This window comes from Coptis chinensis, chromosome 7, assembly GCF_015680905.1.
Source record: "Coptis chinensis isolate HL-2020 chromosome 7, ASM1568090v1, whole genome shotgun sequence".
Classification (NCBI taxonomy): Eukaryota; Viridiplantae; Streptophyta; class Magnoliopsida; order Ranunculales; family Ranunculaceae; genus Coptis; species Coptis chinensis.
Genome location: NC_141462.1, coordinates 8,721,430 through 8,864,599, shown reverse-complemented (window position 1 = coordinate 8,864,599; position 143,170 = coordinate 8,721,430). Strand labels below are relative to the sequence as shown.

The 143,170-nt window shown below is 38.7% G+C and overlaps 14 protein-coding genes, 1 long non-coding RNA gene and 3 pseudogenes across 23 annotated transcripts in view; 11 read left to right on the top strand and 7 right to left on the bottom strand.

Moving 5' to 3' along the window:
* The first annotated feature begins 4,536 nt into the window (after positions 1-4,536).
* On the top strand, positions 4,537-7,932 carry LOC147485817 (uncharacterized). Its single transcript, XM_086571228.1, is given in 3 exon segments — positions 4,537-5,837; positions 5,840-5,984; positions 7,519-7,932. Coding segments are annotated over 3 exon segments (1,305 nt in total). The 5' UTR covers positions 4,537-4,792; the 3' UTR covers positions 7,634-7,932.
* A 274-nt stretch (positions 7,933-8,206) lies between these two features.
* Positions 8,207-9,988, top strand: LOC147485816 (uncharacterized). The gene has a single exon (XM_086571229.1). It carries the CDS (start codon positions 8,590-8,592, stop codon positions 9,775-9,777), a length of 1,188 nt encoding a protein of 395 aa, XP_086427355.1. The 5' UTR covers positions 8,207-8,589; the 3' UTR covers positions 9,778-9,988.
* A 17,208-nt stretch (positions 9,989-27,196) lies between these two features.
* On the top strand, positions 27,197-29,502 carry LOC147485815 (uncharacterized). Its single transcript, XR_015202392.1, has 2 exons — positions 27,197-28,997; positions 29,279-29,502. It is a non-coding gene; the product is annotated as an uncharacterized LOC147485815 (long non-coding RNA).
* Positions 29,503-33,833: 4,331 nt separating this feature from the next.
* LOC147485814 (uncharacterized) lies at positions 33,834-34,879 on the bottom strand (the record flags this gene model as incomplete). Its single annotated transcript, XM_086573588.1, has 1 exon — positions 33,834-34,879. A coding segment is annotated over one exon (813 nt), but the record flags the coding sequence as incomplete, so codon positions are not given.
* On the bottom strand, positions 33,975-36,659 carry LOC147485813 (protein FAR1-RELATED SEQUENCE 5-like; the record flags this gene model as incomplete). The annotated part of the gene is made up of 2 exons (XM_086573587.1): positions 33,975-35,173; positions 35,520-36,659. Coding segments are annotated over 2 exons (1,419 nt in total), but the record flags the coding sequence as incomplete, so codon positions are not given.
* Positions 36,660-36,682: 23 nt separating this feature from the next.
* Positions 36,683-40,609, top strand: LOC147485812 (uncharacterized). 2 transcript variants are annotated; one of them, XM_086572773.1, is made up of 7 exons: positions 36,683-37,405; positions 37,554-37,779; positions 37,870-37,907; positions 39,198-39,271; positions 39,467-39,547; positions 39,667-39,767; positions 39,864-40,609. In XM_086572773.1, exons 1-4 carry the CDS (start codon positions 37,388-37,390, stop codon positions 39,258-39,260), a joined length of 345 nt encoding a protein of 114 aa, XP_086428899.1. In that variant the 5' UTR covers positions 36,683-37,387; the 3' UTR covers positions 39,261-39,271; positions 39,467-39,547; positions 39,667-39,767; positions 39,864-40,609. The 2 variants fall into 2 exon arrangements, with proteins under 2 accessions (XP_086428899.1, XP_086428898.1); XM_086572772.1 differs by having other exon boundaries at positions 37,048-37,405; positions 39,667-39,753.
* Positions 40,610-41,722: 1,113 nt separating this feature from the next.
* Positions 41,723-43,777, bottom strand: LOC147485811 (putative splicing factor 3A subunit 1 pseudogene; annotated as a pseudogene).
* Positions 43,778-44,525: 748 nt separating this feature from the next.
* On the top strand, positions 44,526-46,980 carry LOC147485810 (uncharacterized). Of its 2 annotated transcripts, none has more exons than XM_086574947.1 (6): positions 44,526-44,690; positions 44,840-45,065; positions 45,160-45,203; positions 45,857-45,934; positions 46,076-46,159; positions 46,260-46,980. In XM_086574947.1, exons 1-6 carry the CDS (start codon positions 44,616-44,618, stop codon positions 46,758-46,760), a joined length of 1,008 nt encoding a protein of 335 aa, XP_086431073.1. In that variant the 5' UTR covers positions 44,526-44,615; the 3' UTR covers positions 46,761-46,980. The 2 variants fall into 2 exon arrangements, with proteins under 2 accessions (XP_086431073.1, XP_086431072.1); XM_086574946.1 differs by having other exon boundaries at positions 44,528-44,690; positions 46,076-46,162.
* A 605-nt stretch (positions 46,981-47,585) lies between these two features.
* LOC147485809 (uncharacterized) lies at positions 47,586-50,415 on the top strand. The gene is made up of 8 exons (XM_086573586.1): positions 47,586-47,744; positions 48,082-48,307; positions 48,403-48,452; positions 49,417-49,494; positions 49,601-49,687; positions 49,790-49,997; positions 50,108-50,169; positions 50,263-50,415. Exons 1-8 carry the CDS (start codon positions 47,667-47,669, stop codon positions 50,413-50,415), a joined length of 942 nt encoding a protein of 313 aa, XP_086429712.1. The 5' UTR covers positions 47,586-47,666.
* Positions 50,416-50,597: 182 nt separating this feature from the next.
* On the top strand, positions 50,598-54,042 carry LOC147485808 (uncharacterized). 2 transcript variants are annotated; one of them, XM_086572888.1, is made up of 6 exons: positions 50,598-50,906; positions 51,126-51,351; positions 51,455-51,513; positions 52,996-53,070; positions 53,165-53,248; positions 53,379-54,042. In XM_086572888.1, exons 1-6 carry the CDS (start codon positions 50,841-50,843, stop codon positions 53,895-53,897), a joined length of 1,029 nt encoding a protein of 342 aa, XP_086429014.1. In that variant the 5' UTR covers positions 50,598-50,840; the 3' UTR covers positions 53,898-54,042. The 2 variants fall into 2 exon arrangements, with proteins under 2 accessions (XP_086429014.1, XP_086429015.1); XM_086572889.1 differs by having other exon boundaries at positions 50,749-50,906; positions 51,458-51,513.
* Positions 54,043-54,299: 257 nt separating this feature from the next.
* LOC147485807 (uncharacterized) lies at positions 54,300-55,806 on the top strand. 2 transcript variants are annotated; one of them, XM_086572891.1, is made up of 4 exons: positions 54,300-54,454; positions 54,692-54,917; positions 54,996-55,051; positions 55,481-55,806. In XM_086572891.1, exons 1-4 carry the CDS (start codon positions 54,395-54,397, stop codon positions 55,649-55,651), a joined length of 513 nt encoding a protein of 170 aa, XP_086429017.1. In that variant the 5' UTR covers positions 54,300-54,394; the 3' UTR covers positions 55,652-55,806. The 2 variants fall into 2 exon arrangements, with proteins under 2 accessions (XP_086429017.1, XP_086429016.1); XM_086572890.1 differs by having other exon boundaries at positions 55,478-55,806.
* A 6,130-nt stretch (positions 55,807-61,936) lies between these two features.
* LOC147485806 (uncharacterized) lies at positions 61,937-64,078 on the bottom strand. 2 transcript variants are annotated; one of them, XM_086573425.1, is made up of 2 exons: positions 63,942-64,078; positions 61,937-63,036 (listed from the first exon to the last, which is right to left on the bottom strand). In XM_086573425.1, exon 2 carries the CDS (start codon positions 62,973-62,975, stop codon positions 62,115-62,117), a length of 861 nt encoding a protein of 286 aa, XP_086429551.1. In that variant the 5' UTR covers positions 62,976-63,036; positions 63,942-64,078; the 3' UTR covers positions 61,937-62,114. The 2 variants fall into 2 exon arrangements, with proteins under 2 accessions (XP_086429551.1, XP_086429552.1); XM_086573426.1 differs by having other exon boundaries at positions 61,937-63,040; positions 63,942-64,068.
* A 432-nt stretch (positions 64,079-64,510) lies between these two features.
* LOC147485805 (acidic endochitinase-like) lies at positions 64,511-65,628 on the top strand. Its single transcript, XM_086572910.1, has one exon. It carries the CDS (start codon positions 64,572-64,574, stop codon positions 65,469-65,471), a length of 900 nt encoding a protein of 299 aa, XP_086429036.1. The 5' UTR covers positions 64,511-64,571; the 3' UTR covers positions 65,472-65,628.
* Positions 65,629-81,114: 15,486 nt separating this feature from the next.
* LOC147485804 (cationic amino acid transporter 2, vacuolar-like) lies at positions 81,115-88,451 on the bottom strand (annotated as a pseudogene). Its single transcript, XR_015201083.1, has 14 exons — positions 88,054-88,451; positions 87,522-87,723; positions 87,286-87,370; positions 86,261-86,401; positions 86,056-86,174; positions 85,871-85,967; positions 85,018-85,190; positions 84,851-84,917; positions 83,921-84,079; positions 83,190-83,459; positions 82,604-82,712; positions 81,882-81,994; positions 81,678-81,753; positions 81,115-81,497 (listed from the first exon to the last, which is right to left on the bottom strand). The product of XR_015201083.1 is annotated as a cationic amino acid transporter 2, vacuolar-like (transcript).
* A 2,518-nt stretch (positions 88,452-90,969) lies between these two features.
* On the bottom strand, positions 90,970-95,852 carry LOC147485803 (BTB/POZ and MATH domain-containing protein 4-like). 2 transcript variants are annotated; one of them, XM_086570472.1, is made up of 5 exons: positions 95,146-95,852; positions 94,168-94,513; positions 93,750-94,029; positions 91,923-91,970; positions 90,970-91,843 (listed from the first exon to the last, which is right to left on the bottom strand). In XM_086570472.1, exons 1-4 carry the CDS (start codon positions 95,538-95,540, stop codon positions 91,924-91,926), a joined length of 1,068 nt encoding a protein of 355 aa, XP_086426598.1. In that variant the 5' UTR covers positions 95,541-95,852; the 3' UTR covers positions 90,970-91,843; position 91,923. The 2 variants fall into 2 exon arrangements, with proteins under 2 accessions (XP_086426598.1, XP_086426597.1); XM_086570471.1 differs by lacking the exon at positions 91,923-91,970 and having other exon boundaries at positions 95,146-95,757.
* A 2,758-nt stretch (positions 95,853-98,610) lies between these two features.
* LOC147485802 (uncharacterized) lies at positions 98,611-99,252 on the top strand. Its single transcript, XM_086573585.1, has one exon. The coding sequence runs from the start codon at positions 98,611-98,613 to the stop codon at positions 99,250-99,252; it is 642 nt and encodes a 213-aa protein (XP_086429711.1).
* A 21,000-nt stretch (positions 99,253-120,252) lies between these two features.
* Positions 120,253-128,207, top strand: LOC147485801 (uncharacterized; annotated as a pseudogene).
* A 10,729-nt stretch (positions 128,208-138,936) lies between these two features.
* Positions 138,937-143,170, bottom strand: part of LOC147485800 (uncharacterized) — a 5,406-nt gene continuing 1,172 nt past the window's right edge. The window contains exons 4-9 of one of the 2 annotated variants that reach the window (XM_086574875.1): positions 142,644-142,706; positions 142,461-142,553; positions 141,425-141,586; positions 140,391-140,485; positions 139,824-139,984; positions 138,937-139,486 (exon numbers count right to left, since the gene is read on the bottom strand). In XM_086574875.1, the coding sequence (XP_086431001.1) occupies positions 139,455-139,486; positions 139,824-139,984; positions 140,391-140,485; positions 141,425-141,586; positions 142,461-142,553; positions 142,644-142,706 (606 nt within the window). In that variant the 3' untranslated portion in view covers positions 138,937-139,454. Of the gene's footprint in view, positions 139,487-139,666; positions 139,985-140,390; positions 140,486-141,424; positions 141,587-142,460; positions 142,554-142,643; positions 142,707-143,170 lie in introns of those variants that run through there. The other variant, XM_086574874.1, reaches the window with a different exon arrangement.

The window sequence follows — 143,170 nt, the reverse complement described above, 5'->3', positions numbered from 1 at the left end:
GGAATCCTAGAGCGAATTGCCGTCTCCGGAATTGCGACAACAGTTCCTTCTTTATAGGAATTCACAATTCCTTTTCTAAATCCCCTCGTGATAAGCATAGTAATATCTATATATATACTTGTATTACTGATTTTTTTTAAATACTCTAGTTACATATTTAGTTTTTCTTTTAAAACTGTTGATTCTGTAGGTGTGAGTTCCTGGATTTCCCACTATCGAGTAAAAACAACCTATGACTCTCAAACGGGCCAGTCATAGTAAATAACAACCGATGATTCCCAAACGGCGAATCATCGTAAATAACACAACCATCAGGGAACAATCCGAACCTCCCACCTAGTTTAAAACCGGGTAATCCTCACCCGCATACAAAATCCATCTCTCTGTCTCCTTACTGAGACAAGAGACGCGAACCCTTCCCAAAACCAGTTTTCTCTTTTAACAAAGAAAACAAATCTCCGCTACCCCGATTTTAAAAAAAAAAACCATTTCACACGAAAGCTATCTATATATACGGTTTATATCGAGGAAATACTGATTGCAAAACATGAATATCATATATACATGCATGGTTGATACTGTAACTATCTATTTCCTATTTAAACAATTCAAATCATGCATGAAAATAAGCGGACCATATATTGGTATGTAGGTTCCTACCTTAGCAAGCTCCTTCTCCTCAAGCCCACTTAACTAAATCGAGCCCGCTTAACCGAATCAACTCGAATTCACTCCTATAACAAAGATATACATATACGTCGGTTGTTAGAATTGATCGAACAACGAGGAATTCTTATCTAGTGCAAGCCGAGAAGAAATCTCGACGTTAAGAATTGGGTTTCGGATAAATTTTCATCTAACTACCGTTAACAGAGCTACAGGCCATTTTTTAATTAGTTATTCGGGACGGTCTCTCTATTGACTATTTCGGGCCATGGCAGGCCCTCATATCGACGCCAATCCTATCACATCCCCATTCCAAGTCCAAATTTCAACTACAACCAATCCCACGCCCTTCGATTCATATTAAATCTAACAATAATATCGGGGGTGTTCTTTATCCTTCACTCATTACTCATTCAAGTCTTAAGCAGGTTATAAATCGACATAAATCTCTCGAAATTCACATTAACAGATTATAAATCGACATGAATATCTCGAAATTGGAGTGAATAACTCAAAAATTCTTACCAAGTCGGCAAAAATCGTTCCTTGCTTTCTCCTCCACCAAAATCGCTCCACTCTATCTCCACCAACAGCTACTGTCGACATTACAAACACCCCTATTCAATTAATTCCATCCATACACCCCTATTAAATCTAAATCAAGTTTACACTATCGATTGGAGAGGAATTAACTCACCTGTCGCCGCGATTTTGCTTCGGTATGCTCGAATTTCAAGGAGATTTCGAATTCTCCCACTTCAGTTTAGTGTTTCTAGGTTGGAGTGTGAAGAATTGAGGGTTGAATCGATGGGAATTGAGAGAATTTAGGTTTCTCTCTCCTAGGGTTTTTAAAAGGGGTGCGAAAATTGGGGAAGAAGAAGAGAATTTGGTTTCGCGATTTTGGTTTGGCCGATTTCTTTTGTTTTTCCTGTTTCGCGATTTTCGTTATATTTGGGCCGATATATTTAGGCCCAAACCCAATATATTCCAATTTAAGTTTAAGGTCCTAATTAACTTCTAACCCCCACTAATTCGACTTAGCGTCTTGATTATTTTTCGGCCCATCCCGCTAAATTTAATCTTCTATATTCTATCTCATCGCAGGCTATAACAATAACCCACTCATGCGTGTAAAGTCGTTAACTTCGTGCGGCCAGACGCTAAAAACCGCTAACCGCCATTTTTGGTCAAATTTTTAGATAAGATTTGCTCATCTAGCGGGGCTTAGAGTCGGAGTTAAGTTTCCTTAAGTTACGTACGTTTGAAATATAAACCCGACGACCAATTTACATAAACGACCCTAGATTTAATATGAAATTTACAAAAATACCCTTAATAATAATTCAAGACTTTACAGTGTGTACTCTCTCTCTCTATTAGAGAAGTCATAACGTACTCAGTCTTTTCATTTTTTTTTTGCTAATTAAAGCCAATTAATCATATTTATTGTGCGTACAATTCAAAATAAGAGGCGTGGATTTGAAATTTTAATTAACGACCACATGAAAGGACCAATTACTCTTATTCAAAAGTGTTAAAAAATATTTCAATTTAAGGACAAAATGGGTACATTAAATTTGCAAAGGGCCAAAAAGACGAAACAACCCTTCTAAATATTATATGGGTGTTTTTTATTAAGTATTTATTCAGGGGTACTATGCGTAAGCAAAATACCCGGATGAATTTAAGATGCCACAATCATTATAGGTTATACTAATAGTAGAGATAAGTAATATAACTCATAGTTGCAATGCATTTTGTAGTCGGGACATCAACTACTTTCAAACTGGAACACTTTTAGACGATTTGAGGGATCAGCATAGAGTACTTACTTTGTTATCGACACAACACCATACTCGATTTGAGACAGCCTATTGTAATGATGATAGGGAGTCTAGCAGAACAATTGTTGATTATATATTTTTTGTAGGTGCACTTTGACTTGATGAGTTTATTATAATATTTTATGGCATATTATAAAATTATTGTTAAAAGTCATATATAGCGGTTTTGGTACAGGTTATGAAAAGAAATATTTCAAACTATTCTTTTTTAAGAGTCGTGATAAGGAGAGATCATTCTCTCTAAATTTTGGAGAGATCAAGGCAAATGGCCGTTGGATGGAGAAATTCCTTCTCAAGATCGAGATTGTTGCATGGCCCACAACTGACAAACCACACCAAACCGTATGATTATGTCATCCAACGGCCAATATAAAATGCGCACTAAATTTAGAGAGAATGATCTCTCCTTATTATTTTCCTTTTTTTAATGCTTGGTTGTCTTGGTGCCAGAGTCGTCTCTTGAGTTTTTGGAAGCCGAAAGGCAATCTCTTAAAATGTGGCCTATATGTATACTGGTAAAAAACAAACCATTTTTTTGGGTTTGTTTTTGACTTCATTAACCACCTTCAATTAACCCCATAAATCATCTTTTTAGATCAAAATCAAAACAATCTTATTGGGATGAGAATTGAACTGCCACAGTGTATGAAACATTTTAACCATAACTCAAACCGTCAAATCTGTGTCCAAATGCCAATTAAATCCTAAATGATTCATTATATCACAATCTATAAATTCTCGATCTAGATATCTAGATCTTATGCCAAATGTCGCAACCTAAAACTACTCAACAATATCCCACATCAACTCGCCATCGCGCTTTAATATCCCACACATAGTCCCGTCTCTTAACTCAATTTTTCTCATTTGTCCCATATTTAAATATCCAATCACCTAATTCTGCCTTAACTCACATAACAATACGTACTAGTTACAACACTCTTTCCAATTAATTTCCAACTAACAAAAACCGACCCCGACACAAAAGAATGTGTAATGTATAAACATCTTCGACCCTACTTGAAAGTTGAAACTATGGGACAATCGCAAAATTTTGTTGGTACAAAACATATGTCATTTGTCTACAAGAAATAGATAATCGCCATTTTGATACTTGGTTTGTGCCAAATATGATAACCATCGGCTACCAAGGAATACATGTCCCAAGTACAAACTCCCAATTACTGATTGGAATATTTTTATTTTTTTTAAATCGATAAGTTTATTCTACAACGTGAGTATAAGATCCCATATAGTCCCAATAACAGTTCAACACTTGGAACCAGAGCAACAACGTCTTGATATGATGCAACGATATATCTGGATAAGGTAAATTGTGTGTTAGGGCCATGTATCTATGGGCCTGGTATTAATTGTAAAGAGAAGTGAAACAAGTTTTCTGATAGTGAACACTCACTTGATACCCAGGTGAAAACAGTCCGGTTAGAGCATTCCTAATCGACTATTATTCACCTCTACGTAGGTAGTATTTCTCATCATTTCTACCGTTTTGGTGAAAAACAAGGTGAGGTTGTCCAATGCAAGGGTGAATATTAATCTCGGACGGGATGTTAGATTCCGTCTGGACGTAAAAATCGAAAAAACGCTCCGGACGAAATGAAACATCCCGTCTGAAATTAAAAAAAAAAAACTGAAAAATCACGCGAGACGGAATGAAACATTCCGTTCGAAAAAAAAACTCATTTAAAAAAAAAACTTACACACGAGACGGAATCCAACATCCCATCCGAAGTTCACAACTCAGCCACTATCTCGGTTGAAGGTTTCACTTTCGTTTTGACTTGGGAAAATAGTCACCACCATATTTACCTTTGCATTGCGCAAATATTTTGAACAAAAAAAAGGTGAATAAAGTCACAAACCCACCATATTCATCTGCATTGGGAATGCTCTTAATGTGAAAGCCCAAAGCCCAATTGACAAAACGCATCAAGTCAACAACCCTGAAATTGCCCGAGGGACCACCATAATAAGCCCAAGTCCCACACAATCAACACCCGTTTTTTAAAACCACTCAATCTCTTTCGTCAGAATTAGGAAATTTTCTCCACTTTCTAGGGTTAGGGTTTTTGTCAACACTCTTTTAATCCACTCTCTCACTTTTCGAATCCTCGTTTCAAACATAATCATACAATTCAATTCAAACCACAACAATCTATGGAACTGAAAAACAACACTATCTCCACATTCGGGTAAAATCTACGCTTTGTTTTGAGCTTTTTCAATTTGGGCATACGTTAGTTTCATTTATATCACCAAAAATGTCTGTTACAGCGGGTGTTAGTGATACTATATTATCAATTAGGGATAAACTTAGAGGTAGAATTCAACAAACTAAAGTTAAAAGATATTGGCCTGGTAAAGCCCCTGATTGGGCAGACGATGTCGAAGAAGAAGGGGAGTTAAGGACTAGTAATAGGGTTGCGGTAGAGAGAGTGTTTCCGAGAAATGAAGACGGTGGGGATGGGGATAGACGAGATGACCCTAGGTTGCGTCGGTTGAGGGAGAGTAGAGTGGATAATAAGGATGAGGTTAGGGCTGATCATAGGAGGATTCGACAGGCGGAGATTGTTTCGACTATTGAGGAAGAGAATGAGAGGCAGGAGAGGTTGGATTTGGAGGATGAGGATGAGGAAGCGTTGGAGGAGAAGAGACGGAGGATTAAGGAGAAGTTGCTTCAGAGGGAGCAGGAAGAAGCGGCGCTTCTTCCGGTGGAAGACGAGGACGAGGAGGATGAAGTTGACGAGGAGGAATCTGAGTATGAGACTGATTCGGAGGAGGAGTCAACGAGTATTGCAATGGTGAAACCTGTTTTTGTTCCAAAGTCTGAGAGGGATACAATTGCTGAACGTGAAAGGATTGAGAAGGAGGAACTTGCTCTTGAGGAGATGGCTAAGAGGAGGTTGGAAGAGAGGAAGATTGAAACTAGGCAGATTGTTGTTGCTGAGATTAGAAAGGATGAACAGATTCAGAAGAATTTGGAATTGGATGCTAATAATGTTGTTGATGTCGAGACAGATGATGAGTTGAATGAGGCAGAGGAGTATGAAGCGTGGAAGGTTAGAGAGATTGCAAGGATTAAGAGGGATAGGGAAGACAGAGAGGCAATGATAAAGGAGAAGGAAGAGATTGACAAGGTGAGGAACATGACTGAGGAAGAAAGAAGGGAATGGGAGAGGAAGAATCCTAAGCCTCTTTCCCAACCCAAGCAGAAATGGAGGTTCATGCAGAAATATTTCCACAAGGGTGCTTTCTTTCAATCGGATGCAGATGATCGTGCTGCTACGGCTGGTGCCGACAATATTTATACCGGGATTACTCTGCCCCTACTGGAGAAGATAAGTTGAATAAGACCATATTGCCCAAGGTCATGCAGGTCAAACACTTTGGGCGTAGTGGAAGGACCAAGTGGTCACATCTTGTCAACGAAGATACCACTGATTGGAACACTCCGTAAGTTTTCTCTCCTCTTGAAGTTATTGACTCTTTACTTATTTTTGTTTCCCCGAATTTGCAATATGTACGCTTCCAAGTATGTAGTCCTGTTTTGCTATGTCAATTATTAAGCATCATATGCATACTCTGTATATTTTGCATGCATCTAAATTTGCAGTCTATACATTTTGCATGAAAGGCCTCAGATGAGCTCCTTTGTTAAGCTGATTGTGGATTTTAGTAAAGGAGCCATGTACTATGTGCATATAAGAAGATATGTGTGTTTGACAATGTCTACAAGTATGAAGTTTATAAATTGTCAAAGTCTCAGCTTTTTAGGTGGTCCTTATTCCTTAGCTTTGAGCAGGGATCTCTTTGTATTCTAATTTCTGTCCTACATGCAAAATTAGCATTCATCCTTGTAGAAGGAAGAAGGGTTGTAAGAAATGAATCAACAATAAGTAAAGAAGCTACATCACAGCTAAGTTGATGAGGTTGTTTAGGGGTTGAAGGTATGCAGTTAAAGGTGCTGGCACAGTGGGTAAGCGTAGGCGCCCTTAGTTGCGAGCCTAGTCCTTAGAGCCTATTGTCAGGCCTAGATGGGCATAGGTGCGTATTTGACTGCATAGGGTGAAGTCACAACTTGGAATTGTGTCCCTTCTTCACCACTGACATATAATCACTTCGCTGTTAAAAGAAAATTTTAGTGATGCTGGAAATCATGGGTTCTGTAATTATTCATCCTCCATCTATTTTTTTATTGGTAAATAGATATATTTTATATATATATGAAACAAAAATAATACATTTAGGTTAGGATGAGATATCAAAACCAATACAAGAAGTCTCCTATGAGAAACAACTGAAAAAGAAAGCTCTAAACGATTACAAAGATCCACTAAAAACATGAGAGACTCCCATCTACACATAAAATGCTCAGAAGGAGCCCAACATAGTCAGGCTAAAGCATGTGGTATACCCAAACTCTTGTTTATTGGTTCGAGTCAGTGACTTATCTAAACGCCTTACTTATATATATATTTAACAATGGGGATGGTTATATGAACTCCACCTTATAGTGACTCCAAAGTTACTCCACTCCTAATAGTGGACTTATAAGATGAATTGAGAGCTAATTTTTTGTGGAGATATACATCACATGATGGAGAACATCCGTACAAAAAATCAGCTAAATTGAATCTGTTTAACCTTGTCAAAAGTTGTACTGAAATTACACAAATATGGGCCGTAGGATAATTTCATAACATTCTAATTTATTTTTGACGAGGTTGTACATCTTCAAATGAATTGGTTTTTTGCGAGGATTATCTCCATTTTGTGGAGAACATCTCCACCAAAAATTAGCTTCTACTTCATTGTAATTAGTGGTGGAGTAACTTTGGAGTTGATAAGGTGAAGTTCATATAACCATTCCCTTTAACATATCAGACCTGGTTTATAAGTTTATTTGTAGGTTTCTGTTTTTTTTTGGTTGGAAATTATGTCTTCTGTTTAAAGTCCTGTTTTGAAGTTGGTTTGTATTGTAATGCAGATGGACATATAATGATCCTCTTCGAGCGAAGTACAATGCCAAGATGGCCGGTATGAATGCACCGATAGAGAAACCAAAGGGAAGTAAGAAGATGAAAGACTGGGAGTCCCGTTGATACTCAACTGGAGGTGTCAGCTGACTGATATATGACTTGCGGAAAATATGATGCCACTTGTGGTGTTGTACTGCACTATGCTTTGTTAGAACAATAAATTTTTGCACAGTCATAGCCTTCTCCAAGTCTGTGTTGGCATTCTTGATCGATTGTACTTTTTCATTTAACTATATTAGATACCGGTTACAAACACCTGTATTTTGTAGACTACCAGAATGTTCACTGCGTCGTTTGTTCATATTATCCACTGCTATATTGTTGATTTTTTTCAGAGATCAGCAGTAGATTTCTTGTTCAAATTTTGTAAATTATTTGCGTACAAATCTGTCAACAGTATCTGCCAAAATATCTAGGATCAAAATTTCATTGCATATGGTGTTGTATTATTTGTCAGTGAAAAGAAAATACATGATGAAAACATAAGCAGCAACAACAGTAGGAGAGGATAAAAGCACAACATTTTTCGTCCACACTAATGGATCTTCGAACTGCAAGTGAACAGGTAACTGGTAGCATTCTACATAGTACATATAATATCAGCAGTAACGGATGGTCGAACAATAAATTGGGTGAAGATTTCGAATTTGATTCAATTTTTATAGAGATGTTTGACATTGTTAATTAGGAGATGGTTACTCTTAAATTATGCGCCAAAAATACTGAGTTTGTTTATGGCGGTGCTCGTTTGATTTGTGCATATGATTTGGTGAACTCTTTGGTCAGACCACCGCCACAACTTCTTTACGTAATCCACATTCCATTCCAATCCTAATTGCATCCCAACTTTTTTAAATACTTATTCGGCACAAACTGATAGAATTGGAAACAAGCGAACGGTGCAAAGTTCTGAAAACCACTCTCTCCGGATCAAGAAAAATTCGGTAAAATTTAAGGGCTTTGTTATTTGGAATTTTAAGTTTGGGGGTTCTGAAGATTATACAGATCAATAAAAAAGAATGTCTGTTCCAGCGGGTGTTAGTGATACTGTTTTATCAATTAGGGATAAACTTAGAGGTAAAATTGGACGAACTAAGGTTCAGAGATATTGGCCTGGTAAAGCTCCAGCATGGGCAGACAGTGTCGAAGAAGAAGGGGAAGTAAGGACTAGTAATAGGGCAGTTGCATTAGAAGAAGTATTTCCTCGTAATGAAGATGGTGGGCAAGTTGATACGCGAGATGACCCTAGGTTGCGCCGGTTAAGGGAAAGTAGGGTAGATAGTAAGGATGAAATTAGGGATGACCATAGGCGTATTAGACAGGCGGAGATTGTTTCGACTACTGAGGAAGAGAATGAGAGGAAAGATGTAGAGGAAGACGATGAGGAGGCGTTGGAAGAGAGGAGACGGAGTATTAAAGAGAAATTGCTTCAGAGGGAGCATGAAGAAACGCAGCTTCTTCCCGTGGAAGATGATAATAAGGAGGAGGATGAAGAGGAGTCCTCGGAGTATGAGATGGATTTGGAAGAGGAGTTAACAGGTACTGCAAGGGAGAAGGCTGTTTTTGTTCCCAATTCTGAGAGGGATACAATTGCTGAACGTGCAAGGATTGAGAAGGAGGAACTTGCTCTTGAGGAGATGGCTAAGAGGAGGTTGGAAGAAAGGAAGATTGAAACTAAGCAGATTGTTGTCGCTGAGATTAGAAAGGACGAACAGATTCAGAAGAATTTGGAATTGGATGCTAATGCTGCTGATGTCGAAACAGATGATGAGTTGAATGAGGCAGAGGAGTATGAAGCGTGGAAGTTCAGAGAGAGAATTGTGAGGATTAAGAGAGATAGGGAAGACCGAGAAGCATTGATGAAGGAGAAAGAAGAGATTGACAAGGTGAGAAACATGACTGAGGAAGAAAGAAGGGAATGGGAGAGGAAGAATCCTAAGCCTCTTTCCCAACCCAAGCAGAAATGGAGGTTCAGGCAGAAATATTTCCACAAGGGTGCTTTCTTTCAATCGGATGCAGATGATCGTGCTGCTACAGCTGGTGCCGACAATATTTATACTCGGGATTACTCTGCCCCTACTGGAGAAGATAAGTTGAATAAAACCATATTGCTCAAGGTCATGCAGGTCAAACACTTTGGGCGTAGTGGAAGGACCAAGTGGTCACATCTTGTCAACGAAGATAGCACTGATTGGAACACTCCCTAAGTTTTCTCTCCTCTTGAAGTTGTTGATTCTTCTCATATTTTTGTTTCTCCGAACTTTAAATATATACTGTTGTCGTAGTTGGATGTTCAAAGAAGCTTATGAGCTCTAGTGCCCTGTCAACTATCAAGCGACCTAAGATAGTTGACACCAATCTAGTTTATACATGCAACTTTGCGTGCCGGTATATACATACTCTTGTGTTTTGTGCATGCGTCTAACTTTGCAGTCTATACAATTTGCATAAAGAATCTCAGTTAAGCTCTTAGGTTAGACTGTTTGTGTTTTGTATTAAGCTGAGTATGTATTTTATGCATATAAACATATTATGCGTACATGTATGACGTTAACCTATTTAGCTATTGCAGTAGTATATAAACTTGATCTCAGCTTGCTAGGTAGTCCTTAGCTTCCAACAGGGAGTTTTTTGTAGCTATTGCAGTAGTATATAAACTTGATCTCAGCTTGCTAGGTAGTCCTTAGCTTCCAACAGGGAGCTTTTTGTGACTATACCTGTTGTTTCCTGTCCCACTTGCAAAGTTAATCTTCATCCATGTAGAAGTAAGAAGGGTAGCATGACATGAATCAGCGATAAGTTAATAAGAAGGTACTTCACAGCTGATGTGATAATTTAAGTGGGTACGGTGGTTCGCAATCGGTTAGGTAACTTTTGATCACGTAGCTTTTCCGAACAATATAGTCAGGCTACAGGCCTATATGTGGCACAACAAAGCTCTTGTTTGGATAAAGTGATCTATTTGTGAGGGAGTAATATTCTCATTCAGGAATATTAAGAACGTGTTCATTCTTGCCCCCAAGATCGCTTCGTGTTGAGCTCGCTTCATGTAGGTGGTCCATCTCAGCTCGCTACAAGATATCACAGGTCGAACAGACGACTTCAAATAGAATGCTTCATCTGATGACACCATCCCTTATCCAGAAGCAATCATTACCAGAGCCATACATGTACTTTCAATCACCGTGATAAACGAACTACTACAACCACTCCCAATCATCACATAATTCCTACCAAAGCTAACCTAATACTCATTCTTAATCTCCACCCCACACTTGTGCATGGCAGTACACGTGTCTCGTGGATTTGTACCCTCAATATCTATAAATACCACCTACATGAACTACGTCAGACCTGATTCTTCTCTCCCCCCAGAATCAAGAGAAGATACGTAGGCAGTTCGCTTAGCAACAAACTTGGTCTTTACCTTATTCAATCCCCATCTCCCACTTACCTTGTATGTAAAGGTGAACTAAAACGCTCCTTTATATTGGCACTGTCTGTGGTCTCAACTTCTTGAGAAACCACTTCCCAAACCTTAAAACCAAAAAGAAAAATTCTCAAGCCCACAAAGCATGGCAAACCTCGAAGCTCAGATCCAGAGTCTAGCAGGTCAGTTAGGAACGATGGACGAGCAAATCACCCTACTCAGGCAGGAGAATGTTATATTACGTGCACAAGTAGACACGCAAAATCCACCAGGTGCCTTAGCAGAGGATGGCATCAGCGAGGTTAATCAACAGATTAACGAACTGTCACAACGGATCGACCAAAGTGCAGTTAAGAAAGACACCACCCAAATCGTTCAAAAAATGATGAAGACATACCGAGCGTCCCCGTTCACTGCTGAGGTACTTAGTAGAGCTTCTCCCCTAGATTTCGTCCAACCACGGTTTTCGATGTATGATGGCAGCACGTGTCCTGGTCAGCACGTAGCTCGTTATATTCAAAGCCTTGCACTCTATAGTGCACCGGAGTTTGATCATCGTCATTGTCGTTTGTTTCCTGCCAGTTTCGAAGATGGCGCATTCGATTGGCTCTTTTCACTCGAGCCAGACTCGATAAAGACCTTCGAGCAACTCACCGATCTGTTTGCTAGTCAGTACATCCACAATAGACGTAAGAAGGCTGATCTCGATTCACTCTTCTAGCTATCATTTGGTGAAGATGAAACCATTTGCCAATTCCTAGGTTGGTTCAAAGCTGAACTGTTATGCATGGAGAGTGGTCTTAAAGAATCCTTTGCCACACTGACATTCTCCAACGCTTGTCGAGTGCGCAACACAGACCTCTCCAGGTCGCTGATGAAAGAGCGTTTAGAAACGTTGTCCGAGCTATACGCTCGAGTAGACAAGTACATTAAGTTACAAGAAGGCCTGAAACGTCACAGCCTAACAAAAGTACAGGAAGTAGCAGCGATCTCCGACGACGCCCCACCTACCAAAAAGCAGTCCAGACCGCAGGAACAGAAGTCGGGGAACAGAACAAACAACAATCGAGAGTTCGCTGTCCTCACACGATCTCCCAGTTACATACTGGACAAGATCAAGCGAGCTGCATACTACCGACCTGATGTACGGCAACCAGCAGATCGACCTGACAAGCCTTACTGTGCTTTCCACCGAGCAAAATGTCACGAGACTGATGCGTGCTGGGGGCTAAAGCATTACCTTCACGACCTCATTGAAGCAAGACATATCAATAACTACACCAACATCGCCGATGGTGATCTTCGCCATAAACTTATGGCTTGTAGGGTGCGTAGTAGAACTCCACCCCGCCATGATCGCCACAATGTTCAAGCTCGCTCCTGCAGCAGAGGACGTCCCAGAGACCGTTCCCGCCATGAGTGACATCAGCACTTGTCAGATCGTGACAATGACAGAACCATTCATATGATAACGTTTCCAGATGATTCAGTAACATCGTCCAGAGAGAAAATAAGGTGCGTTGGCGCCCTTCAAGAAGTTTACCATTTCTCTTCCCGGGCGGGCCGCTCCATGCGCAGTTGCCGCGCGCATTTCGTGACATCACTTTTACAGAGGCCGACCTCCACAAGGTTTGCCTCCCGCACAATGACGCACTAGTAGTCCATGTCAAAATCAGTGACTGGATAGTCAAGCATGTTCTGATTGACCTTGGTAGTTCGTGCGACATTTTGTTCTACCATACCATCTAGGAGATGAACATGCCCAAGTCAGTCTTTATAGACCCAATTGCTCCTCTGTACGGGTTCAACGGCTCAAGAGCCGACCCAATGGGTGATATCATTAATAGGGTTATGTGATAAGCACCCAAAAGTGTATTATGAAACCCCGTTGAGACATATAAATTTGGTTAACTATGTGTTTAATAATCATGAAATAAATATGTTTTTATACTTTTGCAGGTATTCACAATAAACATGGAAATATGGTTTAAACCTGCGATAAAGCACGAGGAACGACATATATATGAATTCTTCCAAATCCGCACAGAAGCATCAAACTTCAGAAGCTCCTACCTCTTGAACCAGGGATTCGAATCGACAAGTGAGAGCTTTCGGACAATCGAGGGTGATGAACTCTACGAAGGCGGGAAGTTGTAAAATTGCTCAAAAGACCGGAGGACCCATGGATTACACATAGGACCCACTATCGCGGGCCCACAAGATTGGATTAGTCATCAATCATAGAGCATGTCAAGACAAAATGACAAATTATTGGTGCAAAGTTGACACCTTGCATGTAATTAATTAGATTAGGTGTTAATAGTGAAAAAAAGGCAAAGTGTCACTTTGTTTTAATGTGGTGGATAAAAATGAAGTAAATGTGGTTTGATGTTTCACATGGGAGGAAATGAGATGTCTTTCATATGGAGAAGAAAACAAAACAAGGGGGACACTCCATTTACTCCCTTCACTTCTTTTCCTTACCTTGTATTATTTTAGTTCCTTAGCCATTTTTATTATTTAGTTTTAGTTTTTGTAAGAAAAGCTTGTAATAGTTTTAATGGAGGAAACTTTGGTTTTCTTCTAGTTGAAAATAAATCAAAAGCAAGTGAGTTAGATAATTAGTCTTCTTTTCCTTTTTCTCTCTCTCTCTCTCTTTTTATACTTTCTAACTTGTAATCCTTCATCCCAATGATCATGAGCTAACTTCCCCTTGGGGAGTTAATCAAACTCATATGAGAGAAAAATCTTTGTTGTTGGTTTGGTAGGTTGTTTAGGAAGAACAACTAGATCTACACCCTATCCCAAAATGATAGTTGGTGTAGTGTCTAGTTAGGGATCAAAGTGATGAGCTTAGAGATAAGTCATTGCTTTGATTCCACCTGCTAGCATGTATGAGCTTAGAGATGAGCCATACATGTTAGGGATCAAGTTTTCTTCTATTAGACTTGTCTATGAGTTCTAGGAAGAATAAAATAAACTTATTAAAATCAACAACAAAAGTTAACTTCACATGAGGAGGATTAACTCTCCATATTTTCTTTTAATAAATCGTATTGTGTTTAGTTGCATTCACTTAAAACTTAATTTTTTTATGTTTGTGTAGAAAAGAAACCTAGTATTAGTATTTAAACTTACTCACTAGTTCCCTAAGAGTAAAAACCAAGTTGTAGTTGTCCTAGACTTTAGGTTAGATTGAATCTTTACTCCAACTATATGAACACGAAATTTTGTGAGTAAGGAAACTTTGAAATTGCACTTTTGTCAAAATTAGAAGAGACAATTTCTAACATAGTAAAAGTGGATATCAAAATGGCGCCGCTGCCGGGGATTACATCTATCATAATTCTTACCGTTCCTTTCAGTGGCAAGCATTTCGCGACTCTTATGGTGATGGTCTTGAGATTAAAAGAGAAGGAAATGGCCATGTGCCATGGCGTGACATCACCATTCCATTAGCAAGCATGACCATGAACATGGGGACTGCGATGTTATTTGTTCTCCTGAATATTATGGGAGATTGGCATTTTTTTACTGCCAATGAGGGAATTTCTTACGTTGTCTTGATTACCGCTCGGCTCAAGGTCATACATTATTTAACATCTTAGGTTGTGTTATCTCCAACCCAAACGAGCTCGCGACTTTTCGGGATCAAGATATACTTTTACGGTCACCGCTTGCGAATCATGAAGACACACTTCCCACGGTTTGCGGCTACTTTTCATGATCGGGTCAAGGTAGATTCTATGTGCGACAAAACGTAATCATGGATTCATTGAGGTTTCGCAATGGAAGCCCCCATTCCGATACACGAGGCATGTTCGTTGTTTCGAAGGATGAAAATATGAAGAAACATTTGAGGAAATCTGGAGACGAAGAATGGGCAGAAATTTGGCAGACTATTATCTTTTGGCGCGATGCTAAGGAAATGCATTTCCTTAAAGAGGACGCTAGACCTTCAGGTAAATTTGAGTTTGCCATTGTACATATATCTAGCTAAACCTCATGTTTGGTGTGCTATTGTTTTTCATGTTTCGTATGCTATTGTTTTTCACTATTTCATGTGCTATGTTTAGTGTGCTATTGAACATTTTATTGTTCTTTCTGAATAATATATTATGTTCTCCAACCTTTTGTTCCAGCAATCTAGCCCTAATTTTACTCACGGTTCTCAAGTACTTTCTCTCTTTAATTATTGATACTTCGAGGACTAAGCATCATTCTGTTGGGGGTGCTTTAACCCTATAGCAAATATTAGGCAAATTGTAACCTGTATATAGTTTTTATTTTCATGTTAATAATTGTACTTAGTGACAAAGTCTTGTTTCCTTTTCAATGATGAAAATTGTCTAGAAATCTCACATTAGTATCCGAATTAGGATTTGTTTTTAAGAAACTTAAGATAATACATATGCAATAGTTTATACATCTTTTCATGAACATTCATGTACTGAGTATCATCGATTGTACATAGCAGTAAGTTTCTGGAACTAATGGTTAGTTACTTAAACTATAAATCCTGTGAGAATCTAACAAAAAACCTTGACATGAGTGATTTGTGTGTGATGACACAAAGGAGTAGTTTTTCCGATTAGAGAAAATCACGCATCTACTTACTTGATCACCACCCGAACCTTAGGTGAGAATTTAGGCCATCTTTGGATCGACATAACTAAAAATTCTTACCTGTTACAAATTTACCGCCAGTCACTCCACTGAACCTTTTATCAAACCTTTCACTTTCACCAAAAAAATTCCTTACCCGTCTATTAAACCAAATAAAAGAACCTACCTAAGTGATGAGTATGAGAAATAGGATGAAATGTGGAAAGAATAAAGAGAAAGACTTGTCCCAAATAAAAGTCAGTTACTTGCTTCAGGAAAGAAAAATAGTTTCATAAACTTAAGCCATCTAGAAAAAAAAAAAAAAAAAAATCCATTAGAGGCTTAAGAACAAGGTTGGAAAACTCAGTTAGAAGAAGGAAAGAAAACAAGGATTTCTCTAGTGTAAATATATGAAGACCCTATTCTCTCATACTCATAAATTTTGATTATCCATTTCCATTTTCTTGTACACTATCACCTAAGCCCCACAATACCTAATAAAGACCTCTAGCTCAATTAGGAGTAGGGTGGTGTGATAATAAGTAGTAGACGTGATTGATCGACATCGGCTCCTCTAACTGTCATTGAGATGTGAGGAAACGTGTGCCCACTACACACTGGAGTTAACAAAACCTAAGTGGAAATTTTTTAGTGAAATTGTGTTTTGACACATACCTGTGATAACCCATTTAGGTACACTCTTCAAAGGATTCAGAAACAACCCTGCTAGTACATTTCAATGAAAAGTTCACTGCATGCATGATCATATGTAGATGTTTTAATTATTGAATATATATTAACTTGAGTTTCAAAGAAATCAATCCTCGTTCCCTGCTAAGGAGATGTATGGATATCTGAGATTAATTTAGGAAACGAGTTTTTCATCATCGAAGTCGTTGTAGTATAAATGAAGTTTGTGAGTATCTTCTCTAGAAAAACTCACGAGGTTATAACTCGGCCCACTAGGGAATTCCTAGTGGTTTAAGGCCTTGTTGCGTATATGGTCAATGTAACCGCACTCTGCGAAAACGAGAATTAGTTAGGACTACACATTTTTGGCCACTTATCTGTTTTAATGTCTCTTCTTTGCTTGAGGACAAGCAAAGTCTTTGTTTGGGGTAGTGTGATAAGCACCCAAAATGTATTATGAAACCCCGTTGAGACATATAAATTTGGTTAACTATGTGTTTAATAATCATGAAATAAATATGTTTTCATACTTTTGCAGGTATTCGCAGTAAAATGAAAATATGGTTTAAACCTGCGATAAAGCACAAGGAACGATATATATATGAATTTTTCCAAATCCGCACAGAAGCATCAAACTTCCGAAGCTCCTACCTCTTGAACCAGGATTCGAATGTGACAAGTGATTTCTTTCGCACAATCGAGGCGATGAACTCTACGATAGGGGAAGTTGTAAAATTGCTCAAAGACCGGACCGCCACTGGACTACACATAGGACCCACTATGCAGGCCCACAAGATTGGATGAGTTATCAATCATGGAGCATGTCAAGACAAAAATGACAAATTATTGGTGCAAAGTTGACACCTTGCATGTAATTAATTAGATTAGGTGTTAATAGTGAAAAAAAGGCAAGGTGTCACTTTGTTTTAATGTGGTGGATAAAAATAAAGTAAATGTAGTTTGATGTTTCACATGGGAGGAAATGAGATGTCTTTCATATGGAGAAGGGGACACTCCATTTACTCCCTTGACTTCTTTTCCTTACCTTGTATTATTTTAGTTCCTTAGCCATTTTTATTATTTAGTTTTAGTTTTTGTAAGAAAAGCTTGTAATAGTTTTAATGGAGGAAACTTTGGTTTTCTTCTAGTTGAAAATAAATCAAAAGCAAGTGAGTTAGATAATTAGTCTTCTTTTTCCTTTTTCTCTCTCTCTTTTTATACTTTCTAACTTGTAATCCTTCATCCCAATGATCATGAGCTAACTTCCCCTTGTGATCAAACTCATGTGAGGGAAAAATCTTTGTTATTGGTTTGGTGGGTTGTTTAGGAAGAACAACTAGACCTACACCCTATCCCAAAATGATAGTTGGTATAGTGTCTAGTTAGGGATCAAAGTGATGAGCTTAGAGATAAGTCATTGCTTTGATTCCACTTGCTAGCATGTATGAGCTTAGAGATGAGCTATACATGTTAGGGATCAAGTTTTCTTCTATTAGACTTGTCTATGAGTTCTAGGAAGAATAAAATAAACTTATTAAAATTAACAACAAAAGTTAACTTCACATGAGGAGGTTTAACTCTCCATATTTTCTTTTAATAAATCGTATTGTGTTTAGTTGCATTCACTTAAAACTTAATTTTTTTATGTTTGTGTAGAAAAGAAACCTAGTATTAGTATTTAAACTTACTCACTAGTTCCCCTAAGAGTAAAACCAAGTTGTAGTTGTCCTAGACTTTAGGTTAGATTGAATCTTTACTCCAACTATATGAACACGAAATTTTGTGAGTAAGGAAACTTTGAAATTGCACTTTTGTCAGAATTAGAAGAGACAATCTCTAACATAGTAAAAGTGGATATCAAAATGGCGCCGCTGCCGGGGATTACATCTATCATAATTCTTACCGTTCCTTTCAGTGGCAAGCATTTCGCGACTCTTATGGTGATGGTCTAGAGATTAAAAAAGAAGGAAATGGCCATGTGCCATGGCGTGACATCACCATTCCATTAGCAAGCATGACCATGAACATGGGGACTGCGATGTTATTTGTTCTCCTGAACATTATGGGAGATTAGCATTTTTCTACTGCCAATGAGGTCGCGTCGTCTTCTCAAGAATCGCTGGCAAGGTCATACATTATTTAACATCTTAGGTTGTGTTATCTCCAACCTGAAACGAGCTTGCACTTTTCGGGATCGATATACTTTTATCGTCATCGCTGCGAATCATGAAGACACACTTCCCACAGTTTGCAGCTACTTTTCATGATTGGGTCAAGGTAGATTCTATGTGCCCGGCAAACAGAATCATTCGTTTTAAGTGAATGGATGCTTGTCATGAGGTTGTTTCTTTTTATACTGATTATATAAGAGAACAAACGCCTCTGTTATGATGGATGCTTGTCCTTTTAATCCGGATATAATAACGGGCACTTATGTGCATTGTATATTACTTTAAATCATCAATGAGTGAGATTCATTTGTGAATCAACAAACTCGATGAATTGGGTAATGACATTGTATGTAAGGTGTGCTGTTGATTATAGAAGGAATCTGTGGCCCGCAGGAAGTCGGGTTGATGATGTCCCCTTGAGGAGCTCAAAAAGATTGTCATGTAAACCCTGCAGGTGGATTTATTCCGACATGACAATGAGGTTGGATGGTACTACTCAAGGATATAAGAAGTTGATTAATGTAGTTGTCAGTAACTTGACTTAATCAACGGACATTCGATATCTTAAATACGGGGAGATCAATGAGCATATAATATGGAGCCCATAAACGCTGACACGTAATTTGGGATTAGGGCGGTAGTGCAACAATGTCCTTTAGTGGAATAAGCCATTTGTTATCGGACTTGGGTCGTGTGTTCTGGGCGAACATGGGAAGCCCAAGCCCGTCAGAAGGCCCAACCCTAATTTCTCCCCATGGTCCCTGTTGTAGCCTATAAATAGAATACTCTTTCTCTTGGCCGAATTTAACCTATTCACTATTCACTGTATTAGAAAAAGAGACAAGGAAAGATAGATCCAAAATTGGATCTAGCTTTGTGAGAAAGAAGGGGATTGGTAGATCGTTGTCCACACAACGTCCAATCTATTCTAAAGGAATACAACAGAAGATCAAGGGGTTGATTTCGGATTTCATAAAGCTTGGATTCTCAGAGATTACATCTAAATCGATTTTCAAAGGTATGTTTCCAATCACAAATCGTGGACACCCATTAATTCCGCTGCGCGTGGTGTTCGCGGTTTGTAGAAATAGTCATTCTGAAATAACGGTTTCTACAATCATACTCCCAGTTTCTGTGGGATCTTGAAAAGACAAAGTCAGCTTCAATATGCGTTTCAGCGTTCTAGACATCAAGTAGTCCTACAATGTCATCATAGGACGACATTGGATTCACCAAATGCAAGCCATACCATCCACTCTGCATCAAGTACTCTGATTTCCTTGCCCTAGGGGCATGATGGAGCTTCGAAGCAATCAGCTCGAGGCTTATCATTGTAACCAAATCCTCTCAGCAAATAAGACCGCCGACCCGCCTATCAGCACAAGGAACGAGCCCACCAGCTACACAATGCCCAAAGACTTGGTTGCTGAGGTCAGAGCCAAAGCACCAAAACAGAATGCTGGGGGCTCCAGCAAGAAGGTCTATTCGTCTGTTCAGACCCCAGAGGTCACTAAAGCCGTTGTTGCTCCACTAGTCAGGACCCAAAAGGTCGCTCCACCAGCCATGACCTTAGAGGTCGCTCCGTCATTTGTTTCTCCACTCGTCTGGATTCCAGAGGTTGCCCCATCATGTGTCATACAACCAACACAGATTCCAGAGATCACTCCAGCCCCTGTTGTCATGACCACAGAGGCCACATCAGCCCCTGTTGTAGTAACCACAGAGGTCGCTCAAACCCCTGCTGCCAGCTCCACTATCCCTCAGGTCGACAAAGCATCTCCAGAGATCAATCCACTTGAGGACGCATCATCGTCAAAAGCAGCACCCCCACCTGCAGAAAAAGAGCGAGTGAACTTAGGAATAAAAGATGACCCTAAATTCGTCTATGTAGGGGCTAACCTTGACCCTACACTCAAGGCCCAACTTATAAAATTTTTATCCATGAATAAAGATGTTTTCGCTTGGTCGTATGTCGATGTGCCCGGTATAGATCCTAATGTTGCATGTTACATATTAAATGTAAACCCTAATGCTAGCCCAGTTCATTAGCGACCTCGACGATTATCCTTAAGATTTCAAAAAGCCATCAATGATGAGGTCGACAAGCTCAAGCAAGTCGGTTTCATCAGAAAAGTCAATTATCCAGACTGGATTGCGAACATAGTAGCAGTTCTAAAGAAGAATGTCACAGTTCGCCTTTGTGTTGACTTCACCAATGTCAACCAAGAAACATTGAAAGACAGCTTCCCGTTACCTAGAATTGACCAACTTGTGGACCAGACCTGTGGCCACGAACTTTTGTCCTTCATGGATGCATATAATGGGTACAATCAAATTCCACTCGCTGAAGAAGACCAAGAGAAAACATCGTTCATCACAGAACAGGGAATTTACTGCTACAACATCCTCCCGTTCGGCCTCAAGAACGCTAGAGCGACTTATCAACGACTGGTCACTGACATGTTCCAGGACATGTTAGGGGATACCATGGAAGTCTATATCGACGACATGGTCGTCAAAAGCAAGAAAGCAGGTGACCACCTCACTCACCTGGAGCAAGTGTTCTCCAGGTTACGCCATACTCGAACGAAGCTGAATCCAGAAAAGTGCCTTTTTGGAACGTCCTCCGGGAAGTTTATGGGGTACCAAGTGTCATAACGCGGGATCGAAGCTAACCCAAACCAAATCCGAGCATTCTTGGATATGCCCGATCCACAGACAAAAAACCAGATACAGAAACTGTCATGAATGGTTGCAGCACTCAACCGATTCATATCAAAGGCGTCAGACAAGTGCCGACCATTCCTACAACTTCTTAAAAAAGGGGAGCAGTTCTCGTGGAACGACCAGTGCCACCAAGCGTTCTCCACCCTCAAAGAATACCTGACAACGCCTCCCGTCCTGGCAAAACCAACAGATGGGGAAACGCTGGGGCTTTATTTAGCAATATCAGACTTTGTTATCAGTTCGGTTCTCTTCAAGGAGGACAACTCAGAGAAACTGATCTAATTTACAAGTAAGACGCTAACGCCAGCTGAAAAGAACTACTCTTACATTGAAAGAGCAGTACTTGCATTGTTATATTCTGCAAGGAAGTTCAGGCCTTACTTTCAAGCGCATCCAATCAAAGTACTCACCGACCTCCCGTTGAAGAAAATCCTTCATAAGGAGAACAAGACAACTCGCATGGCAGTATGGGCTGAAGAACTCGGTGAACACCACATTGAGTTCGTCCCACGCACCTCTCAGAAAGGGTTGGTCGTTGTAGATTTCCTAGCCGATTTCCCTGTCGATGACCTAAATTGGGAACCAGAAACCGATATCCTACCCACCAATAAAAATGACAAGACCGTCTGGTCTCTCTTTGTGGATGGATCTAATAACCACGGAGGAAGTGGAATCGGAGTTGTCTTAATGTCCCAAGATGGAGCTATGGTGGAGAAATCAGTTCGTATTGACTTCGCGACCTCCAACAATGAGGCGGAGTACGAGACACTAATCATGGGGCTTCAAATGGCACTACAGCTCGGGGTACAGGAGCTTCAAGTCTTTAGTGACTCGCAACTGGTTGTTCGCCAAATTGCAAAAGAGTACACTACCCATGAAGGTAACCTTTCTAAATACCTTCAAGTTGTTTATCAGTTACTTCATTTTTTTAAGAAAGCTACCATACACCACTTTTTGCGTGATGAGAACCATCACGCAGACAGTTTAGCTTACCTGGCTACTCAAACACCGAACTGCGCCCCTAGGCAATTACTCATTGAAGTAGTTGACCGACCTGCTTACCAAGTGGAACACGTCCTAGATATCAGTGACCTGTGTCCACTCTCTGACAATCAGATGATTCAATCATGGATGCAGCCCATCATAGAGTACATCCAGCATGGTACACTTCCAGGAGAGCATGCCAAAGCAAGACAAATCCAGTATTAGGCTCGCCGTTACTGCTTGGTCAATAACAAGTTATTCCGAAAATCTACTGGCAGACCTCACTTGAGGTGCATAAGTTCAGAACAAGGTCAATTGATTTTTGCTGAAATTCATGAGGAAGAGTGCGGAAACCATGCGGGAGGTCGCTCTTTGGGCCACAAAGTGATCTCCCTAAGGATACTTTTGTCCTCGAATGCAGATCGATGCCAAAACATATGTCCTCAAGTGCATCAAATGCCAGACCTTTGGCCACAACATCATACAATCATCTCGCGAGTTGATCAACATTGCGAGCCCTTGGCCATTTCACATGTGGGGCATGGACATCATGGGACCGTTCATCCCACAGAAAAGTACCGGTTTCCGATTCGTCTTAGCTGCAATTGATTACTTCACTAAGTAGGTCGAAGCAATTCCTTTAGCACATGTCAAGGAATTACACGTCATAAACTTCATCTGGACTCACATCATCACTAGATTTGGCTTGCCACATACACTGGTGATGGACAATGGTTCCCAATTTAAGGGCAAAACAGTTAAAGAGTTTCTGGCCAAGTGGAAGATCGTTCATGCATTTTCTACTCCTCAGTACGCTTAAAGCAATGGCCAAGCAGAGGCTAGCAACAAAGCAATCTTAGAAAATTTGAAGAAAAAGATTGAAAAGAACAAGAGTCAATGGCCAAATTAGTTAGAAAACATTATGTGGGCTCACCGCACCACAGCTCGCTCCAGCACAGGCGAGTTACCATTCTCCTTATGCAATGGCACAGAAGCCGTGATTCTCACTGAGCTGATAGTCACTATGACTCGATCAGAGCTCATCGAGTCTAGACACAACGACTCCATCCTAGCTCGAGAGGTCGACTTGCTGGAAAAACGCCGCTAGCAGCCATCAGAGTGCCATCTTACCAGCAGACTCTGAAGAGGTCTTACAACAAGCGAGTACATCATCGATCTTTTCAACCTGGTGATCTAGTTATGAAAAAGACTCAAGATGACTCGAAGCTAGCACCAACATGGGAAAGACCGTACATAGTGGAACGAGTTGTAGGCAATTGAGCGTACTGGATCAAGACCCAAGAAGGGAAACTATTACCACATCCTTGGAACACTTATTTGTTAAAGAAGTTTTATCAATGAAAATACAGTATTGTACATTCTATGTTTTTTATTGTAAATTCAACTTTAGTTTACTTGTGATTGTATTACAACCTACTCCGTCCAATCTCATCAACAAAACACCAAACTTGCATTGAAAAGCACCACCAGTATATGCGTTTCAACACACTCTCGATTGAAGCGATGACGCCGAAGCTAACACGCCTCTCATGAAAGCAAAGACGCTTCTATCGAGCTAACAAGCTCCATAGCCTCTCTAATTCTCACTAGTTAAGGACCTATACTTCTAGGATCAACTCAGTGAGAACGCTCTCAGTGAGCAATACGCTTTTAGAAGCTAACAAGCTCTCCGCGAGCAGCACGCTCTCTTGAGCTAACAGGCTTCATAGCCTCTCCAATTCTCACTAGTTGAGGACCTATACTTCTAGGATCAACTCAGTGAGAACGCTCTCAGTAAGCAATACGCTTTCAGAATCTAACACGCTCTCCACGAGCAGCACGCTCTCCGCGAGCTAACATACTTCATAGCCTCTCAAATTCTCACTAGTTGAGGACCTATACTTCTAGGATCAACTCAGTGAGAACGCTCTCAGTGAGCAATACGCTTTTAGAAGCTAACACACTCTCCGCAAGCAGCACGCTCTATCGAGCTAACAGGCTCCATAACCTCTCCACTAGCTTCTTGCTAGTTGAGGACCTATACTTCTAGGATCAACTCAGTCAGAACGCTCTCAGTGAGCAGTACACTTTCATAAACTAATGCGCTCTTCGCGAGCAGAACACTCTCTCGAGCTCACATGCTTCATAGCCTCTCTAATTCTCATTAGTTGACTACCTCTAACTTTAGGATCAACTTAAAGAGAACGCTCTCAGCGATCCCTATGCCATATTAGGCTAGCACGCTCACCCGAGCTACCAAGCCCCACAACCTATATGGTTCTTACTGGTGGGCAACCCACACATGAGAACGTTATCTACGAGCAAAACACTTCCTTAAGCTAACTCTCAGGCTTCTTAGACATTATACGCCATAAACATTATAAACGGAACACTAGCTACAAGCAATCAAGCATAAGCAAAAACATACATTCCATACACATTCATTAATGGAGCTACCGATCTGCTGGGTCTACCCAGAAAATCCAGATCGGTATTTCTTACAACTTTTGCTAAATATCGAACTGCCACTTTCGTGGTAACCAGTTCGTCATATATCCATACCAAAAGGCGAACTGCTCAGACAAGCCTGAGAAACAAGCTCTACTGTTTAACCCTCTTACAGAGAGGAGAACTGACAAAACATCCAAATATTCTTCAACACTTACAAGAGAACAAGTCCAGCATCACAATCAAGCATCACCAACAACATGTTTATCAGTAGGAGCGGCACTGGTAGAAGGGACATTACTCGCATCTCATGGCACAACAAGTGCAGCAGTACCCTCGGCCTCACGGTCTTGCTTCTCTAGTAGTTCAACGTACATTTCCGCCAGCACAGCATGATCTTCACAAACTCGATCATATTCCCTCTGCGCTTTTCGTGCCACACCTTGACACTGCTTGGCGTACTCAGTCACGGAAGCCAGTTTTTCTCGCAGGTCCACCATCGAACTAACCAGCACCCTTTTCTCCTCCAGCGCGTTCTGACGTTTTCTCCTCAAGACCTTCATCTTCTTCTTGTCATCTTCCCAGGCAGCACGCATCCTCAGCAACTCGGCCGTATCACTACCAACATTGTCAGTACGCTTAACAGTTCGCTTCAACTTATCATAGCCAGCCAGGAACTACAAAGAAAAGGCCAATGTTAATACTCGTCATTCACATAACAAGGAATGAATACAAGTAAAAACTCACCAAACAACATGCCAAATCTGTGGTCTTCAGGGTCGTCTCCAGAGTGTCATCTTTCAGCTCAGCTTTGTCACCATCCAGAACCATTCCTTCCAAGAGGCAGGTCGCTATGGAAGTCTAATGGAAGTTGCAATCAGAACGCTTGATCATGCATTTCTTCCCCGTCTTCCCAATGTAGAAGAAGTCGCGCCCCACATCACCAGAACGCTGCGACGAATTGCCAGCCGCAGCATGGTGACCCTGACCCAGGTCGCCACCTACCTCCCAGTTCAGGTCATTATCCCCTCCACGACTGGGCGACCTGAACACGATTCCTCCAAGTCGCACGTGACCCTCCACCTTGGCACGCTTGCCATTTTTTGAACCAGAGGCAACCGCCTTTTGCTAGCCATGGTTCCCAAATGGATGGGGTGTAAATTCCATCTCCTCCATCACAAGGGGAGAGGTTTCCCTCACCCCCCATCACCACTAGCACCATCTTCACATTGAGTGGCCATACTAGAGTCTACAAATGACACCAAAGGTTGTTGAACTAACACACGAGCAAAGCTTTCTTATTCAACGGAGAACTAAGCAATGAAAAACACATACCTGAGTTGATCAGCAAAGAAAAGAGAACAAGAACTGTGGAGCAGAGCAGCGTGGAGATGAACGAGAATAAATACCTTGGAGCTTATAGTAACAGTTCTACTTAAGCTCAAGTAACGTCCCTTCCCAAGGCATGCCATAATTACATCGAGATGCCAAACGTCAGGCCACCTGGCAGCCATCATTTCATATCTTCGACTGCTCGTATTCCTACACGTGCCATGCACACACTGTAGTCTTCCCGATCTAAAACCTAGAATGCTTCAGGCATCCTAAGGATACTCACGACCTACAACGCTAAGGACGCATAAGGATTAGAACGCTCATCCAAGATCACACGTTACTTAGCTACCCCGCTCGTACCAGAAGTCATTCACACAAACATATCATTATAGCAATATCAAGAATCATACATTCACACAGACAAAAGGTGAACAGAGTGGAAAAGCAAGAAACCAGCATTTCATAAAAGCAAAAAGATGACTTGTGCCGAGCTGCTAAGTCTACTTAGGAAATCTAGCTTGGCTAATCACCATTCATCATACGACGAGCTCCCCATAACAATACGGGGAACTAGTTCGCTCAGTATCTTGACAACCATAACAAAAAGAAAGTTGAACTGTCCAGGTTATTCCAAAAAACCAGCTCTAATGTATCACAACTTACAAACATCATAATCAAGAAAATACCCTCACAACTCTCAAACTCCAGGAAGCACAACCAAATTGTCAACAACTAAAGGGTCTTCAACCTCTACATCACCTATAACACCCCGTGTTTTATCTTTTATTTTTCCTAATAATAATAATAATAATAATAATAATAAATAATAAATAAAACAAAAGATAGGATATATATTAGTAAGAATAGGAAACTCATTAGGGTAAATAGATAAACTTTCATTCCTTGTTTTTAGGAGAGTTTGAAAACAAAAAGGAGTTCACGCGAAGTTTTTAAAAACACAGAGAGTTTTTATCTAGAAAAGAAAAGAAAAGAAAAGAAAAAACGGAAAGGAGAGTAACATTAGTGACGAGTTGCTGTGTAAGAGTAAAAATAAAAGGTTTCGAATGAGGAAGACCGTCTTCTTCGCGCGACAACCGACTTCGGTCTTTTGGGGTTTTTCCGCTTTCGGAAATCTAGCTGTTCGGTTTACAAATAGTGAATAGTTATATTTTTTTTAAATCTATTTCACCGAAACTACAGGTACTGTCAGAGCTTTGTTTCCGTTCAATATATTTTTGCTATGCTTACTGTCGATACTTTTTCATCATGTCGAATTTGTTAAACGAGTTAGATGTCATTTATATTAATTTGCTTAATTAGTAAAAACTCTATAAGTTTATTTGTTGGAACTGTTCGACCTCGGGAGGTTGTTAATGGCGGCTAAAGCCCCAAATGAAAGAATCGTCCTGTAAATCATGTTTGAACTTGTATATATAGTATTGATTTGGTTGATTGTGGATTGTTGATGTTTGGTTGATGTCGGGGGTTGTTGGAGCTTTGGAAGGGCATTAATGGCGGCCAGAAAATCTCCCAGTAGCTTAGATTATTGGAACTGTGTTGTTGTGGTTTTGGTTGAGTATTGGAATGGATTGTTGGTGATGGGGGTAATGTAGTGTGTGTGTGAGGGCTGTTAATGGTGCTGTTAAAGCTTGAATGTCCATTAATGGCGTCAAAACGCGATTTTGGAGGAGTGATAGAATTTATATTGGATGGTATCGACATACTGGGTTTTTAGGGAGGAGTCAAACCGCTGGGATGAGGGGGCGGTATAGAGGAGTTGTTGGTGGCCGAAATTCGCGGAGGAGAGCTGCTGATGAGCGTGAGGAAGAAGAAGAGATCATGTTCCTCTTAGGTGGGCTTGGGCTATTTTGTTGGGGCCGGAATTAACTTAGAAGGTTTGAGTTGGGCCGGATATGTGTTGGGCATGGCTTGAGGTTATGTTTAAAGGTTTGGTACGGTCATAAGTGATGAGTCTAATCTAATTTCATTTGTTTGGGCCGGTCTTTTCCTTTTTATTTGAGCTGGTCTCTCATTTAAGTTGATTTGAGCCGATTTCTCATTTAAGTTAGGGGCTGGGTCATTACTGTTTTAAGTGGATCTGTTTCTTTTAGATATTTCTAGTTGGGTCCGACCCATGACCTTAACCATGCCATGAGCCTATGAACCATGCACTTTGACCTTAGCCATGAACTATGGCTATGACTATGAACCAATTGAACATGGAAATGACAGGTTGACTTTGACTGTTGACCAGGGTTGATTTTGATAAGTTGACCAAGTTTGACATTTGACTTGGCAAATGATTAGGTCTATTGGGATAGGTCTAGGGCTATAAGCGTGCTGGGCTTTAGGCTAAGACCTTTCTATATATACGTGTATGTGTATATTTACTATGTGATATTTCAGTCTTTTATGAGATACGATGTTATGACACTTAGACATCGATATATTAATAACGCGTAAACAATAATACAAGAAACAAGATACTCCTCGTTTCGATCTGAAATAATATATGCAATAAAGTTCAATAATGCATAAACAAATTTACCGCACCCTTTTAGATCTCTCCACTTATCAAGTTTTGGAAATGAGACTTATGACTGAAGATGTCATGTGATAGGTGGGCATTTATTGAATGTGCCATAAATGACCCGTTAGCGTTATAATTGGGTATTCATTGAATGTGCCATGAATAACTAGATTGTTTGGACTGCCCTAGAGAGGAACTAAGGTATTCGCCTTGCGGGTTAGTTATATTCCTTGAGTGTACAGGAATGTAGGGTTGGGTATTCCTTGAATGTGGCGGGAATGACCTAAGGTACATAGGTACTAAATGGTGGGTGTATAAGAAAAGTAATTGATTAACTAATAAGAGAAATTAATTTGATTGTGCGAGTGTGCTTGGGTTTACATTTGAATACCTATATGATATTTACATATGTTATATAAAATTTCTAACTTCCGTTTGCAGGAAGGTAGGACTTAATAATCTTTTGTGTAGGGACGTTGTCCTACTCTTATACAGAAATGGATATCGGTAAGATTTAATTCAATTACTTAGTTATTAAAATGAGTTATTATAATGAGTTAATAGAATGGAAGTCTTGCTTGGGAAGAAACTATGCCGGTTGAAATGACGGAACTACCTGTCTTCCAAGCTGAGAATGATTAAGTTATGGGAAAATATAAAGTGATTGTATGGATAATTAAAGTATGACAATGTTTTTATGTTGTTAGTCTACTCATACCAGCAAATTCCATTTTGCTGACCCATGTTTGCTTTGTTTTGGCAACGTGGGTGTGTTATTGGGAACATAGGTGGAAGGCAGTGGAACCACGACGTTTGATTTGGATTTGTTTCTTGGAGCAGTTCGTTAGTTCTTTTATTAGGTTTGATCTTTTTGGAAGTATGTAATAATGTAGTTTTGTATTCATATGACATGAAAATACGATGTTGAAGACCTGTTATTCTTAGAGTGGTTTGATGTTTTATTGGGACGGAAGATAGACTTTTTATAAAGTGAAATAGAGAATTTTGGAGATTATTGTTATTAAGTTGATTCTGTTATGATGTGGGTTTTCGGTTTTGGCATGAGTTGTATCCACCCCGTCATAGCCTGGGTTTTTAGACAATTGAGCATAAGGATGTTTGAGATATTTATATTTCAAATATTCACTTTGTAATTGTTTAGAAAATCGGGCTGTGACATCACCCCCTTCAACCACAATCGAAAGACCATCCGCACCTAAGTTCACAAACACATCTGGCGTAACACCTTCAGTTTGGGATTCAACGACCGGCCTCTTAAGCAGGTACTGCAGAAGTAGGAGCATCACATGCATTTCCCTGCACAGGTACCAATGAGGTACTGGGATCCCTGCGATCATACTCCTCTTTCAAGGCTTTATAATCTGCCTCCAGCTCAAGGTAATCAGCATCCAGATTGTCATACGCTTTAGTAGCATCTTGAGCAACTCTCTTGCAGTGCTGGGCATAGTCATTCAACCTACCAATTTCGCCAGTCGCAACTGCAACGTTCTCCTCAGTAGCATGTAATTTCAGCTTAAGGTCTTCCACCTCGCTATCATTCAGCAGCTTCGCCAACTTAAGCGCCTGGTGCTCTTTCTTTACCTCATCAAGCTCCTGGCGATCTATGCTACACGCGTCCTGAACATTCTTCATCTCGTCTTTCAGCTTCAGCACAGTCTCTCTATCTAATTCAGCGAACTGGGCGATCTCTTTCAGCTTCTGATACCCACTCACAAGCTGCATTAGCACACATACAATAGCAATCAGTTTGCAGCGTCCTCATAGACGAACAAGCAACCCAGATTTGGAAAATTTCATTTACCAGGCATTGTGCAATGTCCATTCGCTTCAAGTTATCAGCTTGCCCCTTGGCATCTAGCTCCTTACGGTTGCCATCTAGAGCTATATGATCAAGCAGGCACACTAATATCTTACTTGACTTGAAGCTGACATCAGTTCGCCTCACAGTATGTTGCACCCCCTGGTCATCCAAGTATACCGCTTGGGACTCCAAATCCTCAACAGTCACAGCAGACTTCCCACTCACCTTACTTGGGGACTTCGCCTTCGCCAACGGGGTGGGCTCTCAAGTTGCTGGGGGCGAACTCTGCCTGATCCCAAAGGTTTCCAAGTCCATGGCGGTGCCGGCCTCGACCAGACTCACGAGTGGTCAGACCGCCAACTTCGCCCACCACTAGAACCCCCGAAGATCGAGCTCTCCCAAGCAGATGCTTCACAACTTTGACAACCCTTGCAGCGTCCTGTTCAGACGCATCAGCCCTCCTCTTCAATGAGCTGCTCCGCTCATGAGGGTTGAAAACTACCCTGTCCAGCTCCACAAGCGCACCAATAGACCTCCATTCAGGTCGCACACCCGACCCACCAACCCCTGAGGCACCAGCTCCCCTAGCAGGTCGCCTAGGACCAGCGCGACCTCTATTTCTATCCTCCCTCGTCACTAAATCGCTCTTTCGCTTCTCCATCACTTTTTCACTAGTTTGACCCCGAGCCCTTTTCTTCTGATCTCTCATTTTCTCCCTGATCACTGGACCTCCTTTTTCCACAAAGAAATGAGCGACTTCAGGTAGTTTCGCTTGTTTTTTAGCCTGAGTCAACCTTGCGAACTTCTCTATTTCCTTCCGATTAGTTTGTTTCTTTACAGCGAACTCTGCAAGCACAACAAAAACCCATGTCAGTCAAAATAACAATAACCGAACCATCAAAACTATAAGTGAACGCACTCCTACCCACCAGCAATATTGCAAACCCTAGTTTGCAAATTACATCCTCTAGCACAGTAGTTCCCAACTAACAGCAACAACCTCTTCTTCCAAGCCTCATTGCTTACACCATCTATCACACTAGAACGCCCAGTCATAGTTTGCAAGCTAAAGTTGAAATTACGAGATCGCTTTACAATGAAATGCTCAGTAATATCAGATACCCCTATGCGGTATTCACCACTCGCATTCAGTAAATCGAATACCTTGAACAGCCGCCAAGTGTTACCAACAAACTAACAGGGGGATTTCCAACAGTGATTTAAAAAGTCACAAACCAGCTTCGAGAACGGTATTCTCATACTAGCCCTCAGCTACCCTTCACATATTATTATCCCATAGTTCGGAGGGTTATACTCCTCACTCCGCACATTTTCATTCTGACCTGGGTCGTGTATCTCCAAGTCGTTTACCTCTATCCTATAAACTGCCCTCAGTTCGGGGAACACACTCACTGCAAGTTGATCCACCGTCCTAAGGGGTAACCCACTAGATGACGACCCCTCATCATGATCTGAAGTGCTAGCTACATCACCCACAGTACCAGATTGTGCCCTATCCTCATCATCCCTAACCTCAACATCATCATCCTCAGAGCCACTTTCAAAACCCACCGACTCCTCCTTATCTTCCTCATATTCACCACAACTTAAAGATACTTCCTGAACCTCTTTCGATCGCGTATCGTCAGAGTCTGACATTTTGTGTTTTCTTCTTATCAAATACCCAAACCTAAGCAACAAAACCTAACACCGACCTACTTCCTATACACACAACACTTGAACAAGAAGAAAGAAAATAGAAAATGGAAAAGCAGCGGCAGCAAAAGCACTCACCTGAGAAACCCTAGCCTGCGGTTTTGTTGAAGAATAAAACAGAAAATAACTTTTAAGTTCTCTGAAAATTGGTTTTGAATAACTGCCTGTTCAGTTCCCAATGTAATATGATTACAACCTACGCCCTAGTCCGCACATGTGTACCAAGGACCTGTCATTTCAAGAGTCTGGAAAATGCGGCGATACGTTTCCCCCACAATTGCTCTAATTCTCTCATGTGCCAACCACGTGCAAGTTGTACCGCACACCAGGTCGTCACATGACACGAGTCAACCTCCCCAGTACGATAGACACTTCCGCTCTCACCAGTCCGCTTATCCACTCACGTAGAACACGTGCCATCGTTTTCTCTCAGCAGATCGCTTCAATGTATAGCATGACCTACTAAGAGGGGCCTGTGTAAGGAAATAATATTCTCATTCAAGAATATTAAGCACATGTTCATTATTGCCCCCAAGATCACTTTGTGTTGAGCTCACTTCATGTAGGTGGTCTATCTCAGCTCGCTACAAGATATCATAGGTCGAACAGACGACCTCAAATAGAACGCTTCATCTGATGACACCATCCCTTATCCAGAAGCAATCATTATCAGAGCCATACCTGTACTTCTAATCACCGTGATAAATGAACTACTACAACCACTCCCAATCATCACATAATTCCTACCAAAGCCAACCTAACACTCATTCTTAATCTCCACCCCACACTTGTGCATGGCAGTACACGTGTCTCGTGGATTTGTACCCTCAATATCTATAAATACCACCTACATGAACTACGTCAGACTTGATTCTTCTCTCCCCCCAGAATCAAGAGAAGATACGTAGGCAGTTCGCTCAGCAACGAACTCGGTCTTTACCTTATTCAATCCCCATCTCCCACTTACCTTGTATGTAAAGGTGAACTAAAACGCTCTTTTACACTATTTAATGGTGTTTATTTTATATATTTAATATATTGCAGAAACAAATGGAAGTTTATTATTATTATGTTAATTTGTTTGTTTGTTTTGTAATACAGATGGATATATAATGATCTTGTTCGAGCGCCAAGATGGCTGGTATGAATGCGCCAATAGAGAAACCCCAGAGGGATTAAGAAGTGGACAAATTTGGAGTCCCAAATGGAAGTATAAGCCAACTGTGAGACGTCACTCATGAAAATGTCAAGCCACTTCTGGTGTGGTTGGAGTGTACTTTGCCTTTTGTTGAAGCACAATAAAAAATAGGGTAGAGATATTCTCACCGTAAAAATTGATACTCTCCCCGCTTCTTTATTCTCACCGTCCATATGTTGGTCCATAGATATATTCACCGTATCTAATAAGTTTATCGTGTGACCATAACACATACCCATACCCATAGATATCCATTAATTAATTTTTGAAATCACTTGTTTCTCTGTAACAGAAAGAGTGAGCTTGAAGTTTCTATGTTTACAATATTGCTCCAATTAACCATTTCTGTCTATCCCAATATGTAGAATTTTTTGTTTCTCTCTCTCACCACTCACCACTCTCATCTCTCATACTTTTTTTTTTGTTTTGGTGCAAAATTATATGATAGTAAGAATGGAGAGATGTATTGGCTTTATTTGAAGGCGTTAGTTCTATTTTTTTTTAACCTGCTTGTGGTATATTCATAGTGCACACAAATTATTTGAGTAAATTTCAAATAGAAATGCAGTTCCAAATTAAGTTCAACAATAGTTTTTGCTAACATAAATTTTGGTCACAAAACAAGATGAAGCCATGGGCATTTCATAGAGGTTACATATTCCTAAAGTACTTTCAACATTAAAACATGAAACTGTAATTGTAAGAAAATGAAATGAAACTATATGGGAAGCACAACACTAAATGGACGTAGCCTAAACTGACAAAATTGATGAAAAATTAACAGTGCACATGTTCGTCAAATTAAAACTGACCAAAATGGACTTGACATGTAGATAATCACTAGTCCAACACAACAGATGTTGTATTTCTTTGAACCATTGCTTCAAATGCTTCAAATCGAGCTTCGAAAATTGTTCTCCATGCTCTTGCACTAGCTTGCACTCCCTGCTTCCATGAAGCAATAGGCAATGGTAGTGGACAATCTAGCTTCAAAAGTGCATGCATAAAATGACAGTTATTAACCAAAGCAACAGCGATGACCCTCAGCGAACTTTTTGAGGGAGGAGAAGATTTCAAGGGAAGACAAGTATAGCGTGCTTGTGGAGAGAGATGAACAACCACAACATTGTAACAGGAAGCAATAAGAGGACCACAATCAAGCATACTCATCCAGTTCTCTTCTCCACATGGACTCTTATCACAATGTATCCTATCATAAACGTTTTTGTACTTAACTTCATCACCCAAAATACTTGTGTAGAATGATTTGTTGGCTGCCAATTCTAGACACAAGTCATCCCGAACTTGTTTCCAGTTCCCATGTCCCATTCCAAGTGCAAGTGCCACAGCTCGAAATCCACAATTACCATCCGAGCTTACATTGTTAATATCAGCAATCAAACCCTTGACTTCAATTGGAAATGCAGAGAGGATCTCCATCGCATGAGTCATATTTGGGATCGAAGAGATGAGTTCCACTGAAGAGGCGGTTTTAGCGCGAGTCACCTTCAACTTTTGCTTCTTAGATGCACATTGTGATGTAACAATTAATGACACCGAACCAGATAATGCAATCTCAGGTGTGCCTAGTACATGTTCAAAATATGAAGGATCTCGTTTGGTTGAAGACTCGTCCTGCAATAACTTCTTCTGCGTGCTACCTTTTGGTCAACCTCTTGTTTTAGTCTTTTCCTTAGGCTCAACCAAACAAGAAGTATTTGGATGGGTAATTTCCTTAAGTTTCTTCAGGAGATATTGTTTGTAACTATCATCACCATCTTCAAAGCGTTTCATAATGTTTGAAATTTCAGGGTGCAAATCGACATCGTCATTGACTCTTGGTGTGGGAACTCTCGAAAGCTTTTTCCAGAAATAATGGACTGTATCCAACGAAATTGGTTTATGGAGTCGATCATAACCAATTACTTCACATGCACAAGGTAAGCCATGTGTACGTCACAACACACACCCACATTCTTCAGTTGCCATACCCCCTAATCCACCATGCTTTCTCTCTTTAAAAATCATCTCCATAGCATCTTTGGAAACAAAACCCCTCAACTCTACTAAAGTGAGAAGTCTAAAGTCGTGTCTCACATTATTCAACCTGCGCTCAAATGATGCATATATCTCTGTAAGTTGCTCAGTTATCATTAAATGCATTGATTGCCATAAACCAACAAAGTCAGATGTTGACATATAACCCATGTACCTTTTCAATTTAGCATGTGCACTTTCCACTCTACCAGTTGTAGTGCAACCTAAATGCATGTAGTGATCGATCCAGTCAGACACAAATAGCTCTCTGTGTGGCAACCAATTTTTTTTTTATGTAATCAAGGAGGTTTGTAAAATCAAGATAGTCTCTCTCCAACGCCTCGAAGTGAAAATTGTAATCATCAACTGTATCAGACATCATCACTTTATTCCAGTCATCGTAAAAAGATTTCCATATATCCTCATCGGAGAGAAGTTTTCTGCCCTTAGCCAAAATATTCCTCTGAATATGCCATCGACACAACATGCAGTTTGCATTTGGAAAAATCTTTTCTACACTATTCATTAATGCGAACTCCCTGTCAGTTACTATCATTGATGGCAGCGTCTCATTATTTAGTAAAGAATGCAGTCGCTCTAATGCCCATAGATAGTTATCTTCCTTTTCATTCTCAAACAATGCAAAACAAACGGAAAATGTCTTCATAGTAGATGTGACCCCTACTACCTCAAACAATGACCAACGATATCTGTTAATCTTGTAAGTAGAGTCCATAATCAAGACAAAAGGGACGCACTTCACCAGTTTTATAGACTCTGGATGTGCCCAAAACAAGTCAGTCACAACATTAGTATCTTTCTCACGCCGGTTCCATTCATAGTACTGATTCTTATCCAGAATGTCCATTAGATATTGCATTTGTGATCTCCCAGTCCTTTCATCACGTCTCAACTTTGCACGGTGATTGTATATTTGCTGCTTTGTGCTTTTGTTGTTAGGATCGCGCTCCTTGATGACATTAAGTATCTGACTTGGCCTAACACCATTTTTAGTCATCTCAAACGAAACTTGCCTTTCCGCATTTGTTAATCTACCAGCATAAGAATGACCTTCTAAGTAGGTCGCCAACGAATGGTTATGGCGACCACAATCAACACTTACTTTCCATCTGTCTTCAGGCCCGGACAAATGAATCCCCTTGAGCAAGAAAGGACAATCACATCTCTTTGTACTAGTCTTTCTCTTTCGTTGTTTTTTCTTTTCTCCGCAGTTTTCATCAGCTATTTTTTCTTCTTCTTGATTTTCATTCACTTTCTTTTTGGGTCGATATATTCCATACCTCTCACAAGCAAACAACAATCTGGGCGTCCTTCCTGAATGAGCATAATCAGATTTCTTTATCACTACAATACACCCGCATTTTTCCCTGTATCTCTAGCCCATGTAAGAAAATCGTTGCGACTTTCAAAAACCTATATTCAAGTCAAAATATATAACCAATTATCAATATACGAGATAACAATGGTTTAGAACAATATTAGAATAGGAAAAAGCTAGCTAGATTTACCAGGTCAGTGGTGAATTGTTCAGTGAGATCAAGGTTCTCGCTCGGCATATCCTATAGCAATGGCATTAACATTTAATTAGTTCAAAGAATTTAAAATAAAATGAATATATGTTGTGAGAATTTGAAGATTAATTATAACATACCCAAGCATTAGTAATCGAAGCTCAACAAGTCAAGTTCCACTCCTTGGATATTTATACTCAAACAGAAAGGATATAACTTGACCGTGTCTACTAAGAGTGGACGAATAAACAAAAAAAGAATAAAAAATGAGGCATACCCGGAAAACATGATCATCTAAAAGAATACAAAAGATGGTTCGACAGTCGAAATCGACATTTAAAACATGATCATCTAAAAATATTTGTTTTGCACATTCATTCATATAGCCCCTCTCCATCTAATGATTCTAATATCTGAAAACTTGTTTGCTTCAGTAACGTATTTGCAGCTAACAGAAAATGGCAACAATGTCCAACGAAATGAATATGTACAGTAATGTTGACATTTTCGACTTCGTAGTGTTGGCATTTTGTTATATGCCGATATCTCAAACTCATTCTTCCTCTTTGTAGCTTATTAAGCTCCCTCTTCAATGGCCGAACACAAAGAGGTACTCAACACTTGTATCGTTATTCTCTTCTTATGATGGGATTTTAGTAATATTAAGATAAAGTCAAATTTATCTATTTAGTTGAATTTTCAAGTTATCTTTTTGGATTTTGGCTTTGAAGTTGATTCTATAAAATTAATGTGTGTAGTTCTTAGAAATATTCTGCAAAAGTTCGGGTAAAGTTAGGCGATTTTCCGCTGGCACCGAAGCCGGATTTGCTTTGCAATTGATTAATCAGAGAATAGGCTCTGGAGTTCCTTCAGCTTTGTACATTGCAGCTGTTAAACAAGGAGAAGAACCTATAATCTTTGGTCCTAATTCTATTCTCGTTGACTATGGTGCTGGTTGGAAGTTGCAGACAGTTACAAGTCAAGGTGTTTTGGGATATGTTTGGATTATTTTAACCTGATGTTATTGCATTGATTTGAGTGGATTTCTAATAGTGGTTTCTTTGTTTTTTGAAGGAGTGGAACCAACATTGGAGCAGTTTCCCGATGTTATTGTAAGCTTTAATTTATTTATTGCTCAAATTCTTCTCTACTTGTGGATAGAGGGGCTGTTGAAAATTTTCTTTGATATCCTTATTGAAGCTGCGGTTACAATTAATATGCTGGATTGTCACTTTTAAATTAATACTGTATTACTGTACCCCTAGCTCAATGTTCAGTTTCAAGTTTATGAATGAAATACCAAGGTGTTTTTTAAATAAACTCTTAGCTTAGACAAAATTATATGGAAGACATTCTTTAACCCCTTAGTATATCACTTCTTTAACCCCCAGTCCCCACCCCTCAACCTAAAGAAATAATAAAAAAAAGAAAAAAAGAAATGGACACACACATTCCCCGGTGTTCCACTTCATCTGACCTTAATTTTGAGCCAATCTTTATCTTGTTTTACCTATATGAAGCAACTCTTTGCACTTGTTATCGTAGAGTCACGCCTGGACTAGTGGCTCGACACTAAGCTACATTGAACCATAGGCTTCTGATAGCCAGATTAGCTGGGTGGTTTACTACTGAAATCTTCAGCAACCCCTCCTCAAATAATTATACCCTGCGAGATATATGTTAAATGTGTTCCACCTTAGTTTTTAATTTTAATTTAATTACCCCATTCCACTATTTGGCAAGTATAAGTTCAAGTCTTATTTGTAAAAAGTATCTTCATTCTTTTGAAATGTGTGGAGTAACATCTGCTCTTCTTAACACTAGAGAAAAGACCTGTATACCATAAATAGTTTTTCTTGGCAAAGGGATCCGTTTACAGTGACTAGTTTGTTATTATTTCCGTGCCTTGCTCTCAGCCTAAGTTACAAGATAAAGTTAATCACATAATATGATACTTAGAAGCCAATTGTACAAGAAGTTTCCTTCCCTCCAAATTATTAAGTTTCATGTTTCATATATTTTTCAATCAAATTATTGTTGCCTGTAAGCTGTAACACCTACTCAAGAGCTGAACTTGTAAAAGCTTCCAGCGATTGACCAAGTCCTCCTTTGAAAATTAAGGGAAAGAAAAGCACCTACACCACTACAGCAGTCTTTTCTCCCCATCTTTCTTCTAATCCATTCTCCAATTTTCTAGAGCTCTATTGAGTCATCATCCCTGGTGGTGTGTTGTTACCGTAATATTTCTTACGAGTACAAGTGTACTTTTGTGTGTACTCGATCAAATCTTACTATTGTGCAAGTAGCTCAGTTAAACCATTTCTTTTCGTTACAATTTACATAATTTGCATAGGAGTTGGAATTGCTTAATATTTGACATTTGAATATACTTTCTTTTTTAGGAGCCAATGGGAGATGTTCAAGTAGCTGCCACCTTGAATTCCATATTGTTGATCCTCCTCTAGAAGAAGAAAATGTAAATCTTCTTATCATCTTACTTTTATTTCCTTTCTTTTATATTACGTATAACTTACAGCCCGTAATGAAATACGTATATATGATTCTGTTTTTTTTGTTATTTTTCGTAGTTCCATTACTGTGACTTCCTTTATTTTAGAAAGCAATAACATCCTAACCTGTCAGTATGGACTTCCACTACTTTCTTATTTAGGAACCAGTGGGAGATGTTGCTCAATCTGCTAGGGATCATGATGTCCATCTTAGTGATCCGCGTCCACAAGAAGTGAACGCCGTAAGTCTTGGAATTATTTTACCTTTCATTTTGTTTCCTTCATCTTATGTATGAGGCATTTAATGAACTATAGTTCAGTAAAAACATTATTGACATGTTTTTTGATTTCTTTACTCTAGATACCAGTAACATCTGAACCTGTCAGTGATATCGTATCACAATCCTTTGAAAAAGTTGATATCACGGATATTTTTACGACAGATGTGGTCTGTTGTTTATGGTTTGGTTTCTTGATTTATCTATGCATTTCAATTTTTAATATTTCGAATTGTTAGTTTTCTTTATGTTTTATGTTTATTGCTATTTGATTTTATAGGTCTTCAGCAGTTGTGATGAACTCATCAAGTGGACTCGAGATGTCGGAAGAACAATTGGGAACATAATTGTAATAAAGAAATCTGATTTTGGCATTCTTGGCGAGATTTCTAGTATCTTTTTCTCTTGCGAAAGAAGTGGAAGCGAGTGCCCTTTTCTTCTGAGAGGTATAAAGATGCCAAAAGATGATCAATGGATGGTTAAGGTGGAGTGCGGTCATCACAATCACTCACTTCGGAGACAGTTACAAGGTTCCTTTGTTAGCGGAAGGCTATCTTCCAAAGAAAAAGACATTTGTGATAGAACTGTCAAGGGCTGGAATCATAGTGAAAAAGATTCTCAAAGTGTTGAAGGAGAGAGATGCAAGTACTGAGTCTACAATTCCTACAATATATAACACCCAGGCAAAGTTGAAACATGATCCAATAGTGTCTGCAAGATCCCAACGTAATAGCTCTGATGAAGTTGACAGTACATAAAACCTGAAGGTTACTCATCCCATTTTTTTCTAGTCAGAAGTAGGCAAGAGGTTCTTCCACTGCTTTGGATTCTGCTTCAATTCTTTTGGTGGAACAGAAAGGTTAGTCTAATCTAGCGTTGAGGTTAGTGTGAATGTGTTTAATTATTATTGTTAACAGGACTGTATTGTTAATCACATTCCATGGGGTCAAGTTATTGGAAATTGTTCACATGTGCTTGTAAATTTTTTTTGCATATAAGATACTGTGAGCTACATTTTTCATTGTTTACCTTCATCTTGTCATTGTTCAGTGTTTAACACTTTAACTTGGGTGTCTTGGTTATTTTAAGGAGGGAAGATATGACTGCCAATCAAATTTTGTCAGGAATAACCAGGAGGGAGGGGAAAAAAATGAATGGGCGTCAATCCAGCTTAATTATTTTGAGATTGTGTTAACCGTATGCTTGAAATTCACAACAGTTAAGCTCCACAAGCTCCTCCTGGACCTCCATAATTGAATTTGTAATTGTCTGTTGATTGATCTCCGTCATCCTTGATGCCATAGCACTTCTCGGGTTCTACAATTTTGTCCGTTATTACAAGGGGAATCTGCATCATATCGTCATTGATTGTCAGCACATTCGGGAAAAAACCTGAATGGCTGTAGGTGCTAGGTAGCATCAGGAAATTTCCCATAACCCATTAGTGGACTTGTCCCATCCGCTGATGCAATTTCTAATCCTCCCCATGCAACACGAGTTGCATCTTCAGCTAAACTAATAAGCTCTTACTAAGATATTTAAGCTGGTAGAAAACAATTTTCCACCTAAACCCACATGGGCATGCTCATGTGTTCAAAAGAGGCAAGGGATGATTCTTTCTAATTTTTCCACGTAGGCAATATCATTCGTTATGATATAAAGTAAAGGTGCTATTTGAGCGCATACCTCCGATCATTATTGCCATCAGAGCGCATTACCTGCAGAAAGTTAAGTTGGTATAAGAAGATGGACGATAAAGACGAAATACCAAGCTTAAAGTACGAATAAGATGCACTAATATTCAACAGAGCCAGTAAATAACAAATGACAATATATCCTCCCCTTAATCATAAGGTTTTAATTTGCGTCCCTGCAACCTGTAAGAGACATTCTCCGAGATGCCCAATCTGTAAGTATAGACCATATCATTTAGCATCAGTGTGAGACAAATAATAGTGTTCTGATATAAGATCCAAACAATGTAATATCAATTAAATCCCCAAGTGCAAATTTCAGTTAAGAAACAAAGAAAGTATGTTGAGATGGACTTCCCTACTGGACAACTTCCACGGAGTGTAATTAAAATTAAAGAAAAGAGTTGCACATCAACCTTTCAGTGACTAATGAAGGGTTAATGATTTATCTCTTTCTGCCACCACGTTCCCTCAAAGCAAGAGCGAGTGTTTGTCCAGCTCCAATGTTGTAATATGCGAGCGAGAAATTGTCCTTGAGAAAACCTGCTCGTCCTGTCAGTTTCTGTTTGTTGGCAGGAAGCTGAATCTCTCCAGCAATCTTCTCCTTTAGACTGCCAACGGTCTCAGATAAGTCCTGCACTTTAATATCAAGAGGTTGCGCTTTCAAGTTCAGCTCAGAAACATTGGGAACAGATACAACAATGCGAACAGGTCCCTGATTCTGAGCCAAGAACTGATCCTCTGGTAAAAGCAAAGAATCATCAAGCCTCTGCCGCTTTGGCTCAGGTTCATCTGGCAGTGGAGGTGGAGCTACATCAGGTGGGGGTGGAGGTATTCCTTGCAGTAAGGGAGATGGTGGAATTATCTTCATAGAAGGTGGAGGAAAGGGAATAGGGGCGAAAGGTCGATGACCTCCGAGAGGTGTGAACTGGGATCCAGGAGGAGGTGGTATAGGTATAGGTATAGGAAGATGATTCATATATGTTGATGATGGATGCAGAGGTTGCCCACAGTTCATTGGCATGAGAGGAAGCAGTGGCCTAACTGATGAATTAAGGGCATTGTACACACTACTTGGAGCAGGATATTGCGCAACGTTTGGTCCCTCTTCTTTCCTTTTCTCAATCTCTGCCTTGACAGCATTAGAGACTTCTTCAGCTGTCGTACCAAAGATATCAGGACGAGTTCGTGCAAGCCCCATAATGTTCCGTGAGATCTCATCATCTTGGGCAAGTGTGGTTTCCCTAATCTTTGCCATCATCCCTCTCTTTTGTTCTCTGTACTTGGGATCAATAAGAGAAATTCTCATGTGCTCTGCCATCTCATTGATATGAATCAGCTCCCCAGTTATTGGGGAAAGTACAAATTTTGCGGCACCTCTTTCTATAGGGACCCTTTCTTCTGGTCTCTTCCAGTTCTTCACAATTCTTACTGGTGGTTCTGGTTCCTTGGGTGTTTCTGCTTTCCTCACGCTCTTGTTGACTTCACTGTACTCTTCGAGACTTGCAACTTCCATGCCCTCCACAACAAGCTGCATCTCTTCTTCATCCGTGTCCATATCTGCTTCCTTTTCAAGCTCAATTACCTCTGGCATATCTTCTTCCATAGCAGAAGAAGCCTTGCTCCTCATAATAATTTCTTCCAAAGGCAATGGTTGGGGAAGCTCAGTGTCCTCAAAATCTGCAAACTCAATCGTTTCCACCACACAAAAATCATGCCAATCAATCATTCCCATCTGAATTCGTTCCTGTTCAGTCTCCTTTTCAGCTTTCTGCTTCTTTTGCTCTTGCAAAAGTTCCCAATTACAACGGTTCAAGCATCGATCAAGGACAGTTGTCATATCAGCCACACTAGTCCTCAACTTATCAGTAAGACCCTTTGGAGGCATCAAGACTTTCGAATAAGCATCAGTAAGTTTAGTAAAGAACGTGTACATACTATTATTCGGCTTCAGGAAACTGAACTGAGGGTTGAAAATCTCTTTACCAGACAATTCTGCCAAAAAAGACTTGCCATTCCGAGCTATAAATTGTGCTGTAAGCTTTATAACATCAAAAGTTTCACCACTAATAATACCTTCTGGTAGCGAAACACTATACAGTTGGGCTTCTGGCTCTTTACACTCAGGTCTAAATTGGCTTACTAATGCTGGAACCGATGCAACAGATTCATTGTTCTTCGTTGTAGTCGAAGTAGCAACAACACAAGCTTCCGTAGGCTGGGTAGGAACTAGTTGTTGAGCCTGTAGGCGAAACTCAGAAACACGACGTTGGTAGTAGGCATTATAATGGTGTGAGGCATCTGTTAAGAAACTAAACTTAGCATTCCCTTCATTAACAATTTTTTTAACAAATTCTGGTCCCTTCTTTGAAACATATTCCGCTGTTTTATCAACAATTGCTCGTATTGCAGGAGGCGGGTATATTATACCAATCCTCCTGGTATGACTAGTAATGACTGGAGGAAAGTTTGCATGTGGAAGTGATGAAATATTCAACATCCTACTACGTACTATAATGAACTAGAACTAGTACTACGATGTATACGACGTATAAAGAACATGAAAAGAGAGATTGAGAGAGAGAGATGTCAGACGTACCTATATGGGCAGTCCACTCTTTCGTATAAAATAAGGTTATGCAAGCTAGGCTGCCGGTTTTATAGACTTGCTAAACAACCGTTTCATCTTTATTTAGAATTCGAAAAGAATTCGAACTTTCTATAAAAAAAAGAATTCGAACTTTCTAAAAACGAACCCGAGCCCAACCCAAGTTTTTAACGGGCTTTATTTTACAAGACCAAGCCCAAGACCAAATTGCACTCCTACACAGAAACAACATTTAGAGCAAGTAAGCTATATGGGTTACTAAAAGCAAATATAGCACTTCAACCACAAAAATGTCTTTTCAATGGGACTGCTAAAATGGTCTTAAATTTGGAAAGAGTAAAAAATCAAGCCAAAGTTAAGACTTTTGCTAGCCGCTGCTATAATAAGTTCGGGAGACGGATGACATAGGATTTATGTCATCCGTCTAAAAATTATGTTAAATTAAATTTCGATGGACAACAAAAATTATGCTATCCGTTTAAAAAAAATTTCAAAAAATAATGAACTGACGGCAGAAACTATGCCGTTCATATCATTTAGCACTTAGAAAACGCGATTAGATTGGTTTTTTGATTTTGAGAAGCCAAATTTGGCTGGACAAGTTAAAAAGCCTATGTGGCACTTATGTGGCAATTTTAGCAGCCCAATTTAGCAGCCTAATTTAGCAGCTCTCCATCGGACTTGCTCTTACCAAAAAAACAAGTCTTTGTAATTTTTTTTTTTTGATTCAATGGCTGGAGAAGAAGAAGTTGCCAACAAAGCTTCTTCATTCTTTCTTCATTCTTGTCAGCAACGTCCTTCTCCAGTAAGCTTCATATGTTTTTTTGTACTTGAATTCATTTATCTTGCGTGGGGCTTTTCCAAATCCGTAAACTTAAATTTCAAGTTTTGATATGTGGGGCATGATCTGTTATTTTTATGATATATTGATGATGTATTCATAAATGTGTGTAGTTTTTGGAGATAACTTGCAAAAGTTCGGGTAAAGTAAGGCGGTTTTCTGTGGGGACAGAAGCTAGTTTTGCATTGCAATTGATTAATCAGAAATTAGATTCTGTGGATCCTTCAGCTTTGTACATTGAAGCTATTAAACAAGGAGAGGAGCCTATTAGCTTTGGTCCGAATTCTGTTTTGATCGACTATGGAGATGGTTGGAAGTTGCAGACAGTTACACGGCAAGGTATAGATGGTGTAATGCCTTTTATCTTTCAATTATTAAAGATGTATTTATTTTCCAAGAGCTCAATACTGGTTTCTTTCCTTTCTGAAACCAGGTTCTCATAGGCAAAAGGCTATGGAAGAATTCCCTACTGCCATTGTAAGCGTAGAATCACACTTGTATTTCTCATTTTTATATTGGGATTACACAAGTGGAAGGGTTTGTAAAAGTTGTTTCCGTTTCAGGATTGTGGAAAAAGAATGTCTTCTTTGCATGAATAGTTGTAGGTTCTGAGTAACATAAGAGGGAGGAGTGTTTAGTTATTGTCTGAGGAACTCGATCCCTTGTAAGTTTAATGGCTCTAGACTCACCAAATCAGTTACATGTTGCTGTTAACTGTGTATTTGTGTGATATGAGTATATGACAAGGAAAATCCTAGTATCTTGCACCCAAACGTTCCCTTGTAAAACTAGTAGAGCAGAAGCTGTAATAGATTTTGATGACCTATCAAGTTGTCCTTTGAAAATAATGGAAAGAGCAACTGCACTTGTTTCTTCTTCTCACTAGTGTTCCGATTAATTCTCCCATTTTTTATTATGGCTAGAATCAGTTTTATCTTTTTTGTTGGCTATTTTAAAATCTTTATATTTTTGGTAAGTACTAACTCAGCTTGTTTTTATCATCTGAAATTCTGAATAGCCCATCTAAGCAGTTACTAGTACAATTTTTTGGCTACGATCAACAGAGTTTGATTGGAATGAGTGTGTGCCAACCAACATGACATTGACGTTTGATTTTACTTTTCATTTAGGAACCCGCTAGCGGTGATGTTCATTCAGCAACTGACGTTCACCTCGATCTCTTAGAACCACCTCTGCAAGATGAAAGCGTAAGGATTTCCAGGGTCATGTTATATGTATATATATTTTGGTCTTTTATTCCATTTATTTTGTATCGGGTATGAGGAATTTAATAAATTTACGTGCTTCAAGTTTTATTACTGAGAAGTTGTTTAATTCCTTCACTGTAGAGACCAATTACATCTGAACCTGTTAGTGATGTCGAATCGCAGTCCTTGGAAAAATTGGATTTCACGGACACCTTCAAAACTGATGTGGTATTCTGTTCCACAGTTTGGTTTTTCCTTTTCCTTATCTAGTTATTCTACTTGTTTGTTTTCTTTGTTATTGTTACTGACAAAGACAAGGAAACAGGTCTTCAACAGTCGCGATGAACTCATCAGGTGGGCTCGAGATCTTGGAAAATCAATTGGGATGGTCGTCGTAATAAAGAGATCTGATGTTGGTTCGTCTGGTAGGGTTCCTAGAGTATTTATGGCTTGCGAGAGGTTTGGAAAGAAAAGTGAGCATCCATTCACAAAGAAAGCACAGAAAATGTCAAAAGGTTTTAACTGCCCTTTCTTATTAAGAGGGTTAAAGATGCCGAAAGATGATCAGTGGGTTGTTAAAGTGGAATGCGGTCATCACAATCACCCACTTGGGCCCCTACAAGGTTCATTTGCCGGAAGGCTGAACTCTGAAGAAAAAGAAATTGTTGTACAAATGTTAAGAGCTGGAATTAAGCCCAAGGAGATTCTTCAAGTTCTTAAGGACAGAGATGAGCATAGTGAGTCTACTATCCATACAATCTATAATACCCAGGCCAGGTTGAGACGTACTGCATTATCTACAAGATCACAAAGCAACAGCTCTTGATGAAGTTCAATTGTACAGGAGTATGCACAAAGCAAATCTTTTCTTTCCTTCAGTATGGGAAAATGTAGAATGAAATACACAGTTAAGAAGAAAAACTGCCTGACATTTCTAGTGCATGAAGCATGGCTGTCCTGTTGTGTGCTCTTGAAGTTGGGGACATCCGAACATGTATTATCAAAAATACTATATTATTGTTTAATGTATAACTAACTCAATCAGGGCATCAGGCTAATGCTTCTATCTGCTTCTCGCACTCATAATCCAACCAAGGATCAAAATATCGAATTCGGTGAATATATAGGTATACCCAAAAACCGATATATATCAGATATATTAGAAATATCGGATTTATCTAGATTTTTTGTGACCAGTCAAAATTTTGTTCTGTATGTTGATATATCGGAAATATCATCGATTATATTAGAAATATCGATAATATATTAGTCAAAATCAACAATATTTGATCAAAATTAATAATATTGGTCAAAATCAACAATTTATATCAGATATATCGTATATATCAATTGATATATATTGTTATCGGAAAAAAATGATTCAATATTTGATAGATATATATCAGATATATCGATATCGGTGTACCAAAAAAACGATATATATCGGCGATATTTTGTTCCTTGAATCCAACTATTTGACTGCTACGCTACTTGCTCTTCTGCTCTAAAACTCGATTTTCTAACATTCAACTGATTCTCGAAATGTTGAGTTTGAGAATTTAAAAAACAGTGATATTTCTGGAAAATAACTAAAATTACTAAAAACCCATAGAAGCCTTTTTAAAAAGAGAGTATATCCAAAGGATATAAGTGACATTTCGCAAATAACAGACACGCCCAAGTTCCCCAACTGCAGAAAACTTGGATTCTGAAAAACAAGCCTTTGTCTACAATGGCCGAAGGAGAACAAGTTGCAAATAACGAGTCTCCTCCTCAACAACAGCAAACCATTCTTCAACTACCTCATCAGGTATATACTCTTTTTTCTCTCCTCCCCTTTTCATCTCACGTATGCTTTTATAGTTTTCTACGAGTTGTCTCATTAAGCCTCAGTCACCTTATTATGTGTCTAATTTGTTCATGTTGTTATATACAGTAGCTATTATATCGCAAAAATTTCATATCTTTTTGGTTGTAATACTGTTTACTAATCTGTATCTTCATTTGGGGCAGTTTCACTTTTCAAAATTTATGTTTTTATGGTTTTTTGGGCTTAAACTTAATCTGCCCACAAGTGGGTATGAGTTGATATGTAGTTTTTTATGAATGTGGTTTGTGATTAAATGTATTTCATCAATTGGGTGTAGTTTTTAGAGATATATTGCAAGTGTTCGGGTAAAGTTAGGCGATTTTCTGTGGGCACAGAAGCCAGTTTTGCGTTGCAGTTGATAAATAAAAAACTAGGCCATGGAGTACCTTCAGCTTTGTATATTGAAGCTATTAAAGAAGGAGAGGAACCAATAACTTTCGGTCCTAATTCTGTGCTAATTGACTATGGAGATGGTTGGAAGTTGGAAACAGTAACTAATGAAGGTAATATGTTGTGTTTCTTACTTGTTCGTTATTGAATATTTGCATTTAGTTTGGAAAGACCTCAAGATTGTTTTGTTTCTTTTTTCTCAAAGCAGGTTCCGAGATACAGAATGAATATGATTATAAGGAGTTACCTGATATTATTGTAAGTTAAACGTCACATTTTAAATTTTAAAATCTTGTACTGATTTTTTTGTTGGATAAATATGTTAGATTGTCGAGACCCTAAAACAGATTTTGAACTTGAAGCCACAATCTTGTTTAATGCCTTAACCTCTCTAGTTTATGTAGGTGATCATATATGTTTCCAACCTCAATATATTGGATGAAATTTTATCGTCGAAGCTGCTTTTCCCCCTGATAACTTTTTATCCTCTGACAAGTATGAGTAGAAATCTTGTTTGTATGAAGTACCATTTCTGTTCAGCATTTGGAATAGTTTAGGTACTTAGTGACATGAACATTTATTCCCAAATGGATGATTGTGTAGGCTCGTATCTTTTTTAGGGACTCTCTCCATTCGGACCATATTTCCTCTGTTATACTCAATGGACAAGGTAGTAGTATATCCAGCCATTACTATCAAAGCTATTGGACATCAATGGTATTTGACTTGTGGAGTCAATAACCCTAAACTCTCCACCTCAGTTACCATTAACTGTGTAATATTATATGGAAATTTATAGTACAGGATGTTTGCCACCCAAACTTTTTCTGCTTCATGCCTTCATCCACATTCAATATATATTATGAGCAAATATATGCCGCAACTTGTAAGTTGTAAATTGTAATATCAGGAAGAGCTGAACATGTGAAAGAAAATCCTTTCTTGAAAGTGAAAGAAACGATCACCTACATTATTTTTCTTCCCAACATTGTTCCTATGTCTCATCCAATTTTCTAGAAGGGCAGTTAGTCATCTTCTGATGATTCATATCATGTTTGTTTGGGTTTAATCTTTCAAAAGTTGTTACTATCATTTGAGTTACTATTTAAAAAGAAATGTATTGGGTACAGTTGAGTAGTTGACATAATTTGAATGTCATGAGTCAGAACTCACAACATGTCAACACGTTTGACTTTGTTTTTTTGTTTTTGTTAAATATTAGGAGCCAGCTAGAGATGATGTTCAATCAGCCACTGACCTAGAATTCCATCTCACAGACCTACCGTTACAAGACGAAAATGTAAGACTCTCCGGCTTATTAATTCTTCTGTACTAGGCAGGAGGAACTTACTAAAAGAGATGCTTCATTTATTATTATTAAAAAATTTCCAATTCGTTTAATGTAGATGCCAGTGACATCTGAACCTATCAGTGATATCGAATCACAATCCCTTCGAAAATTGGATTTCACTGATGCCTTTACAACCGATGTGGTATGTTATTACTGGTTTTTGTTAGTTTATTTACTTGGCTATTTGTTTCTTTACTTTGTTTTTAATATTAACAAGAAAGATGCTTTACTATTTTATTTACAGGTCTTCAACTGTCGTGATGAACTTGTCACATGGGCTCGAGATGTTGGAAGATCAGTTGGGATGGTAGTTATAATAAAGAAATCTGAGTTTGGTGCTTCAGGTCGGAGTTCTAGAATATTTTTAGCTTGTGAGAGGTTTGGGAAGAGAAGGGAATATAAAGTACCGTTCAAGAAGAAGACCTCTGCACCTTCAAGGAGAGTGTCAAAAGGTGTGATTGCCCTTTCTTATTGAGAGGTATAAAAAGATGAAAAGATGATCAATGGAGGGTTAAAGTGGAATGTGGTTATCACAATCACCCACTTGAGCGACATTTGCAAGGTTCTTCTGTTGCAGGAAAGCTAACACCTGAAGAAAAAAGACATTGTGATACAATTGTTGAGGCAAGGAGTTAAGGCAAAAGAGATTCTTTAAAGTACTGAAGGATAGAGATGATTTAAATGAATCTACGGTCCATTACAATCTATAATGCCCAGGCAAAGTTAAGACACGAAGAGATGTCAGCAACATCCCAGATGGGATACGAAGAAATGGCCACAACATCCCAGTTGGGATACGAAGAAATGGATGCAGTATCCCATTTGAGACACGAAGAAATGTCTGCAGTATCCCAATGCAACAGTTCTTGATAAAGTTGATTTTGTACTAGAGTTCATATCTAAATCTTCAAGTTTTGTGGAGAAAAATGTATTTGACTTTATATATTTAACCATTTAAATGATTGCATAACTGAGAAACTGATGTTGCCTGTCTAAAACTGAGTCTGATATTTGTTATGTATTATCAGAAACTGAACTCTTTCTTCTGTAGACTTGTAGAGTATGAAAACTGAAAAGCCAACCTATTTCTGAAACTATCAAGCTTTTGGTATATATCAATGGTCTACTCTGATATAGCGAGATTTTTCAGAAATCTCGGTGTCCCCATAAAATAAATTGTTGGACAAGTTTAATAATTAATTAAAGAGTGGGTGCAAATATGGAGGATCATTTTATGAAACTCCCCCAAACAAGTCTCTGAGAAAAAAAAAAAAAAAAAAAAAAAGGTGTCTGTAATGGCTGACCAAGAATTTGCAAACGTTTCTAGCCTTGTTCAAATTCCACAATGTTCTTCTCCTCAAGTAAGCAAACACCCTCAATATATCACTTTTTAAGCTTCAATATGTTTTTTTGTTATGTTTCTTCATTTAGGTGTTGCAAATTTTTAATCTTTGTTGGGTTTTCTTTATTTTTCATTGTCCCCACTTTCATATTTTACTGAATTGCCAAGTAGGTAGATTTTTTTTTTTGTATATATATGTTGTGAGTTAAAATTGATAGAATGCCACACTTGGGTGTAGTTTTTAGAGATAACATGCAAAAGTTCCGGTAAAGTAAGGAGATTTTCTGTGGGGACCGAAGCTAGTTTTGCATTGCAATTGATCAATCAGAAGTTGGCTCCTGGGGTTCCTTTAGCTTCGTATATCGAAGCCGTTAAACAGGGGGAGGAGCCAATAATATTTGGTCCTAGTTCTAGACTTGTCAGTTATGGTGATGGTTGGAAGTTGCAGACAGCAACAAATGGAGGTATAATTGTTATTGTTATCATTGTTTGATTAGTTCAGTATTTTTTGTGGTATTTGTAGTTTGTTGGAAACAGTTCAACATCGGGTTCTTTATTTTCTTAAAGTAGGTCGTGGAAAGCAGAGTAATTTGGAAGTGGCCCATCAGGAGTTCCCTAATGTCATTGTAAGTTATTTCTTCACTTTAAAGCTTTTGATCTCTCTAGTCTTGTTTAGGATGATGGCAAATTTGGAAGTTTAAACTACACTGATGTTATGATATACCAGAACAAAAGTAAGTACAAAAGATATTTAGATGTTTCACGCTTATAAGAAGCCAGTATCAGCACAAACAATCATGTAGAATATACTCTCTTATCATATTGAAGTCACAAAACTTATTGCAATTTGGGCTCCTTTTTGAATTCGAAGCAATGCATCTGTACAGAATTGATCACCATATGTGACTTTATTCTAGTTGTGAGATTCACAAATGTAAATCTTTGACAGTACTAGATCCACAAGGACATGGAACCTAGCAAAAACTTAATTTTATAGTTCATACTCAAGATTTAAAGCAAGTTTTGAAATAATGACTGTCTAGTTGATTCCTGCATACCTTTTTAATTACTCTATAATTTTGAGGAAATCTTTTCTATGGGAATGCTGTAAGCCTGTAATTATTGCGTTTTAACGTATCTTTCCTATTACACCCTGCCAAAAGGTAATAAATGCATATTTTATTCTTCTGAAGAAATCGTAAAATGGCAATTCCACAGTCACGGTCCAGCAGTTTTCCATTTTGGTGGTAATGATCACTAGTTAGTGCCAGATGGGTAGTTACCAAGTGTGCTCAGTGCATACTTTCATAAGTTTCTAAATTTGTGAGTGAGTTTTAGCCAAAAGGGTTCCTAAGAATGGTGGCAAAACTGGTTTGAGCATTTTAAAGCTGTTTTGTTGGGACTTAAATCCATTTTTGACAGAAGAGAAGAGATTGTATTCTGAGAGGTGGTGATGGTGATAAGAACTTTGTGACAAAGTAGAATAATGTGGAAATTTGGGATGACAACTAGTGGTTGTCCTGTGTTATAAGTGCATTTTAGGAGACACCAGTTCATTTGGAGTCCAGTTAGTTTGCACAATATGTGAGAATTCACACATCTGTTTCTTGACATTCCATTGGAGAGAGTTTTTGGGAGGGATGTGTAGATTTTTCAAATATGAGTTTGTACACTCCATAGGACTGATACAGGAAGAAAAAAAAATTGTACTAATGGTTGAAAGTTGAAACCCACATGTATATAATGCCGTAACGAGGAACATTGACTACTATTTTTCATTGGTCAACCTATGTTTATATGGATCCAATAAATTTTTGGTTTTGTCCAGCTCATTGAGCTTGTCCAGCTTTAATGTCAAAGCCCCACACAATGTTTGGATAAGCCTTATTGCTCCTGATGTAATGTTGATATCACTTTTCTTCACCCAAATCTCATCACCCTATGAGTCACCAAGATTGTTTCGTCAGCATAGTATGAGCTGTTAGCCAAATCTTTTATAACATTTAAAGAGGTAAAATTTATATCTGTATCTTTTAATCCAAAATATTCACTTAACAAAATTGACTTCATCTGCCAGTAATCCACATATTGGATACTCTTATTTGTAGGAGCAAGCAACAGATAATGTTGAATTTGCTGGTGAAGTTCAATTCCAGCCCGAAGTCCCTCAACAGGAAGTGGAGGTAAAATTTGCCCTATTTATCTCATTATTTATTTTGTCTTGACCTAAGAGAATCTAAGATTTTCTATTTTCTCTACTGTCCTTCCAAATGTTAGACACCAATAGTATCTGAAGCTGTCAGCAATATTGAATCTATATCTGAAAAAATTGATATGACGGATGTCTTTACAACGGATACGGTATGTTATTTATCACATTGGTTTTGTTTTCTCATTCTTTTTTTCTTTTTTATTACTGTTAGCAATGATTAGTATCACATTCTTTTTCTGTTTTTGGCAATAATCCCGATTCTAACATATTGATCTATAGGTCTTTAACAGTCGCGATGAGCTCCTTAAATGGACTCGAGAACTTGGGAAATCAGTTGGGACGGTCATTGTGATAAAGAAGTCAGATTTGGGTTCTGTTGCAGGTAGGACACCTAGAATTGTTTTTGGTTGCGAGAGGTTCGGGAAATATAAGGCTAAAAAAGGAAGTAAGCAGCAGTTACCTACTGAACAGACAAAATCAAAGAAGTGTGATTGTCCTTTCGTATTGAAAGGTATAAAGATGCCAAAAGAAGATCAATGGGTAGTTAAAGTGGATTGTGGTCTTCACAACCATCCACTCGGATTACGTCCAGAAGGTCACTCTTATGCTGGGAAACTCACAGCTGAAGAGGAAGCAATTGTGCGGGAAATGTCATTGAGTGGTTTGAAGCCAAAGGAGGTCCTAAATGTATTGAAGGAGAGAGACACGCACAATGCAACTACAAGGACTACTATATATAATATCCGGCAGAAGTTGAAGCTTACCCGAAAGTCTAGAAAATCTCAATGTAACAGTTAACATATATACCTATTTAAGTTGTCAAATACAGTAATGTCTTTAGGTCGAAATAGCCAACATCATCTTTGTAAATCTTTTGCAGAACCGAAATGTAAACTCTTAGCATTGGCTTATGTCTGTATATATTGAACACTTCTAAACGAAATGACTGATTGCCACTGATGATTGTAATTTACAAAAACAACTCCACTGCATCTGCAAGTACATCTTGCTTATTTCTTTGGAGTATGAGCAGTAAACAAGTATAATACGAACACTGGCAAAATTTTTAGCCACACTCCGAACACCAAAAATCACCTTAACAAAGGTGGGTAAGAACACCCTTAGACAAGTTTTATAGTACTTTAGGAGCCAAGAATCCTAATGCATATGTATACGCCAACTTCGGTTTAAGGTTAGTTTAGGAACCAAACAAAAACCAGTTGACTCTCCTAGATAAAAGTAGTTGAGATTCCTATCCTAGTCTTTTATTCGCGCCTTCTTTCATTGACTCTTCAATGGCCAAAGAAGAAGAAGAAGTAGAAACACAGTCTAACCTTCTTCAACCTTCTTCTCCTGTAAGTATATATAAACAATCTCACTCTCACTTGTTAGTTGGTTCCGAGTCGTAAAATGGCCTGCACTATATTTGCTGAATTTTGGTTTCTACTTAACGCTTGGTAAATTTTCATTTACTTGCTTTCTTATATGAAAAATTGCAGTGCATAATAGTATGGGAAAGGCACTTGTTGATGCATATTTTTTGTCAATGATTTGGATTAAAATTGAATTGAATTGACTTGAGGTCTTATTAGTTTCTAGAGATAATCTGCAAAGGTTCCAGTAATGTTAGACGATTTGCTGTGGGTACAGAAGCTGGATTTGCTTTACGATTGATTAATAGGAAATTGGATTCTGGAATCCCTTTAGCTTCATATATTGAGGCTGTTAAAGAAGGGGAAGAACCTATAAGCTTTGGTCCTAATGCTGTTCTAGTCGACTACGGCTATGGTTGGAAGTTGCAGACAGTCATAGATGAAGGTATAGTGTAATGGCTCTTATTGGACTTTATTTTAAAGGTCATTGTACTTAATTCGTTTCTTTGTGTTTTGGAAACAGGTTTCGTGAAGGAGAAATGGGAGCGAACAACAAACGAGCAAACACCTGATGTTGTTGTAAGTATATTCGCTATAACTTTGTGCTTCAGATCTTCCAGTTACTGTATTTAAGGTGTTGAGATGTGTTGTCTTGAAACTCAAAGTCATTGTTGGGATTGTTTCAATGGTGTTTTCATTCTTGTGGCTTCAATCTACTAGGGAATTGCATGATTTGTAATAATTAAGTCTTTGTAATTGCAAGGTTTATTTTTCTATTAAAACAGTAGTTATGTTTGAACATGCATTGAGTTTTTTCTACTTGCTTGCATCAACTTGATGAATGATTTGGAGAGTGGGGAGAGAGTTAGAAACTATGGAGTCCTTTCTTCTTGGCTAGTTTGTATTGAGTTGTATACATCAAAACGTTTTTCTCCTTACAGTATCGAATGAAATTAAAGTTTGTAATTAACATAATTTGATGTAGTCTGTATCTGTTTTGTGCAGCAGAAAACAGATAATTTGCAAAGATCAACAAGCGAGTTAAAGCCCCACATCAGTTTTCCATATATTGGGAGGATAGTGCTTGCTTTGACTTTTATCATTCTGCTTGGGGTGATGTTTACCTTGGCTCTGGAAAACCTTCCAAGGTTATTCCTTTTTGTTACATCATCAATGTAAATGTATCCTCTCCCTGCCACGCACTAATAGAGAACATAACTGAAAGTTTGTTTATTTTAGTAAGTTTTATTTTATCCGCCATTGTATTTAGATCGATACATGGTCCTGCTAGACTCCGGTTGAAGAATCTTGAGTTAAATTACCATTTTTACTGATATGTATGTAGCTTAGCACAACGGTTATGTTTAACTTGAGCTACTAATTATTTGTCGACTTCTACAGCCAAATTTTGAGATGAGAACCAACAAACATAGTCCCTTCATTAATTCTATACTGAGCTTTTCTTTCAAAGCAAAATTCTGCTAAAAGTAAGTAGACAATGAATAGCACAGACAGACTGCAGGTGTACGTGCTCTTTAAATAGCAACTTTGGGTTCATTTTGGAGCGTTAAAACGATTCTAAGGCTGCAGTTACCTCAAAAATGAAGGGAGGGAGGGTGAAGTGTCATCTTGGTGAGTTTATGCAATTGCAAGAAATGCGCTAGAGTTACATGCGTTAAGTAGTAGATAGATCCTGTCATTAGTCATTGTATTTGTTGTGAATAATTAACTGCGGAAACAACGTTACCCACACCAAACGGATCAATCCTACACAAAGATTGATCTTTCTCAATAGACAAGACTTCAACACCCTCCAAGCAATATCCCAACACTTCTCAATATCAAATAACAAGCATATGAAATAAAACAATCAATGTAAAAGAAGAACAAACCACAAGACGAGATATATATGGTTCGGCAATTTGCCAATTTACTTCCACATCGCGAGTTCCAAGCTTTACTAGATGTCCGGAGTGGCGATTACAAGTCTCTCGATTCACTCACAAAGGATGAACACTCAACTCACAAAGAATTGTTCTCTTGTAATCACTCTCTTTCTTGGTTTTGGAAAAGTTAGGTTTTCAAAACCGATTTTGTTTTTATACTAAAACAAAAATCGCGAGCATTGTAATGCCGAGGCGAAAACAAAAGACTGGAGCGCGGGCGCTTTCCTTTGAGCGGTCGTCGCCAAAATCATCGGATAACCGAAGCTGGTCGCGCCAAACATCTTGGAGTCTGGCGGGTCGCTTCTTCCGAGCGCCGGAAGGCCTCGATCGTGAAAAGCAGAAAAATCCCTTTTTCTCTACATTCTCCACCTCGGTGAGGTTTTAACACATAAAACCAAGCGAACACATCCAAGAAGATCACATCCAAGTAGGAACACCTCCAAAGAAGGAAGACTCGATCGAAATAACCGCCTGGAGCGGCTATGCCCACAGGGGCTCTTTTCAAACATGTAGGATTTGGAGCAAGTCCAAACGGTGTTGGAACTTAACTCCGGTGACAACTTTCGCAAGATATCATAGGATTGTCATGGGTGTCTACTTTCTCAAGTGCTACATCACCATCCTCAACGACATCCCGTGATAAAGTGATAACGGACATCAATATGCTTGGTCCGAGCATGATGAACTTGGTTCTTCGCCAAATGAATAGCACTCGACTATCACAATACACAACAACACCGATTACGCTTCAATACCCAAATCATCTAGAAGACCTCGGCCATAGTGCCTCTTTCTTTGCCTCTCGCCATCGCCATATACTGCGCCTCGAGTAGATAGAGCAAAGCGTAGCTGTAGCATAGACCTCCAACTAACCCGGTGCACCATGCATCATAAACACATAACCCGATGGTCGATCGTCGTCTATCTAGATCACCGCATAATCGAATCCACAAACCCACTGACATAACAAGTGCCTCCACCATAAGCTAATCCCACATCCAAAGTACCCTTCAAGTACCTTAGTACCCATTTCACTGCCTCCCAATGCTGCTTCCCAGGATTTGCCATATACCTGCTCACAACACTAACTGCCTGTGAAATGTCTGGGCGTGTGCACACCATAGCATACATCAAACTACCCACGGCACTTTTGATAAGGAACATTAGCCATATGCTTTTGTTCCTCCACCGAACTAGGAGAGAACTTAGCTGAAAGCCTAAAATGCCCAGCTAAAGGTGTAGAAACCGACTTTGCATTCTCCATACCAAATCGTGAAATTACTTTCTGAAGGTATTTCTTCTGAGATACAACTATCCGGTCGCTTCTTCCTATCTCCGGCAATCTCCATGCCAAGTATCTTCTTGGCTCCACCTAAGTCTTTCATCTCAAACTCGAGCTAAGTTGAGATTTCAACTTGTCTATCTCCACCATGCTTTTGGAAGCAATAAGCATGTCATCCACAAGGGGAGATAGATGAAGTCATTACCACGAAGCCTTCTAAAGTAGACACGAGTCATACTTACGCCGGGTGTACTCATGTTGATCATGAATGTGTCAAAGCGCTTGTACCATTGGTTCGGGCGATTGCTTTAACCCATACAAATTGACCGATTCAATTTGCATACATGATCTTCTTTTCAAGAACGACAAACCCTTCGGGTTGTCTCATATAGATCTCTTCTTCCAAGTCCCCATGCAAAAGCGGTTTTCACATCAAGTTGCTCTAACTCCAAGTTGAAGTGAGCAACTAAACTCAACAAACACACGAATGGACGTATGTTTGACCACCGGGAAAATACCTCATTGTAGTTCCACGCCTTTCTTCGTGAAAAACCCTTTGCTACCACTCTCTTTGCCTTGTACCCGATCTTTGTCGGACTCGGAAGGACCTCTTTCTTTCCGAACACCCATTTGTCGCCGATAGTCCTTTTTGCCCTTTGGCAATAAAACTAGGTCCCATGTGTGATTTTTATCAAGAGATTCCATCTCGCTTGCATAGCTACCAACCAATCGTAATGAGCATCTCTAACAGCTTCCTTGAAGCTATCCGCAATCATCATCTTCGATATTCGGTGCATATGCCACTAAATCCCACGACCATAGTGTTTCACCGGCTTCTCATGCCCATACTTGTGCACTTCTTTAACTTGTCTCGTGGCCTAGGGTCACCACTACAAGTTCGCGGATGCTCATGCTCTTCTTCCTGTTCTTTGTGTGGTTCCATGATTTGGTACCTCATCATGATCTAACCGGGTCATCTGCGCATCGAATAACTCAAGCTCGAGAGTTTGAACTTCTATGGACTTCACCATTACGCTTGACTACCGGAAACTGCCATCAAAGATAACACGGAAGTCTCATCAAAAAGTAACATCTCTGCCGACCGGGGAACTTGTGGGCTTCTAGACACCACAATCGTATCCCTTTACCCCATTTGGCGAAGCCTAAGAATATGGCTTTCTTAGCTCACAGGATCTAGCTTTTCGCCCCTCACATGGTAGTAAGTCGTCGATCCAAGCACTCATAAAGATACTATAATCGGTGGGTTACGACCACACCTCATAAGGTGTCCCGCAATCTATAGTCGGTATGCGGTGACCTATTAATGCGGGTAACACGCCATGGACACTTTGATCCGCCCAATACTCTTTTGCCTAGACGGCATTAGACAATAAACATCTTGCTCTTTTCAAGCAAAGTTCTATTCATCCTCTCGCCATTCCATTAGGGCGTGCGTGCTTTTATTTGTCCGGCCCAAATCCGGCAATTCCACATTCGCCGCATTTAACTCTTGGAAAGGTCCATAGGTATACTCAGTACCATTGTCAGACCGTAATGTCTTTACCTTCCTATCTGTGCGATTCTCAACCCTTGCCTTCCACTTCTTAAATGTCTCAAACACTTCATCTTTCGATTTCATCATATACACCCACACATAGCGAGTATGATCATCAATGAATGAGACATAATAGCGGTTACCTCCCTTGGAAGCCACCCTGGAGGGTCCCCAAACATCCGTATGCACATAATCAAGGATGCTGTTGTCGTGTGCTTGCTTGACTTGAACTTGACTCTGCACTGCTTCCCATAGACGCAATGCTCACAGAACCCCATACTTGGCTTCTTCAAGTTCTTCAAGAACCCGGCGCACAACTCGGACAAACCCTTTTTTCACTCATATGCCCTAAACGCATATGTCACATCTTAGTGCACTCGGAATCATTACTACATGCACCCATCGCTACATCGCTTTATCACCGTACTACCAATCGAGTATACAAGGTTCCATATTTTTGACCCTTCATAACAACTAAAGAGCCATTAACAATATTTAGGACTCCACCGCCGCCCCACAAACTTGTGGCCTTTGGAATCCAAGGTACCAAGAGAAATAAGACTTTTCTTTAGCTTCGGGGAACATGTCTCACATCGGTTAGAGTCCTCACTACACCATCATACATCTTGACCCGTATAGTTCCATTTCCTACCGTCTTTACAAGCAACGTCATTACCCATTAAAACAGAACCACCATCAATGCTCTCATAAGAAGTAAACCACTTTCTATTGGGGCACATATGATAGGAACATCCGGAATCAAGAATCCACCTCTCGGTCATATAGTCTTGTGTGGACACACGAGGTGAACTCATCCTCTTGGAGCGGAAGCATAATTTGCCTCAAATTTTGCCTTACCTTTCTTCGACCATCTCTTGTTCTCTTTCTTGGTGAGGACAATTACTTGCGTAATGTCCTTTTTCATTGCAATTGTAAAGCTTTGTACATGTTTTAAAGGCTTCTTTGACTTGGACCTAGAATTATCATTACTTGAATAATTCTCGTTCGCATCAATTTCCTCTTGCCACTAGCCCCCCGACTTGCATCAATGCTATTCTCTACACGTGTCTTCTTCATCAACTCATAAGAAAGAAGTGCACTCGAACTTCGTCAAGATCGACGACTTCTCGTTCATGAATGTAGTCATTAGATGCTCATAGCTTTCTGGCAAGGAGAATATTAAACATGCCGCTTGATCCTCATCATCCATCTTCATACCAACATTCAAATAATCCGCTAGACGTCGACGGAACTCACTAACGTGCTCTTGCATCGTTGAACCATCGACCATCATGTACCGATAAAGACGCTTCTTAAGGTACATCTTGTTCGTCATGCTCTTGGTCATATACATAGACTCTAGTTTGAGCCAAATACCGGCAAATGGTATTTTCTCCCATCACACTATACATGACCTCATTAGCAAGACATAACCGGATTGATGAACAAGCCTGAAGATCGAACTCTTCCCAATCATCATTACTCATACTCGCCGCCTTAGATTTAATCCCCTTCAAAGCCTTGTGCAAACCTTGTTGGATGAGGATGTCCTTTACTTGGACTTGCCAAATCCCAAAGTTATTCTTCCCATTAAACTTCTCTACTTCAAACCTTGCGTTTGACATCTTGGGAGCCATCTTTCAAGTTACACACAATAACCCAAAAGAAACAGTTTCACCTCGGAATTTAATCGAACACCTTGTCTACACAAATTTTTAGTACTAAACTCAAAATCCTAGGTCGATACCTACGGCTCCGATACCAATTGTTGTGAATAATTAATCAAGGAAACAACGTTACCCACACCAAACGGATCAATCCTACACAAAGATTGATCTTTCTCAATAGACAAGACTTCAACACCCTCCAAGCAATATCCCAACACTTCTCAATATCAAATAACAAGCATATGAAATAAAACAATCAATGTAAAATAAGAACAAACCACAAGACGAGATATATCGTGGTTCGGCAATTTGCCTACTTCCACACTGCGAGTTCCAAGCTTTACTAGATGTCTGGAGTAACTAATTACAAGTCTCTCTCGATTCACTCACAAAGGATGAATACTCAACTCACAAAGAATTGTTCTCTTGTAATCACTCTCTTTCTTGGTTTTGGAAAAGTTAGGTTTTCCAAAAAACTGATTTTGTTTTTTATACTAAAACAAAAATCGCGGATTCTTGTGGCGAGGCCCGCAAACAAAAGACTTTGCTGGCGGCTCCCTTTGGCCAGCTGGTCGGCAAAATCATGGAGACCGAGCTGGCCGCCTTTGAGCTGGTCGCCAAACATATCGGATCTGGGAGCGGCGGGGGCTATCTCGAGCTGGTATTCGATCGTGAAAAGCAGAAAAAATCCCTTTTTTTCTCTACAGTATTATTACTCAATGTCAGCGCCACTCAAACTCTCAAAGCAACAGCTTCTGACTTTTAGTTCGAATCACATTGTCAATTGTGCATTTACACAAATTTCATGCGCAAATATACATACATTTCTAGAAGTGGAATGAACTTGGTCACCATAAAACACACCTATGCCTCTTGGCTGCGTGCAACAAATTATTTTCCAAGCTTGGTTGTTTTAACCTTCAAACTGTTTGTGTATGTGTTTGTGGGCTGTTTCTTGATATCCATCAAATGTTGCTTGTAACCCTATCACTTTATAGATCTCAATATCACCAATTTTGAGAACGGCGGAAACTTACTGCTAAAGATTTACCATAAAGGTACATTCTATGTGGTGGAGAAATTTCAACAAGTAATCCAAGGAGAAAATAAACTCCCTGCTAAACATAAATACTTCAATTTCAAGAACTCTTAAACCTGAACATTTGCTTTCTAAATGTGTACGGCAAGCTAATCAAGATATATTTGCATTTTGCAAAGAAGTAGATGTCACCACTCCTGCAGAAGTCTGCATAAGCTGTGTCCCAAGGGCTGCAACACAAGAACCATCAGTCTTGAGATGAGGCTGCACCAACTCCCAAATCTTTTTCTTCTGAATCTGGTTAGGGCTGGCAGCAGGAGATTGATTCTCCTTTTCTTCTTCCAAACCAAACCATATTCTTTCACCTATGACTGAACCTTCAGGAGGTGAAAGAAGCTCAACATTCTCATGGGATGCATCAGAAGCGCATAAAAGCATTCCACTGGACTTGACACCACGCATGTTCCTTGGCTTAAGATTAGCAAGAACAATTACTTTCGAATTCTGGAGACTTTCTAAAGGAATGTACTTGACGAGGCCACTGCATATGGTCCTGGGTTCTGGCTCCCCTACGTCCACTTCTTCGACATAAAGTGTGTCCGCCTCAGGATGTATCCAAACTTTGATTATCTGCCCGACTCTTATGTCCAGAGTGCCTGCTGCATCCTTTAATGGATCGTTGGATGCGGGCGAAGGAGAACCCACGGCGGAATCCGGATTCGGAACAGGAGGGGCGCTGGTCACATCCTCGGTAACAGGAGCTTCAACTTCTGATGATGCACAGAAGAGCCTCGTATTAAATGAAGGAAACGGCGATGAAATTGTTCTTGATATTTTTCCAATGCAATGGGAACTGAGCGACGGGGTAACAGCTATAGACATTCCACTATGTTTTCCCTTGGAATACCTCAAAGGGAACCCGACAGAGATGGTAGCAGAATGCAGAGGGTAGACTCTGCAGGAGCGGGACAGCATCATAGTAGCACCTCTCAGAGTGACAGCCGAAGTAGCCATGGATAGCGCCTTGGCACTACCAGTAACTGATTGTACTGGCACTCGCCGCAAAAATGTACACCTGTCTAAGCAAACAACGTCAGCAGAAAAATGATTACAACAGTTTCGACCCTTATTCGCATTTACATTACCACACCCCAAGAGTCTGAGCATGCACGACTAAAACCTTCATCACCCTTCCATAGCTTAATGTACCAAATTCACAACTTCATATGGCATCAGAAACAAAATATGAGAAATAATAAAGTTTTTAGCTTTGAAGTGTGTTCACAATGCATCGTTCCCACAACAGAAGTACATAACAACATATTTACCCAAGATATTCTTCAAATGAGTATCTATGAGCACTTCAGGTGTACTTATTTACCATCTACTAGAGCAATTTGCACATTGACCCGCGCCAAAGTGCCAAACAGTGTATAATGTAATCTATACAGCTCCCCACACACTTATCTAGTTTATTCATAAAGCGCCCAACTCCACTTTCCCATGCTACTCTCTATCCTGCATGTGCTATATAGTTTAGCATGTATTGATATACTTCCATGGATTTAGATTGTAATTCAAGCCACCATTCTGTGTTTTTCATATTCAAGTACACCACAACAACAACAAAAAGCCATAGGCACAGTGGCTAAAGCATGGATGCCAATGTTAAGACACGCATAGTACCTACCAAATACAGTTTTGCAAAAAACCAAAAATTCATGAGTCCCTAAGCATTGTGGTTATGTTATCGGTTATCCTCACTTGTACAAAGTCTTCTATACTGTGATTACTATATCAAAAGGTTTCATAGGCATTTCATCAAACTCTTTTATTGGGTGCTCCACAAGCTAAAAAATGCTCTAAAACATGAATGAATCAACAAGTTTACTACTGCATTCAATTACTCAAAATGAAAAGCTACTTGGGCATATTCATTTTCCATGAAAAACAAATTGAAATGAACAGAGAACAACTTACAGCTTGCTATGGAATTTGAGTCCCTTCCTTAACTTTGGAATGAATAACGATATGGCAAACTTGAGGCAATGGCGATAAAGAGAGTTTTAGTTTACTGTATCTCTACTATTTACACCCCTTTATTTTACTACTTTCACCGATTTTATCGAAATCTGAGGAAGTCATAACGATATCTCCGGCATATGCCAACATATCGGTTTGATATTTTTTGGTTGTACGAGCTTTTTAAGTTTCAGTTCATTTTGTCAATCCAATTAAATTCATATTAAGATTACGTAATTGTTATGTGACTCTAGAAGTCAAATAATCCACAGCAATGTTCAATGTAACGTGAAAATTAGATTTTTATATTAGAGGACACATATATAAGGCACAACAGTGTTAAAACATGTTCAGATTGCAATAAGTTTACTTATTAATGATTATTTTTGTCACTACTCCATTCCAATAACGAAATTAAGCAACTGAAACGCCACGGGCTTAATATTTCTAATTCTAAATATGGATAAAGAGAAATTACTTTCAATGAAAATGTTCTCTATATAAGGAAGTACTCCACGGAACAAATGAACTCATCCAGCTAGAATCAGCTCTGAGGGTGATTTGTAAGAGTCATTTGGTTTAATTAGCATGGCGTTTCTACTCTCAAAACCAGCATTCTGGCTGCTAGTCTCCCTCATGTTTCAGGCAACCTTGCAAACAAAAGCTGGAGGAATCTCCATATACTGGGGTCAGAATGGGAATGAAGGGACGCTGGCAGAGACTTGTGGTACAGGGAACTACGACTTTGTTAACATAGCTTTCCTTGCCACATTTGGAAATGGGCAGCCCCCAATGATCAATTTGGCTGGACATTGCGACCCGTATTCTAATGGTTGCACTAGCTTGAGTGGTGACATTAAAACTTGTCAAAGCAATGGTATTAAAGTGATTCTTTCTATAGGAGGTGCTTCTGGGAGCTACTCTCTTGCGTCCTCTGATGATGCTAGGCAAGTTGCCACATACCTATGGAACAACTTCTTGGGTGGGCAATCCTCGTCTCGCCCACTTGGAGATGCTGTTTTAGATGGAATAGATTTTGACATTGAAGGAGGTTCAAACCTATATTGGGATGACCTTGCTAGGTACCTCTCCGGATATAGCAAGAAAGGTAAGAAGGTGTATTTGACTGCTGCACCACAATGCCCATTTCCTGATGCTTGGGTTGGGGGTGCCTTGACAACAGGCCTTTTCGATTATGTTTGGGTGCAATTTTTCAACAATCCCCCTTGTCAGTATGCCTCGGGAAGTATTACCAATCTTGAAGATGCATGGAAGCAATGGACCACATCCATCCCTGGTGCTCAAATATTCTTAGGACTACCTGCTGCTCCTCAGGCAGCTGGCAGTGGATTCATTCCTGTCAATGATCTCACTTCTGAAGTGCTTCCTGCTATCAAAGGGTCAAGCAAGTATGGAGGCGTCATGTTGTGGTCCAAGTACTATGATGATCAAACCGGATACAGTTCATCTATCAAGAGTGATGTCTAATTCATAGTATCTTCTGTGATCATGAGCTTCTTATGTATATTTGTATGTTTGTCTTTTAAAAGCTTTCCTTGTCAATTGTCATGTAATGATATATCCCTCACGTTGACAGTGTATGTACATGTTTCTTTTACCAAGTATAAACTCTAAATTAAGAACATATTTTTTATTGTCTACTAAAACACAACAATAGTGGATCTGTGTCAATGGGGACCTTTAGTGGGAGAATGGGTGTTACTTAGTTTTATTTAACATCTATGATCCTGTGCTCCTAAAGTTTACTTCTTTTAGTAAATTCCGTTGGTAAAGCAAATCTTATCTTCTTTTCCCTCCAAAACTTTCTTTTTCTGGTATTTTTCTGCTGGACCAACTAAGGAAGAAGAAGAGAGATCGGCTCAATCATGGCAACAGATCAACACGCCTCATCATCTTCTCCCCCCATTCAGCCAACTCAAACTGGTGGTGGGGTGTCCTCTTGGAGCTCTTTGTTCAAAGGAGGTGTTTCAAATGCGAAAACAACTGCTTTGAAGAACTTTACTCCGTTGCTTGTTGATGGAGTTGCTGAAGTCCCTGAACATATTGTAGAACAAGGTATACAAGAATGGAAAGACTATTTAGTGGGTTATTTCCTTGACAAAAGACTACATTTTCCTATGGTTAAGGAGTTTTTAACTAAAGAGTGGAAGCTAAAGGCATCTTTTGAGATCACTACAGATAAGGAATTGTTCTACATTTCCTTCTCTAATGGCGACGATAGGAAAATGGTGTTGGAAGCAGCCCAATTTTTTGCGAGGTAGGATATTTGTTTTAAAGCCTTGGAGTGTTGTGATTGAATCTGAAAGGAACAAAGTTGATACTATTCCTATATGGGTAAAGTTGACTGAACTTCCAAAACAACTGTGGACACTTGATGACATCTCTTTTGTGGTTAGTTTAGTTGGTGTCTCCATGTTTATGGATGACGCAACTGCACAAAGAAAGAGACCCTCTTATGCTCGTGTGTGTGTAGAAATCCCGGCGACTTTTAAGTACCCAGCAACTGTGAAACTAAAAGTTGGTGGGAGAGAGGTGGTGGTGGGTATGGAATATACGTGGAAACCTTCTTCATGTGAAAATTGTAACAAATTTGGTCATGCCAGCGCCAAATGCACTTCAAGAGTTAACGAGTTTTGGAAGAAGAAACCAACGGGGACAAGCTAGTGTTCCAACCTATATGAGCCCTACTCAAGTAAATGAAGCAACACTAGTAGTTCAAGAAAGAGGTAATGGTGTTACAAGTACGGAGGAACCTGTGGTGGTTACCCCTCAATTTGCTCTACCAAACATTAATCTTATGAGAAATGTGAGTACAACTCCTATAAGAGGATCAGCACCGCAATTGCAAAGACAAGAAAATAGAGGAAAAGAAACAGAATAATCTATAGCGGCTACATCTTTTACCGAGATAAGGGTTGCTTCTGCACCTAGGATAATGCAAAATGTGAATGTGCCTACTGGTCATAGTAATATTCATTTGGTGTCGCCTGGAATAGTGGTATGCACTCACTCTGAGGTTCCCGCAACTCAGTCGAATGAGGAAGATCAAGGGGACTGGATGAATGTGGCCGGCAATCGCACAACTACTTGTATAACCCAACCAGTAGTTTTTAATCCTAGTGAGCAATTACCATACAATAGAGGCCTTAATATGTATCAAGGCTTGGTTGCTGAGGAAGAGGACTTGGATGATGACCTCTTAGGCTCAGAAGATGAGTTGTTTACAAATGACCATCTCATGGCTCCTCCACTAGTGGTGACCACATCAAAAAAGCAGCAAAAACAAAAGGCTGGTAAGAACAAAGTGGAAGAAGGTAAAATTCGAGTGCGCTCTTCAAGTGAAGTAGAGCCTACTCTTGCTATGATGAAGAAGGCGAAGTCACAAATTAAAAACAAAAGGATAAAAAATCTTGAAGACTACACCAAAGAGTTTTGTGATGATACTCTAGGACTCACTTATTTGTGTTGTGTTTGTGGGTGTTTCTTCTGTGACTACGAGAAAGCACGGTCTCATCTTTGGAAGGATCATCCTGAGATAGTGAAGCAAGTTATGGCCAGAAAGTAGGAGATGAGAGAGCATTCCTAGCACTACTTTAGTAAGGACCCTTTGTGGTATGTGACGTGAGTATTCTCATGCATGTCAGGCTTGATGTCTGTAGATCGATCTTGTCAGTCTTTGTGTACCTCCTTTTAATGATCTAACTCTTAGGGAGGCTTGTAAGGTTCAACTTTTAATAAAATAGGTGGGGGTCTGCCTTAACCCCATAACCATTTCAAAAAAAAAAGAACATATTTTTTACTTTCTTATGCAGCTACTCTATCAGTATAGTCCAGTATATATAATCCGAGCTTTTGGTCTTGTGGTATCAATGTGAAGTGCCCTTGATTGGGGAGTGTAGAGATGATCGATAGTGTCCGACCACCTAGTTCCCTAACTGGTATGTCCATTGGTTTCAAATTTCAATATTAAGTCGGTCGAACTTTCCGTTGGATATTTTAGGTGGCATCCAAATGATATTTCTCTTTCCAAAAATCAAAAACTAAAAATAGAAACAAATAAATAACTAATAATTTACCCAATTAAATAGTTAAAACCAGTAACAAATAAATAACAACAAATTTACTTATATTTCCACAAACAAAAAAATAAATAAATAACCAGGCTCCAAAAAATTTACCTTCTTCATTATCAATTCTCTCTCTATTTCTTGTTACAAAATTCCACTTTTTATCACTTCAACCCCAATACGAATAAATGTGTACTTTCTAACTCACAAATATCAACTCCAATAGGAATAAATGTGTATTGTATAAGCAAAGATGTTCTTGCATATTTAAAAAAGATGGGATAATCGAAAAAAAATTATTAGACCATGAGTTCGATCACCAAGTATAATGGGATGTAGTATGTCTCCAGGAAGTAGATGATGAGTATTTTGTTAGTTTGTGTTGGTAACAATTGCTGTAACAAGAACAAACTGTGAATAAGAAGACTCGCTGAGGCACGGATCAAACGCTTTCATTAAAGTTGTTTCGCGTCTGTTTATCTTTATGCAGACAAAGCGCGTAAACCTCCAGGATATAACAGCTGTTTACTGCAGATAAACCAAAAAAGAAAAGAAGAACCACGATACTGATCTTATGATAGCCCTCAACTTAGTATAGAAAATAGTTTGCTGCTCTACGAGTATTTATAGAGGAAAAACGTGGAACACTTAGTAGATCCGGATAGGGTACTGATCCAGTTCCCGATAAGAATTGGATTCTACAAGTCTATCACATCTGTTTCCCAATCCATATCCAATTCTGCTTCCAAACTTATCCGAAAATAGTTTAAGGAAAATGGTTTACCAAAAATAAGATAAGGGATCAAAGAGAGCCCAAGCCCAAATTCACCTCTTGTTTTATTCAAAATAACACAACAATCCCCCATTTATTTTGGATAAAAACAAAATGGAAAATATACTTAAGGACAATCAATATCAGTATCAACATGTTATGCATAGATGAAGGTGTCCACAACTTAAACCTTTACGTAGTTAAAATTACTCAAAGTATAAGAGCCATAAGCTAAGTGACTAAGTCTTAAATTTAGGTCTAGAGTATACAATAAGTCATAATCACGCACAACATATCCAGTGTTCTCCTTTCATGTTCTGCACATTAAAGGCCCTGTGCTCTCCTGGATTCGTGAATGATCTAGAGAATCAGCCCTCATTCTCATAGATCGAAAGCGCCTCTACTTTCACATTCACTAGGTGAGTCTATCAAGAGTGTTCCTGTAGCTATGCACTCCTCCCATAAGGACTATAGAACTTCATTAAGAGTTTTCCTAGAAAACTCAACCTATGTATTCGCTTCAGGATATCATGCATTTTATTAATCAAGTATGGAATGATTAATAAACAACAATGCATGACTCATCACCAACATTCTATGACTTGTTCTTCCCTTTGAACCTAGTTCTTGGGATCTCCAGTCCCTAGGTTGGGCTATCATCATAGATGTTTATTTTTCAATTGGCTTCAGTCCCATGCTAGTAGAGCAATCCACATTGTATCTCTGGCCAGAGCTTTGGTTTGTGAATCTGCAAGGTTATCTTCAGATCTCACAAAATCAAAATAATATGGACTCTCCCAGTTATAGTTGTAATGCTATCAACAAAGTATCATTGTAACTAATACCGTCTATCTTAGACTAGTATATGAGTAAGAAAGCCTAGTACTCAACTAGCTTCTTCACTCGTATTAGCCAAAGCAATAATCTCAGAGTCCATAGTATACTATGCTATTATGGTCTGTTTCTTGGACTTCCAAGATACAACACCTCCACCAATGCTAAACACATAGCCACTGGTGATCTCGGAGTCTTCTAAAAGGATGTTCCAATCCGAATCTATTGTCTGCTAGTATACCTGCAAATAACACCTACTACATAGGCATTGTCAGGTCTTAAACAATCTGTAGCATATCTCAAATTACCAATGATACTTGCATATTCCTTATGATTCACAGGTTCACCATTATTCGTAAATAATTTAACACAGAGATCAAAAAGAGTGCTCACATTCACGCAATCGAAGTAGTTACACTTCTTCAACATTTTTTCAATGTAGTGTGATTGATCCAACCATATGCCATCAGATGATCTTGTAATTTTGATTCCCAACATTACATCAGCCTCGCCTAAGTCCTTCATATCAAAGTTAGAAGACAACAAGTTCTTGGTCTCTTTCACAACATGTAAATTAGAACAAAAAATTAGTAGATCATCAACATATAAGCATATAATAACACATATCCCATCAGAGTACTTATAATAAATACACTTGTCACTTTCATTTATCTTGAACCCACTGGTAATTATAAAGTTATCAAACTTCTTATGTCACTGTTTAGGTTCCTGTTTCAACCCATAAAGTGACTTCAGTAATCTGCATACCTTTTTACCATTACCTGGTTCCACGTAACCTGTTGGCTGATCCATGTAAATCTCTTCTTCTAAATCCCCGTTTAGAAAGGCCGTCTTAACATCCACCTAATGAATAACAAGATTATGAACAACATCAACAGAAGATAATACTCTAATGGATGTTATCCGTGTAACAGTTGAATATATGTCAAAGAAACCAAGTTCTCTCTTTGTCTAAAGCCCTTGATAACAAGTCTTGCTTTAAACTTATCCACTGAACCATCGATTTTAAACTTCCTTCTTAAAACCCATTTGATTCCTATAGTTTTACAACCAATAGGCAAATCAACAAGTTTCCAAGTTTTGTTTTCCATGAGAGAATCAATCTCATTTGAATGACTTCTCTCCAAAACTCGAAATCAAAAGATATGAGAGCTTCTTCAATGGAGGAGGGATCTCCTTCCAAAGTACAGTGACAAAGTCGGGTCCCAAAACCTTAGTGACCCTAAGCTCTTTTATATCTTCTAGGTTCATCTTCTGTGTCCATGATCCTATCATGCAATCTAGATATGTCAGTGTCAGAAACATCATTATTAGGGGCCTTGGAGGATACTGCCCCCACTAGCACCCCCACTATTTCTAGATAAATATGGAAATCTATCTTCAAGAAACTCAATATAAGATGATCAACAAAAACATTACTCTTCATATCTAGAAAAACGTAGGGCATTGCTCTCCATAGCATTGCCTAAAACGACGCACTCATAAGTTTTGCTCTCAAGCTTTGATATCTTGGGATCATGCTTCCTTACAAAAGCCAAACATCCCCATATTCTGAAGTAATTCAAATTAGGCTTCTTGTTCTTCAATAGCTCATAAAGTGTAACATTTGTATTAGAATTAGCAATTCTATCCAACACATATATAGCTAATAATTAAAACAACTTCCTCCACAAATTTGAGGGTGCTCTAGAACTAAGCAACATATCAACAATTAATTCTTTAAGAGTTCTGTTCTTACGTTCAGCTACTCCATTCATTTCAGGTGAATAAGGAGCTGTCGTCTCATGGATTATACCATGTGATTGCAAGAAAAAGATTAAAATTAGCATAACCATATCTAGTACCTCAATCACTTTGAATTACTTTAATGTTCCTATCATGCTGATTTTGAATCTCAAGTACATAAGCTTTAAAAGCATAAAAAACACCACTTTTTATCTTCAACAATTAAACATATGTAAATTTTGAGCAACCATCAATGAACGTAATAAAATATTTTTTACCACCTCTAGTCAGAACACCTTCAAGCTCACAAATATCAGTGTATACAAAGTCTAGCAAATTTGTATTTCTTTCAATTGATTTGTGACGCTTCTTTGTGATTTTGGTTTTAGTGTAAGATTCACCGTGTACAAAATCATCATCATTCAAATTAGGAATTAAACCAAATATGCTCATGTTCTTAACATATTTCTTATTAATATGACATAATCTACCATGCCAAATATTAATTGAACAAGAAATCATGTAAGTAGAGGTATAAGATTATTAAGATCAATAACATCTAATTCGGTCCATACACCTAACAATCTCCACCTTGGACCGAAACTGGTCTAACCAAACCATCGATCTTGTCTCACCAGTCAGGCATGACCAGGGCCAAGCCTAGGGACCATCCATGGTACCCTCACATATGTCTCACCTAAGACTGATACTGTCCCCAACCTTAGCCATCACTTGGCCCAAACCTTAGTTGGACCTCATCTAAAGTGTGGGGTTCTATATCAATAGATGTGTAGCTCCATTACTACTAGATGTGGGATAAACAAACTTCAATATCTCCTTATATGCATATCTTTTACCAACAAAGACACCAACCTTGGTGATCATATATGTACAAAAGAAAAATTAATCTCAAATAATTATATCTAGTCAATGAAAAAACTTTCAAAACATGTTAACCAATACCCAGTGCCACAACATATTAACTAGATAAATAACTATACATATGGACTTAGGTTTTAAATTTCCTTAAATTAAAATCCTAGCATGTAATTCTATGTTTTAATCCATCTCACAATATAAAACAAATAATTACATATATTTGGTAAGGAATACGATACCTATCTGATTGAAAAATCGGATTACCATGTTTCAATTCGCTATTGGACGAAAATTAGCCCATAAAGATCTGTAAACCTGAATCAACTCTGGATGAATTAGACTTCAAGCCATACACCATTAGAAACATCTCTGAGTCAGCTTTCTAACGCAAAAAGCGGTTCGCAAGTCCGACGTTTGAGCATAAAGTTATGGCGGTTTTCGTTGAGAGTGTCATAGTAGTCCGAATTTCGAAGTCGGAAAGAACAAAGTGGTTTGTCTCCCAAGCGGTCCCGGCCCTTCAGCTCTGGCAACTCAATAAGACAGGCGCACTCAACCACCACCACTCCAACTCATTCAAGTAGCCTGATTGCGGCACACAAGGTACCCCCAGTCGCAATGAGATCATCACTAAGAAGAGCACGTTCTCCTGGCTCCACAGCTCCTACATGCATCTCCATTATGTCTGTTCTATACTCGAGAGAATATTCTTCCGAGATAACTTCCCCTTCGAAGTCGGACTCATGAATTACAAAAGGAGAGATCCATTAGAGTAATCATTCATCTAAACATATATTGACCATATGATTTTAAGCTAATAACACGTTCAGTCCATATATCATATCACATAAACATCAACACCTTGTTTACTTTCATTGAATCCTTCTTTGCTAATAAGAAAGAACCTACACGATTTTTTTCTTTGCTAATAAGAAAGAACCTACACGTTTAAAAATCATGTAGTTGGAGCAACTTCACACACGAAAATAAGCAAATTATTATGGTGTTCACAAGGTGGTCAGGAAGCATCTCAGCATGTGCATCGAAACTTTTTCGCTAACGAACAAAGATCATCACCAAATAAAGACATCTATAGTTTATAAACTTCGATCACAATACTTATCACCGTCCGCAACAGTTAGTAGTAAAAGGATATTAAAGGATACCATATAGTATGCCTGTAGTATGCTAAATAATCCCGTAATCATAACGAAATCTCATACCTCGTAATCGCTTATCCCATAAACGAAAACCGATAAACAAATCTTAACCTTTCTTTGTATTCATCGTCAAACAACCTTAAAATTGTTGGTAACAATTGCTACAACAAGAACAAACTGTGAATAAGAAGGGTGGCTGAAGCACAGATTAAACGCTTTCTTTAAGGTTGTTTCGCGTCTGTTCCTCTTTATGAAGACAAAGCGCGTCAACCTCCAGGATACAACAGCCAGATAAACTCTCCTTTGTTTACTGCAGATAAACCAAAGAAGAAAAGAATAACCACGATACTGATCTTATGATAGCCCTCAACTTAGTATAGAAAATAGTTTTTCGCATATCATATTAGCTGCTACTTTAGGAGTATTTATAGAGGAAAAACGTGGAACACTTAGTAGATCCGGATAGGGTACTGATCTAGTTTCCCGATAAGAATTGGATTCTACAAGTCTATCACATATGTTTCCCAATCTATATCCAATTCTGTTTCCAAACTTATCTAGAAACAGTTTAAGAAAAATGGTTTACCAAAAAGAAGATAAGGGATCAAAGAGAGCCCAAGCCTAAGCCCAAGTTCACCTCTTGTTTTATTCAAAATAACACAACAGTTTCGCTACCAAGAAAGTAAGGATTTCACATTCTAATTAAGTACAAACCCAGTATTATAGTATGAATTTTTTTCCCCTTGTTATAACTCATATTTAATTGTTGAATGTAATTTAAATTATTCCTTTCCTATTGCACCACGTGCCTACTATGGTATGTACAAAAACAAGATCATCTATTTTTTCGAAAAACAAACAAACGTTATTATCTTGAGTATGGTATAGAAATCTACAACTAAGAATTTGCGCACATAACTTCTCAAAAAAGGGATACTAGAGGATCATCTACAAACTTTTACAATCATAAAATCGACTAGCAACAAAAAATGCATCAGAAAAATAATTAATATAAAAACAAGTGGCAAGTCGAAAGTTATATTCCATCTTGTAAGCTATTACAGTTGGCATGACTGTATCAGCCAAATTTAGGACCAACAGGATGACACGTCTCATGGATCGAGGTAGTATAGGGCAGGAGAGAAGGAAAGCACAGGATCGAGTCCGCGAAATATTTGAAGGACGTGGACTCAAGAGATACGTGAAGAAAAGGAGGGTTCATGAGCTAGAGTGGAGGCAAGTTAGTAGAAGAGACATCATGAGTAGGGGATCCAGGCCGCGATACCTAAGATGGTAGGTGGCCGGTTAGCGATCGTGGGGAGAGAGAGGTGGAGATCATGGAACCAAGAAGCAGTTAGCGGTTAGAGGGTATAAGAAGAGGGAGAAAAAGTGAAAGAGGAGAAAAAAGAAAAAACAGAGAGAAAAAGAGAGAGAGAGAGATTGTAAGATTAGAGATTACATTCTGATTTCAAGGGTTGTAAAATCTGATTATACAATGACTATAACCATGAGACACCTTGGTCAATGGCGGAGCTAGGGGGTCGAGAGTACACTCTAAACTTTTGTGGAAACAACAACAACAACAACAACTTGTACGGTCGATCTCTAATGGTTTGTTATTAGGAGAGTAGAGTTTGCTATTCATAAGGGACTAGCACCACAACTTGTGGTGCGTTTGTTGCCCCTCCCAATGTAGTTTGTTTATATATCAATAAAATGCTTCTTAAAACACACACACACACTCCAAGTCCCAATATTTCATAATATTTTCATTGGTAACGTTCTCTATATTTTAAATTCTCTAATTCCTTTATTTTTTTTTTTCATTATGATAAATTTATTATGTTGAATGTTTTTCTATATTAGTTTTGCTTGTTTATTCTAATGAATTTAGTTTTTAATCTATTTAAGGCATTGATTGGAATTGTGAAGTAGAATGAAAACAATTAAAATAAACGCCCTAAGTGAAGACAAAAAAAATATTCTTATTATGGTTATGCCACTGATGTCTCTACTTTTGCTTTTGTGGCCTCCCGTTGTTAGACTTCTGAGCTTCAGAACCACATTCTTAGGAGTTGTGGCCCAATGTCTTTGGATGAGATTCTTGATGTTGCTAGCAATGTATTAAGTCTCTGTCTACCCAATTTTGACCACAGTTCTATGGCTGTGAATGCTACCGTCCCCTCAAAACCACAAAAAGTTTTGGTGGAAACGTTCTATAGTAAGAAGATTGCATTTGGGTCTAGAGAGGAGTTTGTGTTATCTGCTTGTCAAAAAGCAGTCATTGAATGCTTGCAGTCAGAACATGCAAAGGATTTTATATTTGCTATTCCGATGGAGGGACTTGGGCAGTGTATGTCGCCGGTGGAGTATCGTTCTATTCTCCGGTACCGTCTCATGATTCCTTTGTACTCTGATGGTGGTCTATGCCCTGTTTGTAAAAGTAGTAGACTAGATGCTTTCAGGGACTATGCAGCACATTGTAGACATTTTCTAGGTTTCAAATACCGACATGATCATGTCAGAGATATTTTATGTGATGTATTTTGGAGGGCTGGAGTACAAGTGAAGAAAGAGGCTCCCGTGAATTTTCTCACTGATCCGAATGAGGAAAGATCTACACTTCAGCCTGCGGATGTATTGATCTACAGTTGGCTTGAGGGGAGACGGAAAGACATACATGTGTTGATGTAACTTGAGCCTCTCCATTGGTAGGGCTTGGGAATGGAGTCTTTGAGGTAGGAGAAGTAGCTAATAGAGTAGCGGCAGGGAAGATTGAGAAACACGAGGAAACTTGTAGAGCTAACCAGTATTGTTTCATTCCGTTCAGTTTCGACACTTTTGGTTTCTTTATACAACAATCTGTTGAGCTCCTTAAGATATTGCAGAAAGTTATGGACTGCAACGTAATGAGAGCTGGTTCTAACGAGTTTGTATTTAGAATGATAGGATATGCCAAAGACTTGTGGCACAGCTTGTTACACGCTTGTCCTAATTATTTGTAAAACTCGTTATCATTATCAATAAAATTTCCACTTAAAAAATAAATAAATAAAATCAAAATCCTTTTTGGCTCTTTAATTTATTATTACAGTCCAAACTCCGAATTATAATTATCTGTTTTTGTCCGTTTACAATATAATATTAAAGAGAGTTTCCTGAAGCATATATATAGGGTGATCTTGGACATACCCAACAAAACACTCATGTACCCCAACTTTAAAATAAATAAATAAAATGATTTTAGACACATTTAGCTTCCTAAATTACCCTTCTTTTTTATTAGACGTACCCAAGATATTTATTGACTAAAACAAGTCATTTACTCTACGTGATTAAGAAGAAAAAGACCGCTCGGTTTTTTTTTTTTTTCCTTTTTCTTCTTCTCCAATAACCTCTTATTTTTTTTATCTCATCAATAAACATGCAAACACCCACTTTTGATTTGAATCAATCGTACCAAAGTAATGAGGATGAATACCAACCAAACGAGAATGAAGAAAAAAATTCAAAATCAAATTTTGACGAATGGGAGAACGCAGAAGACTATTATATTTTGGATTACTACAATGAACAGATACAAACACCAAACAAAAATGTGAGTTTGTTTGCAATATTAAATAAAGTGCTATTTTTTTTGGGTGCATACTGAGTATAAGAAACGTAAACCATTTTTTTTTTTTTTTTGATAAAATTTTACTTTGAACAGCCTCATCCTATTAGTATTGCATCTCCAAATGCATTGTCTTTGCTTCAACTGGATTATGAGTGAAGTGAAGTGTTGATTCTTTGAAATATAAGAAAGACTAGAGGGTGATTCTGAGGTGAAGGCAGTCGCTTATGAGAGAATAAATAGTCGACAAAAAAAGAAGTGGAGGTGGGAGATCATTTGCCACTGATATAACTTGGGTTTCATAATTAAGTACATTCTAAAACCAATGTCATAGTGATCTGAACTTGAATTTAACAGGGAGAACAAGAGTGCCCACTTTCAATGAAATACAGAGCTCTGTAATAGTAAACATACTATATATGGTGGCATGGATCACGCTTACATGCAAAATCCTACACTAAAACTTACATAACTATAGAAGCAAGCACTCTTCTTAGCTAAGTTTATTATAACGACACAAAAGGCAACAGAAAGAGGAGGATTAATGGTGAGGAAAACATCTCAAAAGATAAAAGACACTTTTCTTGTATCATGATATTAGACCCAGATGGATTCGAACCATCAACCTCTCAACTAGTGAGTGCTCTTTCCATTTTGAGCTTATGGATCCATTGATAGCAAACACAGGGAAACAAACATTTATTTTGATAAAGTAAATAAAAACTATCCAAAGTCGTTTACATCACAACTAAAAAAAATTCTTAGCATAGATGGGGGATCTTATCACAGCACGGGAAAAACAGAGACAAGCATTTGATTATAGTAGCAAAGACAACAAGAAGAGTGCGAGGAGCAAAGAAAGACACAATCTGACCCGATGCATCAAGGAATATCATCAAGAAGTGAAAAAATTTGAAGCAAGTGGAAAGAAGTGGAGATGGTTCTTTGGTGTTGTTGCTTTGTTGTTGTACGGTTGTACTGTTGAGGGATGCCGAGGCCATTCTTTGTTGATACGGTGAAAATGGTAGCCAATAAGCATCTCAATAGCAAATCGTTCGTCAATACCACCTCTCAGGCCTACAAATGAGGAAATTATTAGGCAATATGAAAGCTGGCTAAACATCAAGTAGATATTTAAAAAATAATTGGTGCATTTGGAAGGTCAAGAAAATCAAGTTGTAGGTTATATACCACAGATGTTATTAAGTAATGTAAAGATACCGGAATATATCTACTATACCTTTGTGGGAAAATAAACTTCGTGAAATTTCGATGGATGATCGGGGGTAAAAATTCAAGATGTGTTTGTAGCAAAATATATCTACTATAACTTTATGATTACGTTGGTTATAACTATCGTGAGTGAAGAATTTTATGAGGTAATGATTCCGTTAAGGCTCTTGAGGCATTAGGATCTCGCTCCATAGAGAACTTTGCTTGTGTCGATCTTCAATATGCCGCAACAAAAGACACCGAGAATAAATGTCAAGACAAGCAAATTGAGTCAACTTTATTGATTCTCAACGAGAAAAGGGTACGAGAGAATAATTAACATTAAGTGATTCCTCAAGAAACCCATATCCTTGGATAAAACCTATAGCAGATGTTGTACACGTGAAGGGCCCAATAGATCCAACAAGTAATCATAGCTGCTAAGTTAAGGGCTACCAAGGAGATGAGAGATATTGTAATTGAGAGCATGCACAATGTGAATCTTGTTTAAGACTTATGAAGTGAACCCAAAAAGAAAGCAAGTAAACCTATTCAGAGTAGCAAAGTTTTTAGTCCCGCTTCAATCAGAAGCAAACTCATGATTCCATTTTATACCACTGTCCTTGACACTGCACCTTGCATTTCTTCTTGGTGCTCACTAAACTGAATTGTTCCCACTGTGATGCATATCAGGTATATTTGGAGTTTCCCACTTGTCAAATAACTGCCCATAAACAGAGAATGTTGGTGTATCTGCACTCTGAAATATAGAACTTCTAGACATATATGGTTCGGTTTTATTTTCACTCAATGGCAAGTGGGAGGAAGGAGAGACTTTGGGAACATTAAGAGAGTCAAGAAAAGATGGACGATTTTCACCGGGTTCCAGTTTCTGATGTTACAGGGTTAAGTGGGATATGATTGGAGTAACTTTTGAGATCAAAATTATAACTTGAAGAGAGTGAGGAAGCTGATGATTTCCACCTTTCACTACCTGTGTTGGGTTCCTAATCAACAGAACTACTAAGCTTCATTCTCCCCATATAAAAAATAGAACCACTAGACCACTCAGCTCTAGGAAAAGATTCCGCTAAGCTGGATGTACAAGGAATAGAATCTCCATAATAACCGACTACAAGATAGTAAATGAAAAATCCCCAAACGTTAAATCAGACCATATGCACTCCAATATATTGTTCCAACGGAATTGAAAAAAGTGGTAAATCAAAATTAAATAATAATAATAATAATAATAATAATAAATATAGATAGATAGATAGATTAGGGTACCTTCATTTAGATAAACAGATGCATTGCCACTAGCCGATGTGCTGGCAAATCCAGCATCAAGTTTCTTCCCATTCTTTCCATTTTTTTTTCCCATTTTCGTTTTCCTATCGTTATTTTGTTTTTCCAATTTTTTCATAGACGTGTCGTTATTTATTTTTTATTCCTTTTTCTCCTACCCTTATTTGGAAATACCCCAAATTAATTTGGGAGATATTATTGGATTTAGGTGGAGTATCACAAAAATTTATATTAGTTATGAGGTATAGGAGTGTTTTGTTGGGTATGTCCAAGATCACCCAATATATATATATACAGTAATTCTCTAAAAAATAGCTATTTAAGTTAACTTAAAATAAGTATGTACTAAAATTTCACCTATAAAATAAATTCAAATCTAATTTTTGTGGTTATGAAACACTCACCATAATGATTATCTTCTCAAAATTTCAGCTCATTTGGAAACTTCTAATATAAATAAAAATTGTTGTCATCTTTAAAAAGAAATCTAGCGGTCTAGATATGTTGAATTTTGTAATTATTTTTTGCCAATGTTAGAGGTTTCCAAATGAGCTGAAATTTGGTAGAGATGATATTAATATTGAGTATATCATATCTACAAAAAAAATAGGTTTAAATTCATTTTGTAGGTGAAGTTTTACTTACGTACTTATTTTAAAGTTAACTTAAGTAGCTACTTTTAAGAGAAAGACTATATATATATATTACCAAATATCCAATTTTCTAAAACTAAATGTCTTCTAACCAATCATCTAGTCATTTGTATATGTTTCTTGTACAATCCGGAGAAAGAAAAAGAAAGGCAAACTATGTTAACCCGCATCCAAATTCCTAGCTCCGCCTTTGAAGTCTGACCTTGGTTATATAATTTCTGCAAACTTTAACTGATGAGGCTTGACAAACTCTACTTAAAAGATCATGAAATCGAGCTTCCATTACCGAAGAACCGAGACCACCATCGTAAAGTGATGCTTTGCTTAATGAAGAAACTGGTGGCTGGTTGGTACTGCCGGAACACACGACATTGAGAATCTTCCAATGACAATGCAACACACGCTATATGCATGAGTCAGAGAATCTGAGTTTTGAAAGGTGGCTCGAAGGAGCAAAGTTGTGGCGAAAGAGAGGCAGCAATCTAGTGCTTCTAATCTGAAAGTTGGCTTCGACATACAGCAGAACCGCCAGAAAACACAAAGGTACTTATATAACTTGAAGAAGGTGCATTTTATCCATGAATCAGTTTGGGTCCGATCTTGAACCTTTAAGATTCAAAGTGTTCCACGACCTGATATAAACTTCCGTAGTACATATACTACATAAGTACATAGAGATGTTGATGATGAGGACGAAATATGTTTCTGGGAACTCAAGCAACTTATTTGAACTTTGGATTCGTACAGCCATACAGGTTGATGATATGAAGCCTGTTTTCTACTTAATTATTGTACTAATTTGCAATCTGAAATAATAATGCTGTTCAAACTGTCTAGTTATAACCAACAAAACCCAAGTATTCTATAAATTGCAGTAGAACACATCTCAATGCATATATCAAACAGAGAAAATAATTAACATTTTTCGAGTAGCAGATAATTTACAACATCCTTACCGAAGAATTGCTATAAAAACAAGACTGAAGTCATTCAGCCATGCTAAATATAAATGTGTATTCATATATGACAAACTGGTAACAATGTGACTACCAGTACATGTTTTTTTGACTCCTCCGAAATGTATTCATTCTTTTCTTAGGCCAAATGTTCTGAAGAGCTTCTGTAGATCTCCTCAGCATGAGAAGTTGTCACATAAACTGCGTTTCGCAGCGAGCTGTGGGTTCTTCCATAAAATAGATAGACAAATATTCCAATAATCATCCAGATGGAAACACGAATCCATGTGCCAGCTCTGAGTTTAGGAGAAATGTCTTAGAAGTTTACAAGAGATTAGACCTTACTGACTGGTAGGGTACAACACGGTACTAAATCCAAAACATTCACGGAAAATGAAGGACGCTTGCTACACGTCTACAGGAAGAGAAGAAAATAAATTAAAACAACACACGGCAGGAGAATAGAAAGTACTCACCCAAGATTTATCATTAAATAGACGTTAACAAGAATGCACACAATGGGGAGGAGTGGAACAAATGGGCAAAGGAAACCTGCCGAAAATCCAGTCAATTATATGATCAATTCTATATTATAAGCACTTTCATGCCTGAGTTTTTAACATACATTATTCTCTTAGAACTTCAAGGTAATGCAATGCAAGATTGAATATAAAAGATACCTCCAGCATGTCCAAAGCTATGTCTTGCATCATCTTGGTCAACCCAGTAGAGTATAAATAGACCACACAACAGGAGCATACCTCCAACTGCGCACACTGATATGCGTGCAAAGCTGATATAAACAAATACGCATGGCATCCAAAACATTATTGATTCAGAACTAAGGTTCAACTTCTTGATTTTGATACACGAGTTGCCCTAAGTTTGATGCAATTTCTCAAAGAATAATAAATAACATTGATATGATACTTCCAAGTCCCTATAATGGATAAAAACTTTTTTAGTTTTACCTCAATATCTCTTGGTGTTGTTCAACCATCCTATAAAGTATTTACAAACTTGCCATCTTCAGTGTCCAGCAACAAGGTCAGTTATGGTGATTCTTAAAGATTATGAGCATCCAACTTAAAATCAAAACGTTATAAGTGGAGAGGCCCAGGAACATTATACTATACCACAAGGTTTCACACATCCGTTGCAGGAGAATAACAAACATCTCAACAGTGATAATACATTGGGTGAACATAATCTCTTTCCATGGTACAAGTTGTTAAAAAATATGAAGGCAAAGCAGAGAAACCTGCACCTTGTAACCTCCGAAAACTGGATAAAAGAGTAGATCGATGCAAGAGAACCATGAAGGGCTACTTACTTGAAAAATCGAAAAGTGGGGAGAATTGACGCAAACCATAAACCAATAATGTTTAGCAGTGAACCTTACCTAGGAAGGTATGCAGCTGATGACGCAGAGGTGAGGAAAAGCACGCCCATACATGCAGATGTTATGCCCCAAGCTGCAACTCTTCGCCTCTTTTGCTCATCGGATTCATCTACAGCATTTGTTTCTTTAATATTGATATAGACCATTGGTAGAAATAAGTATGAATAACGTTGCAATTTACACGGATAACCAAGGCACAAGTTACCTCAATCCAAACTAATGAGGACACCACTTTCCCCAGTAAGTGTCCTCATTAATTTATACCATCTAGTAGATCACTTGCATATAAGCTTTTATAGGAAAATGTAATTTCAAAAGAACAAGGAAAGAAAATAATTCGCTCTCTTTTGTCTCTTGCTAATGAAACCCACTGTAAAACTGGAAAGGTAGAAGTTTTGAAAAGAAAAGTATATCACAGTAATGGTTCAAATTTTTTATCACAGGCACCTTCTGTTGGAACTAAAGACAAATTTGACTTGAACAATCCTAATTGTTCCCACCCAAGTCGAATTGGATTTGCACATAAATTAAGAAGTAGGCCTATATCCTCCGAAATAATACCTGAAGGTGTTTGTACTGCAATTACCTTGATCAATGTCCTTAATGATAAGAGGATAAGCAAGTGATGCTTCGGCATCTGCTTGCAGATGCTGCTGACTATTCCCAGATATTCCAGCTATGTCTTTTGGATTGATATCGTTATTTTCCTGATTATTACTACTGTCTGGAATTGACTCTGAATCAATTGATTCTTGAAGTGATGGCGGCAGTGGCACCAGAGCTGGGGGGATGTATCTGAGTATCAAAATAGAAATCGCATAACAATGGTGAATGCGAGAAGTGTTCCCACACTAACCTGCACAAAAGTAGCCGGGTTTGATTTTGTGAACTACATATCTTCCATCTTTACAAGACGACACTGTCACAGTATGACTAGAGAACAATGCAACCCTCTCATATACCATAAAAAGAAGGGAACCAACGATTTCAGAGCCCAAATACCAATACATAAGAGCATCAAATAAGTCCATACCAATGGACTTTAACCTAGAAGTGAATGTGGTTCTAACTATGCATGAATCACAATTTCCTAGGATTGTAAGAAGAACATAAGCTTGTGAACATCTGATCGCATAAAGAGATCAATTGAATAGCATAAATCTAGGCAGGGAAACTTTACTCATCCATCCTTTTCTTAGGTGCAATAAGTTTAATGAAGTACTTAATTTTTGAAGTTCAGACCTCATTAAAATTGAAGTAGGATATAAAAGCAGTGATGATCTCCTAATGAAAGATCAAGCGGAGTGATTAACTTACCATCCCAGCTAACTGTGAAACATCCATAAAAAATGACAAGAATGCAGCACAAATTCCAGTCACTATTGTGCCCTTGACAGGAACTTGTGTCCGTCTGTTAACATCAGAAAAGAATTGTGGAAGTAATCCATCTCTAGCCATTGCCATCAGGATTCGAGGCTATAAGGTTGAACAAAATAAAAATCACAAATGTATGAGATGGAAAAAATTTAAGAGGTGATGTAATCATGAGTAAGCAAATATACATTTCCACTGAAAAGACTTCTAGGACAATCTAGAACTTTAAACACGAGGTGGGAAGAGAACAATTATAATCTACAACTCTTAAGAAACTCTCAACGAACTATAAAATCCTTTCACCAGAACCTGGAAAAGGAAGAGAATTTGATCTAAGACAAAGCTTTCATTTAAAAAAATTCAGACTTGGTAATATAAGCTAATGTCCGAGGCGTTACAAGTATGCCGATTTCAAAGTGTTAGCCTGATAGCTTTGTTGGTGTATTAGATGTCTTGGATATTATTCAAATGCTAACCAACGGAAAAACGGAAACTAAAATCATAAAAATAAAAAATAAATAAAAAAACTCGTTATCAATAAAATTTTCACTTAAAAAATAAGTAGGAGGTGATTGGTTAGATTTCTGACAAAATCATAATAACCAAGTGAGAAAGTACTTTTAGTTCGCCTCGAAGATCTAAATCTAACAAAATCTTTAGAAAACAGCATGTAGGTTGATATGAGAGAGGCGTTTGCTACAAATCCCCATATTTACTTTTTTCTAGTAATTAGAGTGTGTTCATTAAGAACAAAGATAGAAAACCATTTGAATGAACAAGCAGTTTATCTTCTTAGAACTCACAGCTCATTAACAAACCTGGTAAACAATGACATGAAACATCTAGAAGTTAGCATGTTAAAAAATATGTTACCTGTGGAAGAAGTGAACCCATTAAGGTTGAGCAAAGTGCAGTGACTGCTCCAGCTGTAATAATGTACCTTCAATGAGAACAGTTACAAAATGAACAAACAAAATCAGTATAACAAAATTACCCAAGCTTGAACCTAAGACTGAAATTTGCATAGTTAAGAAACTTACGCTGCCCACTGCATCCCATGGCTGGAAAATGCAGAGGAAATGGGGGTGTCAGGATCCATTGCATAGTAAGGTACAAGCCCAACAATAACAACAGAAACCAGCATGTACAAAGCGCAGCATATAAACACAGCAACCCCAATACCAATTGGCAAATCACGATGAGGATTCTTCACCTTCAATGAATAATAACAGCTTAGAATAAACATAACATAAAAATTCACAATCTCCTGAAGAGATATCGACGTAATGGAGAGGTGGTAACAAGAAACTTACTACGCTTCAAACATATTAAACCACCGTAAGGAACTTTACATTGAATTTCCAACAGAAATTTAGCAAGTACAGATCAAAAGCAAAAGAAGAAACATTATATATTTATATGTCTATAAAGCTTTCATGGATACAGTGTCAATAGTTTTCATGGATAAAGTTTTCACTGGTTGTCAAACTTACCAATATGTGAGAAGTGAGAAGTCTGTTTCCTATACTAGTATTAAACAAGGAACTCTTAACATAATTGTTATCTCATTTTTTAATAAGGGATTTTACAAACAAAGGATGGGGATAACAATGCACTGACACTTGCATAAGAGAAATATTCACCGACTGTTACAATTGTTGCATAGAAAAGCTCAGATTTAATATCTACAATAGATGAATTTACTATTTCAAAAAGAAAAAGAAAAAAGAGTGGTAGGCATTGCATTATCGAGAGTACAGTGTAGCAAATCGACCTGCATCCAACACTCACTGGGACTTCACCCATTTAGATGAAAGCCATGAACCACATATAAGCATACAATTAGTTTCCACACAGAATGATATTAAAAAGACCAAAGAGAGCCGCATCTACCTCCTCGGCAGTGCTGGCAACCACATCGAAACCAATATATGCAAAGAAGACTGTTGCAGACCCAGCAAGCATTCCGTTCGCCCCAAAAGGAAAATACCTATGAAATCAAAGAAGAAATGAACTACACTTCAAAGCTTAATATACACACTACTTTTTCCCCAAATTGATAATAAGAACTTCCTTACCCACTAGGAAGTTCATATCCAACCCATCCGGCCTTAAAACCAAGATATGCACCAGCTATTATAACAAAAGCCATGACACAGACATTTGCAATCATGACAATGGCTTGTACAAAGGAGCTCTGCAAAAATAGCAGTTGATGGAACTTTTAGAAAAACCAAGAAAACTAGACTGCAATAGAAAGAAAAAGTGCAGCCAAAATAAAACCTCTTTGATCCCAACACACAACAGTCCAGTCACTATAAGAACAAGAAGAGCTGCACATGGATCAACCACCACATCAAGCAAGGGTATGTCTACACGGCCTAAGAAAAAAGGGAGACCATCCTTGCCTCCAAAAAACAATGCCTGTGAAAATTGTGGACATATTCATCACTGTTGAGGAACATAATTTGCGATTTTAAATGTACAGCATTTTTAAGGAGCTGCTGAGACAAAAATCGTAACATTCTTTGTACAAAGTTGAACAATATAACCTGTACCTAGCAACTAATTGCAACAACGTAACATTCTTTGGAGATGGACTTGAAATTCAAAATCTTCACATTACAGTTTCTTCTTAGCTAGGAGTCCAAATCTTCTTACCGTTGTTTCTTTTTTGTTTGTCCAAATAATTTAGTCACATATTGTGCTATCTCATGAAAAATTGCATCTATTATACATATTTCCAAGTCTTGTAGTAGACTAGTAGCTACAACAAGCTTGTCTACGCTGAGAACTTGTCATCCAAAGGTATAGTGTCATATACAGCCACATATAAGTAATATAGAATCCAAATACATTTTCATGCAACAACTTATTATTTTCAATTTTAGTTATCGCCACTATCGTGCTCACATGGATAGAAGTGGATTTGGCATCTAGCAATTCTGAAGTTAAATGTTGTTATCACTCTTAAATAAATGTGAATCCAACATCTGATTATGATATTTCTGGTTTTTTACTTTCTTAGTTTCATACAGCCTATTTTATGTTGCAGTAACTTTTTCCACATTTTGTTACTTTCCCCCTCATTCTCTCTGAGTTTTATTCTCCCATTTTGAGATCCGTACATAAATTTGCCGAACATGCCAAGCTTGGTCAGCACCAGTGGACTATGAAACAATACTGACATACAATTAACAAGAATATCTAAACGACATCAGAAAAATAGCAGGGGGAAATAATAACTTAATCAAATCCTCAAGAACAACACAAGTGGTTAGAGGAAACAATTTGAGATGGAGTGATACCAGATTTGGTGATATGCCCCGAGCAACTGCAGAACCACCTATTGTGTATTCAAGAACAAGAGCCCAACCAATCAGCCATGCAACACTAAAATCAATACCAAAACTAAATTAGTTGCCGTAAGTAATCAGTCTTCTATAATGGCACTAAACTCGCAAATATTTGGTTTCCCAACAATGTGCACTACACTTTTTTTAAAAAGAGAGGGGATGTCGCAAAATCTGAGAAGCATACATACCCTTCTCCAACACAAATGTATGAGTAATGATAGGCACTGCCAGCAGATGGGCATCGACTTGCAAGCTCTGCATAGCAAAATGCTGAAAGAGCAGCGGCAATCCCAGCTATTAGAAAAGAAACCGTAAGGGCAGGTCCCGAATGCTCTCTAGCAACCGTTCCAACAAGAACATAAACTCCAGCTCCAACGGTAGATCCAACACCTGATTAGAGGAATCACAAACGTAACTGTAAATGCATTGATAGGATTACCGACTGTCTACTTTTCACTTGGGTCTGTTTGTCTTGCTCATTGGCCTTCATTTTCCTTTTCTGCTATTGTTTCCTTAACTCAAATGTGCTTAATATTATTCGTATGAGAAAATGACTACTTCAATTTATGCACCATCCAACAGCATATTGCAATTCATATTTAATGCAAAAAAAAAACTGAAAAATCACAGTATCTACTACTGCTACTCTCTATTCACCTTGAAAAGAGGGAAACAAAGCACAAGAACACAAAGATTAAAAAAAAAGAAAAGCATTATTACCAATAGCAATGAGCTGAAGAACAGAAAGTTCCTTAGCTAATTCTTGATGATTACTTGTCCTTACATTATGAGCTGAATCAACATGTTTTCTCCTTAACAAACTTGTGATTCCCCATGAAGAACTGCCAAAAACCTTTTTTGCATTAACCTCACAACCCATTAAAACTTCCTTTCTTCTTCCCCTTTCACAAAATAATCAAATAAATCATAACCACTTCCTCAATTCCTCAAAAGATTCAATCTTTCTTCTTGGGGAGTGAGCAGAGTATTTATTCAGTCTACTTTTTCCAGCATTTGTATGTTTATCTTTTCTTGGCAAGTCTATTTTTTGTCCCTTTCAGCTCTCATTTATTATTTTACCAAAACTGCAAATTTATGATTGCCAATTTATTTACAACAGAATCAAATGGTGTAAATGTTTTGCTTAAATAAGACCATCAATGGAAATTAATGTAATCAGAGATTAATATTTCGCGCAAATGTCGGCATTCTGGTATTTGCTGAAGTTTTAGACAATTTTGGTTTTTGGCATCACAATCTCTTTGGAGTTACTCGAACAAATGCCAAAAGGTTATCGATAGTGACGTGATGACAGCCGCCTAACTCAACTAATGATTTTGTTTTTAGGGAATAGGGAGGGATATATGATGGAGTCCTTCTAACCCCGAGGATATCCTCGTAGTGACGAGATTCGAGACAGTTAGATGTGTGATCTAACGGTTCGAAAATCAAAAACAAACTGAAACGGTCTCAGAACGCTCATTACTATGAAGATATTCTCGTGGTAGCCAAGACCTATAACAGAAACTAGCGGTGCAACTTGTTGAGCGCTTATGACTAGAAATCTAGAATAAAATAATAATTGTGTAGCACGTAACAGTACCAAAATACTAGTGCCAAAAATTTAAGTCTAAGTAGATTTCGTGTTCACATTTGCACTTTCGTACCAAAATGCAAATCCTAATGAATTTTTTCCTGGAGTCAAGACTGATCAGCGTTGTGTGAATGTGTCATATATGATTATATCATATATGCTTCAGCATTTTCTTGATGCAACAGCAGACACCATGCGCGAGATTAATTAAAGGTTGTTTTCTGCGAAGAATCTATCAACTACATAAACCATGCTCCTAGTAAACACTTCATCCTCACATAGTCACATTGTATTGTGTAATAAACAAATGTCTTTTTTTTTAACACTTTATAGACTCGTGTTCCTGAAAACGTGAAAATTTTGGTATGTGGAATATATGAGATTGAGAAGATCTGACAAAATCAACACATCTTATCCCATTTGATCTTATGTGTTTGTTGCTGGATGTTAAACGAGGGTATGGTCTGAAAACAGCTTGTGGAATGCATGCAAAAAAGATCCAATCAAAGAGAGCGTGACGATGACAGCCAAGGTGGATGGTTCCACAGCCACAAGCCCACAACCCACATGCATCACATTTTCACATCTCCACAGTTGATTTTTAAAATAGTTTTTCCCTTTCAAGATCTCATAAAGTAATTTTAAAATGTGTATCATATCGTACATTCGTATCCATATCGTTGGGGACCCTTTTTGTGGGGAACTTTTTTATATTGTTAGGGACTTGGCGATATCTTGGACCAGTTCACTAAGAAATTAGGACAGCGTAGGTCATACTCATACACAACCCTAAATATACAGGCATACAGCCAGTCAGCTATATTCTACTGCCCAAGGATTATCTGCATAGAAAAATTATGTTGTTACCTAGGCGTTTTTGCTTGTATTTGTTTGTCAACCCAATGCGTGAACTCTTAGAGTATCTTTAGGTGAGACTATCCTAACATCAAACACTAAATTTTAAATAATTTGGTGTTTTTTCATCTTTAAGAGAGACACATGTTGATGAAAACACCAAAAAAACATTAAAGCAAATACGTGTTTGTTTTGGTGCTGTATCAAATCTCTCTCGCGGTTTTTGGAACACCGCATGGGCTTAGACGAGTGTGGGCTTCAATCACGCGATTTTCACGAAAACCGCGCATGACGATTTGGAAATAGAAAAAGAAAAAGTTGATGTGCAACACGCTAGCGGTTTCGGAAAACCACGCGTGGACTTGGGCTTTTAAGATAGGCTTCAAGAAGCGGTTTTGAGAAAGCCGATGGGCTATATGGCGCGATTTTATCTAAAAACGCGTCATTTGATGGCGAATATTTAATATTTCTCCTGAAGTTGGTTGGTGTTTTTTTAATTTGGTGTTTGGTTTGGTTTAAAATTTTGGTATTTTCTTAGTTTCTCTCCTAAATATGCTCTTAGAGTGGATCTAACTATCTAACTCGAAAGGGTAGCCAGGGAGTGCTAATTCGACCGGGTCTGGGACCCGAGTTTAGGAGACTAGGTCTTCGTTTAGTATCATCTCTGCAGTCATTTGCATTAGCACAGACAGCAGACCCATCCAATCCGAACTTGCCCAACATATTAAGTACGTAAAAAAACACGGGTAACCGAGCAAGGGGACATGTAAAACGCATTAAGGTAAGGGGATTAGGTGTCATTTACTTTCCACCGATGTAGCGTTATTGTTTTATAATATAAGCATTTACCTTGCTAAGCCTACTTTAGAGTTCAACACACTGACACAAAGTAGACACTTGGATCAAAGCATATAATAGTGTCGTAAAAACTGTAAAATTCTGAGACAGCAGTGGCTGGACAAGATATGCCAAGAAATAAAGTGTCAAAAGTATTAAGAAAAATTAAATAAAATGGCACTTCGTAACATGGAGTATGGAGTAGAGCAGAATTGAATCAGCCATATGAACGTTAAGAGTCTTACAGATAACCTCAGCACAGTGTTTCTTTTTTCTTAAATAACCTTTCAGTAGGTCCTGTTTACTCACCTAACACACCCCATATCGATCACCGAAATATTTGGATAATGTTATCAAAAAATAAAGCAGGCAAGAAGGTAGCCCAATGTGCATTACCTAAATGCGACTTGGAATGTCCACAATACCTTGTTGCTGATATCGTCTGATTCATACAACTAAGTACACCAAAGACAACATGGCAGACACTGTACAGTAACAGCAGTCTGAACCAGCAGATAGCTAAAGTAGAGAGTTGAACCTCATCTAAACGGCCACAATTACAACCAGAATGTTCATAAGCTATGAACTACATCATAAAATTCCAAATCGTAGGCTCGACTCTTACTTTTTTAAGAACTAAAAACTCTTAATGTGTTTTCTTGAATTGTGGCATCTTACAAATAAAATAGTTTAAGTACCCAATCAGTAAAATCCATAACTGTTTCTGTTCAAATTTAACTTGCCTGCAAGCACTGTAAATAAAGTGGGAAGGACGCTTGTTCAGTGGAAAGACACACGCCTCTCAGTTAACACAGGAATTGTTAGTTTTCTCTGAAAAGTCAGCCTGCTACTAAGGACCTATAGTAAAAGATCCATTTCATTGCCATCACACCACATCAGCACGAAGCAAAGATTGATGCTACAGTGGCAATGTTTGATTTTCCAATCCCTTGCTTTTTCTCTTATTTTTCCTTTGAACACTCAATCAATGATATTGTACAGATACAAGCACCCAGAACTTTCACTTCTCCCAGTATCAGGTCCGTTGCCTTACCCTCCTGCCATTTGTATCACCGCCATCTGAAAGCTGTGCCCACACGCTTCGGCTCTTTCCACCTCCACTGCTACATTCCTCCTCACATCCTGCCACCGTCTTCAGAAGTTCCGACTGCAGTGATGGGCAATTTTCTTTAAGATACTCGAATCCATTTGATCGCATAACGGCTGCATTAAAACATAACAGGACCATGAAAAAACATATAATTAAGCACAGTAAAACAATAGCCATAGAATAAATAGAAACCTTAGCCTCCACTCTCGGTTCCCGAATAATCAATTACTTGGGGTGTTCCTGAAGAATGAAAAACTTCATAAACATAACATGCAGCAGTTGCTAAATCACGATTCTGGAAATCAGTTTCAAACTCAAGCATTAAAACGATTTTCATTAATTAACATGTTAGCAAGATTACAACCTGTCCGTGCATGTTCAATGAAGTAAAATGTTATAGAAGCATATATTATAGAAGAAGATTGTTGATACACTTAGCTATGATCTAATATACATAAATTATTAGTAAGAAGTCTATAATCCTGTCATGGCGAACCATCAATAACGTGATACGTTTGATCTCTTTCAAGCTAACTACATTAAAGATGAACAATCAATCGATCGCTTAAAAGTACGCCAAGCGTAGAGGACGATTAATTCACTTAGGCAAACATAAATATGGTATATTTGCACAACCATCAATACGCTTGGTACAAGGAAAAGCACAAGCAAACAAGGTTTCACTTAAGCAAAAAGTTGGCCTGTGATTGGTGTAACGGCGAATTTAGTACACGTATCTGGTAAAAATAAAACCTCAAAAAAGTGTCTAGGATTTGTCTATCAATCATGATAGGCGACTTCCAAGACTAGAAACTTTATCCAATCAATGATTATCGAATGAGAATCACATGTTATACCAGGGGAGTGAGAATCATGTGTTATGCCACGAGATGGCCAATCCTGAACTCATCAAAAGCCCTAACTATCGCCACAATCAGTCATATATGCTTCATAATATTTTTCATCAAGTGTAGGATCAGCGATAATATGAAAATCCAAATATAAGTTCGAGAAGACTACCTCAAATGTGTTGATTGTTCCTAAACATCCATAATTTCTTGTTGGACAACAGCTATTCAGTTAAATGCGTAGGATAACTAGGTGCTGAGATGCTCTGAGGGTAGGGCAATGGGTTGAGTGGGACTTAGACAATACTAGGCACGCGTATGAGCTAGGCACTTGGGTTGAGCCTAGGCAAGCCTTTGACTGCATAAGTTGACAGACATTGGACTGAAGAAGCTGCCAATACCATATTCTATTCCTTTCTCTTAGTAAATTACTAATATTTACCGGTGCCTCCATGACCTCACAATTTTTACCAGGCAAACAAAACTCTAACACAGGCTTCTGCTGCCAAGACTACTCACTTTTCATAACTCGGTAACCTCGAAACCAAATTGCTTAAGGATATGAAAGAGACATAACCAATACAGCCTAACTTACGCTTTCACCATGTTAAGGTTCAAGGCCGTCCACACATTATGGGCTTTATGCTCCTTCAAATCCCTTGAGGAACCAACATCGTCCGCAGTATAGTAGCTAGTAGATTGCTTACTTTTTAGACCAACAGAAAAATATATGTGATTACTAGTTACTATACAACCACATGACGACAGAGTACTTGCATCAATTAGGAATTGAAGACGGTAAATCCTCCCTTGAATAATTTCTGGGACATTAAGAAAACTCCTCAACAGCCAGAACACTTGAAAAAACTGCACCATTACAGTACAGATATGAAGCTCAAGTTGCATATCTGAAACTAATTTTAACATATCAAATAAAATTAGATAATAAAGTTGGCAGATAAACTTTTGTATTGTACCTAAAGCGCATTTATGCAGTGTATACTAGTTACGAACTGATCATGGGGGTGGAACTGTCCACTTCCACAAAGTGAGAACTCATACTCAACGACAACCAAGATTTAGCTGACTAAAACTTTACTTACAAAATTTAGTTACCACTGCACATTCACAAATAATAGCATTGCCAGTGAGTAAAGAATGAGAAGTATACCTCCAAGGTTTTCAGCAGCAAATTTCAGGCAAACAGATTTTAATTCCATGGCATGATGACGGTCGGCCAAGGCAAGCGTTTTTGCCACAGAATTCACTGAGATATCCTTGCAGAGATAAGATTCACACATCAGTCTTAGTCTATCCAAACCATACTTATCAGCTGCAGCTAATAGGCTTGCAGCTAACGTGTCAGACGTGGAGGATGCAGAGGATGAACTCGAAGCAACCAGCCCGGAATCTTCCATTAAGGAATCTCTGTATATGAAATGCAGCATGGCCTACAAATCACACAAGAAGTTTATATTTAGCAAGTTGAAACAACTAACAACAATGCCTTGGCTCCCCACTAATTTCACACAAATGCTGCACACTGTTGTTCTAACAACGATACTGAGTGAAGAATAATAAAGTTCTACCTTAAAAACCTTAGGTTCTAGATCCGTGACAACAACTTCATTCTTATCTTCATCCATCCCATCAAAAAATTCGGATCGAAAAACAGGAGATCTAGCAGCTAATACCAACTTATGAGCATGAAATTTCTGCCCAGCCACATCAAAGACGACATCTGAACCTTCCTGATTTTCCAATAGCATACCAAAATGGTTTCCAATATCTGAATCAGGAACATGCACTGAGTGTAACCGAGAGCAATCAATTGTAGAAACCACAACTCCAACCGTACAATTAATTCTCAAACAATCATCTTTGAGAAAATCCGAAGATTCAAGCATAGCACGTCTGAAAAAGCGCTTGTACCCCCTAAATAATAAGATCATTCAACAAATTACATAAGGTTATTGATACATAAAAACGTAAAAAACACACAAGTTTATACATAAATCATAACAATTAACACATTTGAAATTGTTCCATCAATGGATATACAACTAAGTGCAAAAATCCAAACCATTTACCGCCAATAGTTCACAACATGAATTTTCATAATGAGTGAGCAAAAATTAACAGAGAGTGAGACAATTTCATGTGTAACACGCCTGAAAAAGTGCTTGTATCCTATAATAAGAAGGCATTTAAACAACTTAATCCCAATTGTACAAATTACGTAAAACATAAATACAAATCAAAATTAAGCATAAATGATATAAATGAACACGTTTCAAATATAGTAAGCATTATTGTACATAACAAGCGGAAATATCCTAATAATACTAATTCCAAAAAATGTAAATACAACACAAATATATTGATAAATCATACAATTAACAAATTTCAAATACTTCCCACGACACTCAAACACCAAAGCAACATAACAAGCATTATAGGACATACAATTACACAACAACATCCTATTAGTACTAATTACACAAACTTATACATAAATCATAACAATTAACACATCCAAATAATTCCAATGCCAATTAAAACCATACCACATGCTCCCGCGATATTTCAAAGTATAAGGCCCACTTTCCAACGAGCGATCAAAATGACTATGAACTTTATGTTTCCCTTTCCCACTCTGATCAACAAGTGTTAACTCAAAAAGAGCTCTCACATCTGTTCCTTCACTCGCTAATGCAATAAAAACCGATACATATGTCGAATTATCTTCTGGATTTTTACCATCTGGGTAGAAATAAATTGCCCATTGATATCCACCCACTGTAAAATTCTCACTTGCTATATGTTTCCCAATTCCCATCCCTTTAGCTAACGAATATCCTTGAATCACAAACTTATGTGATCCATTTACTGTTTCTGTTACTGATCTTGAACTCGTCGGTGAAATTAACCCGTTTTTTTCCAAAATTCCGATTTCTGGCATTGTTTAATTGATAAAGTTTGTAACTTTCATGAAATTTGAATGAAATTCCAGCTAATTCGAGTGAATTGGTGTGAATTGTTGGGAGAATTGAAGAAATTGAGTGTTAATTTGGGGAATTAGGGTTTTGGTATTTGATTTGGGGAGAGAGATATGAGGAATGGGCTAAAATGATGAAGGTGCGTAATACACACACTTAATAGATGGAAGAGGATGGTCTGCTTTTTTTAATACACTTTTTATATATATATAGTAATAACGGTATTGTTTGTGAACGAAAATTTATGTCCGTTGATTTAGTGGTTTTTTTTGTTTGACTGTTTCTTGACCGTTGGATTGATTAAGTTGTGTTTTTTATTTTCTGTTTGTTCGAATTTGTGATCCCGCCTAACTGATGTTTTGGATTGCGTGATCCCGTATTAGGATTTCTATGGTCCTTCTTTATGGTTGGTAGTTTATAGTTTGGTACAACTACAAAATAGAGCTATATGCCTATATTTCGACGATGAGAAATTGATTGGAGCTATATTTCAAGGCATGTAACATTGAATTGGAGTTTTGGTTTTTTTTTCTCAGTGAACGCTGTAATGCAGTATAGACATAAATGTGAACGTGTTGCTATGATTGACACGTAAATGATTAATACTCACCTTGTCTCCTTACCTGATTGACACGAAGTGTAGTACATTCTGTCCGCAGCATTTTGAAGTACAACTTTGAATTTTACTGAGCATTTAATTTTTGGTGGGGCTATCACTTACACCTTATGAAATACTCTGAGTACTTGCATGTCAAACAATACGACGCTGCTTCAAATTAATCTTCTGCTTTATTGGACTGCAGCAACTTCCAATCCCTGTTCAGGCTGCAGCAGCAGATTGTTTGTCAGAAGAAGCAACACATGCATCGAGACATCGAGTCCAAGATTCACTTTATGACTGTGTAAAGATTATAGACCAGTTACGACAGCTGATGACTATACTACAACATAAACTAGCAAAAACACAAGGTGATATTGCATTTTACAGAGCTAAACAAGCTCAACATTCTCAAGAAGTGCAAATAAGGATAGCATTCAGCAAGTTGAACCATCATGGTTATATTCAAGCCACCTAGAACCTTTATACTTCGATCTACAATCCATTCTAGACTTCAATCAACAAAATGATCAGGTGTGGATATCGTGAATCTATCATGCTGTATTTGGACTTCAGAGATAATAAAAGCCAATGCGTATATTGTTTGTTATGCTGTTTGTAAGGGAGTGATATTCTCCTTCAGAAATATCAAGCACGTGCTCAGCATGGAGAAAATACCACACCTGACCTACTTTGCCGCCCTATATCACTAGATCGCATCCACAAACTACGAGATCGCTCTAGACCAGTTTGTATCATTACACAGATCGTCCTATATCATGACTCATCATACCTTCTAGAAGCGATCATGTATAAAGCTACACATAGGCAAATCACTGCCGCCAGCTACTGACCATAGCCGCAAGCTACTAACACATGTTACTAATCCCCATCATTACAGCAGACCTACTAGCGCAGTTCTCACATGACTCAGCAATTTCCACCCTACATTTGTACTGATCCTTACACGTGTTGGGTGAAGATTTACTTTCATCACCTATAAATACTCCCCATATGAACTACGCTAGACCTGATTCTTCTCTCCCCCCATAATCGAGAGCAAGATACGCAAGCAATTCGCTCATCAACGAACTCCGTCTTACCTAAATTCAATCCCATTCTCCTTCCTCCCTTGTATGTAAAGGAAGACAAAAAGACACCTTTACATTGGCGTCGTTTGTGGTCTCAATTTCTTGAGAAACCACTTAAACAATCCTACAACCAAAAAGCAAAGTTCTCAAGCCCACGAAATATGGCAAGCCTCGAAGCTCAACTCCAAGATTTAGCTGATCAGTTAGGAATGATGAATGAGCAAATCACCCTACTCAGGCAGGAGAATGTTACACTACGCGCTCAAGTGGACACGTAAAATCCGCCTGGTACCTTACCAGAAGATGGCATCAACGAAGTTAATCAACAGATTAACGAACTGTCACAACGGATCGACCAAAGCGCAGTCAAGAAGGACGCCGGCCACCCAAATTGTCCAAAAAAATCGAAGGCGTCTGGCATTTCGTCCCGTTCGCCGAGGTACTTAGTAGAGCATCTCCTCCAGATTTCGTACAACCACGTTTTCCAATGTATGATGGTAGCACGTGTCCTGGTCAACACGTATTAAGTAGCTCGTTACATTCAAAGTCTCGCACTTTATAGTGCACCAGAATTTGATCATCTTCATTGTCGTTTGTTTCCCACCAGTCTCAAGGATGACACACTTGATTGGTCTTTTCACTCGAGCCAGACTCGATAAAGACCTTCGAACAACTCACCGTTCTGTTTGCTAGTTAGTACGTCCACAACAGACGTAAAAAAGCTGATCTTGATTCACTCTTCCAGCTATCATTTGGTGAAGATGAAACCATTCGCCAATTTCTAGGACGGTTCAAAGCTGAATTGTTATGCATGGAAAGTGGTATTAAAGAATCCTTTGCCATACTGGCATTCCCCAACACCTGTCGAGTGCGCAACACAGACCTCTCCAGGTCGCTGATGTAAGAACGCGTGTCCAGAAACGCTATCCGAGCTATACGCTCGAGTGGACAATTACATTAAGTTACAGGAGAGCCTGAAACTTCACGACTTAACAGAAGAATAGGAAGTAGCAGTGATCTCCGACGATGCCCCACCTACCAAAAAGCGGTCCAAACCACAGGAGCATAAGCCAAGAAACAGAACAAACAACGACCGAGAGTTTGTTGTCCTCACACGATCTCCCAGTTACATACTGGACAAGATCAAGCGAGCTGCGTACTATTAACCGACGCGGCGACAACCGATCGATCGACGACAAAGCCCTATCAAGGCTTTCCACGAAAGCAAAATGTTATGAAACTGATGCATGCTGGGGGCAAAAGCATTACCTCAAGGACCTCATTGAAGTAGGCCATATCAAGAAATACACCAACATTGCCGATGGCGATCTGCGCCACAAACTTATGGCTCGAAAGGTGTGCAGCAGGTCTCCACCTCGCAATGATTGCCACAATGTCCAGGCTCGCCCCTATAGCAGAGGGCGTCCCAGAGATCATTCCCGTCATGAGCGACGTCAACACTCTTCTGATCGCGATAATGAAAGAACTATTTATATGATCACTTTCCCAAATGACTCACTTAGTTCGTCTAGAGAGAAAAGAAGGCTTGTGGGCGCCCTTCAAGAGGTATACCACTTTTCTTCACAAGCAGCACCTACCCCGTGGAGTTCAGGTCGCAACACAGGGGATATCACTTTCACAGAGGTCGACCTCAACAAGGTTTACCTCCCGCACAATGATGCGCTCGTAGTCCATGTCAAAATCAGCGACTGGACAATCAAGCGTGTTCTGATTGACCTTGGTAGTTCATGCGATATTTTATTCTATCATACAATCCAGGAGATTAACTTGCCCAAGTTAGTCTTCATAGATCCGATTGCTCCTCTTTATGGGTTCAATGGTTTAAGAGCCGACCCAATTGGTGATATCATACTCCCAGTTTCTGTGGGATCGCGAGAAGATAAAGTCAGCTTCAATACGCGTTTCAGCGTCCTTGACATCAAGTCGTCCTACAATGCCATCTTAGGACGATGTTGGATTCATTAAATGCAGGCTATACCGTCAACACTGCATCAAGTTCTCCGTTTTCTAGTCCCTAGGGGCATGATAGAGCTTCGAAGCAACCAGCTCGAGGCCTATCATTGTAACCAAATCCTTTCAGCGAATAAGACCCACTGACTCACTTGTCGCATACGGAATGAGCCCACCAGCTACACAATGGCCAAAGACTTGGTCACTGAAGTCAGTGCCAAAGCACCCAAACAGAACGTTGGGGGCTCTAGCAAGAAAGTATATTCGCCTATCAAGATCCCGAAGGTCGCTAAAGCAGTTGTGGACCCACCAGTCAGGAATCCAGAAGTCGCTCTAACAATTGCAGATCCACATATTAAAACCCCAGAGATTGCCCTACCATGTCTCACACAACAACCAATACAGCTTCAGAAGTCTTACCAGACCCTATTGTCGTAACCACAGAAGACGCTCCAGTTCCTTCGGCCACTCCCATTAGTCATCCGATCGACAAAGAAACCATGAACGCGCGGTCCCCCCGGGCCTTCGACCACCACAAGCCACGCGATAAATAAAAGAAAGGAAAGTGAATTTAGGAATAGAAGATGATCCTAAATTCGTCTATGTAGGGGCTAACCTTGATCCTACACTCAAAGCCCAGCTTGTAAACTTTTTATCCATGAATAAAGATATTTTCGCTTGGTCGTATATTGATGTATCGGGTATAGATCCTAAAGTTGCGTGTCATCGACTAAATGTCAACCCTAACGCTCGACCAGTTCGACAACAACCTAGGAGACTATCACTGCGTTTTCAAAAACCAATCAATGATGAGGTCGACAAACTCAAGCAAGTAGGTTTCATCTGAAAGGTCGATTACCCTGAGTGGATCGCCAACATAGTCGCAGTTCCAAAGAAGAATGGCACAGTTCGCCTTTGTGTTGACTTCACCAACGTCAACCAAGAAACACCTAAGGACAGCTTTTCTTTACCTAGAATCGACCGACTTGTGGACCAAACCTGTGGCCACGAACTACTATCCTTCATGGATGCTTATAGTGGATACAACCAGATCCCACTCGCTGAAGAAGACCAAGAGAAAATGTCATTCATAACCGAACAAGGAATGTACTGCTATAACGTCCTCCCATTCAACCTCAAGAATGCTGGAGCGACTTATCAACGAATGGTAACTGACATGTTCCAGGACATGTTAGGGGATACCATGGAAGTCTACATCGATGACATGGTCGTCAAGAGCAAGAAAGCGGGCGACCACCTCACTCACCTGGAGCAAGCATTCTCTAGGTTACGCCGAACTTGAATGAAGCTGAATCCATAAAAGTACCTTTTTGGAGCATCCTCAGGGAAGTTTCTAGGGTACCAGGTATCACAGCACTGGATCAAGGCTAACCCAGACCAAATCCGAACGTTCTTGGACATGCCCGACCCGCAAATAAAGAAGCAGATACAAAAGCTGTCAGGAATGGTTGCCGCACTCAACCAATTCATATCCAGGGCATCGAACAAATGTCGACCGTTCCTACAACTTCTCAGAAAAGGTGAGCAGTTCTCATGGAACGACCAGTGCCACCAAGCGTTCTCCACCCTCAAAGAATACCTGAACACACCTCCAATCCTGGCAAAGCCAACAGATAGCGAAACGCTGGGGCTTTATCTTACAATATCAGACTTTGCTATCAGTTCGGTTCTCTTCAAGGAGGATAACAACTCTAAGAAATCGATCTACTTCACAAGTAAGACACTAACTCTAGTTGAAAAGAACTACTCTTACATCAAAATAGCAGTACTAGCATTGTTATATTCTGCATGGAAGTTCAGGCCTTACTTTCAAGCACATTCAATCAAAGTACTCACCCACCTCCCATTGAAGAATATCATTCACAAGGAGAACAAGACAACTCGCATGGCAGTGTGGGCAGAAGAACTTGAAGAACACCACATCGAGTTCGTCTCACGCACTTCTCAGAAGGGTCAAGTTGTTGCCGATTTCCTAGCCGACTTCCCTGTCAACAACCTAAATTGGGAACCAGAAGCGGTTATCTCATCCACAAAGAAGAATGACAAGATCGTCTAGTCTCTCTTTGTGGATGGATCTAGCAACCCCGGAGGAAGTGGAATCGAAGTGGTCCTAGTATCTCCAGATGGAGTAATGATGGAGAAATCAGTTTGCATCGATTTTGCGACCTCCAACAATGAGGCAGAGTACGAAGCATTAATCATGGGGCTCAAAATGGCACTACAGCTCGGTGTGCAAGAACTGTAGGTTTTTAGTGACTCGGAACTGGTCGTTCGCTAGATTGCTAAATAGTACACTACCCACGAAGGTAACCCTTTCTAAATACCTTCATGTTGTTTATCAGTTGCTTCCTTCTTTCAAGAAAGCCACGATACACCATTTTTTACGAGACGAAAATCGTCATGCAGATAGTTTAGCTTACCTGGCTACCCAAACACCGAACTGCACCCCTAGGCAGTTACTTATTGAAGTAGTTGACCGACTTACTTACCAAGATGAACACGTCTTAGAAGTCAGTGACCTGTGCCTAGGAGTGTAAAAAAAAATCGTTGACCCATCATCCGGTAGGGTACTCGGTCTTCACCCGCCACCCAAACCCGCACCGACCCGAAAATAGACCCGCCCCACCCCGCCACCGTTTTTACGCGGTCGGGCTATGGGTGTAGATTCTATGCTGAAACCCGACCCGTCAAGCCGCCCGACCCGCCCCGTGTCAAAAGTTGTTGACCCAACCCCATTGACCCGCACAATTTCAAGACTCTAACTCTAATATTTTTATATTTTGTTTATATTTTCTTTTAACTTTTGTATGAATTTGGGAGATATGAACACAAACTTATGAGTTCAACATCAATTTTAAATAATCAAGTTTGAACATTTGACAAATATCAAAAGTTCAAATTCAACGTTCGAATTTTGGAGAAGATAAATCATTCATCTTTATATTAATTTCGAATTCTTTTAATTTATATTTTATTTTTTTGTACCATAGATCTTCGCTCTCATCTTCATTTTATCATGCTATAGAAAATAATCAATTTATAAATGGTAAATCACGAGAAAAAAGTTTTAAATTTACAGATATGATTTTGGGTTCAAGTTCAAGTTTTTTTATTTTAGTTTATTTTTTATTAATTGATTCTATTTTTTTCTCTATGTTGTGAATTGGAAATATATTACTTGCATAATTAGAAAGCTTTTTTTTTTGGTGAAATTGGGTTAAAATGATAATTTCCATCCGATCCGGATGACCCACCCAAAACCCGCCCTATAAGCTGACCAACAGGCCGGGTGATGGTACTAAGACATGACACTTCAACCCGCCCCGCCTCGCCCCGTCGGGGACCACTGGATTTGTATCCCCTAGACCCGCCCCGCACCACCCCATTACTATTTGACCCGCAGTTGACCCGGCCTGCCCCGTATTACACCCCTACCGGCTGTGCCCACTCTCTGAGGATCAGATAAGTCAAACATAGATGTAGCCCATCATCGAGTACATATAGCACGGTACACTCCTAGAAGAGCGTGCCAAAGCCAGACAAATCCCATATCTGGCTCGCCGTTATTGCTTGGTCCATAACAAGTTATTCCAAAAATCTGCTGGCAGGCCTCTCTTGAGGTGCATAAGCCTAGAACTAGGTCAATTAATTTTAGCAAAAATGTATAAGGGAGAATGCGGAAATCATGCTGGAAGTCGCTCTTTAGCCACAAAGCGATCTCCCAAGGATACTTTTGGCCTCGAATGCAGATCGATGCTAAAACATATGTCCTCAAGTGCATCAGATGCCAGACCTTTGGCCACAACATCATTCAACCAGCCCGCGAGTTGATCAACATTGCGAGCCCTTGGCCATTTCACATGTGGGGAATGGACATCATGGGACCATTCATCCCGCAAAAAAGTACCGGATTTTGCTTTGTTTTAGTTGCAACAAATTACTTTACTAAGTAGGTTGAAGCAATTCCTTTAGCTTATGTCAAGGAATCACACGTCAAAAACTTTATCTGGACTCACATCATTACCAGATTCGGCTTACCACACACATTGGTGATGGACAATGGTTCCCAATTCAAGGGAAAAATGGTCAAGGAGTTTCTAGCCAAAAGGAAGATCATCCATGCATTCTCCACTCCACAGTACGCTCAAAGCAATGGCCAAGCTGAGGCTAGCAACAAAGTGATCTTAGAAAATCTGAAGAAAGAGATCGAAAAGAACAAGAGTCAATTGCCAAATCAGTTAGAGAATATTATGTGGGCTCATCGCACCACAGCTCGCTCCAGCACTGGCGAGTCACCATTCTCCCTATGCTATGGCACAGAAGCCATCATTCCCACCGAGCTGACAGTCACTACGACTCGATCAGAACTCGTCGAATCTGGACACAATGACTCCGTCCTAGCTCGTGAGGTTGACTTGCTGGAAGAACGGCGCGACCTAACCGCCATCAGAGTGACATCTTACCATTTAACTCTGAAGAAGTCATACAACAAGCGAGTACATCTTCGCTCTTTTCAACCTGGTGATCTAGTTCTGAAAAAGACTCAAGATGACTCCAAGCTAGCACCAACATGGGAAGGATCATACATAGTGGAGCGAGTCGTTGGCAACAGAGCGCACTAGATCAAGACCCAAGAAGGGAAACCATTGCCATGCCCTTGGAATACTTATTTGTTAAAGAAATTTTATCAATAAAAATGCACATGTTGTACATTCCATGGTTTTTATTTTTCAGGTTTAGGTTACTTGTGTTTGTACTCCAACCTACTCCGTCCACTCTCAAAAGACCAACCATTGCACTAAAAGCATCACCAATTACGCACATTCCTAACACTCTCAGGAGTTTCAATGCTCTCGGTGGCGATGCGGCTTTCACAAAGCTAAACACGCTCTCCATGAGCAAAGACGCTCTCTTGAGCTTACAGGCTCCATAGCCTCTCCAATTCTCACTAGTTGAGGACCTATACTTTTAGGATCAACTTCGGTGAACGCCTCTCGATGGCGATGCGGCTTTCACAAGCTAAATCGGCTCTCAGCAAGGAAAGCAAAGACGCTCTCTTGAGCTTACAGGCTCCACACCTCTCCAATTCTCACTAGTTAAGAACTTATACTTCTAGGATCAACTTAGTGAGAACACTCTCAGTGAGCAGTACGTTTTCACAAGCTAAATATGCTCTTCGCGTGCAGCACGCTCTCTTGAACTTACTTGCTCCATAGCCTCTCCAATTCTCACTAATTGAGGATCTATACTTCTACGATCAACTCAGTAACAACATTCTTAGTGAGCAATACGCTTTCACAAGCTAAATACGCTCTCCGCGAGCAGCACGCTCTCTTTAGCTTACAGGCTCCAAGCCTCTCTAATTCTCACTAGTTGAGGACCTATACTTCTAGGATCAACTCAGTGAGAACGCTCTCAGTGAGCAGTATGCTTTCACAAGCTAAATATGCTCTCCGTGAGCAGCACGCTCTCTTGAGCTTACAGGCTCCAAGCCTCTCCAAGTCTCACTAGGTGAGGACCTATACTTCTAGGATCAACTAAATGAGAATGCTCTCAGTGAGCAATACGCTTTCATAAGCCTACACACTCTCCGCAAAGCAGAACGCTCTCTTAAGAAATACTTAACGAGCAAAACGCTTTCTTAAGCTAAATCTCAGGCTCCCTAGCCACTATACACCACAAGCGTCATAAACAAAACACTAGCTACAAGCAATCAGGCATAAGCAAAAATATGCATTCCATAGACATTCATCAATAGAACTGCCTGCCTAAAGCCAGGAAATCAGTTCACAAATGCACCAATCTGCTGGGTCTACCCAGAAAATCCAGATCGGTATTCCTTACAAGTGTTGCAAAATATCGAACTGCCACTTTCGTGGAAACCAGCTCGTTGAGTATCTGCATCAAAAGGTGAACTGCTCAGGCAAACCTGAGAAACCAGTTCTATTGTTTAACTCTCTTACAGAGAGGATAACTAACATAATAACCAAAAAAATCCTCTTCACTTACAAGAAAACAAGTCCAACATCACAGTCAAGCATCACCAACAACATGTTTATCAGTAGGAGCGGCGCTGGTAGAAGGGATATTACTCGCATCGCGTGCTACGACAAGTGCAATAGTTTCTTCAACGTCACGATCTTGCTTTTCCAGCAATTCAACGTACAGTTCGGCCAGCACAGCATGATCTTCACAAGTTCGATCATATTCCTTTTGTGCTTTGCTAGCCACCACTTGACACTGCTTGGCGTACTTAGTCACAGACGCCAGCTGTTCCTGCAGGTCCATCATTGACTTAACCAGTACAACCTTCTCTTCCAGCTCGTTCTGATGTTTTTTCCTCAGGGCCTTCATCTTTTTCTTATCGACTTCGAGGCGATGCAAGCGATCTAATCAGCTTAGCCACGCCACCATCGTTGCTACCGGACGCCGCCGCGGTTAAGCTTCAATCATCGTACCCATGGCTGTAAAAATAACGTTAATGATTAATAGTTGTCATTCACACCACAACAAATTGGCACAACTACAAAGCTCACCAAACAACAAGCCACGTCGGTGGTCTTTAGGGTCGTTTCCAAACTTTCATTCTCCAGCTCGGCTTTATCACCATCTAGCACTATCCCTTCCAAGAGGTAGCTCGCTATAGAGGCCGAATGGAAGCTGCAATCAGAACGCTTAACCATGCGCTTCTTCCCCGTACGCCCAACGTAGAAGAAGTCGTTTCCCACATCGCCAGTACAAGAGGACGAACTACCAACCATAACATTATGACCTCGCCCCAAGTTACCATGTCCTTCCTGGTTTAGGTCACTATCACCTCCACGACTGGGAGACTTGAACACGACACCTCTAGGTCGCCCACGTCCCTCCACCTTCACACACTTGTCTTTCTCATAATTAGAGTCAACAGCTTTGCCCTTACCATCGTTGATAAGCGCATAAATGTTATATATTTATGCTCAATTTTATATTAGTTAGTCCGTTTATTTTATTTGTTTGATTAAGTTAGCATATTTTCGGTGATATTGCAGGAATTAGAGTAACTTGATTAATTATGTCGATATTGGAAAGAATTGAGATATCAGTGCGTGATTTTAGTTGGTACCCGAAAGAGCGTCGGAGAATTGGGTAATTATTTGGATGGGCCGAAATAAAAGAATGAAAAGCAAAAGGACCATGAACTTAAGTGGGCACGTAACCAACGGGAGTTGAGTTTAAGCCCATGTGCTGAAGACCGGACCACCCATGTTCATCTAATTAAACCAGCCCATAACCAAACATCAAATCCCACACAACTAACTAATGGCCACACCATTTCCTGTCCACCCGAGAAGCACCATATCCAAACATTAGTTTCCTTCTCCATTTCTCACTTAAGAAAACCCATCCTTCTTTTCCGCGATAATAACCAAACATCCAAGCTAACCAAGCTACGATGCTACCATCCATTTCTATCCCCACCACCATTGATCACCACCTTCGATTCTCCATCTCCAATCGCGACAAATAGAAAAACCCATCCCTTAAATCCCGACTTATTCGATCGAACCCCGAACCAATTGAGACTACACATCCTACCATTCTTCCATACGTCCACTTTCACTTTATCAACACTCTATATTCTCGATTGCACTAAAACCCAACAGGAAACAAAAGACCGACTTCCACTCAAACTGATCCAATCCCGAATCTCTCTCCACCGAATTAGACAATTCCAATTCTAATCAAACACTGCCCTAACCAAACCTCTATATATACAAGGGGAAACAAAGAGAAGGGGGCGCTCCAGAACACTGAAATAGAGAACAGGAGAGACAGAAAAGAGGAGAAACTCGAGTTAGCACTGGCGGAATTGAAGATTGGGCTAACCGAATTGGGAGAAGACGACACCACTGCTGGACTACGGTTTTGCGATGATTATCTCTTCTTTTAATTTCGTTTTTCCCTTCAGTGATATTGTCATGTCTAGCTAAATTCCAAGCTAGGGCTTAGATGAATTCCTAGACTTGCGTAGGTTTTCTAAGTTTAATTGGGTTATTGTTCTCTGACTTAAGTTTTATAGTAAATAATTGTTTGAATTCTCTGATTTCTATAGAAATTCCATCATTGATTATATCCTGCATGTTTAATCCATGTCTAGACTAGTCAATTGTTGGATTAAGTTTCTGTTGATATCGAAGCATCAGTTCTAAAGTTCATTTAAACCCCGTGAGAAGTTGTACTTATAAAAAGACAATTTTTGCTAGGGGTTTATATCGTTTCTTTGAAATTCAATTAATACAATTTGTTAGAATTGTTTAAAATTACACGCCTCATATTCGAGCAAGCAAGGGTTGCCTTTCCCTCGTGCTACTCGTAATTAAAAGAGAACTATAAACTGATTTGACTAGGATAACCTACAACGGTCTAGGGTGGATTCGAATGCCTTAGTGTTTTCTTCGTTAATAGTTAATCCATTTAATTTATTGCTTTCGTAGTAATTAGTTAATCTTAGTTAATAGTAATTCAAACTTCCATAAAAGAATATTGTCGAATTAGTTAAGTATAATTTTAATACTCGTTTGTCCTAAATAGCAATCCCTGTGGGATCGACCCATTTGCCGCAACTATTTTCAACGATAGTTGTGCGCTTGCGGTTTAACTAGGGTTAGATTAGTCTATTTAATTAGACCGACTAAATTCCTATCAAGTTTTTGGCGCCGCTGCCGGGGATTGCAGTGGTACAATTGAGTTTTAAAGTTTTATTTATCGTGATTTGTAGTTTAAATTTAGTCGTAGTTTTATTATTTCTTAGTTTTTAGTGTGTCTAATTATGATTTTTAGGTATTAAAAAAGATTTCTTCTTACAAGGTTGATAGTAGTCGTGATTTTGTTGTGGACTTTGTGAAGTTGCTTGCTTGTCGTCACCGGCCGCATAAGTAACCCTCGAAGGCTCCTCACCCGGAGGTACATCTCTTTCCTTTGGGGTTGAATTTTGTTTGTTTAGGTGTGTTTTGTTTGTTTTATTGTTTCTTGCATTTAGGAAGGTTAAATCACATTGACCAGCCCTTAGACATCTTGCATTAGGACGGGTTTTAGCCGCTCACTAGGAAAGCCCTTTTTACGTGGATCGAGTGATGGTGCTTTTGCACAAGAACTGGGAATCGTGTTATTTGGGTTTAGGAGCAAATATATTAAACAATATTTAAAATTCAATCTGGGTTCAAATATTTGTTTGGTATTGTTTGTGTGAGCATCATTTGCATCATTTATTAGAGTCTTAGGTTTTAGAAGTGGTTTATGATTGAGACTCGATCCGATAATCCAGAGTTAGCACTATTTGATTCAGAAATTGAACAGACACTCCATAGGAAGATTAGAAATCTCGCCGAGTTAGAGATACCCATAACCTTTGTCTGCAGTACACCAATTTTTGCTGACATGGCTGACAATAATAATGACGTTGTTGCCCAAGTACCTAGGTCCATTAAGGAATTCATATATCCTACTAGAACGACTCGATCGTTTTGCATCGTTCCCCCGCCGACCAATGCTAATCACTTTGAGTTAAAGCCCAATCTGCTTGGGCTACTTCCTAAGTTTAGGGGGACTGATGAGGAAGATCCATATCTTCATGTAAGGGAATTTGAAGATATTTGTGGGATGTTAAACTTCAAACGGTTTAGCGATGAGGCTATAAAGTTGAAACTATTCCCATTTTCTCTTAAGGAGAAAGCGAAGAGTTGGTTTTCACACTCTTCCATCGAATTCCATAACGGGTTGGGAAAAGTTATGCGTTGTGTTTTTAAAAACTTTTTCCCTACTCATAAGGCTTAACGCTTTTAGAAAAAGTCTATCATCGTTTGCCAAAATGATGGAGAGTCATTATGGAAGTGTATGGAGAGATTTAAGGACATGCTCTTTGCAGTTGTCCTAACCATGGCCTAGAAGGTAGGATAGTCAGATTCTCTATGAAGGTCTTGATTTTAATTCTAAGGCTATGATTGAGACCATGAGTCTTGGAGATTTCTGTGATAAGATGTAGATGAAGCATGGACCTTTTAGAAGAAGTCTCGAAAAGGTCCAGCAATGGAAAACTAGCCGTGAGCCTAAGAAGGTGGCTAGTAGCACTACACAGAATGGTTTGTTCCACGTTGACAAGGAATTTGACACGAACGCTAGGATGGCCGCTTTAATTAGAAGAGTTGAAGTCCTCGAGCTAGAAAAAGAGACAAAGTCTCCAGCTTCGGTTAACAATATCGAGTCCCCTGGTTGTGTTTTGTGTGATAGTCTTGATCACGTTATAGATAATTGTCCTGGCATAACTGCACAAGTCAATGCTTTTAATTTATACCAAAAACCAGGCAATAATCCTTTTTCTAACACGTATAATCCAGGGTGGCGTAACCACGCCAATTTGTCTTGGTCTAGGGGTATACATCAGGGAGGCCCCGTGGGTAACTCAAACCCAGTACTACAGTATGCACCTCAACCACCTAAACTTTTACCTATAGAAGAAGTCATTGCTCAATTATCACAAAACACCATGAAATTCGAGGAAACAACCCAACGGTTTATGCAAGCCCGGTCACACGCTTACTCAAGATAATGCTCAAGCCATTAGGAAGATTGAAGTCACCATAGGTCAAATTGCTAATACTTTGAATGAAAGGGACAAGGGTAGGTTTCCTAGTCAACCCGTTGGCTAATCCAAAGGGACAAGATCACGAAATAGGCTCTAACTTGAGCCAAGAGCACCACCGGGGAGCAAGCCAAGTCTATTACTATTCTTAGAAGTGGTAAACATATTGATAATAGGGTTGAGATGCCTAGGGATCACTACAACAGAACAGCACTTTTGTGACGGTTGGGAGGCGTCAGAATTATTTTTTGTGACGCTTGCAAGGCGTTGGAATTTAGGCGTCTGTGTTGGTGTCAGAATTATTTGTGACACCAGGTGCGAATCATTAATTGCTAATTCTTGGCCATGCGCCGTCACTAAATATGCATTACTAACGCCTGTTCGCCATCACTAAATATGAATTACTAACGCTTGTACGCCGTCACTAAACGTGCATTACTAATGCCTATACGCCGTCATTATTGAACTTTTGAATCTCCCCAAAAACTGGCGCTATAACTTGGCCAAAACAAATTGCGCCTCGATCTTCGATGGTAATTATAAATTTGCATTTTTTAAAAGGCTTATCGACACTGTCGGCGTCCACAAATTATTATATATTTGAAAAAATAATATTTGTTTTGGTTTCCATCCTAATATTTACCTTATCCACCTTCCCCTCAATTTAAGCGTACAAGAGAGGAATCTCATCATCTAAAACACAGCAGACCAATATGTACGCAGCAGCATTTCTTCATTTACATTAAGCCACAATTAATTAGCTTGAGCGACCACTACAAATTTCCCACAACAGCTTTACTTAATCGGTGGTCATCTACCCTCTGGGCGACCAAAGAGTCCATAGCTTAATTAGCCTTCCATATCACAATGCAGCTCGGTAATTAACCCCAAACAACCCTTCTCTTAAAAGCTCCACTTGATGCAAATTGTTAACCAGAATAGCAATGCTTGAGCTTTTATTGTTGCAGGACTGATGAAAAGTCAAACCACGCCAAGTGTCAAGTATCATCGCCATTTCTCCCGAGTAAAGTAAGCGCCGGATTGGATGCCATCACCAATATTCTTCTTGGTCTTGACCTTATCGAGACGAGCTTTTACGGACTGGTTGACTTGTTGAATTTGCCTCTCATGCTCTTTAAGCATTTAATCGAGATTCCCCAGGGGAGAGGCATTAAAGGTCGAGTAATGGATCCTATTTTTCTTGGGTGGGCCATAACCCCTGAAAAAATCAATGCAAGTTAATTTCAAACATTTAACAAATAAATTATATTTTCATCATACGATATAAAATATCAATGCCGCTTCTGATCTGAGACATTTTAACATGGCTTATTTGTTAAGATCCATATTCTCTTTAAAGGTTCTTAACCTTTCATGTCATCACTCTATGAGATGCAATATCGAATTGAACTCACTCGGCTACCTAATTGCGGCAGATCGCATGGACACCCATTCTATAAAATAGTGGAGCAGATTATATATCTTCATGACTAATCACACATCTTATCATCCTGTTAACATATCGTTTCCAAATAAAATAATATAAGCACTGGTGATAAATTATCGAAAGTCACTGATTAAATGGACACCCTAAGAAATAACCCTAGTGCTTTCGTTATGAGTCATGCTCATTTAATATGATGATCCAACAAATTGGATATCCAAGAATACAAATAAAGGAATCAAATACTCATATATGATTAAAGCACATACAAAGTTTTCTGGCAAATAAGATTGTGTTGTTTAAATAAGACAGAGAGTTATTTAATGGTCTATCTAGTTGACTACCAACTAGTTCCTTGCTACATACCTTATCACCTTTCTTGTGGGAAGAGGCGGGCCTATCCAGTAAATGGTTGTTCCATTTCGTTTTTTCGGATGGTTCGGCATCATCTAGGCTGATTGTATTTAGAACTCAGTTGCTTATCCACCCATCGAGAATGTGAGTTCCTCTCTCCGGGGGTTATTGAATAGTGCCTTTGTTTCTTGATGCCAAACCCGAGTGTTCATAAGCTCCATTGGGCATGGGCATGTATGATCTCTCGAGTCCTTAAACCCATATGTCCACTCTCCATCCCCTTTTTGTTCCATGAAGATCCATACTTTTCGGCCCCTGCGGGAGGATCAATGGGAAAGCCGAGATCTAGCATCCTCTTGTGGATTGTATTTCTCTTTGTTGCTTTTTGGGTTTGGTTGGGTGGCCGCTTCGAAAATGCCATAGAAGTCAAGAGAGGTAAAGGAAAGGTAAAATAAAGGCGAAGACTTCAATCAAATTGATAAACAAATATAAAAAAGGGCCAACTCTAATACTTGATTATGAAGACATGGACATACTTGTAATGAGATTTGTAACTTCGGCATTCACATTTGGATCTGGCTGCGGCGTTGGAGTTTCTCGAATCCCTCCTCCCATATTGATTCACGGCCTTTACTTGAGAAGTCGCGCTCTTTGCCCTGCATAAATATCGTCGATCCAAGATATCTTTGGTAGAGAAAATAATTGCATGATAGAAAGAAAATAGTAACACTTTGTGCCTTTTGTGGAAGAGGTTGCAGTCCCTCGATTAGTGTTACGGATCTTCCTTTTCATTTTCATATTCAAAAGCAGGCGAAGAACTTCTAGCTACCATCTAAAACCATCTATAGAGGACTCTAGGAGATGCTACAAAAGCCTCACAGTTTACATAAATGGCCTCAAATACAAGAAAAAACATTTTTGAAAAATGGTTTGCCACCTAAAACAAAAGAGCATGAGGGAGTCTCACTTTCGGCGATTAAACCCGATATAAATTTGAATAGCATTTTCGAGAACAAAAGAATGACATAAGCTGAAATAAATTAATTATTACATACCTTCTAGCTTCCTCATCCCGGAGTTTAGTATCAAACTCCTTGCTTTCGGTGGATACTTGGGCAAAGTTGATGGATCATGAGGGGTATGGCTTTGTTGTAAAGAACCCGACCAAACAAATGATCTTGAAGTTAGGAAAAGGAAATAGCAGGAAGTATATATATTGAAACATTACTTCTCAAACCAGATGCTCCAAATAGGACATAACTAAGAAGTGAAATTTATTGAAAATTGACACTTCATTTATGTTTTTAAAGGAGCATGAGAAGGAAATTGCCAACAATTAAAAGAATTCAGTGCAGAAGTAGATGATCCCCGGGCTTCGAAATAGATGATCCCCGGGCTTCAGATTCTATAGCAAGAAGGACATCCACAAGGTCCAAAGTAGAAGAAGGAAAGTCCTTGAAGCTATCAGTTAAACACCGTTGGTACGGATGTTGAGGCTTGAATATAGTTGCATGCGGCAACCTTGATTTTTTCCAGTAGTCCTCAGAGGGAGAACCACAAAGCTTAAAGATCTTATGCATTTGCTCCACCTAGATATATTGAAAGGTTGAGAACACCAGGAAAATCCAAACCCTTAGGATAATAATGGCTTTGTTGGTACTATTTACAGCAATTTGACTTACTTGAGATTTGATTTGCAATGCAAATATGCGCACCATGAATGATAATTCTTGAAGATTTTATCCGTCAAGTGAATCACGATTCAGGATCGCCCAAATTTGAAGCAATAAGTTAAGTCAATCTTATATCTTATATTAGATGCAAATAGGAACTGTTAAGCGAATGAACTGAAGATTAAGATCTACCAAATGAACGGAGATAATGTACCGCTCATAGGCTTCCGTGCTTTATTCCTTATTCCAACATTTGCAAGTGGCAATATTAAGTGCTCCCTCTGGTTCGCTACATTTCCTTTTTTCATCCAGACATTTCAAGGCAGCACACAGAGAAAATGAAGTAAGTTTGAGCAAACAAAATGATATTAAAAAAGAAAGAGAAATTTTGGTGATCCGAGATAGAGGAGTGAACTTCCTTTTTTCATCCAGACATTTCAAGGCAGCACACAGAGAAAATGAAGTAAGTTTGAGCAAACAAAATGATATTAAAAAAGAAAGAGAAATTTTGGTGATCCGAGATAGAGGAGTGAACACTACTATCCACCTTACTCATGAACAAAAATATGCAACAGGTAGAATATTTCTAGTGGACCTTATGCCAAAACCTCAGAAGATTATTAGTAAATTGTTTCATGGGTGACTAGGTCTAGTCGTCTATCCAATCTAACTAACTGTCGCTTCCAGGGTAAAACCCGACAACTCATGATAACACCATGAGTTCGCCTGAATTAGCTATCTCACTTAGAAATTCAAAACATCTCAGCATTATTTATTCATCAAAACATGTATGCAAGAGAATATGGATCCATTATATAATGCAGGATTAAGGGAATATCAAGAAATTATAATATACTCGAGATCAAAAGCTAGTTCTTGAAATAATACAACGGAAAATATTTCCTTCACCTGAGACAGACTCTAGCTAAGCATCAATGAGATTCAGAGTTTCTTCAACCAAGCATGTTAAACTGTTATCAGTAACTTTGCAGTGTCCTTATTGTGTTCTATAGAAACAGCTTTTAATATCTGTTTGTCGACCTTGGCAACAAACAAATAAAAATCTCTTAATCCTTTTAGGTTGAAATAAATAAATAATGGAATCATCTGCTCATATTTCTCACCTAAAATTTGGAGGCGGTGGTGGTACTTCAACCTCCTTCGCTTAGGCGATCGACCACCCTAACTTTCTGTCTAAGTCCATCACCGCAAAAGGAGTAATAAGCATTAATAACCCAAGTAACAATGAGAAGTGTTTAACAAGATGGAATGAAACCCACCAATCTCTTAAAACTATGCGAGCTCGACTTCGAACTTGGGCACATGCGATCGTGTCTAGGGACTTCTCGAAACTAAGAAGAAAACCAAAATGAGTCAATCCATAAAACCCGTTTCGCAATAAGAAGGAATATTGTGAATTTTACCTCTCTTTGAGCTTGGGATCATGAATTTTAGGGCAAGGTCTGACACACACCGGATGAAATTAATTAAACACAATTATAATTTAAGAAAAAGTAATAAAAATGAGTGTAACTAACCTAGATCAGTTCTGGTGTTGACGAACAATCAATCAATCCATGGTAGTAATACACAGTAGTCACCTTTCTCTCTCCTCCTTTATCTGGGCTTGAGACCCGGCAATGCAAATTTTTATGAGTTGCATTGGCGGAGTTAAAAAAGGGTTAGTAAACTTAACTCTAAACCTGCAAAAGTAACCACAATACATATGAACAATCAATGGTAAGGAGCATACACACATATATAAACAAAAAGAGTCCATTCACTACTAAACATATCCATGAACAAAAGGTTCATACAAGACGCAAACTAACAATAGATAAACTATTTGTCCCTCGTACTTGAGTTCCAAATTAAAACAGAACAAAAACAAACGAAATTAATCTTCATATTGCGCCTGCCTCCATTTAAATCAAGAAGCCTCCGGCTGACTATATATCTCGTAGATACAAAATATCATCACGGGGACCATCATACATAGGAGCATCACCAACCAAGACATTGGTAATATAGACAACCTTTTCATCTCCCATAATATCTCTAAAATGACATTTTTGGCCGTCGGGTCTTAACATACCCATTAGCCACGTGTTCACCTTTCCTCCCAATATCTTCACATTCGGGTAAGAAGTCCTAGAAGGAGGGTTCAAAGATCCATTTCGATTAATCAAATTTGGAACTTCTTTGAGTCACGAGGGGCGAGGGGAAGTAGAATCAACTTCGGTTGTAGGTGTAGATGGTTGGCCATTTGCCGATCCATTAAGTCTCACATGTTCAAGAATACCCTATACACACGGTGAACAACAACAATTACATAAATAAAAAAAGTTACAATTATGGGAAAACAAGAAATAGCACCACGACCGTCATAACTTACGCCATCATAGTCTCCATTCTCGTTTGGCTAGCCAAGAGGTTTCCCAATTTGTAGACTTCACCTCGGCTAATTCATCCTCGAGCTTCGATTTACTTGAGCTCTCATGTTCAACTAGCTCCTCTGGATAGCAAACGTTTGCAATTGTTTGTTGGACATGCAAGAGCTCAATCCACGAAATCTGACTCCTTTATCCTTCCCAAAAACTTGAGCCGATTGGATCACATGTGATGTCGTAAACCGCTTCACCCCCATGTTCACTTGCTTCTTCAGACCATTTGTTCTTCAACACTTGTAACTTCGATCCTGAAATTTTGGGGCATATACTTGAGTATGGACTGCAAGACTTAATTAAGATAAATTTTTTTACAAACTCACATAGTATTCTTGGGCACGCTCCAAAACAGTCTCATCTCGATGTTTATGACCATATTTCCAACTATCCGTACGTCTATGCTTCTTTTCTGGATTCGATTCATCCTACACAAACAAGTATACATAGAAAGTTATTAAGTAGTAACATAGCAAATGAAAGGAAGATATGCAGTAGTGATAATGATACATACAAGTTCCTCCAATATTCTTCCATAAGATTTCCTGCCACAAGTATGGCCAATTAAGTTCATACTTCTATTCTCAGCATTCTTAGCGCACATATCCTTTACTTCTTGTCTGTTCTCATGGATTGGAAATGCTTCCCAATGAATTGGATCAAACCCCGTTGGACATGATGAAATAGCTTCTTGCTCAGATTCACAATTCTTCAATATTTTACCTCGCAAAACATATTTCCAATATCGAAACTTAGGAGCGAACCATTTCTCTATATTTTTCCGAGCCCCCATTGTTGGGTTCACATTGAGTTGGAACTCCTCCTACAAATCACATATATACATTTATATATATGCTATGACTAGTATGGTTATGGAAACAAAAATAATAATAAAATAAAATAAATAGTTACCATTAACTTTAACCAAACTTCATCTTTGAAAGAACCATCTATTTTATCCCAACTTGCATAAGAAATTGGGACAATAGCTCGTATCCAATAGCCGACTCTACTGCTCCATTTGGCACTATAAACTCCTGTGACCCTACCGTTGGCGTGCGCTATGATTGGCAGCTTACCATTACTAGATCGCAAAGTATTGTCTCCCGCTGATTCAGATGGTTAGGACACATTAGGTTGATGTGAACCTGAAGGAGACGACTGGGGCATTGTACGGTGTTGTGAACACGAAGGAGGCGACGGGGACAGCATACGGCGTTGTGAACTTGAAGCCATTATATTAAAAACAACCTAATAATTGAAGAAAATAAAGTAAGTTCATCAAAACTAATATAACACAAACTTGTTACATGATAAGAGATATTGGCACAACATATAATTAATCAACCAAAGCGAAAAAATAATAATAGAAAAATAGAGGTCGTGAAGTGTACATTACCAACAACAAAAATAAAGTGCATATTACAACTACTATCATTTGCGAACTTTTGCATCGGGGTAGCAAATTAGGTCGGGTCATCAAAAATAGACGGACTTCGGATTGGCTTCTAGATCATCTATGTTACTACTCAATCGAGGAGGAGGATGTATGACCACCCACCAATCAAGATTTTTCAAATCATTTAAATAGAACACTTGACTAGCCTCGGAAGCAAGAATGACTGGCTCATCAAGTTGATGATGGACACTCTTGAGCCTATTAAAGTTGACCATCACCAAATTAGAATCTGGACAAAGTTTACAACCATTAGTTTTGTCCTCAACCCTCACCCAATCACAATAAAAGACCACTTCATGGAAAGTTGTGCAGTCCAACTCCAAAATTTGCTTGATAACCCCATACCACATGGTTTCTGAGTCGACCGGATTTTTGTCTTTCCTACTTGCCATAAATGACGTAATAGCCTTCATACAAACACCACTGTTTTGAGTGACAATAGTATCATCATGAGACTTGGTATAAAAGACAAATCCATTAATGCGATACTTCTTATATGATTTAGCCTTGTGCATTGGCCCTTTAACAAACTGCCACAAGTCGTCTTGCGTATCTTTAGCCTTCAACAACTATACAACAAAGAAAAAGAAAATTAACAAAATACAAACAAAACTAAAAGGCTCACCCTAGCTACTAGAAATGTAAAGTAAAAAAATACCTTATTGTATAACCAGACAATGAATTCTGTCTGAATCTCCACTTCTGACTTTGCTATTCCTCTTCCTCTACCACGAGTAGTGGGCTGCAAGTTACGATACTCACTGTAATTCATTCATGGAAGTCCATATATACGTGATTATTCATAAATTACCAAAACTAGTCAAATTCAAAGCCAGAATGAACAACCCACTTGTAGAATTCATCAAGTCTTTCAACTTGTAATCGAAAAATAAGCCATCTCCGTATTTGTATCCATTGTGCCGTTTCTAGCATCACAACTTTGAAGTCAAGCAGAGGCCCTTCATCAATGATCTAACCATTTTCGTCAAGGTAGCGCTTACGAGTCAATTTTTTATTTCCTCCACATGGCATGTACTCCATGGCATATTGGACGGATTCAGAAACTATATAGGACTCTACAATTGACCCTTCAACATATCGTTTATTGCTAGGTATGTTTTTACACTCTTTCATCACCCTGTTAGTATTGAGAAATGCAATAAGTGTAAGTGTGTTGTTAATGCCTATCTTTATAAAAGAAATTGAACTAAAATATGTGACATTGTTGACTTACTACTCAAAAGGATACATCAACCTAAGCCACACAGGTCCACAAATCAACGTTTCATCGGCTAGATGCACCATAAGATGGATACTAATATAAAAAAAAGATGGTGGAAGATGCTTCTCGAACACACAACGCTTCTACAATCATGATTTTGGCACCTTCCATATCCTTACGACATAAAACCAACCGAACACAAGATTCTAAAGAATAAGGCGTCTGTTGAAAGGCTCTTCGCCAAGTCGCGGTTTTGGAAAAGCATGTTGAAGCAACACAGCAGCACATATTGCATTATAACATGATGGTCATGAGACTTCATCATGAGCAAAGAAGGTGGGTTGGAACCGACAATGTTGCTCAGGTTAGACGAAAAGCCCGAAGGAAGTTTCAAGTCTTTCAAAATTTGGAAAAAATGTTTTTTCTCATCTGCATCTAAGACATAGGAGGCCTTTGGTTTTTTCTGCCTACCGGTATTTAAGTCCTCTTGCATCCACAAACTACTGCGGATGCCCTTCATCTTCAAATCCTCTCTAGCAGCCCTTTGTATCCTTTGTTTTTTCAGGTCTAGGATCAGATACAATATATGCTCAGAAACATTCTTCTCATCATGCATCACATCAACACAATGTCGAACTTTATAACTTGGCCAATATAATAGCTTAAACAAAATGGACTTCCTATAAAAAGCCTTTGTAACTTCAACACTATCATCGTCGTCGTCGTCGTCATCATCATCACTATCATCATCATCATCTCTATCAACAACATTTACACTCCCATCAACTCTTGACCGTTTGGAACCTTTTTGGATCTTACCAGGTACATATTTAATGCGGTTCAACAATTTATCAACATTTGTTCCTTTAAGACGTGATGGAGGAAGGTTAAGCTCTTGCTCCCCATTGAAGTGCTTACTATGCCTAAAGATAGAAAGTGTTAGAACTGCTTATTATACCTAACTTGATTATTTAAAAAAAAACAATATTTGAAGTGTTTACTATACATAAATGGGTGATCTGGATCAAGAAACAAACGGTAGTTTGTGTACACAATCTTCTTACTACAAGGTAAACGCTCCGAGGGATTGTTGTCACCACAAATAGGACATGCTTTATAACCATGTGTCACACAACCAGATAAGTTTCCTAAAGCCGGAAAATTGTGTATCCCCCACATCAACATAGCTCTCAGAGTAAAGTGTTCCCTCTTGTGCATGTCGAACGCAGGGACTCCTTCTCTCCAGAGTTGATCCAACTCATCAAATAGTGGTTCAAGGAAAACATCAATGTTTGTAGTTAGTAGCCGGTCCAGGGTATTAACAAAGACATCATCGAAAGTTGGATTTCATGCACAATGAAGATGGGAGATTGTATGGCACTAATATGACAGGCCAACAACTGTAGAGCGATTGATTGAATGCCACAAGGATTGAAGCCATCGGTTTAACCGCAAGCCAAACATTAAGCCCTCGATGGCGAATTCTCGCCATCTCTCTTTAAATTTTGTCCATTGGACTGAATCAATAGGATGTCGCATATAATCCCATGAAGGTGTTGCTCGAGCATGCCATGTCATTTCCCGTGCTAATGATGGTATCGTATACAATCGTTGGAGTCGTGGACCTAAAGGAAAATGTCTCAATACTTTTTTAGGCACTTTGGATTCCTTCCCTTTTTTACCCTCCACTTTATATCTAGGTGATTCACAATGAGGACATATCGTCAAATCTTTCTTTGTCCCATAATACAAGATGCAATTATTCTCACATGCATCGATGCGCTTTGCTTTCATCCCTAGGTCTGTCAACATTTTCTTCATTACTGGCCACTTTTCAGGTAAAGTATTTTCTTTTGGCAACCAAGTTCTTAGCATAGACAAAAGTGCGCTCACACTATTTCCGGACCAACCATACTGTTTCTTTAAGTCATGAAACTCTACAACTGCAGATAGAGTTGTCACAGGACCCTCACATGAAGGGTATAATTTTTCTTTGGCTTTACTTTTGTATTCAGCATACTTTTTACCCAAATCTGGTTGGGAACAAAAGGTTGTTCAAAATCAGAAATTTGATCATTAGCCCCTCCATACACATCCCCCCTTATACCTTCATATGCGCCATAACAAGCATCAACAAGATTCTCTAACCCAAGCCCTCTATCTTCAATGTTTTCATCTTCAACTATGTCTACCACGGGATACTTGATTGTTTTTCACCATGTAAGGACCATATAGTATCGTTAGATCAAAACCATTTTGAATTATATGCCGGACCGTCAAACACCAATCTTTTCCCATTCCGACATGTTACACAAGGACAAGGACATGTTGTCAACCCTTCATATTTTTTTTGTGCCAAATCAATAAAACTAGCTACCCCTTCCCTATAGACGGTGCTCACTCGGTTTGGTTCATGAATCCACTCTTTCTGAATCGGCCGTGACATTCTACCATTCTGTAGATACAAAGATAAGAAAGAAAAAAGAAATATAACTCTCGAGTTAGTTAGTTAATTTGAAGCAATCATAGATGACTTAACACTATTACTACCAAGCTCAATTACTTGTCAGTCTTGAAAGATTTTCAATAGAGAGACTTGACAATTTTTTGATCGAGCTACTATTCTACCAACATAAATCACTATTCTACTAATAGAAATCAGGGAGACAATGACTTCAAAGTTCAAAGCACATTCATAATCAAACTATGTCAAATGTCAAAGCATTCACAAAGTAAAATAACACTATACTGTCAATAAGAAAATTTAAGACCTGCTTTCGTAAAACATTTAGATCAGAACTTAGACCAACCTAAGTTAGGAAGCCAGAATGTTTGAATTCAAGCTACCATGACTGAAAATGGATACAAAAATGTTGGAACACTAAAGCTTGGGATTCATTATACTTGAACATTTTTAGAACAAACACATATTTTAGTGTTTCAAAAAGAGGGTGCTCAAGATTATAGGACCAAAGACCACCACCCGGTCCACCACTATCGTTACATAAAAAAAAAAAACAATTAACAAAAAGCCAAACAAAACCCCAATGTCCTAAATAGATATAAATATTAAACAATTCGGGCACAAATTATGAATTATGAATGGCTAGCTTCAAACAATCAAGAAAAAAAAACATAACTTTATAACTTCAAATCCTTAAAGCTAGGATTTTTACGCAAAAACAGAACTTTACAATTTCAAATATTTCAAGCAAGGATTTTACGCAAAAACATTGCCTAACTTGATATAGAGATGCTGTCAAACATAAAAATTTAGTTTAAAAAAAAAAAAAAAAAAAAAAAAACTCCAAAAGTCGAAAGTTATCTGTCTAAGAGAGAGACTTCCAGAGATAAACTTCATTAACCTTCTCCAGTAATCCTTTTGCCAATTTATCTATATCAAAACATAAACCCAACTATATTACAAATAACTCAAACCATTAAAAGCAAAAATATCGTTCTATTATTACTATTATTACTATTAAGAACTCATATTACTATTATTATTATTCCCATTACTCTTTCTTTCTTTCTTCTTCTCTTTCTCTTTGTTGTTTCCTTCTTTATATTCATTTTTCTTCTCACCGATTTTGAATATATCTCTCCAACGTTTAGAAGTTGATAATGACTCAAACCTTCCCCGCCCCGCGTCGACTCGGTTCGGTTTCAGTTTCTTGTTCTAGCTCTAATGGAACTGAGTTGGGTTTGGGGTCTTGGGAAATGAGGTGTAGAGGTAGAAGCACACCATCTCCTATCAACTCATTAGCAGAAAGAAGATGGGGCTGTTAGTTGAAGATAAGGTTTGGGGTCGTTTTGTTTCATGTTCTTCTAAGTTTGGTTTGTCTTATAAGATAATCTACTGAAGGCTTTATTTCCCTATAATTTATAGGAAAATGAAGCCTTCAGTAGATTATACACACTTTCAAATCATAATTAAAATGTAAATCAAGGATACATGAAAAAATAGTACAAGTAGTCAAGTAGCCGAAAATTCACATATGAATTTCATGAAGTCCGATCTAGTTACTAACTAATTCTGATAGGATCATTTTAATGATGTATACATTACAATAAATGAATACTAAAAGGAACACTACATAATAAAGGAATAGCAAGTACTCAAGTTGCAAATAACTTAAGCAGACAAACAACTAATATATTGAGAATTGGACTCTACAAGAGTACAAATATATGGCATAGTTCAAATTTTAATTATTTGAAAACTCACCACCCAACTTCTGTTATTCTAATTAAGTACAAAAAAACTCCACGTAAAGGACCCCAATATGTCCCTTTAGCATACACAAAGAAGTCTCATTCATAGAAGAAACAAATATATTCCAAGTTTCAAGTAAATTAAAAACCAGATCCCAAAGCTAATCTAATGAACGTCATTAGTTCAGCAACCCATAACAATTCAAACTGATTTGAACTCAAACCAATATATAACTAGCTCGCTCAAGAATTCTTACAGTTAAAATGACCATCAAGATGCTAAAACAACAAAGTTTTTCCTTCCCTTACTACCCAACCATGAGTAGCGTGGACCAATGAATTCCGGCAAGACCTACTTGAGCAGTCGCTTGGTTTGGTTGGATTTGGAGTGGCGCCAATAGTTGGGTAACAACTACCTAGCCTATGGTTTCAACAAGTGTTTGGTTTGATTAAATAAGATGCTGCAAAAGGTTATACAAATACTAATTCAAAAATTGACAAGCTCAATTCGTGCTCACAATGTAAGTTAAACAAGGTTTGCAGTACATATCAGTTCACTGTGACTGTAATGCTTAATACGTTATACGAGCGCGCAACCATAAACCATGACAAAGTATTCTCCAACAAAGGATTAAATGTTTAACATACACTTACTATCGAATCCCATTCCGAAATGATGCAATTATCTTTAAATCAGTCAAGACACTGGCCATTTGGCCAAAAGCAATTTGAAAGGCTATTTCACTTCAAGTCTTCAACATAGAGAAACAAGAGTTAAAGAATAAAACTAAATTTCAACATAATAAATCAAAAAATATTGTTACAGGGGACAAATTATTTGAAAAACTCAAGAACTCCGAGACTTGTTCTCCTACCCAGTGAAACAAAGGTGCTCCTACCATGAATCCAAGAAAAACCAAAACCAAATCGATCAAAACTAAACAAACACCACTCAGGATACCCAACCACACCAAAAAAGAAACAATTTTTATAAGCAAATATGAAGAAATAAATCAACTACAAAACTGGTTCAATCTTTTCCACACAAGAAAAAACAATAACTCCACCCAACCTTCCATAACATGAAATTAAACATAAATTGACCAATTCAATCAATCATGCCTGACAGTCAAGTTACAATTTTTCACACAAAACATTAGTAAATTCAAACTAAGTAAAATAGAAATTTGAAAACCCTAACCTTATTTCAACATTATGGCCACACTGAAACAGTGGAAAGTTAATATCTTTCTCAGTTTCTCCGTTAAATCTGTAAAATTTAAGACTGTTTTCCACACACATCTCCTTCTTCGATCAGCGTCTTTGCCTTCGAGCAACTTTCATTTCTAGGCTTCGACAAATTATCTTTTTCAGAGCATTGGTGTGCAGTTGAGAGGAAGAGTGGTAGAGGAGATGAGATAGTTGGGCGAGAGAGAAAACACGGTCCCTTAATTGTAATTTTTGTATTATGGGAATCTTAAACGCTTTTTTGCCGTCACTTTATTTAGTAAACCTCCTCAACATTTAATTAAAATAATTATCAAAATATTGGTGACTGTTTTAGCATTTTAGTGACGCCTATATGCCATCACAAGAGTCCTAATGCCAATTTGGCATCACAAACCAGAAAAACCCAGTGTTACAAAAATGTTGTTATGGTGTAGTGGATGTTGAGGTCAGATCTGATCCGATCCTATAGAGTGTGAGGGCGAGAAGAGTGATGTAAGTGGTTCGAATAGTCGTTATGCTTCTAAGAAGTGCTTAGAGCCTCACACGTCTTTCGAGTCTAGTCATGTACCATTTTATATACCAAAAGCCCCTTTTCCTGAGAGGTTAGTTCAGGCTAAGAAAGGAAATACTTTTAATGAGATAATGGAGATGTTTAAGCAAGTTCATATTAATATTCCGTTACTGGATGCTATAAAACAAGTTCCTTCTTATGACAAGTTTCTTAAGGATATGTGTACGCAAAAACGTAAGTTGAATGTGCATAAGAAAGCTTTCCTTACTGAGCAAGTGAGTTGATTATTCAAAACCGCGACTCCACCTAAGTTTAGAGATCCGGGATGCCATACTATATCCCCGTGTTATAGGTGATCATATGATTGAGAAGGCATTACTTGATTTGGGGGCTAGTGTTAATTTGTTACCTTATTAGGTTTATTTACAACTTGGTCTTGGTAAATTGAAACCTACGCCGATTACACTTCAACTGGCGGATAGGTCTGTCAGGGTTCCACGTGGTATTGTTGAAGATGTTTTGATTCAGGTTGATAAATTTTATTTCCCAGTTGATTTTATTGTTCTAGAAACACAACCTATTCAAGATCTTAAACACCATATTCCTGTCATCTTAGGTCGTCCATTTTTTGCCACATCCAATGCCATCATTAACTACCATAATGGAGTGTTGAAGCTTTCTTTTGGTAATATGACTACAGAACTTAATGTGTTTAATGTGAGTCAACAACCTCCTGAACCTGATGATCTTTGGGATATTAATCTTATTGACAGTGTGGTTCACAAGACTTTCTTGGAAAGTTATTCTGATGACCCTCTTGAGTCTTGTTTAACTCATTTTGGTGGTGATTTTGATGTGGATAATTCTATTTGTGAAGTAAATGCTTTGCTGGATGCCACCCTAATCTTAGATACTGATAAGTGGAAAACTAAGGTAGAACCTCTTTCTCCTTACGAAGTCTAAACCGGTTCCTTCCATAGAGAGTCCTCCTAAGCTTGAGTTGAAACCATTACCGATACTCTTTAAGTATGTCTTTTGGAGCTGATGAGACCTTGCCTATTATTATTGCTTCTAATCTTGATAGTGAACAAGAGAGTAAATTGCTTAGGGTTCTTAGAGACCATAAGACAGACTTTAGGGTGGACTATTATTGCGATATTAACGAGATAAGCCCCACTGATTGTATGCATCATATTCATCTAGAGGAGAATGCTAAACCAACCCGTGAATTCCAGAGACGGCTTAATCCTAACATGAGAGAGGTAGTGAGAGCCGAGGTTCTCAAGTTGTTAGATGCGGGTATCATTTATCCCATCTCTGATAGTCAATGGGTGAGTCCGGTTCAGGTTGTCCCTAAGAAGTCTGGTATCACGGTAGTTAAGAATGCGAATGGCGAGTTAGTTCCTACCCGTATGACTACTGGGTGGTGTTTTTGCATTGACTATCGTAAGTTGAATCTAGCCACTAGGAAAGATCACTTTCCTCTTCCTTTTATTGACCAGATGCTTGAACGGTTAGCCGGTCATAAGTATTATTGTTTTCTCGATGGTTATTCCGGTTATTACCAAATATGTATTACACCTGAGGATCAAGAAAAGACTGCATTTACTTGTCCTTTTGGAACTTTTGCCTACCGCCGTATGCCATTTGGGTTATGTAATGCACCCAGTACCTTCCAGAGATGCATGCTTAGCATTTTTTCTAACATGGTAGAAAGGTTTCTTGAGGTGTTTATAGATGATTTCTCCGTATTTGGTGATTCTTTTGATGAGGGTTTGCACCATTTGGAATTAGTGTTAATTAGGTGCAAGGAGAAGAATCTTGTGTTGAATTGGGAGAAGTGTCATTTTATGGTTCAACAGGGTATTGTTCTTGGTCATATTGTTTCTACTAAAGGAATTGAGGTCGATAAGGCTAAGACTGATGTCATTTCTAGTCTTCCACCACCTAAGACTGTGAAAGATATTAGGTCTTTTTTAGGTCATGCTGGATTTTATAGGCGATTCATTAAGGACTTTAGCAAGATTTCTCGTCCCTTGTGCAATTTACTTGGTAAGGACGTCGATTTTGTCTTTGATGATGATTGTTTGAAAGCTTTTGAGAAGTTTAAGCATTTATTGACTACCGCTCCTATCATACAACCACCTAATTGGAATGTACCTTTTGAGTTAATGTGTGATGCGTCGGACTATGCTATTGGGGCTGTTTTAGGTCAACGGTTTGATAAGTTGCCCCATGTAATTTATTATGCAAGTCAAACTCTTAATGATGCCCAAATGAATTACACTACAACCGAGAAGGAATTGTTAGCTGTTGTGTTTGCTTTAGACAAGTTTAGGTCTTATCTCATAGGGTCTAAGGTTGTCGTGTTTACTGATCATTCGTCTTTGAAGTATCTTCTTTCTAAAAAGGATGCTAAAGAGCGTCTTATTCGTTGGGTCCTCTTATTACAAGAGTTTGACATTGAGATTAGGGATAAAAAGTCTGAGAGAAGCGTGGGTGACCACTTGTCTAGGCTTATAGTAGAGTTTTCTACTAGTCTTTTGCCTTTGAATGAGTCCTTCCCCGATGATGAGCAACTTTTTGTTGTCTCCCGGTTGCCTTGGTATGCAGATATTGTTAATTATCTTGTTATAGGTCAGTTTCCTTCTCATTGGAGAAAACAAGATAAATTTAAGTTTCTTCTTTGAGGTTAAGTATTTTTAAGGATGACCCATACTTGTTTAAGTCATGCCCCGATCAGATTGTTAGGAGATGTGTTCACGAGAGTGAGTTTAAGTAGTATTCTCTCCTTTTGCCATGACCATGCATGTGGTGGTCACTTTGGTCCTAAGAAGGCGGATGCTAAGGTGTTGCGATATGGTTTTATTGGCTACTCTCTTTAGAGATGCACATGAGTTTTGTTTAGGATGTGATCGATGATGCGGCATTTGAGTAATATTTCCCATAGGAACATGATGTCTCTTTCCCCTATTTTGGTTGTTGAGCTTTTTGATGTGTGGGGTATAGACTTCATGGGTCCTTTTCCTCCTTCCTTTGGTTATCTTTATATCCTCGTCGCGATAGATTATGTTTCTAAATGGGTTGAGGCGGTGCCATGTAAAATGAATGATCACAAGGTTGTAGTTAACTTTTTGAAATATAATATATTTTCTCGTTTTGTTACTCCTCGTGCAATTATAAGTGATAATGGTACTCATTTTATAAATCATGCGTTTGAATCTTTAATGAAAAAGTGCTCTATTACTCATAAACTTGCTACCCCATACCATCTCCAAACTAGTGGCCAAGTTGAAGTATCTAATAGGGAAATTAAATGAATTTTAAAAAGACGGTACGACCTAATCGTAAGGATTGGTCTCAACGTCTTAATGATTCCCTTTGGGCTTATAGGACTGCTTATAAGACTCCCATTGGTATGTCTCCTTATAGGCTTGTGTTTGGGAAGGCATGTCATTTGCCTGTGGAATTAGAACATCGTGCTTTTTAGGCCATTAAAACTTTTAACTTTGACATGCGTGAAGCGGGGTTCACAACGTAAGCTCAATTGAATGAGTTAGCTGAGTTAAGGAATGAGGCATATGAGAATGCCAAAATTTACAAAGAGTGGACTAAGATTTTTCATGATAAATCTATTCTTCGCAAGTCTTTTGAACCTAATCAAAAAGTTTTGCTATATAATTCTCGTTTGCGTCTTTTTCTTGGTAAAGTTACGTTCTAGGTGGACTGGTCCTTTCATTGTTAAAACTGTTTTTTTTCCTTATGGTCTTTGTTGAGATAGAGGATCCTACGGTGGTGGTCGTGTGTTTAAGGTTAATGGTGAACGCTTGAAACCATATCTTGATGGTTTTGCTAATAAGGATGTGGAAGAGGTGGATCTTATTGATCATGTTTATCATGACTGAATGAGTATGCTTGTTGTATTTTATTAGTTTAGATTTTGTTTTTCTTTTGTAAGAGTTGCTTCGCATTGTTCCCAAATACTTCATTCTAGCCCCTAGTCTCCATTTGGGTTAACCAATGAGAAACACATTATTGTGATTTTTAGGTTATGACAGGTGTTATATTTATGAAATGTCGAAAATACAGAGGAGACTCTGTCGAATTTTTTTGAATTTTGGGGCATTCATGTTATGTTTCGTTGGTAGACAAAGTGCTAATCTAAGAATTGGGTGTGCGAAGCATTCGTCTGCTAGAGACGTTAACTGTAGCGCTTATGGGAGGCAACCCATGTTTTTATTTTTGTTGAGTCTTTTGTGCACGTGTATCATGCATATCATTCCACTCTAACACCTTTTCTCCGCCTTTTTGGAGACGTGTAACTCTATGGGATGAGACACGTGACACATTTTAGTCATTGTAGTAACTTGGTCCTCTTTTATATTATCATTGTTATATCTTTTGTGAGGTACTAATTTCTACAGGTGACTCAAAGATATTATTTTTCATTTTTGGAAGCTCTTGGTAACCTTTTTCCTTATATAATTTTACTTGTCCATGTTGTTATCTTTTAAATTACACATCTATGTTAACATTGAGGACAATGTCTATAAGAAGTTTGGGGGTGGGAACAAAATGTTTGTTTAGCGAAAAATAAATATGTCCAACATGGTATGATTAATGGTGATTTTCTATGATGAGAAATTAAAAAAAAAAAAAAAAATGATTTCTAAAGCCACTGATTTTCAAGGAATCTATGAAGTTAAGAGTCATTCTTGAAGTTATTGTCGCTTTTAGACTATTTTCTACCTCTAGAAATAGATTTTGTTGATGAAGTCTAAGCCAAAGTGGAATATGCACTATTAGCCACCTGATACATGTCAAATTGAAGAGTAATTTAATCTCCTAGTGCACTAGAAGAGGAATATAGAGACTTAACCCGTGAGACTTGAGCCTTTGAATTTCTTGGAGAGTCTTTACGTAAATTCAGAGTCCAAGTTGACTCATTCATTCTTCTGTGCTTAAATTTGTTGTATATATAGTCTCATTTTTTTTTTCTTGTTTTGGTCGATCACGAAATGACATCAACTGGGGAGATAGCCATTAGGCCTTGTAGTCTATTCGAAGCAGAATATCATACTGATAAGTTAAGTAGTAAGCCAATTAGCCTTTATCTATACCACCTAGTAGGATTTTCATGTTAACACTTTTGAGCCTTATATATTAAGCCTTTTCTTCTTAAACCAACTATCCTTAACCTAACTCCAAATAAGGAGTGTAAACCCATATTATTAGCCTTACCCATATTTCTGAGGATTTCTAAAGGACTAAAGAGAAAGCTAGAAGAAGAAGATTCTAAAGGGAAAATTTACTAAAGTTAAATGAAGAAAATCATTTCTTTTGCTCAAAGTGATTCAATAGAAAAAAAAAAATCATTGAGCAGAAGTAGTGAGAAAGTCAAGTAACGTGATCTACAAAGTGAAGAAATTTTCCATGAAGGTCAAGTACAAGATGGTCTTTAGTTTATTCTCAGAAATTTTTTATTCCTTTTTACCATTTTCTTGTCAACCTATCCTAATCCCCGTCTTAATACCCAGACTTATCACAAAAAGTATGATATGAAGTGTAGAATAGGCGAGAGGATGCTAAAGTGAAGGACCCGACACTTCATATGTGATTGATGTTCTTTCCATGAGACTAATTTGTTTTTGAAATTTCATATGTCTGTCTTTCTGGCTAAGTATGTGGGATGTTCTACTATTTTACTCATTTCCCTGCATACAGAGGTAAAATTGAAACTTATCTGAGAGAGAGACTTTCTTGTGAGTGTATGAATGGTGAGGATTGAGGTTGATATATTCTTTGGATAGTAAGTTAGGAATTTTGTTACTTGGATAAGAGATTGTATCAGTTTGACTAAACACACACACGCTTTGGTTTGGAGTAGTAATCAATCTTTTCTATCTTTGGAAGTAGTAATGCGTCTTGGTGATAATTATGGAAACTGTGATAATTAATAATTTTTGAACTTGTGTCGTAGTGGGCGAAAAAGATTTTATCTCTGAAAAAATTATATCACCATTGGTTATGCTATGTTAATGTTTATGGGTACCGTTTCTGAAAACCCTCACGAGACTAAACTCGTCCACTAAGGGTAACCTAGGGGTTTAAAAGGCCTGTTACACATGCTAAGTGTAATCGTGATTCATACGAAAGTGAGTTAGGATTTTTGTTTTTGTTATTAGTTTAGTTTTAGTTTTGCTCGAGGACAAGCAAAATATAAGTTTGGGGGTATTTGATAAGCACATAAATGTTATATATTTATGCTCAATTTTATATTAGTTAGTCCGTTTATTTTATTTGTTTGATTAAGTTAGCATATTTTCGGTGATATTGCAGGAATTAGAGTAACTTGATTAATTATGTCAATATTGGAAAGAATTGAGATATCAGTGCGTGATTTTAGTTGGTACCCGAAAGAGCATCGGAGAATTGGGTAATTATTTGGATGGGCTGAAATAAAAGAATGAAAAGCAAAATGACCATGAACTTAAGTGGGCACGTAACCAGCGGGAGTTGAGTTTAAGCCCATGTGCTGACGACCGGACCACCCATGTTCATCTAATTAGACCAGCCCATAACCAAACATCAAAGCCCACACAACTAACTAATGGCCACACCATTTCCTGTCCACCCGAGAAGCACCATATCCAAACATTAGTTTCCTTCTCCATTTCTCACGAACAGAAAACCCATCCTTCTTTTCCGTCGATAATAACCAAACATCCAAGCTAACCAAGCTACGCATGCTACCATCCATTTCTATCCCCGCACCACCTGATCACCACCTTCGATTCTCCATCTCCAATTCGCACAAATAGAAAAACCCATCCCTTAAATCCCGACTTATTCGATCGAACCCGGAACCAATCGAGCACTACACATCCTACCATTCTTCCATACGTCCACTTTCACTTGATCAACACTTTATATTCTCGATTGCACTAAAACCCAACAGGAAACAAAAGACCGACTTCCACTCAAACTGATCCAATCCCGAATCTCTCGCCACCAAATTAGACAATTCCAATTATAATCAAACACTGCCCTAACTAAACCTCTATATATACAAGGGGAAACAAAGAGAAAGGGGCGCTCCAGAACACTGAAATAGAGAACAAGAGAGACAGAAAAGAGGAGAAACTCGAGTTAGCACCGGCGGAATTGAAGCTTGGGCTAACCGAATTGGGAGAAGACGACACCACTGCTGGACTACAGTTTTGCGATGATTATCTCTTCTTTTAATTTCGTTTTTCCCTTCAGTGTTATTGTCATGTCTAGCTAAATTCCAAGCTAGGGCTTAGATGAAGCCCTAGACTTGCGTAGGTTTTCTAAGTTTAATTGGGTTATTGTTCTCTGACTTAAGTTTTATAGTAAATAATTATTTGAATTCTCTCGATTTTACGTAGAAATTCCATCATTGATTATATCCCGTGTATGTTTAATCCATGTCTAGACTAGTCAATTGTTGGATTAAGTTTCATTGATATCGTAGCATCGGTTCTAAAGTTTATTTAAACCTGTGAGAAAGTGGACTATAAAAAGACAATTTTTGCTAGGGGTTTATATCTGTTTGCTGAAATTCAATTAATACAATTTGTTAGAATTGTTTAAGAATTACACGCTCACATATTCGAGCAAGCAAGGGTTGCCTTTCCCTCGTGCTACTCATAATTAAAAGAGAACTATAAACTAATTTGACTAGGATAACCTACAACGGTCTAGGGTGGATTCGAATGTCTTAGTGTTTTCTTCGTTAATAGTTAATCCATTTAATTTATTGCTTTCGTAGTAATTAGTTAATCTTAGTTAATAGTAATTCAAACTTCCATAAAAGAATATTGTCGAATTAGTTAAGTATAATTTTAATACTCGTTTGTCCTAAATAGCAATCCTCGGGATGGGATCGAATTTGCTTGCGAACTAATTTTCAACAATAGTTGTGCGCTTTTGGTTTAACTAGGGTTAGATTAGTCTATTTAATCAGACAGACTAAATTCCTATCAATCATTCCCATCACGATGGGGCCTAAATTCCATCTCCTCCATCACAAAGGGAGAGGGTTCCCTTGTCCCCTCATCACCTCCAGCAGCACTTCCACGTCGCCTGGCCATACTCGAGTCTACAAATGAAAATAAAAGATCGGTGAACTACTACAAGAACAAAGTATTCTTATCCAACGACAAAATAAGTCAAGAAGAACACGTACCTCAACAGATCAGTGAAGGCAAGAGCGCAAGAAATTTGGAGCAGAATAGCTTGGAGGGGAAGCAGTGCAAACATCCTTGCACTTACCCTAACAACTCTACTTATGCCCAAGTAACGTACCTTCCCAAGGCATGCCATAATTGCATCGAGATGCCAAACGTCAGGCCACCTGGTAGCCATCATTTCATATCTCCCGACCACCCATATTCCTACACGTGCCACACACGTACTGTAGCTCAGGTTGCTCCAGAGTATAGAACGCTTCATACGTCCTAGAGATATGCGCAACCTATAATGCTAAAGACAAACAACAAGCATCACATGTCAACTAGCTCACAGGTTGTATAACCTGTCTCACTCTTACCACAGGTCACAATAACAGTCACACATTTATAAAGCACAATCCGATGCATCATATGCAAAGCATCAAGTAATTCAACAAAATAAAGCGACATGCATTCCATACAAGCAAAAGAGCGAACCGGTGACCACAGTTAAGCCATAGTTCGCAGGCTAACCGAGCTGCTGAGTCTACTTAGGAAATCCAGCTCAGTTAGCCACTAATTATCACCACTTGAACTCCCCAGCACATTCAAGGATGCCAAGTCGAAACCAACTCTATTGTTTCAGGCCAGAGGCCACACAAAAACACAACCTTAAAACGCCATTTCTAAACAACAGTATCAAAGCTTTCAGTGAGAAGGACATCCAACACTTGAGAAGAGCTCAGGTCGCCGGAAGTCGCCATAGCCGCATCAGTTACGGTCATATCCAGGTCGCCTGAAGCATGGGGCTGATCCGCCAATACACCAGTAGCAGAAGGAGGCACGACCTCAGGAACATTACTAGCGTCTTCGAGTGGTTCGTTCCTATGATCACACAATGCCCCACGTTCATGTTCATCCTGCAAATCCTCATATTTCTTCTCCAACTCCTCTACCTCAGCACGAATGCCAAAATAAGCCTCATTAAACTTGCAAGCGTGGTGGCTTTTTGCATCTTTCAGCAAAGGCTTTCGCTGCGGCTAACTTTTTTTTCAGGTCATCCACCTCATGCCTCAGCTCGACTGACTCGTTGACAACTGACGACTTCTCCAAAGTCAATGAAGTAAGCTGCGTCTTCAGAACATCCAATTCTTTCTTCTCAGACTGTTCCACTTCTCGAAGAGTCAAGAGCTCGTCCCGCATCGACTCGACCTCAGTCTTTTCTATCTCAGGGAACTGAGCGGCCGTCTTCAACTTCTGGTACCCAACAATAAGCACAGTGCACCACATCAGCATCAAGTAATAACACGAGGCATAACAAGGCAGAAAAATCATAATACAGGAGCTACTTGCCAGACACCACGCCTTATCCATTCTCCTTAAGTTCGACTCCAGCTCCTTGGAATCCAAGTCCTTCCTATCACCATCCAGCGTCATTCCCTCCAGCAAACAAGCAGCTATAGGTGCGGATTTGTAGCTACAGTCCGACCTCTTCACAAAGCATTTTTTGCCTAATACCTCCTCTACATACATTAAGTTGCTCTCCAACTCATCTTTCCCACCACTGGAGTAACCTTTGCCAGTCTCTCTCACAGCAGCCTTCCCCTTCATCTTCCCGGAAGTATCTCCAGCGACCTTAAGTGGAACAACCTTCGTGGTCTCCTCACCCAGCACGCTGAAGTCAGGCAGTGGCCTAGACCTCGAGCTGCGAGCCCTCCCCCCCGATTCGCCCTTCACCACCAGTCTTAGAACTACTCCCAAGTGCGGCTTCAACTACCTTTGCGACCTTGGCAGGTCGGGCCTCAGGATCGTTGCTCTTCCTTCTCGGCAGGCGACTTCGCTTAAGAATCTCAAAGGTGATTTCATCCAGGTCGAAGGGTGCGTTCTCTTGACCCCTCTCAACTCCATCCCTTGAGGTACCAGCACCTCCAAAGAGTCGCTTTGGCCCAGCACGACTTCGGTTCTTATCTTCCCTCGTCACCAAGTTGCTCTTACGTTTTTCCATTGCAGATTTCCTAGATGCTCCACTAATCACCTCTCCACGAGCTCTCTTCTTCTGAACCCTCCTCTTCTCCCTAATCGCAGGCCCTCTACGTTCCACAAAGAAATGTGCAACTTTAGGCAGTTTCGCCTATTTCTGAGCTCGAGTCAACCTCGCGAACTTCTCGATCACATGCCGATCAGTCTCCCTCTCTATAACGAGTTTTGCATAGAAAACAAAGAAACTTTTTCAATACAAAATCAACAGACGTGTCATCAGAGAAATTAAACAATATACTGGTACCCACCAGTAAGTTCACATATCCTATTTTCTACATTGTACCCCCTCGCACAGAAGTTCCCAACAAACAACAATGGTTTTTTGTCCCAAGACTTGTTACTCACACCATACATAACGCTCGACCTCTTAGCTCGTGTTTGCAAACTAAAGTTAAGCGCCCGAGATCGCTTTACCGAGAAGTGCTCAATAATATCAGCGACCTCTATCCGGTACTCACCACTGGCGTTCAACAGGTCAAACACCTTAAGCAACCGCCATGTGTTACCCACAAATTGACAGGGCGATTTGCCACAAAAATTCAAGAACTCACAAACCAGTTTAGAGAATGGTATCGTCATATGCGCCCTCAGCTGCCCCTCACAGATTATAACACCATAGTTCGGTGGGTTGTACCTATTGCTAAAGACCCGCGCGTCTTGTTCGGGCTCATAGATCTCCAGACCGCTTATGGTTATCACATACGTCTCTCTTAAGTAGGGGAACGCCCTCAAAGCGTGTCTGTCTACAGCCCTAGGAGGCAACCCACTAGACGATGACTTCTCATCGCTACCTGAAGTGCTAATTACAGCAACTGCAGACACAGATCAGGCATCATCTTCCCCACCTTTCGCCTCATCAACATCATCATCTTCATCATCACCCTCGCTCACCCCACAAACTGACTCTTCCTTCTCTTCCTCTGCGTCATCCCAACCAAGAGAAACTTCGCGAACCTCATCAGATCGCGTATCATCTGAGTCAAACATCTCTCTCTTGTCACTCACAACTCTAACCGTAAGCAACAAAGCGAACGACCTAACAACTTAATAACAAAAAAAGCAAGAACGAAGCAGAGAGCAGAAGATCAACAATGGTAGAAAACTAACCTGAAGGCTCTTGGTGTAGTGAGGTTTTTTCTGCAAAGAGGAACAACAAAATGGCGATTCAGATAGCCAGCGTGGTTTTTGTATAACCGCCCCTCCAGTTCCCAAAGCGTTATGATTACATCCTATCCCTAGCCGCACACAACTTCCAACAAGCTGTCTTGTCTTTTCAAATCCCGAAAAATGGGGCGGCAAGTTTTCTCTGCAATTGCTCAGATTTGCTCACGTGTCATTAGGGGTGTCTCTTTTTGCCGAATTTCCGATTTTTCCGAAATCCGACCCGAAATTGGTCTGGCTCTGGGTGTAGTTTTCATGGGCCGATTTTCCGATTTCCAAAAATTCCGAAAAAAAAATTGGATCGGATTTGGATATAATTCTAAAATCCGATCCGATCCGAAATTTCCGATATTATTGCCAATTTATTCTGAAAATATATACTTCTCTCACTATCCACTTGATTAGATCTCGACCGTTCATTCATTTTCTAATTTTTTACTTCCAAAAACAAAACAAAAACATAACCTAGCCGCTACTTCCCCACTTGAATTGGACCACTCTTTCGTCATTACATCGCATGCGCCATAACAACAATGATATGAAAAAAAATGTCATTGAGTCATACAATGACTTCCAGACCAATCCAAAAGCCAAATTCCAATAGATAGAATATTATGTAAAGCTACTTAGAGTCCAAGACCATAATCCATTATTTATGCAGACACTTCATGCTTCAATTTCCACACACGAAAAAAAGATTGAAACATTACAAATACCCGGACCTCAACGAATGCAATGCTTGCTATTGGTGGTCGCAGGGTTTTTTCTCGTTTTTTCTTGGATCACTTGTTTGAATGAAAATGGGTTTTCTCAAAACAAGTCGCGTATTGTTGTTGGTACATTGGTGTTGTGGACATGGTTTTCTCTCCTACAATGAACATTGCGATGATGATATTCCAAAAAATAATTGAAAGTAAAGAGATCTTTGAAAATTTACCAAGTATTCTAAAATTTCCGAGTTATTCCGAAATTTCCGAAAGTTTCGAAATTGGAAATATATTTTGAATCCGAAAAAAAATTGGATCGGATTTGGCTAGCATATTAGGTTCCGAAAAAAATTTGGAAAAAATCCGAAGGAGGTTAATCCGATCCGATCCGATCCGAAGTCACCCCTACGTGTCATACACGTGTCAAATGTTGTTGCACATCTGATCATCAGATAGCGCGGATCGATCTCCATAGTTCGCTGGGTATTTCCACTTCCACCAGTTTGTCTCTTTATGCCTGCTCCACACGCGCTACTGTGTTCTCTCAACAGATCGCTTCACTGAGCGACACGAACTACTGAGAGGGGGCTGTGTAAGGGAGTGATATTCTCCTTCAAGAATATCAAACACGTGCTCAGCATGGAGGAAATACCACACCGACCTTTGACCTACTTTGCCGACCTATATCACTAGATCGCATCCACAAACTACGAGATCGCTCTAGACCAGTTCGTATCATTACACAGATCGTCCTATATCATGACTCATCATACCTTCTAGAAGCGATCATGTATAAAGCTACACATAGGCAAATCACTGCCACCAGCTACTGACCACAGCCGCTAGGGCTGGTCATCGAGTCGAGCTATTCATGAGTAACTTGAGCTCGGCTCGTCGAAGGCTCGACTCAAACTCGTCTGCACATAAGTATGAGTCGAGTTTGAGCTTAATTTAAAGCTCATTCTAGATAGTGAGTAGTTCGAGTTTGAGTAGCTCGCGAGCTACTCATTTTATAAGCCCATACGTATATAATTTATAATTTATACATCATTTTATACTTTATACTCAATTATAATTTACAATTTATACTAGTTTTAATGTTTTATATACATTTTTTTTCGAGTTTGAGCTCAAGTTCGAGTTCAAACGAGCACAACTGAACTCAAGCTCGAACCTGAGCTCGAGCTCGAAATGTAAAACGAGTCGAGCTTGAGCTATTAGTAGAACTAGACGAGTCAAGCTTGAGCTTCAATATTAAGCTCGAATGCGAGTTCGAGTTGAGCTTCTGCATGTGTGAGTCGAGTTCGAGTATAGCAAAACCCGACTCGGGTAGCTCGATGACCAGCCCTAACAGCCGCAAGCTACTAACTTATGCTACTAATCCCCATCATTACAACAGACCTACTAGCACAGTTCTCACACGACTCAGCAATCTCCACCCTATATTTGTACTGATCCTTACACGTGTTGGGTGAAGATTCACTTTCATCGCCTATGAATACTCCTCATATGAACTACGCCAGACCTGATTCTTCTCTCCCCAGAATCGAGAGCAAGATACGTAGGCCAGACCTGATTCTTCTCTCCCCCCAAAATCGAGAGCAAGATACGTAGGCAGTTCGCTCATCAACAAACTCGGTCTTACCCAAATTCAATCCCATTCTCATTCCTCCAAATTCAATCCCATTCTCATTCCTCCTTCGTATGTAAAGGAAGACAAAAAGACACCTTTACACTGTTTAAACAATAAAACCAATAAGTTCTTTGGGTGGTTCGGGATAGGAGGTCTCCTCCTTTCTTTCTCGTCCAAACCATATATTGTGATTCCTCCCTTCAACTTCTTTTACTTTAAGCAGTCACAATCACCTCTCTTCACCAATTCGCCGCATAATTACTGACCATTTTTGTTCTTCTTCACCTTCTTACTATACCATTGCGGTCAATAAACGTACATCTGTCTTCACCACCACGTATACAAGTACTAGTTATAATATGATATATATTCCATCCACATTAGGTCGTATATGTAAATGAGTACATGACTGTTCAAAACATGTTTTGCTTCTTCGTTGAAACGCAGACACTTTTCTTTTTCTTGGAGTCCTCATTTTAGCAGTCCTAAATATCCTTTTAATGAAGGTCTTGCGTTAATGCTTTGAAACATTTTTACATATGTACGAGGTATGTTCAAGCCTGTACGAGGTCCGACGTGGTATGACACAAACTATCAACCAATAATTATATTGAATGTTGGTCAGGTCACAGAAAAACGTCAGTTTTGGAGGAGAATACTCTGAATAAAGCCAAAACATAAAAAAAAAATAGGGGAAGTGCTGTTATACCAAATATCAAAAATCATAAAATGGAATTAAGGATAGAAATTATCAGAACCTCAAAATCCAACATAGGAATCAAATCTCATCAGGTGTTGAATTAATGGGTAGTAAATAAATGCTAAATGTACAACAAAGTTTACCTGTATAGATTTTCCAGAAAAAACTGGCTACAATTAATCTATTCTTTTTCAAGAAAGAAGAACTATTCCGCTATGGTAATGTGGTAAACAACTAATCCTAAACTCTATTTTATCAGTTGCCTGGTGTTACATGAGAGGACCTACAATGACAAAAACTCGTGTGGGCTACTACCAACTGAACAAGCCGCATATACTCTCTTTATGTACAACAGTCTCCTCTGAAGAAACTGCTCCACTATCCATGCTGTCATCAGAGCTATCTTCAGGCTGGAGCTGTATTCGATCCGCATTCTCAACAATCCAATCAGTAAACTCTGGAGACGATGCCAATTCAGACAAAGACTCCCTTGTTGACTCCCTCGTGAAGTCCTCCCATTCCTTCTTTGAGAACCTCTTGCGTTTGAAGTGTTATGAAAGGGCTAGTAGTAGTCCCGGTCGGTGTCAGTGTTACTCCCTTAATAGGGGTGAAGAGATATAACCTGCAGCAGAAAGGGAAATCTTTTTAAAAACAAATTGCTAACTCGAAATGCAGAAATATGATTGTACAGGTACTGGGGACTGGAGAGGCTTTGCATCTCCTAGGAAGCAAGTATTGGTATATAGATCTATGAAATAGTAGAAAGTGTAACTTTATTGAAGGGATTATAAAGTCGGTCCTATATAATATACATATATTCTGGCAATACAAATCATGTGCCAGAAACTTCAAGAACTAAGGAAAAAAAGGGGGTCTATTTCTAGAAATTTGACATTACAAGTCAATATGCATAACTCTAGTACTAAATGGGGAAAGGAAAATAAATAAAAAAGGTGTACCTTTAATCCAGGGAATTGTGCTCTTCGGGCTACTCCTGGGTGTCATTCCACTATATTTCCCAGCAGACCTACTAAGGAATTCGGCATTTTTCCGGACGGCTGATACCTGTTTAGCTCGCAACCATGGGCTTCGGATTCTACTCATTTCATTCGACCAGTACCTGATTAAAATAGAGAAGAAAAATTTGAGCTTAAACCTTTTCAAAACGAATTAGTAACAAAATAAAAGGAACACAAATGAGGCCCAAGGCTAGATGCTATCGGTGTAATGGCATACTAATATACTACAGTGTCGTTACAGATAGGATTCAAGAAACAAGTCAAATCATGACCATATGACATTCATCTATATCATTTTGTATATATCTTTTGCCAATTGAAACATTTTATTAATAATTATAATACTAATAAGGATAATTACAAATAATAATCATCTAAAAAATTTAATCAGCGTATCTACTTAATGTTTGACAAATTTATTCTACTACATATTCAATTTTGGCATTGTTTAAATAGATATGATAAAAACTTCGAATAATAGTAAAAAGCTAGCAAGTGGAAACTTACACCAGTGCTGAGCCTCGAAACATTGAATTGATAAATGAACAGATACCCCAACATGAAGCCAATGCCAATATAGCAAGAGGAGTATCCAGGGTGCTCTGTAAGAGGAGAATATAATCATATAAGAAACAACGCCTCAGCACATTTTTCATAAGCTAGAGAAGGTACATATTAGCATCGTACAAACACAAAATATGAACTATTGACGAAGAGAGCTAGTAGCACCTTTTTTGCCTGGCCAGGAAAACTCACTGAACCAGGCTAAGACACACTTTGATTTAAGTTTTAAAAAAAATGGAGAAATCAACTATATGACAAGAGGGACGAGCTTTAACTTTTTGCCATCCCAGACTCAGAGACCTATGAAATGCAAAATAGTTCGTACAACAATCTCGACGATATCCTGTTGTAATATTACGAGACCACAACCATACGACATGCTCATCTTGTGGAACTACAATTTTTAAAAACTAAACGAATTATTAACATTTAAAGGGTTGTAAAATATGACTGATCTAGAGTCTAGACAAATATTAAGGTTTCCTGTGGCCTACTGGTCAAGACTTGGGAGGTCTGCCTCAAGGTCTTCGGTTAGGGAATCATACAAAAAAAACAAAAAAACAAAAAAAATGAAAAAATGACTGATCAAAACACTAAGACTAGAAGATCACTGCAATCACCGTAAAACAAGATCTCTCAGAAGTCGTAACTGTACACTTGAAACTTCGAAAATCAGATGCGCTAGCTTAAGACCACTGGAATGATTTAAATCAAAATTTGAGTACAAATGCATGTACTTGGACTGGTCAAAGATAAGTTCTGCACAAACAAATATCGAGGAGACAGTAATTTTTTTCGCTCGGCAACCTGATTTTCATTTGTATAGTTTTGCTCGACTCGATATCTAATTAAGTGAAGTGAAAATACGCTCCCATTTGAGATTCAAATAAAAACTACATTAGATCATTTTGTGGTAAGTTCCATAGAAATATAATATTGAATTTCAATCATCAAAAACACAAGAGGAAAGGCTATACCAGAAGAATGGATGTCAATCCAACAATGCGCACTGCCCACTTCACAAAATAAGATATACCGTCATCAACGCTTCCATCTTCAGAAATAATATATTTCCGCACAATCCAGTAACCTAGTGCTGCTCCAGCGAGAACAATTCCTACTCCCACAAATACAGAAACCTGAAAGTGCAGACATTACAAAAACCATAAAATGAAAACACATAGTCATGTTAATATTGAGGCTACAGGAGATTCAAAAGTTATGCGTACAGTTATGGGCAATAAACTAAACAATCCAACTTCTAATATCCAGAAAAATAAATAAATAAATAAATAAAGGAATGAAAGCACAGATATTGAACTCAGTAACAAAATACAAAAGGCAAACGAGTTTGTCATTCTGAATTATTTACCACTAACTTACAAAGAAATCTACCATATACATGCCTTCTTGCAACAATGAAGTAAGCCTAGGAAACCAAAGGACACAGCGAGAGGCAACACAAATTCCCTTGAAGCAACAAATGCAACATAAGGGTTTCCTTTCATTTTCTTATTTTTTTAGAATGGGTAAAGACATAGTAAAATTAAGAAATGAAACATCAAAATGACTCCAAGACCCCTTCTCTTTCAGCCACTTATAAGATCCTCCCATCTACATAAAGAAAGCCTTGGTATAGCTTTGTCAATCAAAACATTAAGTGATGTCTTAAAAGTAGATTTTGCTGTATGGTCGGATGCTTAATTTGAGACGTGCTTGTTTAAGTCTCCTGCCGCTGCCAACCTTTAGTTAAGATTCTTTGCCAAGCATACTTACAGCATATTCACAATATTTGAAAATGTAACGATTTCAAACCACGCGAAAAGTACAATGACACTACGACTACTACAAAAATTTTAAATTGTGTACGACAGTAACCATCCGAATCATGTATAGCGACATACCCGACACAGGTATCAACAGTGAGCCAAAAGAAGGTTTATATGCATGGGCAGAAGAAATTACAAAAAAGTTAATCTGGATTATATAAGAAGAGGAAGTAGAAGGACTTACGGGGTTGTACATATCTTCACTCAGACCAAAATTTACGAGAATGGAATTGATTAGCATAGAGAAGTAGTGCACAAGATAAGACCCAAGCCCAAGCTGAAAGGACAAATGCAAGGAAAAAAATAATGTGTTAAAGATCAAATGAGATGATAACACTGTTTCAACATTAAAAGGTAGCAAACTTACCAAAGACGTAGAAATAGCATAGTAGAAGGCCCCCTTCCTTCCAGTTGGTAATAGTTTCATACTCTGCATTTCAACACAAATCGAATAAATAACTATTTATTTCCTAATAAAGGTCAAATGAATGATATAGCTATAAGGAAATAGATGCAGGAGCTTTATGCATTCACATGTCAGCAACCACATTTATAAACAGCTTCTACAACCATTACATCACTTTCGGACCAGTACAACATTGAGTCTTTAATGACTACACTATCTGAAAATAATCCCTCATTCCCTCATTTGCTTCAGAGATTCGTCTTTTACCTCAAAAAAAGTAATTTTCGTAAGTACCAACTCTACTGCTTCACAGTGAACAATTAGATGATTCCAGCTGTGTGTGCCTGTCTTAAGGGTGTTGTCATGTGTGCATTTTCCCCAAGTTAACTAGCAACAGTTGTGATAAATAATGGGGTGCTCCGTCTATCAGATCGGTTTGTGGAGAAAATGGTTCTTAACCGACACAAGGCAGCTGAATTCAACGAGGT

Excerpts from the sequence above, each read along its gene's own strand:
- LOC147485808 (XM_086572888.1), top strand. The coding sequence starts at position 50,841 with ATGGCTGACCAAGAATTTGCAAACGTTTCTAGCCTTGTTCAAATTCCA. Across the intron at positions 50,907-51,125 it reads CACAATGTTCTTCTCCTCAA|TTTTTAGAGATAACATGCAA; the intron begins GTAAGCAAACAC and ends ACTTGGGTGTAG. Across the intron at positions 53,071-53,164 it reads TCCCTCAACAGGAAGTGGAG|ACACCAATAGTATCTGAAGC; the intron begins GTAAAATTTGCC and ends TCCAAATGTTAG.
- LOC147485812 (XM_086572773.1), top strand. Across the intron at positions 37,780-37,869 it reads GCAGACAGTTACAAGTCAAG|GAGTGGAACCAACATTGGAG; the intron begins GTGTTTTGGGAT and ends TGTTTTTTGAAG. Across the intron at positions 37,908-39,197 it reads AGCAGTTTCCCGATGTTATT|GAGCCAATGGGAGATGTTCA; the intron begins GTAAGCTTTAAT and ends TTTCTTTTTTAG.
- LOC147485810 (XM_086574946.1), top strand. The coding sequence starts at position 44,616 with ATGGCTGGAGAAGAAGAAGTTGCCAACAAAGCTTCTTCATTCTTTCTT. Across the intron at positions 44,691-44,839 it reads GTCAGCAACGTCCTTCTCCA|TTTTTGGAGATAACTTGCAA; the intron begins GTAAGCTTCATA and ends AAATGTGTGTAG. Across the intron at positions 45,935-46,075 it reads CACCTCTGCAAGATGAAAGC|AGACCAATTACATCTGAACC; the intron begins GTAAGGATTTCC and ends CCTTCACTGTAG.
- LOC147485807 (XM_086572890.1), top strand. The coding sequence starts at position 54,395 with ATGGCCAAAGAAGAAGAAGAAGTAGAAACACAGTCTAACCTTCTTCAA. Across the intron at positions 54,918-54,995 it reads GCAGACAGTCATAGATGAAG|GTTTCGTGAAGGAGAAATGG; the intron begins GTATAGTGTAAT and ends TTTTGGAAACAG. Across the intron at positions 55,052-55,477 it reads AGCAAACACCTGATGTTGTT|CAGAAAACAGATAATTTGCA; the intron begins GTAAGTATATTC and ends TGTTTTGTGCAG.
- LOC147485806 (XM_086573425.1), bottom strand. The coding sequence starts at position 62,975 with ATGGCTACTTCGGCTGTCACTCTGAGAGGTGCTACTATGATGCTGTCC.
- LOC147485809 (XM_086573586.1), top strand. The coding sequence starts at position 47,667 with ATGGCCGAAGGAGAACAAGTTGCAAATAACGAGTCTCCTCCTCAACAA. Across the intron at positions 48,308-48,402 it reads GGAAACAGTAACTAATGAAG|GTTCCGAGATACAGAATGAA; the intron begins GTAATATGTTGT and ends TTCTCAAAGCAG. Across the intron at positions 50,170-50,262 it reads ATTGTGATACAATTGTTGAG|GCAAAGTTAAGACACGAAGA; the intron begins GCAAGGAGTTAA and ends TATAATGCCCAG.
- LOC147485802 (XM_086573585.1), top strand. The coding sequence starts at position 98,611 with ATGGCTCGAAAGGTGTGCAGCAGGTCTCCACCTCGCAATGATTGCCAC.
- LOC147485816 (XM_086571229.1), top strand. The coding sequence starts at position 8,590 with ATGTCTGTTCCAGCGGGTGTTAGTGATACTGTTTTATCAATTAGGGAT.
- LOC147485805 (XM_086572910.1), top strand. The coding sequence starts at position 64,572 with ATGGCGTTTCTACTCTCAAAACCAGCATTCTGGCTGCTAGTCTCCCTC.
- LOC147485803 (XM_086570471.1), bottom strand. The coding sequence starts at position 95,540 with ATGCCAGAAATCGGAATTTTGGAAAAAAACGGGTTAATTTCACCGACG. Across the intron at positions 94,514-95,145 it reads AAATATCGCGGGAGCATGTG|GGGGTACAAGCGCTTTTTCA; the intron begins GTATGGTTTTAA and ends CTTATTATTTAG. Across the intron at positions 91,844-93,749 it reads TGCTGCTGAAAACCTTGGAG|CCGTTATGCGATCAAATGGA; the intron begins GTATACTTCTCA and ends GTTTTAATGCAG.